At 33.5% G+C, this 123,360-nt stretch overlaps 20 protein-coding genes, 2 non-coding genes and 1 pseudogene across 22 annotated transcripts; 12 read left to right on the forward strand and 11 right to left on the reverse strand.

Annotated features, from left to right (window-relative positions):
- Window positions 1-18,469: 18,469 nt before the first annotated feature.
- LOC122600686 (calcium/calmodulin-regulated receptor-like kinase 1) lies at window positions 18,470-23,644 on the forward strand. Its single transcript, XM_043773439.1, has 8 exons — window positions 18,470-18,577; window positions 18,882-19,257; window positions 19,731-19,884; window positions 20,160-20,286; window positions 20,555-20,640; window positions 20,813-20,884; window positions 20,990-21,193; window positions 23,049-23,644. Exons 2-8 carry the CDS (start codon window positions 18,944-18,946, stop codon window positions 23,385-23,387), a joined length of 1,296 nt encoding a protein of 431 aa, XP_043629374.1. The 5' UTR covers window positions 18,470-18,577; window positions 18,882-18,943; the 3' UTR covers window positions 23,388-23,644.
- A 1,561-nt stretch (window positions 23,645-25,205) lies between these two features.
- On the reverse strand, window positions 25,206-26,809 carry LOC122601584 (putative F-box/LRR-repeat protein 23). The gene is made up of 3 exons (XM_043774333.1): window positions 26,695-26,809; window positions 26,228-26,591; window positions 25,206-25,428 (listed from the first exon to the last, which is right to left on the reverse strand). The coding sequence occupies exons 1-3, from the start codon at window positions 26,807-26,809 to the stop codon at window positions 25,206-25,208; spliced, it is 702 nt and encodes a 233-aa protein (XP_043630268.1).
- Window positions 26,810-29,750: 2,941 nt separating this feature from the next.
- On the forward strand, window positions 29,751-32,431 carry LOC122599850 (50S ribosomal protein L24, chloroplastic). Its single transcript, XM_043772439.1, has 4 exons — window positions 29,751-29,964; window positions 30,995-31,036; window positions 31,131-31,361; window positions 32,069-32,431. Exons 1-4 carry the CDS (start codon window positions 29,857-29,859, stop codon window positions 32,273-32,275), a joined length of 588 nt encoding a protein of 195 aa, XP_043628374.1. The 5' UTR covers window positions 29,751-29,856; the 3' UTR covers window positions 32,276-32,431.
- A 28-nt stretch (window positions 32,432-32,459) lies between these two features.
- LOC122599849 (putative anthocyanidin reductase) lies at window positions 32,460-35,471 on the forward strand. The gene is made up of 7 exons (XM_043772438.1): window positions 32,460-32,503; window positions 32,630-32,885; window positions 32,965-33,132; window positions 33,223-33,440; window positions 34,320-34,479; window positions 34,568-34,778; window positions 35,057-35,471. The coding sequence occupies exons 2-7, from the start codon at window positions 32,705-32,707 to the stop codon at window positions 35,223-35,225; spliced, it is 1,107 nt and encodes a 368-aa protein (XP_043628373.1). The 5' UTR covers window positions 32,460-32,503; window positions 32,630-32,704; the 3' UTR covers window positions 35,226-35,471.
- A 1,046-nt stretch (window positions 35,472-36,517) lies between these two features.
- On the reverse strand, window positions 36,518-37,003 carry LOC122601585. Its single transcript, XM_043774334.1, has one exon. The coding sequence runs from the start codon at window positions 37,001-37,003 to the stop codon at window positions 36,518-36,520; it is 486 nt and encodes a 161-aa protein (XP_043630269.1).
- Window positions 37,004-38,601: 1,598 nt separating this feature from the next.
- Window positions 38,602-40,997, reverse strand: LOC122600877. Its single transcript, XM_043773655.1, has 2 exons — window positions 40,143-40,997; window positions 38,602-39,413 (listed from the first exon to the last, which is right to left on the reverse strand). Exons 1-2 carry the CDS (start codon window positions 40,825-40,827, stop codon window positions 38,782-38,784), a joined length of 1,317 nt encoding a protein of 438 aa, XP_043629590.1. The 5' UTR covers window positions 40,828-40,997; the 3' UTR covers window positions 38,602-38,781.
- Window positions 40,998-43,070: 2,073 nt separating this feature from the next.
- On the forward strand, window positions 43,071-44,153 carry LOC122601586. Its single transcript, XM_043774336.1, has 2 exons — window positions 43,071-43,673; window positions 43,728-44,153. The coding sequence occupies exons 1-2, from the start codon at window positions 43,071-43,073 to the stop codon at window positions 44,151-44,153; spliced, it is 1,029 nt and encodes a 342-aa protein (XP_043630271.1).
- A 3,214-nt stretch (window positions 44,154-47,367) lies between these two features.
- Window positions 47,368-48,253, reverse strand: LOC122601587. The gene is made up of 2 exons (XM_043774337.1): window positions 47,797-48,253; window positions 47,368-47,678 (listed from the first exon to the last, which is right to left on the reverse strand). Exons 1-2 carry the CDS (start codon window positions 48,251-48,253, stop codon window positions 47,368-47,370), a joined length of 768 nt encoding a protein of 255 aa, XP_043630272.1.
- A 4,939-nt stretch (window positions 48,254-53,192) lies between these two features.
- On the forward strand, window positions 53,193-53,915 carry LOC122599682 (probable histone H2A.3). The gene is made up of 2 exons (XM_043772229.1): window positions 53,193-53,477; window positions 53,581-53,915. Exons 1-2 carry the CDS (start codon window positions 53,289-53,291, stop codon window positions 53,791-53,793), a joined length of 402 nt encoding a protein of 133 aa, XP_043628164.1. The 5' UTR covers window positions 53,193-53,288; the 3' UTR covers window positions 53,794-53,915.
- Window positions 53,916-57,110: 3,195 nt separating this feature from the next.
- LOC122600872 lies at window positions 57,111-57,487 on the forward strand (annotated as a pseudogene).
- Window positions 57,488-57,910: 423 nt separating this feature from the next.
- Window positions 57,911-62,469, reverse strand: LOC122600436 (formin-like protein 5). Its single transcript, XM_043773146.1, has 6 exons — window positions 62,143-62,469; window positions 61,341-61,989; window positions 60,443-61,043; window positions 60,158-60,360; window positions 59,461-59,696; window positions 57,911-58,985 (listed from the first exon to the last, which is right to left on the reverse strand). The coding sequence occupies exons 1-6, from the start codon at window positions 62,260-62,262 to the stop codon at window positions 58,098-58,100; spliced, it is 2,697 nt and encodes an 898-aa protein (XP_043629081.1). The 5' UTR covers window positions 62,263-62,469; the 3' UTR covers window positions 57,911-58,097.
- Window positions 62,470-67,816: 5,347 nt separating this feature from the next.
- TRNAA-AGC lies at window positions 67,817-67,889 on the forward strand. Its single transcript has one exon. It is a non-coding gene; the product is annotated as a tRNA-Ala (tRNA).
- Window positions 67,890-73,964: 6,075 nt separating this feature from the next.
- Window positions 73,965-79,019, forward strand: LOC122600187 (kinesin-like protein KIN-14N). The gene is made up of 15 exons (XM_043772860.1): window positions 73,965-74,232; window positions 74,560-74,704; window positions 74,827-74,936; window positions 75,018-75,137; window positions 75,236-75,439; window positions 75,523-75,732; window positions 76,113-76,187; window positions 76,264-76,410; window positions 76,484-76,622; window positions 76,712-76,821; window positions 77,060-77,221; window positions 77,300-77,499; window positions 77,889-77,970; window positions 78,056-78,265; window positions 78,514-79,019. The coding sequence occupies exons 1-15, from the start codon at window positions 74,032-74,034 to the stop codon at window positions 78,691-78,693; spliced, it is 2,295 nt and encodes a 764-aa protein (XP_043628795.1). The 5' UTR covers window positions 73,965-74,031; the 3' UTR covers window positions 78,694-79,019.
- A 745-nt stretch (window positions 79,020-79,764) lies between these two features.
- Window positions 79,765-81,700, forward strand: LOC122599909. The gene is made up of 2 exons (XM_043772518.1): window positions 79,765-80,696; window positions 81,389-81,700. The coding sequence occupies exons 1-2, from the start codon at window positions 79,792-79,794 to the stop codon at window positions 81,393-81,395; spliced, it is 912 nt and encodes a 303-aa protein (XP_043628453.1). The 5' UTR covers window positions 79,765-79,791; the 3' UTR covers window positions 81,396-81,700.
- On the reverse strand, window positions 81,280-85,242 carry LOC122599908 (probable galacturonosyltransferase 12). The gene is made up of 6 exons (XM_043772516.1): window positions 85,002-85,242; window positions 84,204-84,256; window positions 83,829-83,993; window positions 82,471-83,061; window positions 81,723-82,025; window positions 81,280-81,651 (listed from the first exon to the last, which is right to left on the reverse strand). Exons 1-6 carry the CDS (start codon window positions 85,216-85,218, stop codon window positions 81,367-81,369), a joined length of 1,614 nt encoding a protein of 537 aa, XP_043628451.1. The 5' UTR covers window positions 85,219-85,242; the 3' UTR covers window positions 81,280-81,366.
- A 4,429-nt stretch (window positions 85,243-89,671) lies between these two features.
- On the forward strand, window positions 89,672-95,073 carry LOC122600857 (putative multidrug resistance protein). Its single transcript, XM_043773631.1, has 7 exons — window positions 89,672-89,933; window positions 90,049-90,103; window positions 90,528-90,715; window positions 91,180-91,637; window positions 91,816-92,356; window positions 92,460-94,411; window positions 94,558-95,073. Exons 1-7 carry the CDS (start codon window positions 89,736-89,738, stop codon window positions 94,928-94,930), a joined length of 3,765 nt encoding a protein of 1,254 aa, XP_043629566.1. The 5' UTR covers window positions 89,672-89,735; the 3' UTR covers window positions 94,931-95,073.
- A 443-nt stretch (window positions 95,074-95,516) lies between these two features.
- LOC122602412 (2S seed storage protein-like) lies at window positions 95,517-96,128 on the reverse strand. The gene has a single exon (XM_043775097.1). It carries the CDS (start codon window positions 96,113-96,115, stop codon window positions 95,654-95,656), a length of 462 nt encoding a protein of 153 aa, XP_043631032.1. The 5' UTR covers window positions 96,116-96,128; the 3' UTR covers window positions 95,517-95,653.
- Window positions 96,129-97,430: 1,302 nt separating this feature from the next.
- Window positions 97,431-98,187, reverse strand: LOC122602070 (2S seed storage protein-like). Its single transcript, XM_043774796.1, has one exon. It carries the CDS (start codon window positions 98,010-98,012, stop codon window positions 97,599-97,601), a length of 414 nt encoding a protein of 137 aa, XP_043630731.1. The 5' UTR covers window positions 98,013-98,187; the 3' UTR covers window positions 97,431-97,598.
- Window positions 98,188-99,537: 1,350 nt separating this feature from the next.
- On the reverse strand, window positions 99,538-104,970 carry LOC122600305 (TBC1 domain family member 15-like). Its single transcript, XM_043773011.1, has 12 exons — window positions 104,315-104,970; window positions 103,343-103,438; window positions 103,090-103,193; window positions 102,486-102,658; window positions 102,323-102,403; window positions 102,047-102,169; window positions 101,842-101,930; window positions 101,642-101,747; window positions 101,439-101,536; window positions 100,816-101,067; window positions 100,628-100,711; window positions 99,538-100,004 (listed from the first exon to the last, which is right to left on the reverse strand). Exons 1-12 carry the CDS (start codon window positions 104,414-104,416, stop codon window positions 99,978-99,980), a joined length of 1,335 nt encoding a protein of 444 aa, XP_043628946.1. The 5' UTR covers window positions 104,417-104,970; the 3' UTR covers window positions 99,538-99,977.
- A 2,964-nt stretch (window positions 104,971-107,934) lies between these two features.
- On the forward strand, window positions 107,935-108,895 carry LOC122601293 (early nodulin-like protein 1). The gene is made up of 2 exons (XM_043774058.1): window positions 107,935-108,162; window positions 108,259-108,895. The coding sequence occupies exons 1-2, from the start codon at window positions 107,973-107,975 to the stop codon at window positions 108,714-108,716; spliced, it is 648 nt and encodes a 215-aa protein (XP_043629993.1). The 5' UTR covers window positions 107,935-107,972; the 3' UTR covers window positions 108,717-108,895.
- Window positions 108,896-109,371: 476 nt separating this feature from the next.
- On the reverse strand, window positions 109,372-113,084 carry LOC122602052 (protein disulfide-isomerase 5-3-like). Its single transcript, XM_043774785.1, has 15 exons — window positions 113,018-113,084; window positions 112,597-112,687; window positions 112,337-112,431; window positions 112,181-112,238; window positions 111,797-111,981; window positions 111,633-111,690; window positions 111,499-111,539; window positions 111,317-111,391; window positions 111,165-111,221; window positions 110,941-111,013; window positions 110,704-110,841; window positions 110,296-110,517; window positions 110,064-110,213; window positions 109,902-109,979; window positions 109,372-109,482 (listed from the first exon to the last, which is right to left on the reverse strand). Exons 1-15 carry the CDS (start codon window positions 113,056-113,058, stop codon window positions 109,405-109,407), a joined length of 1,440 nt encoding a protein of 479 aa, XP_043630720.1. The 5' UTR covers window positions 113,059-113,084; the 3' UTR covers window positions 109,372-109,404.
- A 455-nt stretch (window positions 113,085-113,539) lies between these two features.
- Window positions 113,540-113,610, forward strand: TRNAG-CCC. The gene has a single exon. It is a non-coding gene; the product is annotated as a tRNA-Gly (tRNA).
- A 1,531-nt stretch (window positions 113,611-115,141) lies between these two features.
- On the reverse strand, window positions 115,142-120,776 carry LOC122600073 (AP-5 complex subunit zeta-1). Its single transcript, XM_043772729.1, has 16 exons — window positions 120,606-120,776; window positions 120,376-120,516; window positions 120,190-120,281; window positions 119,288-119,384; window positions 119,100-119,143; window positions 118,734-118,822; window positions 118,555-118,646; window positions 118,344-118,487; window positions 117,432-117,576; window positions 117,279-117,355; window positions 117,033-117,104; window positions 116,722-116,769; window positions 116,405-116,532; window positions 115,833-115,989; window positions 115,541-115,751; window positions 115,142-115,421 (listed from the first exon to the last, which is right to left on the reverse strand). Exons 1-16 carry the CDS (start codon window positions 120,726-120,728, stop codon window positions 115,354-115,356), a joined length of 1,728 nt encoding a protein of 575 aa, XP_043628664.1. The 5' UTR covers window positions 120,729-120,776; the 3' UTR covers window positions 115,142-115,353.
- Between the last annotated feature and the right edge of the window lie 2,584 nt (window positions 120,777-123,360).

Raw genomic sequence — 123,360 nt, forward strand, 5'->3', positions numbered from 1 at the left:
CTTTTAAGCATGCAGTCCTTTTCTTTCTTCGTTTACTACGTACACCAACTTGATTCTTTAGATTTTATCAAGCGTAAAACAATTTCGTTCTAACAACATTATTCGACTTATACCAATGAATCAATGATCATAACTCCGTTTTCACAAATATATAGTATTAATAATCAGACTAAATAAAAAAAAATTTCAGTTTCGTAATTAAGCATATGCGAGTTTAACATCCTTTAACTATCGAAACAAACTAGACACTTGGCATAAACAATATAAAATTGATAATCAAATAGGTAGATCGAATATACCTCCGCAGACGAAATAAGAAGCCTCTTAGCAAAAACGAAACGAACTACTCGAAAACGAACTAGAAACCAACACACGACCACTGCGAACCCGCTGTTTTCGTATGTATATACGTCTTAATACAAATCACGCGGTAAAAGACGATGTGCAAATCAAATAGCTAATTATTGGAGAAGGAATGATTACTTCAATCTTAAAATTGATGATATATATTCTTTTAAAATAAAAAACCTTATTCAATGTGAAAGATTTATTGGAAATTAAACCAATTAAGAAAAATTGACGAGAGACGATGTTTCGAAAAAGAAAAATTATTGTCGGCCGAAAGCTTTATTTATGATTTAGAGCGTGCTGATAACGTGTTATAAAACTAAAGAAACAAAATAATAAAAAGAACAAGAATATAAAGAGAATGGAGAGAGTTATCATTTATTCATCTCATAACATGTATATATAGTTACAACAATAAAGTACTTTTCAAGAAAGTAATCTTCTAATAAAACTTTATGATATCCAATGATATCGACATGGACATCCATCCCATATTTATCTATAATAAATACAAATTTATCTAAAAACGCAACATTGAATAATTGGTTTAAAAATGACTTTCAAAACTAGTATTACTATTTATAATTATAATAGTAGTTTAGGGGCTCAAAGGGCTAGTTCTTACTCTGTTTTGGGGGTGAAAATTTATATTAAATACTTATAAAATTTGAGTTTTATAGCTTGAATTTTAGTCGTCTTCTTTCTCTCTTTAACCTGCAAGTCCGCCACACAGAGCTTTGAGGTTTATTTATTTTTTCTCTTTCAACAATCCTTTAAATATCAGCAATAAACAAAATAAAATAAAAATAAAAACCCAATACGCCAATTTTCTCAATGCGGTGGTGAATACGCTAGGCCAAAACGCTGACAAATACATCAGCTTCTTTAACCCAATACGCTGGAAGCCCAGTGTGTTGACCCTAATACAGTGATAATACACTGACCGTTAAAGACGGTCTAAGAAGGTGAGATGTGTTATCCAATAATTTTCTAACCTAATCTTGTCCCTGATTTTTTTACATGTCATCATCCAGTAATTAAGAGATTTTTAAGCTATTTTGTTAACATGAATCTTTTCCCGCATATAAATGGTCTAGCGAGGAAAAAAATTGTTTCACCACAAATTCACAAGACTCTTAAGATTTGAGTCCTATTTAGGCATATTTGAAAATGTCTAAGTGTCTATGAGTGTTTAATTTTACTTATGATAAGTATAAGTAAGAATTCTTTTTCATATCTTTAGGTGAAAGGTTTAAATTAGAGATCTATTATGTAAATGTCTTTTTACTCGGATTTGATTAACGTATACTAAAACTCTCATCAGTTGCGAGTAATTTATACCTATCAAAAGAAAAAAAACAAATTCCATCATAAGTTGGTATAGATAAGCTGCGATGTAAACAATTTATCTTTCTTAATATAAGTGAAAAACAACTAATGATCATGTCTAGTAGCAAAATACTACCTTAAAATTTAGCAGTTTAAATGGAGAAAGAGGTTGATTTCTGTACATGATAATAAGTTTCCATACTTAAATACTAGATACTAAGGTTGGACGGAGTGGGTAGGGGAGGGGACCGGTACCGGTTGGCACACCGCACCGACCCTCCGGTACCGGTCGGGTGGGGAGGAAAGTGGGGAGCGCCGTGCCTATTCCCATGCCTTGTTATTCGACCGTTACGAGCATAAATAAAAAAAAAAGAAAAAAAACACCGGGTCCCACCAACGGCTCTCTTCTCTCTCTCTTTCTCTTCTTCTTTTCTTTTCTTTTTCTTATTTTCTTTCTTTTCTTTCTTTCTTTGCCTCTGTTCGACTTTCTTTCTTTCTTTCTCTTTTCTTTTATTTTTTCATTCAATCCATACACTCAAATATCACAAAAATGAATAGAGGGAAGAAACAAAAAGATCTATCTTTCTCGAATCTACCAAAAAAACGCATAAAACCCAGCATCGCCAAACAATCGCAATGTTATGCCACCTCCTCCTTCGCAAAAAAACACGGCCAAAAATGTGTATATGCCACAACCCGTTGATGATTTCTTGAGTGGAATGGATCCATTGTTTTTCGAATCCGTCCCGTCAAGTGTCCAACAAATTAATACCGGGTTTATGAATTTCGCGAATGAAAATCAACCCGGGTTTTCGGGTTTCGCGGGTGGTTCATCATCACACTTCGCGAGTCAAAGTCAACAGGTTCAAGAAGAAGAAGAAGAAGAGGTCGAGGAGGAAGAAGAGGAAGCAATACCTGAGACCCAAGTCTCGGTTAAAGGTAAAAGAGAGTGTCGAAATTGGGGGAAGGATGAAGAGGCATGTTTGGCAAAAGCTTGGTTAAACATTTCCGAGGATCCATACGTCGGAAACGCCCAAACGGCGGGTTCGTTTTGGAAGAATGTGAAGTTTCAGATGGACTCACACTTGAAACGTGATTCGGGACGTACCCTGGAAATGTGTCGGTCGAAATGGAAGGATTTGAAGCATAAGGTGTCGGGTTTTGTGGTATCTACAATGTTATGAAAAGTAAGATGTTGAGCGGCCAAAGTGATGAGGATGTGTTTAAGGCAGCCGTGGCATTGTATATGCAGAAATACAATAACAAGTCCGGGTTTCCGCATGTAGAGGCGTGGCAAGTTTTGGGAAAGGGCCGAAATGGTTAGAGGTTCTTACTTTAGAGGGGATTTGTGAGGAGTCGGGTAGCAAAAGGGCAAGAACGGAAGGGTCTGTCCATGTACGTTCATCGGGGGAGGCATCGGTCCATATTAACTTGAATGAGGACCAGTTGGAGCAAGAAGAGGAAGGAGGGAACGACATGGATGATGCACCAGTACATCCTGCTAGACCCGTGCCACCTCGGCGTAAAGCTAAGAGTAAGCAGGCTGTTGCTTCCGCCTCTACTACATCTGAGGAGTTCTTAAAGATGGTCGCGGAGTTGAAATGCGACAATGATGATAAAAAAAAGAGCTCAGGAGGATAAGATGCAGATGCAGAAGGCGATGATGGATAGCTATATGGAGGCGGAGGAGACTAGGAAGAAACGGGAGGAGGAGATGACACGGATGGTCCAAAGTCAGCAGCGACAGAATGATATGGACTTCGTGATAAGGCCACACAATCACCTCAGTGGGCCGATGTTGGAGATGGTTTTGGCGCAAAAACGCGCCCTTTGTGAGCAGTAAGGATGGCCGGCGCCTTAGTTGTATGTTTATGTTGATTAAGTTGTATGTTTTACTTGTTTTCGTGTGTTTGAATAAGATTATGTGTTTTATTTATGTTTTTAAGTTGTATTAGTTTTAATTTATTAAATAAAATGTTTTAGTTTTAAAAATAAATAGAAATTAAATTAAATAGAAAACGGTGGGAGGGGAGGGGTGGCGAGGTACTCCTAGCATTAGGGGAGGGAAGGGGGGAGAAGAAAAATCGGGGAGTGGAGGGGAGGAGTGGGGAAGCTCTCCCCCCACCCTAAAAAAGGCTCACCATTGGGTTCACAGCTCAGTGGTACATAATAAGTTTCTCCCCCCATGTGGTATATTGGTGGTATCGGAGTGAATAACATTCTGGCTTGAAAAACTCTTAGCGGGGCAACCCAACGATTTTTTTTAAAAAAAATACTAGATACTAAAACATATGCAGTGACACTTGATTTTTTTTCCGAACGACATGTGTGTCCCCCATAAATTATAGGTTAAGTTTCTTAATTTTATATTTTAATTATCAACTAACCATATTTAATATATTTTATAAGTTTAGCTAATCACAATGGTACTAACATGATGGCTGAGACTAGAGCTCTCAGAGATGGGTTCAAACTATGTTCTGATAAGGGCATCCAAGTGAATGACATCGAATCTAATTCCAAAGTTATGGTGGACTCCATCCTTGGTCTTATATCCACCCCTTGACATGTGCTTTACTTGATCAGAGAATGCATCGGCTTATTGTCTTCTGGCATGATGGTTTAGGAAATGAGACGACTCTTTCTTGAACTATATTATAAACAGACCTTCCCATCCACACCAATCACGAGTTTTTCTCCATTCCTCTCATATATCGTCGTAACGCCCTTAATGCTAGCTTTTGAAAAAGACTTTTTATGTCATTCCCATTTAGGTCCGATTCGGATCCCTCCGTTGTTTCCTTTTCCTTCCGCACCTTTTCCTCGAAATGAGAAAGAAGATGGTACACTTGAATTGTATTATTTAAGTGCTTATTGCTTGCCAAAAATCCTACTTCTACAATTGGTAGGTCACCGGGATATTCAAATAAGTCGTGTTTTCCGTGGTTTTCCCATGTTACAACTTCCGTACCAATTCGGTCGATCCGGAATGGATCGGTTAAACATTCCATTAGGGAGCCTGGTCTTGACTTTTCTGTGTGGTATTCATTCTTGTTCGGCTCTTGGAATCACATCCAGCAGTGGTCGGAACAGCTCGTAAAATCCAACCACTAAAAACGTAAGTTAACCATCCTGTATATATATAGTTTAACTTAGTGCCCGTTTTTTTTTTTAATTAAGTGACAAATGTATTAAATAGTTAAAAAGTATAAATAATATCTGTATTTATTAATTAAAAAAAATATTGACAATTATTTTTGTTTATTAAGTCAAAACAAAAACATAAAATTTGACTAAATGCATTAAATTCTTAATTATTAAGTCTATTAAGTAAAACTATAACAGGGTTTTAGTTAATAGTAATGTAATACACGTAAAGGAGAAATCAGTGCGTGTGTAAACTAATACTATTGATCTATAATATAAATTAAAAAAAAAAAGGTTGGGGTACACTTAACACCCCTTAAAGCTCTTTTTAAGCTTAAAACTCTCTCATTTTTTCTAGATTTTTTTTATTTTTTATTTGCTTACTAAATAGATAATTAGATTTAAAACTTCATCATACATCATTTTCAATCAAAACAAATCTTTTTAAATTTTAAAGATATATAACATCCTTAATACTTTCCCAATAAATATATAAACAATTACCATCCAATTTCCCTTTTGTTGAAATTATTATATATTACAACCTAAATTTTTATTAATCATTCTCATTCATATTATTCATCCCCTTCCTATATTTAATAAACAAATCAAGTTCAGTAAATTTTGCGAGTTAATTTTATATCACTTTAACTTTATTTGTGATATTTTATTTGTGTTTGTTTATTATTTGATATTGAACTGTTATTTTTCATCTCTTTTAATTTAGTCTGTTGTCAATTGTAGTTTGATTATGAGTTTTTAATCCATTACAAAAGAATTCATTTTTTATAATTTGTTTTATTCATGTTTTGTTATTTTCACCCGTTTTGTTATTTATTATATCGATATTTACCTTTGATATATATATTTTGAGACTATCCATTCATCGAACAAACCTGAAAACTAGTATAAAATCATATTTGGTATTAGTTTACACATTTATTTATTATGAAACTTCAAATTATTTATTATATAACTTATACTAAAAGGGAAGCCCTCCTTTTAATAAAAAAAATAAACTAATATCCGCATAAGGCGACGACGATAGGAGTAATGGTGGCGGCGATGAGTGGAGAGGTGGTGGCGACAGGTGGCGTCGGTAATGTCGGTAGCGGTGACAGTGACAGCGGTGGGGGTGGGGGCGACAATGGGGGTGGGGGCGGCGATAGCGGTGAATGTAAAAGTAATTGATGTTAAAGGTGGTAGCGTGTTTATTTTAAAGGCTGGGGGATCTATATCGTAATTATTTCATAAAGGATATTATAGTTATATTAGGTGGAGATTTTTATATTAGTGGATAAAGAAGATGAATATCTTTAGTTTTTCAAAGACTGAAAGTTTATTTAGGAAAGAGTCATTTGTTTTATGGGAAAAGTGATGGTGTGGTTGTTATGTACCTAAGCTAGGTATAGAAACCTCTCACACACTAATATTTTAATATTAATTATATAATTAGTAAATGCTAATAAATGGAAACAAAAGTCGTATAAAAAAAATTCTATTAAAAAAAATATTTTGAATTTTAAATAGAAAAATATGATGATGCCATAAATAAATTAAGGAGATGTGTGGTAATACAAATTTTAAAAAATCTTATGTCATCACAATCTTCCTTTATTAATACGAGACGGGGTGCCCACGCGATGCAGTGGTAATGGTGGTAACGACAAAGGTGTGGCTGCGGCAATTGTGGCGATGATGTGTGGCGGTAAGGGTTAATATGGTTATTTAAGGATTGGAGAATCTATATTGTAGTTTATTTTATTAAGGGTATTATAGGTATATAGGTAAAGATGTTTAAATTAGTGAATAAATAAGAAGGGTAATATGATCATTTCAGGTTCTTAATTACTTAAAGGGGAAGAGCAGTTAGCTTTATATACTAGTATAGATAATAGATAGATAGATGTGTGAACGACTTAAACAAACAAACTATTGATGGGGGTGGTCTTAGAGTTGTCCTGAACACAAGAGAAAACTTATTATTAAAATATATTATTATTATTTGCTCTTAAAAAATGGTTAAAGTAAAGCACTATCGATGTAACCTTCCAAAGCTGTAGTAACCGATTTTTGATGCTAAACATATTTTCTGTTTTTTTCTTAATTTAACTGACTAGATTCTTTATAAGAGGGTAGCCATTGGTTCGTCCATTGCCTCGTTCGACATACAGGGACGAGTCCACACCGTTGGGTGTGACTCGTTCCTCGCTCGTCCGCCTCACTCATCCGGGTGGCTCGTTCCTGCAGGGACGAGAGCTTTGTTTGATATTTTTTTTTTTTTGAATGCAACGGATAGTTGTAAGTTTCCAATATTGGCAAAACAGGTCCCTTAAGTGTCACGTTTGTCACCTTTGTATCAATTTGGTTTCTAGAAGTGTCACCTTTAGTCCTTTAACGGCTACCCTTTTTGTAAAAATCAAACACATTTTATTATCAAGATACATTTTATTATCAAACGACATTACATGATTAAAAGACATAATTAAAGAACAAATTACATGATTAAAACACGAAATACATAATAACGTTTCGGTTACTCGTCATCATCTTTGACTCACATCTTCCCGAAGCCACAATTAGCATATTTGTTCAGCCATCACTTGTCGTGTTGGGGGCATTTGACTTCCCACGTTGATTTGTCTTCTCCGTAGTTGTCGTGGTACGATTCGGCCCAAGTGCATTGGTCACCCAACGTGTGACCGGCCTGAAAAACATCATCGACCACCCTCATGACCTTCTTGCTCGCGTCATGCAGAAACAATGAATATGTCTCTTCGTGTTTGGAGACCTTGCGGCCCGGTGCTTGTAATGCCTTAACCTGATGCTCGCATTGTCGCCTTTTCTCTCGTAGGTAACCGATGACCCCATAGATCTCAGTTTGAAAGAGGGTGTCCTCTTTGATATCAGCCATGATTCTTGTTTTCATCTCATTTTCGGTCAGACAAGGTTGGTGAACATTCTTTTTTGATGATGAGGACGCCATTTACTTAGAAAGAGTAAGTGGGTTTGTAGAAGAATGAAACTGAATTGTGCTATGGCTTGGTATTTATAGAATCACAATCCAACTAGCCTTCCAGGGACTAGAAGTGTAAATGGGTTTGAAATTTTAGCCGTTTGAGGGACTAGAAGAGTAAATATTTTGAATTCGAACGTTGGAGGGACTGGAAGTATAAATTATTTTGCTTTTTGAACGTTGGGGGAGCGTCATTTAGTTTACCTATAAATATTGGTCTCTTTGATCAAACATTTCTGATAAAATCACGAACATCTAAATGGCTTCTTCATCAAGACCCCCTAACCGAAAACCACCAATGAATGTCGATCAAGTGGATGACAGTATCATGGCTCATATACTTGACCACGAAATGTTCAAAGGGGAGCTTGTTGCAATTGTTGAAAAACTAAATGCGAAGAAGCAATGGTGTCAAGAACAAATTGATTATTTACAAACTGGGTATTGTACCGATCTTGAGAGTCAATACTTTACGTATTTGCAGGGGAAGATCGAGAAGATACAAGTTACTGTGCAACAACTAGCTTCTGCAGTCATCACCTTGAACCATTTTATCATAAGAGCCAAAGCAGTTTATGCGATGAAGAAATAAATTGTGTAATGTTTTATGCGTGTTTTTGCTTTATTTTTAAATAAATTGTGCAATGTTTCAAGTACTGTAATGTTCATTTTAAAAATAAATTGTGTAATGTTCTTATGTGTGAATAAAGTATTTTTTTATTTGGGTATGTTTTTTTTTGAAAGACAGTAACGGATAAATGGCTAACACCCCCACGCGGATGCGCCCACGCCGGTTCATCTCCTGGCAATGCCCTAAAGGGTTTGCTCTTCATGTGTTAGATGAGTATAGCATTGCTAAGGCCCCCTCACCACATTTACATGTGGCAGGATTTGAACCTGAGACCCCCCAGGAGGAAACCTCTTTGTGGAAAACCCCCTGACCACTGGGCTAACACCCCAATGGCATTTGGGTATGTTTTAGTATTTTTTTAGTATGTTATAATTTTAAAAGGTTAAAAGTGTAAAGTTTAGATAAATGGGTAAAATTAAATATTTGGTGGGTCCAAGACTAGTCCTTGAGGGATGAGTCCATTGGGTGTATTTTGAAGGGATTAGTCCTTGAAGTATTTTTTTATTGATGTGGCGCTGACAGAGACTAGTCTTTAGTAGATGAGTGATAACCATTGGATATGCTCTAAGTGTACGCCCCAAAAGAGTTTGTTAAAAGCGACCAGACACGCGGATGTGAACATGACATTCAAGGATCATTGATAAAGCGACCAATAGTGGTGGTACTCTTGTAAGAAAAAAATTTGTATACTTTAATCATCATAAACTTCATCTCAAAAATCCTCATTCTATGATTATGACACAAAATACAATCAAATGATAAATTAAAATATAAAATTAGTACAAAGGATAAAATTAGTAGCCAATGATATCTAGCTTAGCTGGTCAGAGACACTCTCGATTTTATTCGAAGTTTTGAGTTTGATCTTTAGTAATGGCAAACCTTGGGTTTTTTCCTTCCGAATACTTGTAACGACCCATAGTCAATAACTCATTGTCTTGGGCATGTGCAAAGTTTCACTATTATACAGTGAGGTTTTCATCATGCAGTATACCGACTGAATGTTCGAAAAATAAAAAAGTTAAAAATTAGTGGATTTTATTTGATATGAAAAAAAAACATTAGAAGAATTATCATAAGATTTTTTTATTTTTTAAATATTATCACTCAAAGAAAAGTACTATTTCCTCGCTCCAAAAATTACTGTCTGTGGACAAAATATTCGTACAATATAACAAAAATGTAATCATTATATCGTGTGAGTGTATACGAGACTCACAAGGAGCAGAGTTAGGTGGCGTTTGTTTTCGACTTAATAAATTAAGTCGTGACTTAATCAAAAATACTTAATTCATTAGGTTATCAAATGTGTACCCTTGTTTTTTTGATTTAATAAACTAAAAACAACTGTATTGACTTAATCCATACAGACATTACTTATCCATTCAGTCACTTAATCAATTCAGTCACTTAAAGGTTAAAAAAACAAATAGGCACACTGTTGAACAAATGCCTTTTTAAAAGTTTTTTGCGTAAATTTTGTGTAAATGTAGCACAATTTTCATATAATTTTGGTTATGAAACTACTCAGCTTATACGGAAATATTACTTTACGGAAACATATGCTAGTTAAAATTAATTGGGGTTTTCCTTTTAAGATACCTTTTAAGAAGTGACTTGTACATTATACATGATAAAGAATAAAGATAAAGATTACACAATCTCAATAAATATATATTTAAAAAATATATGATAGAAGTATCGTTGCCTTCTAAAATACATATACGATTATACGATCAATTTTAAGGGTTTTGCACCTTTACAGTTTACAGGACCACAAACTATATGGACCAAAATGTGAGAGATTAAACAGGGTTAACAGGCCCATCATAATTACGGAGCCCATGTTTTTCCAATTTTTATATCTTTATCTTTATATATAATAAAGAAGGATTGTTTTTTAAACTATTTTTAAAAATAATTATGATGTGTGATGTCTACAAATTTTTTTAAAATATTTTTATTCTATTTATGATGTCATATTTGGTTAATAATCTTTTTAAAATTATTATATTATATTATATAAATAAAAAAGAATTGTGATAACACAAGAGTTTTAAAATTTATGTACTCTCATGCATCTTTTTAATTAATTATAACATCATCATATTAATTTTATAATATCCTTCTTTTTATAAATATATCTCATTAATATAAATTTTTATTAAATGTTCACACTATTATGTAAGTTTTTAATCACCTTAATTTTTCGTTATAATAGGCAGAAAACTATAGTTCTTTTTGGATAGGTTTTACTTTTTTGTTTTTATCATCCGTATGTGTTTCAACATATGTCCACAGCTGCACATGTTCTGTTTCCCTTTAGTTTCGTTTTCTACATAATAACTTATTATAACCTTTCAATTTATTTAACGTTGTTATTATACATTTTAACATGATAATATATCTTAAAACTACCTGGATATAATTCAGTTAATTTGTAAAGCGTTTATAAGTTAACCCGGGTTGAAGCTGGGGTGATTAGCTAGTAATTCATTAATTCCGTATGAAAGTAGCCATGCCAACACAATTACACAACTTACACAGGATCTGAGCATGTGTCATCTTCTCCTTCGTCCTTTTTAACAAATGTTTTAAAAACCGGACTTCTTAACCAGACGGTTAAAAATCTAGCTTAGTTATCCAGACCGGACGCTTAAAAAATGCAATTATAATAAGATACATATAAGTTAAAAAATTTACAAACTAACAAAAAATTACATTAACGCATACAAAAATAGTATTCATCATCAATATAATTTTCAAAAAAGAAAAAAAATCAAAAATTTGATTGAAATTGGAATTGAGAGGAATAGTTTGAGTAAAAAAAATTTGAGCTTTGGGCCTACAAAACCAACCACTTTGTCTCGGTTAGTTCGAACCCGTTTTTAAAACATTGTTTTTTACGCTCATCTATACTTCTATATTTATATCTACACTACTCGTATCTTATGATGCATTTTCCCTATTTTTAAAATCTCAAAAGATTATTTGAACTACCAAAATTACTTCTATTTTTTTCCCCTATAATTTAAATATTTATACCTAATATACCCATAATACCCTTAAATCTCAACCATTCATTTTTTTTTCCTCCTCAAATCTCAACCACTCATTTTTTCTCTCTCATCCATAAATCATTTTATTCCTTTAATTCATTAAAATCGTTTATCTCAAAAACCGTTTATCGATATATTATAAAAGTTGTACGAGTGTTCTTAAAATTTCATGCTCTTTCATTAGAGATGTCATTTGATATACTTTCAACGAATTTTTAAATTCGAAGGCGGGGCCCGTACAGCTAAAGCATTTGGCTATCACACTCTATGACTTATCACGACATGTGACCTATCACCCCTATTATCTCACCATCGCAATGCGCGAACACTTTTCCTCGTATGAATAATATAGGATAATATCAATTGAAAAGAAAGATGTTTCAATTTATTATTATTTTATACCTTTGGATGGATTGTACTTTTTATAACTTATAAGTTATAACCTCATATAAATACTAACCTATTAACAGTCTTGTACATGTAGAACTATGATTTATATATATGTGTGATGGACTGATGGTTATACGTCTATCATAATGTTTTATAATTAACTAGGTATTTTACCCGCGCGATGTGCGAGTTGTCATAATTATTTTTTAAAAATGTTTAATTACAATATATAATAACACGACGTTATGAATGAATTTTATTTTGTTGGTTGGATTAATCTTAAACACTTTCGCCTCAAAGAAACAAATAAGTAAAAATCATTTTGTCACTTGTACCTTGTATCATTTGAACAATATAATAATAATAATAATTCAATAACCATTACGATTTTGGTCCAGTGGTCAGAGTATTTCCCATAAGAGGTTTTATCCGTGGGGTCGTGGGTTCAAACCCTGCCAAAAACATTTGAGGAAATTGTAATGTTATACAAATCCAACACATGGGAGAACACCCCTTAAGGTATTATCAAAATTCGAACTTGAGTTAGACACATCAATTCCAAGGTTTTACTCGTTCTTCTTCTAGCATTCAGTTCAAAATAATACATAAAAATTCAATAAACAAATATATAATTTTTATGATTTAAGTAGACAATATCAACTATTTAAACTTCAATGTTGAATCTCATCATATTCAAAGATTGTACCATTTTTTTTCTCTATATACGTACGGTTTTTTTTTTTAATTAACAAATTTCTTTTTTTAATTTTGATATCATTCATCTTTTTACTATTAGTCAACCTTTTCTTCGGTTTTATTTCTTTCAATCAGACTTTTAATTTTTTTTCCTACTTCTCATTTTTTATTCGATACATTCTTTTCCCAAAGCCTTTTCTATTTACTTGTGCTCTACAAAAATGGCTAGAGAAAAGCCATATCAAATGCAAGTAACCGTAATTATTTGTGAACAACATTTGTATATCTCACCATGATTGTGCAGTTTGCATAAATAAATCCATACTTTAAACAACTAAAGATATAAAATATCATGACAAAAGAAGTACCCTTACACAACTATGTTGAACAATCCCTTTTAAGAATCCTCATTCTTCACCTTCAACAGTTATCATTACTCATATTAAATCTTTAAATACACTCAAATTCACTAACCAATTCATATCAATATAGTGACATGCCTTTCATGAAAAAAATAAAGCCTAAAAACCCAAATTATATGCAATTCAAATAAACAAAAAAGCTATATAAAAACTTAGAGATTTAGTTGTAATGTGTAGATCAATAAAGGAATATGTGACCGAAAAATAATCTGTGTATATATATAGTAGACATTGGTATGATTTATCCTATTAGAAAGATTTTAATTCCTATAATTAGAGGATTTGTTAATATATTATTTGATAAGTTAATGGGTTTTGTTTCTTGTTAGTGATATCTTTACCAAATCAATGGGTTTTTTTTAATTCATAATGTTTACGGTTTTGATTTATTTCACTTTTTTCTTTATTTTCAATATTTTATTTATATAATTACATTTAATTTTTTTTATTATTTACACAAATATAAAATAAAATATTGTAGAAAAGTATGAAGAAGCTACATAAGACTATTCTTATGTGGCAATTTTATAAGGTGGTTCTAAGTTGCAAATGCTTTAAAATCATTCGGTTAACTACTGTTTTAATAATAATAATAATAATAATAATAATAAGATCGTTAAGTCGTCCTAGTCTCCTATATGCTAAAACTTATGTTTGTGATTTACACATAACATGACATTACTTCATGTAATCACATTTAAACCCCCTAAGGTGTTTGAAAATGTGTATTAAAGTGTTTCCTCATGATACTCCTGAGTCATGAGTGACCAGCAAAATAACACTTAGCTATATTTTTTGTATTGAGATAATACTTATTGTTATATTCTGATTTAATACTATGAAATCTAAAATTTCGCTTCAAGAAAACTTCGAGATTATGCACTCCTATATGTTATGGATTGATCCCAAATTATCCAGAAAGTAGTTATATCTGATTTGCAACTTTTCCAAGAAGTTGGCAACATGCTACGGGTGTGGAATCCATCCTTTTAACACGTATAAAAGAGAATGAGGATTATACTAAGATAGTGTTTGTTAAGCTCAGATTGCTAATAACACACACGATTATAAACACTAATGAAAGCGGGTTATTATTGTGTACTCTTGACATGCCAACCCGCTAATTTATCATTATTATTATTTTTTCTAGATTTAAGATTTGGGTTATCGAATTTGATAACCATCTTTAGTTGAATATTTTCTATTAGAAATATCAAACATATACACAATCAACCTTATCAAAGTATAAAGTTATACACTAAAATCTAACATTTACAATAACCATGTCTACAACTTTTTTCCCCCTTAAGTTTTAATTATTTTTTTTTCAATAGAAAAATCCGTTTAACCACTTTCACATCATATTCAGGAACTATTAGATTTAAAATCAACTCATTTGACTTTGAACAATGTATTAATTAGATCACATAGGCCAGAGTTGATGTTTTGTGACTTGAAATTTTTAATGGGTCGGACTAAACATATCAATTTTCACTCCGACAAACTCCCGGAACTAACCCAATTGAGAACCCTACTCCAAGGTCAAATAATGAATGGAAGCCGCACTTCAAAGAGTGAAATATTTTCCAAACTGAATGGAAGCCTTAGGCTGTGTTTGAAAACAACTGAATGGAATGGTTCAACACCAAATGCTGAATCGGTCAGCATTCCATGTGTTTGTGAAGTTGTTCTGAACATTGAATGACACTGAACGAAGGAAAAAAAAAACTTCTGAACTGTTCCACTCCAAGACCTTCTCTTAATAATTCATCGTCCAATTATTACCCTACTGCCCTTCTTTTCACACCTTTCTTTTCTCTACTCCTTCCATCTGCTACTTACATGCTCACCAAAGTATTTTCTCTAATCTCTTCTTCTCTTTATTTACTTTCTCTATTTCTTCTTATTTATTTTCTCTTTTAATTCATCCATTGTTTTTCTTTATTTATTTTTTGAAATAGGTAATCTCCTATTAAATACCAGAACATCTTGATCCATTGATTTTGAGTGAAGGTAATGGTTCATATATTCAATTCTTTCCTTTTTTTAAAATTAGTTTTGCATATACGAATTTTTCATTATTTTTGCTATTATTATTATTATCAGATCCAATATATATGATTAATTGTTGATACTTGTGACATTATTTTTTAATTAATTAGTAGGACGTTGTTTCATAATTTGTCTAATGAGATATATGTATTTTTTTTTCTTCTTGTTTATTATAGTAGAATGTTTTAATAGAGGTTAGTAGCAAAAGAATCCAAATTAGAATTAAAATTGGAGAGTTGTGCAGGTTGGATTAGGAATCTTAGAAGTAAATATGAACTGTTAGGTTGATTACATAGAAGTTTTCTTGCTGTAGGTTTTCATGTGATTTATGTCTTTTGTTACCTAGTTGCTTAACCACCTCCTTTTATCATTTGATATGATGAATATACAATATGTTTTTGGTCATTTTGCCTAATTTATATACATCAGGATTTAACAAGTCGTGCGTTTGGTTTAATATCATTTGTAGTTGGCCTTTTTGTTTAGTTCGAAGTATCTATAAATCTTTTTTTTCTTTTCTTTGTGAATTCTTGGATTTTGGTGCATGCCAACAAGACAAATTGTGTTTGCTTGTATAACTTCTTATGCCAACAAATTGTGATTGCTTCTGCAGTGCATAACTTTACAAGGAAATGAAATATTCAAGATCACCTTTTAAGGAATGTGACACGAATACCATCTTTTGTTAGGGAAGAACAACGAGCCGAGGGACAAGACATGCTTGGGGTTGAATGGGGTTCTTTAGCGATGAATGTATGGCTAATCTACGTAATCAAATTGTTAATCAACTATTCTAAAGTACTTCAATTTAATGTTTGACGAATTTGACCGATATTAATGCAAGAGAATATTATGAGTAGGATTTATAATATTATGTTTTTAAATATTTTTCGTGTGCAATATATATGTAAAAATAAAAATAAAACACATTTACCAAACTTATTCTAATCAGTACGTGGACAGAAGGTTAAAATGGTAATTTTCTATCATTCAGATTACTAATTCAGAACGTATATCAAACATAACTTTTCATTCAGAACCAAGTTCATCCAATGTCTTTGAACCATTTAGACTTTAAAATCATTCAACACTAAATCATTCTTTGTTATCAAACACAGCCTAACAAAACCTCCAACCTGCCACCTATCAACTAAAAGTCCTAGCTAACCAATTGACCATGTTTAATGCTATAAAATAAAGAAAACGTAACCTTCTAACCTACTCATACTTGTATAAAAAAAATATATGATCGGGTAAACAACTAAATCTACTAAAATAAGACAATGATTATATGGTTGAAAGTTATTTTCTATTATGTTATTTTACTTGATTCTTGTCAGTGTCACATGCGACAATTAATATAACATAAAACTATGAAGTAATACTCGTAATAGAATAAACTTTGTAACATATTAATTTATCTCATTTCTAAACGTTGGTTGCCAATGTGTCACTAGAATTCTGGAGCTAAACATGTTGAGAGTATATTACATACATAACTTGGATAGTTTTTGAGTAGAAGAAATATATGAACTATTGTCTACACTATACAATAAATTTACTACAACCTAAGTGATCGAGTACATTAAAGATACTCATAGTTCATGCCTATTTAGACCCCATTCTCTGGGCACGTGCATTCCAATACTAAAGCGAACCAATTAAGCACCGCCATGGTTTATGGCCTAAAAGAACGTTAAACAATAAAGAGGGTATCGACTTGAAAAACATTTTGGCCATTGGAGATGTCAAAGCTCGATCATATAACTTTATATATACAAAAAATCCTTTTTATATTTTTTGTTTTCCAATATATCGTTGTTATGACACAAAATTTTAAGTATTTACTCACCTTCTAATAATACCACCACCACCACAACAAACAACACAACAAAAACAAATCTAATCCCCATCAGAGGTATAAAGGATGTGAAAATTTAAAAAGTCTTGTATCTAGTATCTACCGAGAGATAGGGAAACTACTTTTATAAAAACCTCTAGCCAAATGACGTAAAAGTAAAAGACTGACCATACATGTCAGCCGAGTATCATCTGACTACATTAAAAATAAAGAGAAATAGGAAACACATATGCATATTGGACAATACATAATGAATAGGACGTACATGTGGACATATTAGATACATAATAAACATAACACCGTTTGTATAAAATTACCAAGCAAGTGCAAAGACTGAGAGTAACAATTACGAGTGACATGTGCAAGGACTCTTTTTAACTCCCTCCGAGCAAGTCATAAAAGCAAAAAGATTGGTATCAACTAGACATACATACATATAGGTAGATATTAATTAGATAGTCCTAGGACCTAATGAACCCAAGTATAATAGCGAGTGCTAAACAAACTATGAACATAATAACTTAGCCTGTCTAGCTGTCAAGAACACTATCCCTAAAGCGTGATACTAAGTCATATGATCATATAAAAAAGGTATCATATATGACATCCCAACATATAAGTATATAAATTACCTTTAGAACCCTTAAAAGGAGTACTTCTCTACCAAATTAATCTTGAGAACGCTAAAATAATCACACTATAAGGGTGAACGGAGTGGGTAGAGGAGGGGACTGGTACCGGGCCGGTATCGGTTGGCACACCGCGTCGACCCCCTGGTACCGGTAGGGTGGGGAGGGAGTTGGGGAGCGTGGTGCCGATTGTGGTGCTGGATTTTTTGACCGTTTGATCTTGAAACAAAAAAAAGAATGAAAAAAAGCAAGGGGGGTCTACACCAACATTCACCCACCCCTCTATCTTTCTCTTCTTCTTCTTTCTCTATTTCTTCTTTTTTTTTTCTCTATTTCTTCTTCTTTTTCATTCATAACAAGTTTCTTTTTTTTTATTTCCTTTCAAACTAACACAAAACGCACACATACATATATCATATATACACATATAATTTATCAAACAATAATCATGAACTTTTCTTCAACAATTCTATATTTTCGGAACACCGCCCAACACCCCCAAATATTGTATTAGTTTTAAATTTTTAAATAAAATTTTTTAGTTTTAAAAATAAATAGAAATTAAATAGAAAAGAATTGGGGGAGAAGGGTGACGAGGTGCTGCTAGCAAAAGGGGAAGCGAGGGGAGGGGAGGAAAAGAAAAATCAGGGAGGGGAGGAGAGAAGTGGGGAAACCCTCCCCACCCTAAAGGTAAAAAAAAATCAAAGTGTAAATAAAAATCCACGTAATCTTTCCCATATACCATAATCTCAAAGTTATTATTTTATTTTAATACTACCCTTTTTAGATACACTTTCCTGTTTCCACTCGACATAAACAAATCTCTATCAAAAATCAAATTCCCGTATACGTATGTATATATAACATGTAATCTATATATATTTTCTTTGAAATTCCGCCATTTTAGTTCAAGTGCACGGATCTTGTCCCTTTTCTTCAACCCACATTCCATTATTTTCTTCTTTTTTCATAACTACAAATCTTGAACTTCAATCAGGTATTACATCATTAACCCAACTCACATTATCATTATATTGTATAATTATAGTCTCATTATGATTATGTATATAATTGTATATAGTTATATGTATAATTATAGTCTCATAATTATGTTTATTGAACAATAACTATGAGTACCTGAAAAGTGACATAAAGATCTACTATACTTTAGGAAATAGTATCAACTTATGACTATAAAGATATGATTTTTAAGTACTTAAAAGATTTTTTATCACATGGGTATTTTTTTTAATATTATTTATTTTTATGGGGTTTATAGATCTTGTTGGATGTTTATACAGGTGGGTTTTTTGAATGTTGATGTTATTTTTGGATATGAGATATTGAAAGTTTTCGAAAAAAGATGAAAGAGAGGTCAGCTGGCTTGATAATTGGGGTTTCGATAGGGGTGGTGATCGGGGCGATGTTGGCCTTAGTTGGGTTACTTTGTTTTAGGTATCATCGTAAGAAACCGCAGATAGGGAATAGTAGTTCTAGGAGAGCAGCAATGATTCCCATACGTGCGAATGGTGTTGATACGTGTACTATATTGTCTGATTCGTCTATGGGTACTGAGTCGTCAAGAACGTCTGCACAGAATGGGGCGGGGTTTTGGTTTGGTGGAATGAAGAAGGGCCATGTGATTGCTGCTTCTGGAATTCTCGAGTATTCTTACAAGTATGTTGGATTTAGTATCTATGTTCTAATTTATATCTCATGTTTGTTATCGAAACATAGTTTTGTTAAAGAAATTTTATTGATAAGATATATGGGTAAAGTTGATATCCAACAAACGTAGACCAAGTACGCCAAAACAACAAACACCTAGCAAGCATATATAGACAAGAGGCAGTATGCAGTTATATGCGGTATGCAGTTTCGGATGTAGCTTCTAGCGTTTGCTAGAACTCTCTATCTAGATAACAATCATCATCATGAGTCATCACTTGACCCTCCAACCTTTTACATTTCTAATCTCATACATATTTAGACCTACATTTTACCTACTAGATAGTTGTAATCGTCAACCGAAATAGCAATCTTATAATAGAGCCCCCATTGAAGAAAATTGCATTGAATTAATAAGCATTTTTTCATTTGGTTTCATCCTTATCTTTCTAACCATTATCTTTTGTTTTCTGGTCAAGCAGAGATTTGCAAAAAGCAACCTACAATTTCACTTCCGTGATAGGCCAAGGGGCATTTGGCCCTGTTTATAAAGCTCAGATGACTGCTGGTGATGCAGTTGCTGTAAAAGTTCTTGCAACTGATTCAAAACAAGGGGAAAAGGAGTTCCAAACAGAGGTAACAACGAAACATACATGCAATTACCTCATGATTATATGTTTGAGATTGATTGCTGATTTGCTTCTAGTTAGTTAACATTTTTAACTTTTCTAAAAGAAGTCATCATTCTAAATAAATGAGATATTTAGATACAATGAAGATCCATACAACAATTTGTCCACCAAGTGCATCTCTTATTAATTTTTGTTTTTTCTTATCAGTATCATTTTATTCGTACCTCTGCCATATATAGTTTTTCCATTAAGCTTTCCCGTGTGTATGCTTCTTTTCAGGTTATGTTATTGGGAAGATTACATCACAGGAACCTTGTGAATTTGGTAGGATATTGTGCAGAAAAGGGACAACATATGCTCATTTATGTCTACATGGCTAAAGGCAGTCTATATTCTCATTTATACAGTATGTGGTCAGCCAATTTTTTATGTTTAGAAAACAAACAGCTTCCAAATAAGACGCCTATCAAAGTATAAGGAAGTACAACTAAATTCAGTGTCTCTTTTGTAAATAAATAAGCAGATCTTAGGATCTAGCCTGCAGCCCATCATGAATGTTTTTCAGTTTTAAAGGATCCCTTGTCTTTATTTCTTAGATAATATTTCATAAGGTGATAAATGCTTAATAACCCCTTTGACGTTTTTAACAAAACGCTATTACCTCTGAAATTTAGGCGAAAGTCATGAATTGTTAAGCTGGGATTTGAGGGTTCAAATAGCTTTGGATGTAGCTAGGGGATTGGAATATCTCCATGATGGAGTAAGCTCTAACTGCTTTTTCATTCTTTAAGCATTTCCATCATTGCCATTTTTCCTATTTTTTCATGTATCCCATATACTTTTTGGGCTTTTCGTAAGTTTATTCCTATTAGCATTTTTGCAATTATTTTAGTGTAAAACCATTCATTAATTTTATCAATTATTTACTACAGGCTGTTCCTCCAGTCATACACCGCGACATCAAATCTTCTAACATTCTGTTGGATCACTCAATGAGAGCGAGGGTTAGTTGACTGTCTTAACCTCTTGTTCAGAAACTAGGGTCGCAGATGATACAACTGCCTTATTTATATACTGATCAATATACGAATTTATGTGGTGTCAAGCAGGTAGCTGATTTTGGACTTTCTAGGGAGGATATGATAAATAGAAATGCCTCAAATGTACAGGGAACTTTTGGATATCTTGATCCTGAATATATATCAACAAGGGCTTTCACCAAGAAAAGTGACGTTTACAGCTTTGGAGTTCTATTATTTGAGCTTGTTGCAGGAAGGAACCCCCAGCAGGGTCTCATGGAATATATTGAGCTTGTAAGATCTTATTCTTTTGTCCTCTACGTGTGTGTGTGTGTGCGCGCGCGCGTGTGTGTGGAAAGAAAATAGAGACTGTGAGAGAGAATCATTACTTTTATAGTTTTTTTCCCTTCTTCTCTAAAGGTGGCAAGATGGGCGTGTGGAAGGGCTGGGTAACAGTGTAAAAATGTGTTAGGAGTTCGAATGGAACACCTTTTAGTATGGTTCAGAAATGCAGGGTTCAGTTGCAAACCTTTGCTGGTATTTTCTTCTTTAAAATTAGTGTGTAGATAATATTTTTTTTAAATTCAAATATTAATACATGATAATCTAAATATTTAATTCTTCTATTAAAACATTTTGTATGCACTATAAAAGGATTTGGTCACTTTCAGTTTCAACCCATTGGACCTTTTCTTCTTTTAGCTACATTCTTTAATTTAACCCATATGAGATAGAACACCACCCAGGTTGACCCATTCATAGAAGTTGCCACGATAATTTCTTATGTGGATGCAAAAGGATTTTTTTTGTTTGAAGCATGTAGTGGGTGTTATTAATTATTTCGTATTTTCATTGTTAGTTGAATCACTTCTATCCTATAAGTAGTAGTTGAATCACAGCTACCAGTAGGTAGCTTCCACGGACCATTCTGATAAAGTTCTTCCGTCCCAATTAAATAATCCTTTATTGGCTTCGTTCCAATTAAATGATTGCTGTTGCCAACTTTTAGAGTAATATTTAGATCATTTCCTTTTCCTAGTGCTTATGCATTTAATATGAAATTTACAATATGTATATACCCATTTTAGTTTCTTCTAATTATATATCTTCTTAATATCGTTGTTTTTTTTAGCTATTCACGTGGGTAACTTATAAAGCTGATTATTTTTAATACCGTATTCTGTTATGTATTTGCATAGGTATGTCTAATTTTTGAATTAGGAAAATGCTAGCAGGCAAATTTGGTGTTGAACTATGATTAATTTGCAGCCCATTTTGTATGCAAAAGAATGTAAAGTTTTGCAGGATCGGGATGTTATCTGATTTTTTAGCTTAAATCCTTCTAATTGTTACAAATTTTTCTAAACTTTCTTGTTTTATAGAAGATGTTGAATGCAAACAATGTCAAATGATTTTTATCTAATTTCTAACTTGGTCAGTCATGTCTGAAACACGCTAGGATGATACTTTAACTTTTGAAAGTTTCATTTAGAGTTATATGATCAAAGTCGGTTGGCTTTATCCGCATTTGTTAACTGTTAAGGATGATTTTTTAATGCAGATTACAGACTCCATTTGACTCATGTTACTCTAAGTATAACTTATAGCAAAGTTCAAATATATTCATAAGCGTTTTTAAATTTGGTGACCAAACTAGGAATTTGAACAAATTTGGTTCCTCATTTTTGAACTAACCTTTTAAAAAATGCACATGTCTTTGATTTTTGGTATAACTGCATGGGAAAACATGTTGATTCTGGTTGAATTCTTTTAACAAATCAAACAGGTAAAAAGATTTATATTACTCGCAAGGAATGGGTCAATAGGGTGGGAAAGTCTACTAAAGTTTTGAAGTGCTTATAACCTATAAAATCATTTTTATTTGCAAAATTTAAGATAAAAGTATCTGAATGATTTAGTTTGAACACTAATATTTACTGCAAAAAGTGTCCATGACCGGTACTTAATTACAAGTTACCCGTTTTGAGTTGCTATATGAACCACCTGACCCACCAGTTTCATCAACTATACCTATTGCAAACTAATTATTTCTTGGTGTATAGGTTGATTTAAAGTCATCCCTTGTCCCTTTCTTTCTCTACATCCATTTTACTTGATTTAATGTTTCACGGGCATAAAATATAAACAGGCTGCAATGAATACCGAGGGAAAAAATGGATGGGAAGAAATAGTAGATTCCCGTCTAGAAAGAAACTTTGACGAGCGCGAACTGAACGATGTGGCAACTCTTGCATACAAATGCATCAGTCGTAACCCAAGAAAAAGACCATCAATGAGAGACATTGTGCAAGCACTATCTCGTATTCTTATGATGAGACCCAACCAAAAGCATCACAGACGTGATTCATCTGCTGCAGCTGACGAGGTTGCCTTAAATATAGATCAACTAGGTCGCAGAAGTCCCATGAACAGTGAACATCGGAGGCTTGAGTCTTTTGATAGCACTGCTGACTCGTGTGAAGCTTAATATGACCTCTACCTTTTTTTAACCAGTTTGTTCATTTGGTTTGTTTGCCTTGTTTTTGTAATATATTTGGCAGTTCACATATAGGAATTCTTCGGTGTATAGATTAGGTTTTGGTGTTTGCTCTTGAGTGTGGAAATTAGGTTTTAACCCGAGTGCATTTTTTTATTGTAAAAAATGGTTGTGGATCCTGTTAATGGTTCAATTTTGTATAGTAACGAATAGAAGAATGAAGAAAATGGAGTCTAATTTGATTTGAAGTTGTTGCAATTGTAGTAGTGTGTTATTTTCATTAGGTCTGTTTTTATAAAATATCATATCTACTAGAGAACAAAAATAAAAGGACATGTATTGGTCATAAAAAATCTCAATCATTTTAGTATGGAGTGGAAGTGGTACTGTTATACACTAAGGGGGTTAGGAGTGGATATGGTGTGAGGTGCGGTGAACCCCGGCCCCGCGTGGGAACACCGCCGCCAGGGGGTCGGGGTGGGGAACTTATGGCCGAAAACGGGGAAGGTTCACCAAGGAGAGAGAATGGGGAGTGGGGCCCGCGCGCAGGAAAGGAACCACTCGTGGCTGGACACGTGGCGAGGGGAGCGGGGAAGCTAGCCGTTGCCTTTTTTTTTTCTTTTTCTTTTTCTTTTACCTCTTTCTCTATATATATACACTCTTTTCTTCCTAAAACAAGACACAAATACTCTCATTTTCACTACATTTTTATAAAATTCAAACACCCCAACCTTTTCATCACTAATTTCTTACACCCAACACCAAAAAATATGGCTTCCAGTATTTTGGATAATTCGAGCGACTCTCCCGACGAGTCAAACGATAGCTCTATGGAATTCTTTGTTAACGCGTTACACTTTTTTTTAAGTATTATGTAATGTTTCTTTGTTTTAATATAATAAAAGGGTATGTTTTTAATTTTAATATAATTTGTGATTTTGTTAAGTAAAAATAAATGGAAATAAAAAAGATGATGTGGAAATTGGGGTTGGGGTGAGTGGCGCCACCATTTTGGGATGATTTGGGGTGAATTTGGGAAGTTTGAGGTGGAGAGTTTTTATTGGAAGATAGTGATGTGGATATTTGGGAAACTTTGGGGTTGGGAAAACCACTCCCACCCCCCTAAGTTGTGTGCAATCTCTCTCACATCTTTATTTTTTGTAATATTTTTTTGAAATTAACATGTGACTTATTTTTTAGACAAAATATATATTAAAAAAATTAGGATGTGGGAGGATATTTCACCAACTAGAATGTGTGATAGCATCAGATTTCTTAACTGGATCGGTGCTACTCAACGACTATATGATTTTATACCAACAAAACCAACCAGATATGATTGTGTACCTTCATAATAAGCCCATTTATGCTCGAAAGCTGCGCGAGGCTTTAAATTGTTGATTTGTTGTAATAGTCATCGAATGCCTTTCGATTCCAAGGAACATATCATAAAATCCCACACCATCATCTTTAGTGTTTGCAAGAATTTCACTATTTCAGCACAAAGATGGATATACAAGTATACAACCCATAAATGTTTGGAGGTTTAAAAAGAGAGCCAAAAATGAGAACCATCAGCAGAAAAATGATGACCAATTAAATTGAACTTTCCCGCCAAAGCCAGAAAAAAGGGGGTGTTCTGGAAGCCAAGAGCTACACCGTCAACGGAAAGAAAAAAGAAACATCTATCAGTATCCTATTCAAATAGATTAAAACGTCTACAAATGACTTTGGTAGGTGAAATTCATCCTAACATACATTTAAACTTTTTCTGAGTCGAAATTATCAGGATCAACGGATGTGGAACCATCATACGTACATATACTCATCATCAGGAAGCTTTAGATGTTTGATCTGTTCAGAACATCTTTTTCCAAGGTCTCCCTTAAGATCAATGTACTTACATCGATGCAAGTCAAGTAATTCAAGGTGACGACAACCATCTAGAATCATCCTTAACCCAACATTCGTCATGGTGTCCTTAATTAACTCAAGGTGCCTTAAATCAGGTGCATCACTGTTTTGACCAGAACTGGTACATGCCTACACACTAGGTTGCTGTATACACGTGCAGGAAAAAAAAAAAAAAAGTTAGCCCATACGACAAGTTTGATCATGCAGACTTCAACATTGTATTGTCGAGTGCTGAAGTGCAGATTGCATTGTCGTGGACTTGAGGGTTAATGGCTTAATGCCCAGTTATATTCAACTACAAATTTAGCATTCTTTAGGTGGGGCGAGGTTCTATATATCCTAGAAGGCCCAAAGTGCTTCTTTTCAGCTTTGGTTGATGCATATCATTGATTCAAACATATATAAATTAAAATCTGCCAAGTAGAATATTAATAAATAGGGAAAATGATCCGTACTGCAGACTTTACCTAAGCTTAGGTACTGCCACATTAAAAAAAGTTACATATTAAACCTTTGAATTTAATAAACATACATAACCCCTGAATTTTACATAAACTCACCCTGAATTTTACATAATCCCCCTGCTTTACCTAAGATAGGTACTAACTTTTCCCCTAATAAATAAGGATTTATGGATCAGATATATGGCTTTTCAAGCTTTCCTTGCATTTTGCTTTTCGAATTTTCATGAAAGTATAAATTAATAAATACTTTCAGAAAATCATTGAAAAAGGTTACTCTTATTAGTAATATTTATAAATTAGTATAAAATTATATTAGATGTAATTGACTGTAACAATAGATGACCTAAGTTTAATTATAGAAATCGATGTACTTTGCAGGACCAGAAGTAATAAAACGTGACGATTATACTTAAAGCTACAACACAAACTGAAAAACAGAATAGGTTTGCGTACCTATCAGCAATATACCGAAGAAAGTCATCATCGCAAAAGTCATCAATAGAGATATCAACCATCTGGCCTTGGCTTCTATCCACAACATGCTTACAAATCTTCCGAAATACAGGCCATCGCCATCGATGTGAATAGTCCATTGAAACAGTCCTCCACATAGCGGGCTCCTTACAGATTCGATGCCAAGTAGTGCACACTTTTTGGGCATTATCAAGTATGTCATACACACCAATTCTAGACAATATATTCTCCATTACATCGGACGGAACATCCAACCAGTTCCTTGTCATTCCCTGCTTGGATTTCTGAACAAAGTTGCCTTTTCGTCGACTTGACTTTGATGTTGATGGCTTTGTCACTTTAGCTGGCACAAAGAAAAACAAATGTTACACCACCAACCCATTTACATACATGATTTATTAGTTACTTTATTACCTTAATCATATTACCTTAATCAATTCGCGCACCTTGTTCAGCAGAAATCATGTTTATGATATTGTCGGCCTGACCCTGCTTATTAAAGTCGGATTTCTTCTTGCGTTTTTGCCCACGATTTGATTTTGAGGTGGATGGTGACAGCATTATTGTCGATTTACCATGTACAAATCATATAGAAAAAAAGAAATCTTAGTCGGCAAATTAAGAGTTAAAACTTTCGTCTTTTTTTAAGATTTTCTTTTATGCGGGTGTTAACCGTATAATAAATTTGTAAAGTTTATATAAACGGTTACGTATGTGTAAATAATAGTCCTAATACTAATATAAATTGTATCATAAAGAAATTCGAATATGTCAGATATATAATTTGTGAGTATGAAATAAATTATGGTTGAAATAAACCGATCATCAAAACTAAATTATAACAAACGGTAATGATAAATATAATATATGTTTAGTTAGAGTTATGGATTTATCTTAAATTTTTTCAACCACATCAAAATTAAAACTTGTAAAAAGTAACTACCCTGATATTTAGCATGTTGGTGCATCTGCATGTAACAAACTTAACATGTGACAAACGCTACTCTTTTGTATATTTTGGTTTGATGAAGTCATATATGATATGTATGTAATGCAATATATAATTAAGTGCACCTTTGCATATATTTGCCTTTATTTATGTATCTTTTCCTTTTCTTTGCTTACACTGCTCCAGAAACCATAAAAACTCAAAATGCCAAATTATAAGTCAAAGAAACATAAACATGAACAAAGCACATACTTTCCATAGTTCCATCATATTATCAGATAACATTATAACTCAAAAAGCGGATAAAAACCATACAACTCAAAATTTGACATCGTCATTATTCTTAGTTCATCAAAACAAAAGCTACTACAATGAAAAATATGGTCAGAAATCTGGTACAAACATACACAAATCTTTCAAATAAACCGAACTTTGATTTCACTGAAGACACCTCATCTTCTTCCAACAAAACAGATTTCACCTTTGTTTGATTCTGTGAGCAAAGATCAAACAATAGATCCATGTAGTACTCACTAGGAAGCTTATCGTCAATGAATTTGAAGGTAGTACAGTATCGGGTTTTAATCTGAGATAAAGAACATGTTACGAATGAATTAAACCAACCTTTATATGGTGAACCTAAATAAATTCGAAACCTTACATTAGGGCATCGAACAAGATGTCATGAGTTTCATCTTTTATCCACAATGACAAAGTATATATTTATCTCCTCGATTTGTAACAGTGGATGATGAAGAAGAAGAAAATGCCATGGTGTTGGGTGAAGCTTCAGAGCGGGAGAAAAAAAAAGGATGGGAAAAAATGGGACGGAATAATATTATGAGGAAAAGGTGGGAAATTAGTAGGGTTTTATAGTCAAAGCATCCCAAGTGTCAAGAAAACCGGACCCACATCAGCCTTTACCCGGTTTCGTGATACAATAGACATTTAGCAGAGTTTCTTACATAGAATAGAGGTTCTGTAAATTCATGCACACTATAACTTTTTGGTCATAGTTTGTTACATTTTCATGCACTTAACTCTTTTAATAACTAACACTTTAAGCCATTATCTTCGAAAACTACTATCACAATTATATTAACCTACACCACTTGACACCGCCGTCACTACCAATAGTACCATCACCGACACCACTAGACCACCTTCCCCACCACTGCCGTCGCATTGCGCGGGTACCATGCTTGTGTTTTTAATAAAGTTTTGGATTTACCTTAATTTTTAAAGGCACATAAAAATCGGAATTTGTAAGCATAAAGAATGACGAAAAATAGCCTTGTGATTTGGATCGTAAACTCAATTTTTTGAAACCTTCATGTTATTAACTTGAGTAATATAAGTAATAAAAAATGAAGAATTGAGAAAGAAAAATAGACAACTTTATTAATGAAATAACGATCAATCAAATAAGGTTATAATGTATTTTCTATCTATAAGCTAAGAATAAAAGTTTATATCTAAGTTCAATAAGAAAATTGAATTTATATACAATAAAATAAACTAATTTAATAAAATAGATAAATTAAAAGAACACGTGTCGATCAAAGATTACGTCACGTGTCTTTTTAAGAACATCTCAATCTTGTTTTAGTTTATAAGTAGATACTTTAAATAGTGTATATATATGATATATAAATAGAGAGGAAGGGTTATTTATAAACGCACAAATAAAAAAGAACTCAATAACCATTTTGGACCACACGTTATTTCTCTCTTTTCAGTTAAATAATAAAATTCACCTAAATCATTCAAAATGTTTTAGCTTACAAACCGTAAATCGTTAAACGAAACAAAAAGCATGGGTTGTCTTAAAATTCCGTCCTCTATCATTAGAGATCCAATTCGACATACTTTTGACGACTTTTTAATTTTCTTTTTTTTCCCTCTTGTATGTGTACCTACACATGTTTATGATAATTGTTTCACATGTAAATTAGTAAATGAATATATGCACACAACAATGAAGGTTAAAGGCGGAGTCCGTCAATCCATGGCGGAGCCATGGTGGCCAAGGGTGGAGCCCGTTAGGTAGATCACTCATCACCCTATGACTTATCACCTTCAATGACCTATCACCCCCACTAGCTTTGGTTTATGAATACCCTTAAGGGTGAAGCCCGTTTCGAATCATAATTTTGGTTCACCTACACATATGTAAGCTATGTGTAAATACCAAAAGGAAAACGAAAATTAAAAAGTCGTTAAAAGTATATCGAATTGGATCTCTAATGAAAGAGGACGAAATTTTAAGACTACCCATGTTTTTTATTTCGTCTAACGATTTACGGTTTGTGAGATAAAACATTTTGAATTATTTGGGTGAATTTTATTATTTAATTGAAAGAAAGAGAGAAGAAATTGGTAGTCCAGAATAATTCTTGAATTTTTTTTTTTTTATGAATTCTCAAAATAACTCACCCCAATAAATATAAATATTGTTTGCGCCTTTGGGCCTTTGCCCATAATACTACATTACTACTCAAACACAAATAGGCTTATTAAACAGCCGGCCCATTCCTCTCACACTTGACTTGTAGCTTTATCCTCACTCCACTTTGCTTTCATTCTCCATCTATCTATATTTCTGGATAAAATCCTCTGAAACCAAAAATCTTGGGAAGAAAAAAAAAAAGGTCGAAAAATGGTGGGTGCAATGGCTGCACTGCAAAGCTCATTCACAGCTCTTTCGTTGTCTTCTAAATCATTTCTTGGTCAACGCTTATCTCCCTCCTCCTCACCACCTCCTCAGGTACCCCCAATTATCTAAATTATTAATTACTGTTGTTAATATGTTTCGAAACGATCTCTCGGCCTTCGGATAGGTAGAGGTATGACTGTTTACATCCCGTTTGACTATTGGGTGTTGTTTTGTTAGTATGTTTTTTTTTAGTACTTTTTATATAACCCAAACATTGTATTTGTTTAGGAGTAAGATTTTAGGGACAAATACTTGTGGAAGAATTAGGATGTTTGAATGATGACAAGAGTTTTTATAAAAATAAAAAATAAAAATGTGTAGCTTTATTTTCTGTAGTTCATATAGGTGAGTGTAGCTTATTGTGTTTTTCGACAGCCAAAACATAGTTTGAAGTTAAATGCGTTTTAGCTTATTTTAGGGGGGAAAATAGCCCGTATTCTTAAGCTGCTGAGTGCTACTTATTTCTAAGTCTTCAGTACTTATATTTATGTACTCCCAAGGCCTATTCCGCACTCTAATATATTTGTTCACATGATTAACTTAATGTACATTTTCCCCATTTCTAGTTCTGCTGATTTTATTGTGTTCTTATCTGGCATGTATGTTTAGTATCCTACCTTAAATATAGAGTTTAGGAAAATGCCAATATGGAGTTAACAATTTTAACTTTGTTTAGTCTAAAATGTTGATATGCATAAAATCGGATTCATTCTCAAATTAAGTTTAAGTTTTTAGTTTGTGACTTTTATGGTTCAAATGAGTAAATTGTGCTAAACTTGTAAGAAATCCCTGCAATTTGTGAAAATTCAAACCTTAAATATCGTAACTTTTTGAGTCAAACAAAACTCAAGCTTTGTCAATACATGAGTGCTTGTTATACCACTAGAAAAATATTGCACAACTGATGTTTTGTGAAATTCGTTTGTTAATGTGAATAAAACTGCAAATGTTTTAAGTTCATTTGATTGAAGTTCAATCTTAGTTTAACAGTGGTGGTTTTGTTTATTAAGAGTTTAATCTGCGGAGTTGTTTATATGATATACATGAGGACTGATTATATTGTGAATGTGTTGTTTGTCAGGTCAAGACTACAAAAACACTATGCCCTCCTATCCAAGTGAAGGTTAGTATCAAATGTCCATGTCATCCTATGTATTACTTTCTGTTTTTTCAACTTTGTACAGATGTTGATCTTCTTTGAATTTTAACTTGTGCAGCTAAAGAGATGGGAGCGAATAAAATGCAAGCCAAACAGTCTTCCGATAGTACACAAGATGCATGTGAAGCTTGGGGACACAGTTAAAGTCATTGCAGGCCGTGACAGGGGGAAAATTGGTGAGATAACCAAAATTGTTAAGCACAACAGCACTGTGGTTGTGAAAGAAATTAATTTGAAGACCAAACATGTGAAGAGCAAGGAAGAGGGTGAATCGGGCCAGATAATCAAGGTTATTTTTTTTTCTCCATTGCAATACATAGCCTAAACCGACTAAACTTAATTCTGATGGAAAAGGATTAATAAAGTGGTGGAATGATGTATTAGCTTTGTTAAGAATTTGGCATTGAATGGTTACAACTGGATGTTTAAACATTGGTGGTTTGGGTTGGGGCGAGACGGGTTGGGTAATAGGTCATAGCAGGTAGCTTTTGGGGGGACTCAAAACGGGATGGATAGACCTGCCATTTCTTTATTGCTCATTTATATACATTTTATGAATAATTAGTTAATTGGAGATGATTAGTAAGACATTAAGATGGCAAGATGATCAGGTCAATTGGTCGGTCAAATGGGGTTGGGTTGACTAGTGTCATCTCTAAGTGCGGATGAAAATGTACAAATCAGTTTGGCCTAATTGGGTTGATCCACTAACACTTTCTTGTCTGTTTATCAATTTTTTTTAATTAGTGATGAATGCATCAAATGTGAGTGCAGAAGCAAACTTTTAATTATATGGATACTCTGAATATTTAAATACAGATTGAGTCACATTAACTCAGTTGACATGGTTTCATTGTGACTAAACTTTTCTATCGTACCCATTTGACTTGTTGGCGATCAAATGTAAACCAGATTGATCCGCCGAAGTATATTTGAAAGTGAAGCTAATCATTTTACCATCTATTCTTTACATCACTGTTTGTGTTTGATGGGCAGATAGAAGCACCTATTCATAGCTCAAATGTGATGTTGTACTCGAAAGAACAGAATGTTGCAAGTCGGGTGGGTCACAAGACCTTGGAAGATGGCAGGAGGGTACGATTTTTGCTAAAAACTGGTGAGATAATCGACAGTGTAGAAAACTGGAAGAAAGCAGTCAAGGAAAGGGAGAAGAAAACCGAAGAAATTACTGTTGCATCATGATTATATCCAATGAACAAACTGTAATTGCAAGTTATATGTATGTCTTGTCACTAAATTTTCTGTTTGTAGCTTTGGGAGTTAAATTGTAATGCTGTGTGGCCTTTCTTTGATCCTCATATTCACAAGTAAAAATTACTGAGAAGTTATTGAGAAGGATCACCATTGACTTTTGTCCTTATTTTTAACATTATCAGCTTTTAGTGGCGACACTTGGTTTATGGAAATTTGGTAAGTTGCACTAACTTTTTTGATGGACTAATGAAACATAAATTTTGATGTATTAACAAAAAGACAATTTTTTATATATATTAACTGCAAAGATACCACTCAAGTCACAGAATTTTTTATACTCAGTGCAATGCTACCACTCAAGTCCATGACACCTGGCAGTACTCACATGCCCAGATTGAAAAAGTTCAATTCAAGAAAATGAAAAGTGTACTCTTGGTTTGTATAACCTTACCTACCCTACACACAATGGAGCAACACACCCTTGATCTGGTAGGCCAGACCTACTGTGTGACCGGAGCAACAGGTTACATCGGTTCCTGGCTCGTTAAGTCACTTCTTGAAAAGGGTCATATAGTTCATGCCGCTGTCCGCAATCCTGGTTTGTGTGCTTAAATATTTCCTACAAAACTGATTGCTTACTGTTACATTGATAATCTTGAAGTTTTTTTATCCAACAGAAAAGTGCGATCATCTGTTGACGTTATGGCGAGGAGGTGATCGGTTAAGAATGTTTAAAGCTGATTTACATGACGAAGGAAGCTTTGATGATGCCGTACAAGGCTGTCATGGTGTCTTTCATGTCGCTGCTTCTTTGGAAACCATTGTTCAATGTACTGATTTCAGTGGTAAGTCCATCTTTTTTAAAGTACAACACCATTTATATTGCGTTTATCAACTAAATCTTCCCTGTTTTCATTTTCATTATGATTTTGAAGATGAATATGTTCAATCTAATGTCCTTGACCCTTCAATCAAAGGAGCTTTGAACATCCTAAAATCTTGTTTGAGGTCAAAATCTGTAAAACGGGTTGTTTTCACATCATCAATTAGCACCTTGACTGCTCGTGACAGTGAAGGTGAATGGCTGCCCATGGTGGATGAATCTTGCCAGACACCGATCAATGTTGTTCGGAACAGGAAATCAAGTGGCTGGGTAAATCCATAATCTATGACTTTGATCAGCTGTTGATGAGAGTATCTAAATGTGTCTTTTTGAAATTGATTACCTTATTGTTTCAAGCGCCGATGATCACTCTTTAGTGTTTTCGTATCCCCTCATGCTTATGATTAAATGATATCTTAGATATTAAAATAAATGTAAAACAAGATGCACTAGAAGTAGAACTGATTATAATTTTACAAATATTATAAGAGCTTTGATCTAGCTAGGTATTAAAGCCATTAGTGTCAATATAGTTGTGGTTGATAGCTTATGAACCTACGAGGAAGCACACATGTACTAGGTACATGTTTGGGCCCTCAGAAACAGCTTGATCACCCAATTTTGATTATCGTAGTGGTGATTCTTTGAACAGTATGGGTAGAGTACAAGTGCTTACATATTTGTATTTTGTCTTCCTTGTATAATCAAAATGTTCCAAAGAATCAACACCATGCTAAGTAATACCGTATTGTAATTGGAGTGAAATAAGGACATTTCTAGCATAAGATTTAGATCAGCAGAAAAACCCGACCCTGTGGCCCTTTGGTCCCAACGACCCTTCTCCAAGGACTAGCCCAGTCAATGAGCACCTATACTTGGTTACCAGTTTGTGGAGTTGTTATTTTTTACACCATGTTTTGTTGATTACAGCTGCTTCAGCAATTTCTGGTACCTATGTCTAGTTGTATTGGTCGTGGTGCCTATAAACCATGTTTTTACAACACTTAGTCATAAAGTGATGCCTCATTATGTTACAACAGAAACTACACTTATTTGCTTATTGTTATCATTCAGTATTCTATGGTCATTTATAAGCCGACATCCAAACATTATTATAGTCTTCCTAATTCGGGTACATCTGGTTTGCAGGTTTATGCACTCTCCAAACGTGTAACTGAAGATGCTGCATATAAATTTGCAAATGAAAACGGCTTACATCTTGTATCTATCATCACAACCACTGTTGCTGGCCCTTTTCTCACTTCGACGGTTCCCTTGAGCATTCGTGTTCTACTCTCACCAATAACAGGTTATTGACTGTAGTATATATATATATATAGTAAATATATGATTATAGATGATTACCATTCTAACAATGTCAATTCCACTGCTTGTAGGTGATCCTGTACTTCAACCTATATTGTCAGCTGTGAATTCAAGAATGGGTTCGATTGCTTTGGTTCATACCGAAGACATATGCAATGCCCACATATATCTTATGGAGTGTGATCAAGCAGAAGGGAGATACATTTGCTGCACTAATAGTTGTACAATGTTTGAATTGGTTCAACATTTAGCAAAAGTATATCCTGCCCCTAATATACAAAGGTTAAAACACCTGAACTCTATTGAAGTTTTAATCCTTGTTTTTATGGGCATCTAAAAATTTGACCTTGACTTAAATGGTATTTAAAAGATTTAAAAATGATACACGAGACTAATTTGGTAGTACTGAAAACATGTCTAAAAATCCGTTGTTGACACATTTCATAATCAATGGTTTACATTTAGAGCAATTAAAAATGTGAATTTATGTATCTTCTTTCTTTGAATATTTAACATTTTTAGGGAGTACTAAAGTTTTTGATTTGTATTATTAATTGCAGAGTCGTAGAGGGAGATATAGGATCAGTCCCTACTGAGATATCTTCAAAGAAGTTGAAAGATTTGGGTTTTAGGTACATGTATGGATTGCAGGAAGTTATACATCAAACAGTTGATAGTTGCATAGAGCATGGCTTCCTATCTTCAATCAAAACAGAGGAACCAAATTAGTATACAAAGAGTACTAGTTTTAATGCATTGAGTGCAACATAAGAAGCAGTTGTCAAGTATTTTTCAGTCATGAAAATGAAAAGACAGGCATCCAGTCAAGAAACTGATGAGTCTACATCACAGGAGTAAATGCCAACAACTGCATTCACAACAAATCCTTTTCTATTGTCTATCTATATTGAAACTGCTTTCATACATTTAAAATGTGTCTTTCACTCCATAATAAGCTACTGGAAACTAGACATAGTTATGGTTTTGCATGTACCACATAGCATTTATAGTTAGGCAATGATGTTTTGGCTACTAAGATGGGATAGAAGTTTTAAAGCATAGTGTGGCTCTTTAATAAATAATTCCATAAGCTTTAGGGTGGAGGGAATGGTTGTACACTTGGTTAGTTTACGTAATCTTTCACCCAATCAATACCCTCTAATTCACCACTAACCAATTTAACCCAATTCTTAGACAACCCGTAATGCAACAGCCTGCATTTAACACATGAATTCTAGTTATCACTGTCACATCAACTTTTTACTCATCCTTCCTACATGCATTCTCTCACATTTTTTTAACTACAACTCATCCTTTCCACATGCAACCTCTCCCTTCCACATCATCATTTCTTTTTTATTTTAGATTAAAAAAAATTTCAAAAAAATTAAAAAGATAGCGGAGCATAAAGCCCTTTTTTTTAATGACACTAGTGGCTTTTTTTTTACTCATAAAATATTAGTTTTTTTAATAAATGGTCTCATCCTTTGCTTCACTTCCCCACATACATGCCACCAACTAGCTTATCCACTCCATTGCATCCTTTCTAAATGCACTTGCCACATCACCACATGCAGCCTCCCCAAAGTAAGCATTGGAGGCAGTCTTACCCAAATCACTTGAAATACATACTCAATTCATTAAACTTACCCACATTCATTTTCTTTTTCTTTTTTTTATTACACCAATAATTTAAGTAAACATTTTATTTAAAACTTAATAAAACATTACATAATACTTAAAAAAAAAACAATACATAATAAAAAAAATACAATAAAATAAAAACACTAGACTTTTTTTTAAAAAAAAAACTAGTCGTCGAGATATCCCAAGTCTTGAGCTCACACGTGTACAGTGAGGTCATAGTGAAGACGATGATGGATCTCTTCCTTTAGTAACTCCGCTAAAACGGTGTCTTCGAACACCGGTTGGACCGGCGGGTCCATGATAAGAACCGGTGAGATAGCTTTACCATCGCCTTTTATCACCATGTTGTGCAAAATACACGTCGCGTAAACATACTACCCAATCTTGTCTTTGATCATGGGTCGGAGAGGGCGTCTAAGAATCTTCCATTTTGCTTTTAGAAACCCAAAAGCACGCTCCACATCTTTCATCGCCCCCTCTTGTAACTTCTTGAATCTTTTCTCCTTCGGGTCAGTAGGATACGGGTACGCTATTACAAACGCCGAGTACTTGTTGTAGATGTTATCGGTTAGATAATAACCGCGTTTGTAAAAGCGGTTGTTAACATAAAAACCTGTGTTCGGTGTCGTGCCATTTCGCTCCGTAAGATACAAGTCGGATTGGTTCAACATGTTGATGTCGTTGTTTGAACTGGGAGCACCAAAATAAGCATGCCAAATCCACATATCTTGAGAAGCGGTTATCTCAAGCATAATAGTGGGAACGCCATGGTCGTCTCTCGTATATTGTCCTTTCAAGTGTCTAGGACAATTTAACCACTCAACATGTGTACAATCGATGCTACCAAGCATCCCTGGCATGTGATGGTGTTCTTCGTGGGCTTGGAAAATACGAGCCACGTCGTGTTAAGTAGGCCTACGTAAGTACTCACGGCCATACAACTTAATGATGGCGTCACAAAAATGATCAAGAGACTCGCGGCCGGTTCGAGCGGCCATATGTAAGTACTCTTCGTACTCGTCGGGCGGATTGCCCATTGCGAGTTGGCGTACCGCCGATGCGACTTTTTGGAGTGGTTTGAAACTGCCTCGCCCATGTGCATCGAACCCGTCTTGAAAATATGGAAAATTCGCCTCGATGTCGTCGACGATTTTCAAAAACATGCTTTTTCCATTCGAAAGTAAACATCATCGTATTTTGGCTCGTCAACAAACCAATCGTTTAGTAAAATTTGATGACCAATTTCGCGTTGGCGATTTATGGTTCGGCGGTTTTGAACCGCGTTGCAAGATGCCGTGTTTTCCATCCATTGAATGGCGCTATGCAAGAACATACCATCGGATTCGGATGATGAATCCGATCCAACAACGACACAACGAGATTCCAAAGAACTTGAAGACATTATATAGGAGAAAAGTTTTTTTAGGTGTATGTTGTGTGAATAAATGTAAAGTGTATATATAGAGGGAGAAAAGGTTTTTTTTTTTTTTTAATAATGAGATGTGGTCGTTTGAGGGGGGGTCCCACACCTTTCCAACGTTCAAAACTCATACCCACACGTCGGTTAAGGAGCTCAAAATGATACCCGAAATTACCCTACCGAGTCTTACCCAACACTTTGAAATGGTGTACCGATCGGTTACCAGGAACCCGAGCCCTAGCCGAGATCCATTCCCTCCACCCTTATGTTTGTTTGCTTCAAAGTTCAATATTAAACGGGTAAACAGGGGTAAGATTTCCCCGCCTTATATTAGTGGGAAAGAGAGACTCTTTCAATCAGATGTATGCCGCTTAATCGGTTCCATGACACATAAAGAAGTTCAGTTTTCTTTTGTACCGTAAAAAGTATCAAATTTTAAAATCTTTAGGAAAAGAGATTGGATTCCTAACCTCATTGCTGTTCCTCAGAAAAGACAGCAAAATGGACAATAACAAAATTTTACTGCACCAGGTTGCCTATTTGGTAACATGTACTTTTGTTTGTAGTCTAGGACCATTTCCTCTTTTTCTTGGCATATAATATTTTAGATAAAATTTGAAAAGATAATATAATAGGACTATAGGAGAGCAACAAGTTACATATAGTAAATTGCACATGGTATAATTGTAAATGTTTTGTTGTGTATATATTGGCTTCTTTTACATCAAATTTTAGCAAATTGTTTAATCTAAATAGATCCACTTAGATTTAATTCTGAATGATTTGGTCACTCTTATTGTCACATTTAATGTTCATGTGAAATGCATACAAGTCACATGGACCACTTTGAAACTATGGACAATTGGACATTATATATTGATTTTCATATAGTTTACTCTAATCTAGGGAATGAGGTATCTATATCTATATGCACAATAAACAAATGATGAATTTGAGAGACAAGTCATTTATACAAACATCTTTCTTTGTTAACTTGTATGAGTTGAAGAAACATTTAAAAGAAAGGGAAATGGTATCTACACAATCATAAAGATTCCAATTTCAAAAAAGTTTATGAATGCATCTTTGTAGGTGAATTCATAAAGAAAAACACAAGGAAAACTTTTACAAACTAACCAAAATGGTCAAAAACCTATCTAAAATTCTAAATAAAACCCTAAATTTTACCAAAAAGAGACCATTCAATATGTCATCTCTCTAGAGTTTACAAATCACTACAAAGCAAGGTAAAAGAGCTTTGGGGCTAAGCAAATAAAGATCTTCAATATTCGAATGAAGCCCAACTTTTCCAGCCAATGAGTCAAAACCCGTCTGCCCAGTTATCTCTTGAATGTTCTCTAGTGGTCGGTGCACACGCCCTGCAATCACTCTACATACCATCAAAGCTTTTCGTGTATCAGGTCCGTCGTCAAACACTTCTATAGCTTCAAAAGCCCGGGCACTGGTTGAAGTTGTGAAAACGCCAACTCCGTCCTTTAACTCTCTATTGGTTGAGAAACCATGTCTAATAATCCGACAAACACAACATTTATCAGAAATACATAAGCTAGATTCACCGTTGATTCCAAGTGAACACGCAATTGTGGTGCCGTAGAACCTTAAAAGCTCATTTCCATCGGCTAGACAACGAGGGTGTTTCTTTGGGAGTTTGCTAGCTTTGCTTTTCACTGATTCTCTGTAATCCTCAAATCGGGCTAGTGTTTTTTGCATATTGTGTACTTTTAAAACCTTCTCAATCCGACCCGAATTGTTCTCAGACTTTACCCAGCTTGATCGACATATAATTTCCACAATCTTTCTAGATGAATCACCTTCCATAAGTTCAGTAACTACCAAAAAAAAAATAATCAGAAATTACATTTAAACTTCATACTTTTCCAAAATTCATATACAATGACCGCCATTTTCTGGAAAGAATAAAGAAATGGGAGTTTAACAGCATAAAGTCAGAATCTTCACAAATTCTACAAAAAAGTTTTATACCTTTTCAAGATTCATATAATATATGAACACCATTTTTCCATGGAACAAGAAAGGTTAACTTAACAACATAAAGATTGAACCTTAAAAATGGCGAGTATATAATTATAGGTTCAAATTTTTAAAGATTCTTATAAAAACAAAGACCATATTCTGGAAAATATTAAGAAATGGCAAATGTAACAGCATAAAGATCAAGTCTTTAAGAGAATCTCCAAAAAAAAATTCACACGTCTTCAAAATTCATATAATAAATATAACCATTTTGCATCCTGAATCATAATATGCAAACTTAGCAACATAAAGATTGAATATTTAAGGACTAAATGAAAGTTTTAATTATTTGAAATTTGAATAGAAAATTTACCAGCATGCTTTGAGAGATGTGAACAAAAAAAGATTCAATCTTTATATACCCGCATATAAAGCTTCATACTTTTTCAAGATTCTTGTCAAAATAAACACATAAAGATTCAACCTTTAATGATTAACATCAACTAAATGAGGACTAATTGACTAATTCACTAATATAGACTAAATGAGGACTAATTGACTAATATTTATTTTAAAAAAATTACCAGCATGCTTAGACAGATGATGGGCTTCAAGATTTTCCCACTTCCCAAACTGCTTCCCACACTTATGACATGTAACTGCCCCACCACCACCACCACCACCACCACCACCAGACCCATTAACTTCTGTCTCTAAAGAACCTCTATTTTTTGATGGGGTTCCATTTTTTCCATTTAAAATTGCATTATTCCCATCAATATTTCCCAACGATGAGCCCATTCTTCTTGTAACAATACTAGCACCATTAGTACTATTTTGTTGAGACTTTAAATTATGCATTGTTGTCTGACCACCACCACCACATCCAGGGCCTGGTGTTCCAGGCATTAATGAACCAAAAAAACTTGACCCATAATCATGAAGCCCATTACCAAAAGCTGTTATTTTAAGCTCACATCTTGTATCACTTAAAATAACTTCATGCGTAATTGGGTTCAAAAACTCATTACTTCCAATAGATCTTGGACTACAGTTAACTGGATTTTCTGAATGTCTTTTACTGCCACCATGTATAACATCTTTAAGATTTGCAATAGACCTTGAACAACCAGACCTGCTACTAGTTGTTGGTTTCTTGGTCTTGGTCAAGATTGTTGCTAGATTTTTTTTGGATTTTGGGTCATGAACTTCTGTTGGTTCTGATTTACAATGAAGTGATTTCTTCAAAGAAAACCAAACTGTTGGCATTTCGTGGGAAAATGTTCTCCTTTTTTTTTTTTCTTGTTGTGGTTCTTGTTGGTCTTCTCTTTTTGAAACTTTTTAAAAGTGAAACACTTTTGCACCCATTTTCCAAATATGAAAACTTCGGAATAAAAAATATGGAGCAATAGATTAAATTATTTATGGGTTTGAAGTGAAAGAAGATGAAGCTTAATAAATGACAAATGAAATGAAAAATGAAAGATTTTCTGACAGCTATGTAATATAAAAGACATTCACGAGTCACCTTTTAAATTTAATGGCCTTTTGAAATGATTTGAATTTTTTCTTTTTTAAAGATTAGATTTGGAAAGGAAATACTGTGTAAAAGCTTGAATGTGATGTGTCTACGTGAATTAGTCCCATACGTATCATATGTCATTTTAATATTTTAGTACGATTTCCTCAAATTTTCCAATTTAACAAAAAGTTTGAGAAAATCTTAGACTCTTGGTGTAAAATCAATGATTAAGATTCAAAATTTGAATTTTAACCATTGATTGTAATACAAAAGTTGAAATTGATTTAACTTGATCTCTCAAGTTATTTTCAATTTGAAGGGATCTTCACCCAATATTTATTTATAATGTATGGCAATATGCCTGTATTAGTTAACATTCAAAGAAAGTATTAATTTTCAAATTTTAAAAATTATAAACTATTTTTAAACGACAATCTAGTATTATTATTATCGATAGTGGGGAGGTAGAAAAATACGCAAAGAAACTATAATCAAAACAAGTTATTACAATAAAGAGAGTTTCAAGAGTTCTAATTCAACTCCTTGAGCTTTAATCTTGTGGTTAACCATAAGAGTGTTGAATGTTTTATGTTGTTGAAGGGTTGTCTACCTGTCTTGGGTTGGTATCTTTACCAGAAAAAACTTTATCATTTTAGGCTCTTCATATATGCCAACTTGATTAAAGGATGATTAGATTAATGATTTTAAATTTGGTAGATGAGACCCCAAGAGCAATTTGGTTTGTAAGGAGAAGTTCTTTGTCCAACTATGCGTATTGTGGAGGTACATGGCAACATGAGAAAACATAACACGAGATCTACATTGCTACGGGGAAGGCAGTTAGAAGGTACATGGTCAATTGTTTCCTCATTGTCTTCACAAAGTGGACAAAAAGGATTTTGCACTTACAAAAAATCTTTTCTGAAAAAAATCTAAGTCAAATATCATGGTTATATTTTATCTCAACATAATAATCTTTTAACATTTGACTATACATGACATGCATAGTCTATTACGAGTAATTATCTCTCTTAATTTCATTATTTGATTTTTTAATGTATTAAAATAATACGTCATAACTATATATCCTGACATCAAAAACACTTATGATAACGACAAAACATGTAAAGCAAAATGATGATCGGAAAATTAAATACAAATTGCATTCTTATACAATAAAATCGAGTTTAATAATGTTCGTGTCTTAGGGTGGGGAGAGTACCTTCCCTCCTCTCCCCGCCTTTTCTCATTCTCCTTACCCGCTTCCTAATTGCAAGGAATTCCTCATCGCCTCTTCCCACTCAAATAATGACAAAAGACCACAAAAAACAAAAATAAAAAAATATAAGGGTGGAGACAGACCCGGTGACCGTCCTTCTCACCCTCATCCCCGCCTATTAGGTACTGGTACCACGGGGTGATGCTTAATTAGGTACTAGACTCCGGTACCTATCCCCTCCTCGGAATACTTCGTCCAGCTCAAGTATTATCCAGAATAAGTACATCGAAAAGTTTGCAATGATTTGATGTCGTGTACTGGTTTGATTGTATGATGCGACTTTCAAAAACCAAATATAGTGGGAAACCAAGGCTTTAATGGTTCTTCATCAACATTTTTAAGCGCAAAAATCTCAGCCTATTAGGCCGATCCTTATAGCACTCGTATTGTGCGTCTCTCGAGCGTCCGACGCAGCCAACGAGTCAGACGCTAGTAGCACGGTTGCGTCTAAGCCGGCGTCGGGGAGCTTGTGTCCGAAATCGAACGCACATCTGGTGGTGCGTGTGGGGTCCGACCAACGGATCTTTTGCCGAATATAAAAAAACATTTTTTTTCAAATTTTTTTAAAACTAACGACTACTTTTGATGATTTTTGTTTTTTTTTTTAATTTTTTCCTTCTCCTATACATACCTCTATCATACAACCATTTTACATCACACTATCAAACATACATAATTTACTCATTTTCAAAGCATTTCATTCACAAAAAAATGTCTGATCCATCAGCTTCCTCCTCTTCTAGCTCTGATTACGAAGCAACTGAATACGAATCAATCAATCGAGCTGTTTCACAGATGAATGCAGTTTTCAATCCTGAGGCAATAACCGCTTGTCTTAACGTTATCTTTGACGAAGAAGAAAACGAGGGCCAAACAGCTTCAAGTTCTTCAGCACCCAAGTTGACTAGAAGGGTGATCAATCGAGATCACCTTGGTGCTGCAAAACTTTTATACAATCATTACTTTGCGCCTAACTGCACCTACCCACCCGACATGTTCCGCATAGCGCGAGATATACACTCCTTTAACAGCATTCAACCGCTACCGAAATATTTTCAGTTCTTCCACAAAGCACCGACAGATGCTTCTGGTCGTCCTGGTTTTAACATTTTCCAGAAATGTACCTCTGCAATACACCAGTTAGCGTATAGCTATAAGGCTGATGCTTTGGACGAGTACTTGCAAATGGCGCAAGATACTGCGTACCAGTGTTTAGATGCTTTTTGCAAGTGTGTCATACACTTGTATCAAGAAGAGTACTTGAGAAGGCCAACAGAAGTAGATATCCAACGGATAACTGCTAAACATGAGCAGGTTCATGGTTTCCCGGGTATGCTTGGTAGCATAGATTGTACGCATTGGGGGTAGAGGAACTGTCCGGTGGCATGGCAAGGGCAGTACACTCGAGGCGACAAGGGTCATCCCACAATCATGCTTGAAGCGGTTGCTTCATATGATTTGTGGATCTGGCATGCTTACTTTGGCCCTGCTGGTTCGAAAAACGACATCAACGTCCTCAACGAGTCAGATTTGTTCGACGATTTACTTCAGGACAGGGCTCCTAAAGTAGATTTTATGGTGAATGGCCGCCACTTTGGAAAGGGATATTACCTAGCTAATGGTATATATCCTGAGGGGCCACCCTTGTCAAGTCTTTCAAGTGCCCGATGGAGCCGAAAACCACCAAGTTCAAGAGATACCAAGAAGCTGCAAGGAAGGATGTCGAGCGAGCATTCGGGGTTCTTCAAGGTCGTTTCCAAATTGTTGAGCAACAAGTCCGGGCCTACAGTGTAAACAAGATAAAACGTATCATGTTATGTTGTGTGATTCTGCACAACATGATCGTTGAAGATAACGGGCGCGCAATCACAGCGTTTGAAGAAGAGTTAATAGCTAATACTGTCCTCCCAACTCGCACATGGAATGAAAGGTGTTCAACACAGTTTCGTATGTACGGGGAGTTACGCGATAGACAAACTCATCCTGAACTCCGCAATGCTCTGATTGAACATGTTTGGAACCTCCCGGAACGCGGCCGTCAACGTTAATTCGTAGTACTTTATTTTACGCAATTTATGTTTTTTAGTTTAATTTTTAAGTTTTAAAATAAATGTAATCTATTTTATGTTTTTTTTTTTAATTATTGTAATGTGCTTTTTAATAATAAAATGTGTTTTAATTTTAATAAAATGGATTTGTTTAGTTTTGTAAAAAATGAAAATGAAATAATATAATAATGGATGAATAGTGTTAGAAGTAGGTTAGAAGTGAGGTTATAAGTAGGGGTGTGTCTTGGTGTGTCTAGAAGAGAGAGAAGCTGATGAATAGTGTTAGACGTGGGTTAGACGCCATTCCTTATAAGGACGGGCCTTAGACAGGGATGTCTTTGAGGTATGGTAAGGAGGGCATTAACTTAAGGCTCCATTTTTAAAGGGGCCTAAAAAATTAGATTTTGTAGCTTAAAGTATAATTATTTTTATTATCTTAAGACTATATAACAAATTGAATAATAGAGCAAGTGGGAACCAAATTTTTGAGCCAAGTTAACTTTTACAATTTTTGAGCCCATGTTTCTTCATTTGCCTCGGAACCAAATTTTTTATATCATTATCGGAGACCCGGTCTTGCTATTAGACAAGTTTACACACAAGCTAATTATGAGCGTCCATAATAGTAACTTAGAAAAAAAAAATTTATTTAATACTAATAAGTAGTTTAAAAGCTTCTATAATAGGAAAAGATAGCTTTTTTTTAATCAAAATATAGATAATCCTCAACTTATTTGATAGAATGACATTTTTTCAAATATTCTCACATTAACTTATAAGTATATTACAGTATAATTTAATATTGTAAATTAATGATATGAAAATAATAAAAAGCTATTGATAGGTCAATGTCATTGAAAATGTTTCAAGATTGATGCATAAGACTATTATAGTGTGTTCTTGAGTTAAAATTAAGAAGGAAAAGAAAGTAATTGGAAGTAATATTAAAAGTTTTGAGTTTTTGAGTTTTTCTAATAGAAGAAATGAATTGATGGCAAAGGAAATGGATGGGTTCTTCCCAATACATTTTGACAGTCATGTCTTCCGCCCAATTTTGGCCAGAAAGCAGAGGAAAACAAAGAGGCACAAATTACAATTACTAATATACCCCTTAATCTCTTATAAATAACCTTCCATCTTTTCCCTCCAATAGAACCATCTGCTTATTTTTTTTTGCCGCCAAATAGAAGTGCTCTCTTAGACAACCATTCCACTCTCGGATAATCAACTTTTTGCATCTCAATAATCTATCTTTTTCTTGATTTTGCAAGTTATTGTTTTGGTTTTTTTTTGCACTTTTTTTTTCCCTTCCATTTTAGTTTCAAGAAGTAGATATCTTAATCGGGTCAGTCATATTTTGTACTATCCATTTCGTGCTAATCTTCCCGTTGTACTTTAATGTACCAGATTCACGAACTATTGTTCGTTTATGGCTGAAAAATGTTGTCCTCTGTTAGACGTTAGTTTGTTTGATAGTACTATTTAGTGGCAGCCATCTATTTGTTGTTAGAAAAGCTTTTACTTATTTTCATATTATATTACATTAGATTTTAAATTTGCAGCCTTTTTGGCCCTTTCATGTTTAGCCGTACAATTATCGCAATAAACACAACAAAGGTCTAGTGGGTTGGGGTGGGTTGGAACTTGGAGCGAACAACAAATGTTACTATCAAAGGCCGCTGAGTTAGATAGTTTACATGTGAGTTCAGATGGAAGGTTCAACAAGGTTAATGAAAACTAGTTTTCTTGAGTTTCACCATAATGGGTTAAAGCGTATAATTGTCAAATGATTATTTTTTTTTCTTTTCTATCATACTCAAGAACATAAAAGGCTAATATTTTCACTTCTTTTCTTTTTATTTCTATAGAACTCGAGACATAAAATATATAACAGTTTTCATCTCTTTTTCATTCTTTTATCTTCATTTCATTTCTCATCTTTTCTTTTCTTTTAAGAAAAAACTCGAGAACACAGTGTTAGGAATAGACCATCCATGGAATGCCCTTCCACCATCTAAAACGCAACACGTGGCACTCACCAATTATAAGAGGCATTCCCCCATTCCCTTAGGGTGGAGGAATGGCCTTTAGAGGCATTTCCAATATTTTTTATTATTTTTTAAATTTTGATTTATAAATAAATTAAATAAAACATACTACTTTTTATTAAAAACATACTTTTTATTAAATAAAAAAACAAACTACTTTTTATTATAAGAAAAAACAACACACTAAAAAACATTACATAAAAACTCGAAATAAAACTAATCAGAGTCGTCGTCGGTGCTAACATACTCTCGAAGATCGGCGAAGGGATCGGCTGCAGGCTCGAAGTCATGTGGTGTGTTCGCCCAAAGATGGTCAACCAAATCTGTCGTCGGCATGTTGTGAGTTTCACGGTTTTTTACGGCATGCAGATTTTGGATACGAACTTCCATTGGAGTTATGCGCCTCCAATAATCTGTATTTAGGCTCGGTTCTTGGTCGTTGTAGTCCTGGCATACGACCTTGTTTTTGTCCTCCAGGATCATGTTATGTAAAATGATACAAGCATAACAAACATCCTGGATATTTCTTTTGTCCCAATATAGTGTCGGATGTTTTAGAACCTTCCATCATTTTTTAAGCACACCGAAAGCCCGCTCAATACCCTTTCGTGCTGACTTTTGTTTCTTCTTAAAATGTCTTCTTTTTTCATCGATCGGGTCGGAAAAGGTCTTCACAAATGTAGCATATTCGGGATAGATGTCGTCGCCCAAATAGTATCCCTTCTCGTAATAGTTTCCGTTTGCCCAAAACGAAGCTGCGAATAAAACATTTAGAAGTAAAAACTAGATCGTTTAGAAATAAAACATTTAGAAGTAAAACATTTAGAAGTAAAAACTAGAATAAAACACTTCTCAATACACATATAAAACTGAAAATAAACACTAACCAGTGGGTGCCAATCCGTTTACAATTTATTCAAGAATTGGCGATGCTTCGAACACATTAATATCGTTGTGAGAACCTTGCTGTCCAAAGTACGCATTCCAAATCCATAGATCGTTTGATGCTACAGCCTGAAGGATCAAAGACGGTCTACCCACATGCCCGCTTGTGTAAGTACCTCGCCACGCCGTCGGACACATCTCCCATGGCCAATGCATACAATTTATACTATCGATCGTACCGGGAAAACCAACAACTTGTTCATGAACATCGTATATACGCTGAAGATCGGACGGAGTCGGTCTCCGTAGGTATCTTGCTCCATAAATTTCCCGTATACCTTTTAATGATAAATGTTAACTTTATATATATATATATATAACTATATATAAGTATATAACTATATAGAGTTAATATTTATCTATATATATAAGTATATATTGTAAAAATATCATTACCAACACAAAAATTTAGGCAAGACCCCCTTGATGTTCGCTCAGACATCTGCAAATACTCGTCAAACAAATCACTATTAACGCCATATGCCAATTGACGAATTGCAGATGTACGCTTTTGTACCCCGGCAAACCCTCTTCGCCCAGCACGGTCATATCTCGTCTGAAAATATGGGTACCTAGCATCCAAATCACGGACTATCCGCTCAAATAATTTTTTTGACATATGAAACCTTCGTCTGAAAAGTCTCGCATTGTATCGCAGTTCATCAGCAAAGTAGTCACGCATCAAACGAGCATGTGCTTCAATACGATCACGATCAACTGGTACCCCTTCTTCCAATGACTGGGGCAGGTTGTTCGTCAATCTGTCATCTAAGTAATTCGACGACTCAAAGAAGCACGTTCTGTACACGCTCTTCGTAATCGGCAGACCCGTTAGAAGATCCGGATGAGTCATCGGAATCCATATGGTGATTTTTGAGGAGAATGTGTATGTAATTTTTTTTGAAAGGAAAAAGATAGATAGATAGTTGTATATTGATATGTGTATGTATATGTATATATATAGAGTGTGAAATGGTAAAAAAAAAATTGAATGTTCTTTCCAAGAAAAAACCGGCCATATGGCCACTACCTTCCAAAATGCCAGACGCGTTCAAAATGCAACGGGGCATGCATTTTTACATTTCGGAACGCCCCTCGGGGTCGAACGAGGGCGTTCCCGGGTCGTTACGCACGGATTTTTTTGGTGGGAACGGGCTACTCTGAATGGTTTAATGATTGAGTGCAACTCAACAGTATCAAATTTTGATTAAGCCTCAGTATGAAATGAGCCCCGGTTTAAAACATCATACGCATGGAATGAAGAGATGAAGAGGATGATACTAACGATGATGTAAAGTAGGTTTTTTAGTTGTTATAACTATATTAAATTTTTAATGTTAATATCTATTTGAAGTTTTTATGATTGATTTTGATTTTGTTTATGCGGTTTAAAATACATAAAAGTGCATAAAACACTTGAAAACAACCGGCAAGTTGCAAATATGATAGTATGATAGCAAAGAATTACACATCCCCTTTAGTAACGACATGCTTAAAATGGTAATAGACATCCACCTCACCTAGCCCACCTTTGGTGGATATATCTGACGGAAATTATATGTTTTCCGCTCATCATATGTTGCATAAAAAATGTTTAACATGTACATTTAACCTAATTTGTACAATTTTCATGTATCTATTGATTTGTTTTTTTATATACCGATGTTTTTGTTTATTCCAGACCATTGTACTTCTCAAACGTTTCTTTCAAGTGAATAAAACTATAAATGTGTCTGTATTAGGCCATTGTTGGAAACCAGAATGACATCGTTTTTGTTGCAAAATGGACTTACAAGAACATGATTTAAAAGTTCTAATGACATCGAAAAGCCTAACAAAAAAAGGGTTTTTCTATAGGTACATAATTAATCATGATTAATGCATTATACTTTCCTTTTATAATTAATACTTAAAATTAATAACTTGTTGGAATATATTAAAGACCAATATTAATTGTCACCAATTTAATACAATACGGGTGCATATATTGAGAACTCATGTCAAAGTTTTGTAACATATACAAATGCATTGAAAATTTCTAAAATAATAATCCACTAATCATGTTAGTAGTATTTTTAATCAGATTATAGCCATGATTCAAATGAAAAATTGTCTTAAAATATTTACTTTTTGGTAACAAAGTAATTTTTTACATTTTATTTTATTTTCTTACAATAGTTTGCATCAACTATTTTCAATTTAGTATTAACTTTAAGCAATATTATCTATGTATACCACCCAAACTTCAATTTATCATGTAGATGAAAAAGTTTTACAAATATTAATGAAGTTTTTCTTTAAAGAGATTCGTAATTCAACAGAGAAAAATGAAATTAAATAACATCAGGTTTGATATTTTGAATATGCTAAGTTTTTATGGAGTATAATGTTATTCAAATACATGTCATAATTTGTAGATGTTTGTAGAAAAGTAAATACTATAACTTATTAAAAAAACCCTTTAAGAAACTTTTTAAACTAAAGATATCAAATAAATTATATTATTATAACCATCATATTAAAAGAATTACAATTTGAATTTAAGCTACAATAGACAAATCTTAATATCAAATGGAAAAAATAACAAACGGAATAATGCAGTAAATGGGATTGGTATTTTATATAATCCCTAATAAAGAGAATAAAATTAAAAAATTAAGCATAATTTTTGTTCCTAAAATATCTTTACTTAAGCATAAAACTTTCACATATCATTCTTTTCTATTCTCTCTAATCATTACAAACTCTCATCGACCTTATATCAATCTCCGCCGCCGCCCTCCTTCCCCACCGCCTCTCTTTATATTATCATCGCCTTTTAGCCGCCGCAATGCGCTGATATTATGCTCGTTTTAATATATTCCAACAAGTTATTAAAATTAAGTATAATTTATAAATGGAAACTATAAATCATTAATTATGATTAAGTATATGCCTATTGGGCACATTGTAGAAAAACCAAAAAAAAATGATGTCCCAAAATAAACAAATCAAAGAAATATTTAAGACTTTATAGACATTAAACACTTTATAATTATGCACATTACTCAGTGGGAAAATATTATGATGTTCCTTTTATTTAACAATAATTATAAATTAATTCGATATATAGATACTTCACACATGCTACCCGTTAAATGGGTTTGGACAAAAACGGTCTGTGCGAATTAGGTGATCGTTTTCAAGGATATCCAATCACACTTTTTAGTTTGGTCATTTTCCAACTCAACTAACACTAAAAAGGTTTTTTTGTTTGTCTTCTAGAATTCTATGATCACATAATCAGAATTCAGGAAACAAATACCTTCGGGTTTTAAAACCAATTCAAAAACCTAATAGCTTTTTTGATATATCCGTATGTTGCCATTCTACGTGTCTCGTTCACGTTTAAATTTTTTTGTATAACAAATATAGACCAACTATATAATTACAAAAAAATATCATTCCAACAAGTAAAATAACTTAGCTAGGGTAAAAACTAATCATCACTGAATAATAATATCATGACTATCAATAAGTTAAATAGAAAACTCGTGTTCATCCGGATACATGATGCTTATATGATGTATAATTTTTTAAAATTTCCAGCCAAGAACACGTTGTTTGTATTGACGGGTCGGGCAGTGCCCAAGGCGGTCTCATATATTTTGATAGCCTTGTGCTATGACCAATTATTAATATTTTATAGTAAAAAAATAAAAAGTTAAAGTAAGTCCGTATGTCTAACTGTCTATACACATGGACTTTAACTAATTACATAACAAACTATCTGTATCAAAAAGTTGATATAGCGACTAAATACACACATATACGACTAAATAAAAAGTTAAAGTAAATCCGTGTGTCTATACACATATCCTTTACATAGTTTAGTCAACAAGAAAGTACGAGTAATATTTATATGACTACTTTCAAACCTTTCTTTTGTATGATTGGTCCGACCCATTATAAACCCAAAGTGTTTATATAAATATAATATCGCTAGAAAATTGGGTAACTAGATAAAGGTAGACGTGGGCAAAAAAACTGGTTCCAAAAAACCGATTTAGATTATCCAAGAACCGAAACTGATTGGAACTGGTTCCTCCGGTTACTCAAGAACCGCTAGTTCGGGACCGATTTCACTTTTGGATCCAAAAATCAGTTCCAAACCGAAAAAACATGGACAAACGTTAACCAATAACCGGTTCCGAACTGGTTCTGTTGACTGGAACCGGTTCCGGTTCCGAACCAATGCCCACCTCTAGATAAAGGACCGTGTTATTGTGTTCGAACATCTTTAACCCACCATGAAACACTGTTTATTGGTATTACATCAATAATACACTAACTCGTCATACTGAAACTTTTTATCATTAAATCCTATACTGAACTTTTAGTATGTTGGTACCACGTATTTATATTAATATCAAAAAACAAATTTTATATTAACTTGAAAAACATAATTACATCAACAATTAAAAAACATAATGCAATTAATACCTTGGGAACATAAAAGTGAAGACATAAAACATATATATAGAGCAAACCTTCACCCACATTAATTCAATGCATACACATCTTTTTCTACCCTCTCCCCTTTCACATGATGCAAAAAAAAACACACGCACATAACCAAAGTTTATTGTTTAGAAGTCGATGCCCATCAAAAAAAAAACAAAAACTATTTAATATAATGAATACGACGATGCTAAGCAAAGTGGTGGCCACCAAACCAACCCAATACACCAAGAAATACGCCGACACTTTTAACTCAATACATCAGAATCTCGGCGTATTGGTTTGAATATGCTAGCAAATACTTTGGTGTTAAAAATGGTTATAATATAAAGACATCTTAAAACAATTACTATGCAAGTATTTTTTTTTTAAATAAGTAAAAGTATATCCTCATAATTTATCCTACTAAAAATCTTTTTAATTATAAAATCATGACATTCAAAATCAAACATATTAGACAAAAAGAACTAAGCAATTTTATTAGTAATGATTATAAAAAGACATGAAATAAGTTGTAACATGCAATAACCAAGTACTTTTTAGATGTGATAAGCAAAAAAATCACATTTTCAAAAGAAAATCAAACATAATTAAATTTCAATGTCTTAAAATTATGTTATGTTGATCATAACAAAATATAAATAATAATTTCATGAACAACTATGTTACGAAAACATGTATGTTATGCAAAAGATTTTTATTTTGCTTGGTTAAAATAATGGTTGGATAAATATAGATTTAATTATTTACAAAAATCAAATATACTCATTTTCGTTAGTTTGGATATTTCATGATCTTAATAAAATCAATATCTCTGAATTTTAGAGTTGTTCAGTTTAAATGTGTGAATGGCACGTGTTTCAATATATTTAGAAACGAAAATGGGTTTTGTAACCCACATAGGCCAATGGATATCAACAAAAAGATTGGTGATTAGTGATTACACCTTTTCTTCATTTTTGTACCCAATAACAAAAAACGTTAATATGAATCTGAAACCAAAAAAATAAAATAATTGAAAAGAGTTAAAAGAACAATTAAAATCGTTTTTTGTTTTAGCTGGTCCGGCCCATTTAAAGCCCAAGTTAGTTAAAAAAATTTAAAACCATCCATTAAACCCTAGACTCTAGTTGTAGGGCTAAAAAAGTCTTTATCAATAATTCTCCGCTGGACCGCCAGATCTGATTTAATCTAACGGCCAGAAATCACGATCCGTGCACATCAATCTCATTGGTCAATACCTTATAACAACAACCATCCCCACTATATATACATTCAAACACCTTCATATCTCTCGCATAAACAAACCACTTTCCGAAAATCTCCGTTTTTCCTTTCACCGTAAAAATCTAAACAAATTTTTCCGGCAACAAATTCCGGTAATCAAAATGGCCGGAAGAGGCAAATCTATCGGATCTGCAACCGCTAAAAAAGCCACATCTCGTTCCAGCAAAGCCGGCCTTCAATTCCCCGTCGGTCGTATCGCTCGTTTCCTTAAAGCCGGTAAATACGCCGAGCGTGTCGGTGCCGGAGCTCCTGTTTACCTCGCCGCCGTCCTTGAATACCTTGCCGCGGAGGTCATTTTTTCAATTTCATCTGATTTGTTGTTTCAATTTCCGATTTATGAAATTAGGGTTTTTTTTAAAAATTAATTTGGATATTTTTTGATAAAATATACAGGTGCTTGAATTGGCTGGTAATGCAGCAAGAGATAACAAAAAGACGAGAATTGTGCCGAGGCATATTCAATTAGCGGTGAGAAATGATGAGGAATTGAGCAAGCTTCTTGGTGACGTCACCATTGCAAATGGCGGTGTGATGCCTAATATCCATAACTTATTGCTTCCAAAGAAGATTGTTTCTTCAAAGTCAGTTGCAGATGATGATGATTAAATAATATGTTTTCTTTTTGGAATTGTATTTGATGGATTATTATTATTGATCTGGTTTATGGTAGTTTGTTAGGGTTTTAGTATTAGTTTATATAAGGTTAATGAAAATCCTTTGGTTATTAAGCTTTGGCGTTTTATATTTGCTATCTTTTAATTTGATTTACTAGATTTTTTGCTGTTTTGATGTGGATTAGTTTCTGCTGGGTCAGTAATGTATGATGATTCGGCCACCGGCAATGTTGGCGGTCGCCTTTGGATTAGTCGATTAGAAAAGTAGGTCGGATATCGGATATATTTAGATTAAGAAAAAAAACTACAATTTGAACATTCATTAGCAGAAGTTTGATCAGGTTTTCTCTAAGTATAGATCATAGATGGATGGGCCAATCTGTTTGTGACTGAGATTTTTAAGGTGATTGATTGTTATATTGAAATTTTATGCAGCTGACCAGTTTCTAGTTGATAGTAGTAGATAGGTGAGAGGTTTCATGCTTTGCAAATCAGAATTATGTTTTCTTTATGTTATCATCTGCAATTTAGAATTAGATTGTATTTGGTTAGAATGTGTAGTGATCAACTGAAATTATAGGATCATTCTTTTGATGGTGTAATATGCTGGAATGAAATTGAATGTCTAGCTATAGGCCTATAGCAATGTATTATGTATTTGTGTCTTGTAAGGAGCTGAATTTGTGTTCCTATCTTGGGATCTTGTTGACACTTATATCCCAGTTAGGCTGCGTATATAAGTGTCAAAACTACTGACTGTTCTATCGTGCCCCGGTAAACGATAGCTTTGGATAGACTAATGATCTTGGGTGAGACAGAGTGTAACATGAAGAAAATTTCCACATTTGAGTAACCATGTGCACTAGGAAAATCTCTTCCCTATACCACTATATTGCTAACTTGTTGCGTCAATTTTTCATTAGAAAAAAAATATAAATGATGACTTTGACTTTGTTTGCTATATTAGTGTCCAGTTTAACATTTTTTAGCCAAGTGTTTAGAAATGTATTATCTAATGAAAATTTGATTGTATGTATTGAACTGGAAAACTTTTCTATTATGTTTATTGAACTTTCAAATATGGCTATTGTATGTATCCAAATATCCAATAATACTTTCAATAGACATGATAATTTGTATAGATGTCATGTGTGAGCAAGATGACACATAAACATACATGTTAAATATTTGGAAGTAAAAGCACATAATAATAGAAGTATTATCAGATGCATACATGCAGTTAAGACCAAAATGGATTTTAAGTTAAGTTGTAACACATTTAAGAAAGGGCGTAGATTCTTGAATAAGTTAACTTGATTTGAATACGATAATGTCCAGGTTCAAAGGAAAGCTCCCGCTTCTCCCTTACCCCAACACTCCAAAATATGACTGTATCACTGTAATATTCGATATTGTATATCCCCGCCAAAACCAAAATTACCAAAGTTTGTGTATACTTCACCAACAATTGCATCTTGTTTTTTTTTTTTTTTTTATTATTTTTATTTATTTATTAATTATTATTATTATTTTTTAAATCTAAAATAGACATGTTGGTACATAGTACACCAAAAGTTTTAACTATCCATGTTAATATAAACTTAAATCCGTAAAAAGGTGATTTTTTTTAACCTAAAATGCTTAATAAAGGTAATATAATATATTTAAGTTTTGATTCAATAAAACGAATATCTTCAATTTTTGACGTTAATATGCCGAATCATCATGCCATGTCATAAAAAAGGCCAGGTATCTATCTTTTATACATACTGCCTTTTTATATATCAAAATATTAGGGGGAAGGGAGTGGCAGCGGCATGCCTGGCGGGATGGCCAAGCCGCTAGCTGCACACCGCCGCCATCCCTGCGGCTTACGAACGACATGGAGTTAGGCGGGCTAAAAGCCAACCACAACATGGAGGAATTTGAACGTTGGGAGGAGCGTGGGGAGGTGGGGACCACACCTTTTTGACCCTTTGAACTCAAATAAATAAAATAAAATAATTTCCCTACCTCTTTATCTATATATACACTTCATTTTAACCAAAAAAATCACCAAACAAAACCATATCTTCACACTTTCACAAAAAAAACCACATTACTTAAAAATGGATTCCTCTTCCTCATCTTCTTCATTTTGTGTTCCACCGGAGTTAGACGATTCGTCTATGGGGAGTACTTTTCAGTTTTTTAATCAAGTTTACGTCGAGCTTGAAGATACCGGCACCTCTTCCGACACTCGGAGGTACATCAATCGAGACCGAGAAGAAACTCACGTGATACTATTGCATGATTACTTCGTTGAAGACTCAAAGTTTGACGAACCATTTTTTCGTCATCGTTTTCGCATGAGCAAGAGGTTGTTTTTGAAGATTGTTGGTGATATTGAAGCTAAATTTAGTTACCTTTAAGAGGGGTACGACGCACGGGGTAAAAAAAGTTGCACCGCTCTTCAAAAGCAACTGTCTACGGGTGAACCTTCAAAAGTTCACATCGGCGATCATGTAGAATTTAAATTTCAGTTTATGTTGTTATGTACTTTTTAATTTATGTTTATGTAATGTTTAGTTTAATTTTAATAAAATATTTAAGTTTTTATTAAAAAAGAAAGTGTTTGATTAAATTAAATGAAAAAGAAAATAAATAAAATTTGGGAGGGTTGAGAAGGTCATGAATGCCATTGAAAATGGTTGGGAGGGTTGAAAAAGAAAATTGAGTTGGAGGCATTTGATCGGTGGAATTTGGAAGGGATGGAGAATCTAACTACATGACTCCTCTCCCCCTTACCCCGTAATATCTGCCGTCTATCCCAAACCCAACATATCAACGGTCTATAACTTCGATTCGTGTAATGTATTGACTGTATTCAGATTGGTTAATTTCCTGACCTCACAACCCTATAAAACTATTATTAACCATTCACTATTTCCAATTTTCCACCTACAATTTTTATTGTCACGTCAACTTCATCTTCTCAATATATTCACCTTCTTTTTATCCCTTAATCATTCACCTTCAAATTTAATACCCACTATATCTATAATATAACCAATCAAAATACGGAATGAACAAGAATAAGACAATGATTAGGGTCCACACACCATAGATGAACATAATCACCTATCTATTTCACCTACACCCCTTAAGCATTCAACTTTTTTTTTTTTTAGAACGGCAAACCATTCACCTACTTCACCTTCCTCCTTCACTCACCCTTAAGATTGGTCTATCTAACACCCTGCCAGCATTCAATAATCACAAAACAAACACAAAATTTCCTTCACATTCTCTATCTCAGCAAAAGAACAAATGGCAGGAAGAGGAAAGTCAATCGGGTCAACAGGAGTTACAAAAAAAAGTCAACATCTCGAAGCACAGCAAAGCAGGTTTACGGTTCCCAGTGGGTCGAGTGGCCCGGTTTCTATGAACAGGAAAGTATGCAGACAGAATAGGTGGAGGTGCACCTGTGTATCTTGCAGCAGTGTTGGAGTACCATGCAGCCTAACTGCCTAAGTATTGGAGTTGGCTGGCAATGCAGCTTGAGATGACAACAAGACACATATCGTCCCATATCACATTCATTTGGCAGTTAGAAACGACATAGAGTTGAGTAAATTACTTGGTTCTGTTACCATTAAGCGAATGGCGGTGTCGTGCCTAACATTCATGCTTATTTGCTTCCTTAAAAAAGCTTCTTCTAGAACTGGCTCCAAAATTGATGATTAGATTTTTTAAAACTTTTTTATGGTTTTGTAAAATTAATCTTTGTGTTAATGGAATAATAAAATTTAAGATGTGCCACAATTAATGTTTGCTTAATAACTTTATTGGTTGTTCCAGTCTAATTATTCCAACTTCAGTTCGTAACAACATACTTTGATTGTGTAATTGCCCATAATTATTCAGATATATATATGGGTATGCACCAGCGTCACCTATGTCATGCGGGGCTCGGCCTCCAGATGGATTCGACACCAGTTGGTTCAGCGATGCCTTTGTTCAGGATCACATTCATTATGCCAGATGCACGCCAATGGAATAGGGATCGGACTTCTTTACACTTATATATCCATTGTATTTGCCACCATAATACATTAACAGTTCAGGCATTTGCTAGTCAGATCAATGCACATAGTATTATATTTGGTGAGATATAATTTTAGATTCCTATACAACATTTGTAGCACCTACCAACCAGCCTGCACAGCCACCATTACATATTCATCAAGTAAATTTAAGGGGGGAAAATGAAAAATAAAAAATAAATCATTGTCATTCCTTACAAAAACCTACACACTAATCCTCATCTGAGCTAGAACTGTCCATACGACGCCCTAAAATCGCTGGAAACAGCCGTTGACGTTGTTCAGCAAACGGAGACTGGGGAGGTTCTGACGGACCTCCAGCTGATGGCTGAACATCTTTTCTTTGATTTCCTGCCTGCAAATCATCGCTTTTCTGGGTTCTTGGTGTTCTTACAGGATTACTCTTAACTTCCTGACAAACTTTATCTAAAATTATCAAGAAATCACGAACGATCACAAATAATCTTAACCCTTCATCTTTTCCGGACTTCCCATGAAAGTAGTCCGCTGTGTTCTTAATCAACAACATTATTCTCTTTTCTTCCTCAAGCATCCACGTGATCTCCTTTTCTGCATTCTTCATAAAACTACCCAAAACTCTCTGAAACTCGTCACTATCTTCTTGTACCGTCTTTAAATCTGATTTTATAAATTCACGGGCTTTTACTAGGGCCTGACCCAGTCTTGACACCAAACTTGTCAGCCCATCAGCATCTACAATGGCTGCTTTCTTCACATTCTCGAGCTCACTACTCAAACCCGAAACCACCTGAAGCCCGAGCATACTGTAACGTTCCTCTGTTTCTTCAGAAGAAGATGAAGTTTCTTTGAGAAGATCATTGGTTTTGAAACTTTTTGATTCCCGAGTAGTTCGGGCAGCTCTTATACCTTCTGACCGGATGATTTCCTGAACGACAAAGTGCAAAAGGGTTGTTTTTCCATCGAGTCCTTTAACATCTGATAGCTTCAACAGTGTATCGAGTTTGAATGCTTGTGCACTGCCACGGAATGTTCCATCATTCATACGGTTCCCGGTTTTCAAAACGGCTTCTAGAAGTTTGAGGAACAAACGGCTCTTTCTAAGTTCTACACATGCAGCCTACAGAGAATGGGTAAATATCAAAATTAGCATACAAAAACAAATCTTTTATCCCGGTGTAACCATTCATAAGAAGCAACTTCAACCCGTTTAGATTTACATTTTACTTAGGTATGGGTCAATTTGGCATACTTTTTTTACTGCCAATGAGACTAGCAGATCAAAATTAGCTTAAAAGGAAGCAGGCCGAATAGGTCAAAAGTTGCCTAGACCCAAGAGTGAACTAATAAGTAATAACAAATAATCTAGAACATCTGAGATCTTTTTACAAATATTATATTATTATCAAAATGATATAATTTCAGTAATCATATACACTAATTAGTGTTGGACCGACCCAATGTGTTTCAACTGATATCTACAATTGTATGTTTTGAACCAAACCCATTTTAACCCAATTAGTCCATACTCCATTCTGCTATTCTCTAAGTAAAAAATTAATATGATATCATATTGTAGAGATTTAAATTATTACCTCTAAAGTTGTAAAGGACTCTTTGATCATTGATTCTTCCTCCTGGAATGTGCACATAAAGAGCAACGATTCTAGTCTTTTGAAAGCAAATGGGATTTCAATTAACATTTTTAAAAACCGCTCCGCAGTTCCAAGATGCGAAAGATCTCCATTGTACATCCTTAACTTCAGTTCTTCATCGGCAGTCGGTGCCATTTTTATTAATGTTTGGACAAGTTCCGCAGGAAGCTCATTTCCTGGTTCAGTTTCATGGTTAGAACTTGGCCAACGCATCAATCAACAACAAGACTCGATCTAATATCGCCAAGAGTAGAAGTGGCAAGATTGCGGGTCTAGTATCACGTTTGGGGTCAAGTTGACCCTAAAGACTTTTTGTCCAGAGTACTATGTTTCATAAATAACTAGTCAACCAGATATGATTGCAAAAGTTATATTACTTCAATACAGATTACAGAGTGATAAACTATTTATAAACAAAATGATATAGGAGGTTTAATGCATTCAAGAACACTTTTGTAGACCTGTGACCCATATGACCCTTTCAAACTAGCAGTTTCATTTTCACCCGTTCAGCCAACTAAATATATAAGATAACCCACCCACTCAGATTTAACTGGGTCAAAATTGCCACCACTATTCTAGCCTTTTCATATACTTGTACAACTTTCAGCAATAAAATGGGAAGTAGAGTACTTACCATCTTTTAATGCGTCACATATTTCTTCAGTTGTCACATTCAATGCTTTCAAAAGAATAGACAAGTTTTGCGCCTTCTTTGGATCAATAATTTGAATATACTGGAAAGTGGGATTTTGAGATGCAGAATTCTTCCTGGCGTGGTCTTTGTTGTTGTCAGTTGCGTTATACCCAAATAAGGTTTCAATCATTTCTTCACTGAACCTGTTAATTAACAAATGCATCATGTTACGGGATCTTCCCATATCTGCATAAAAAACTATAGAGCTAAAGAATGTAAACGTACTGAAAAGATCCTGATTTAATCTGATGCCAAACCATCGATTGATCAGGGTTAGCCATAACTTTATCCCAAAAGAACGGCTTTAGCTTAGCTTTAGAAGCATCAGCTTCATCACCACTGGAGTGACTAGGGCCTGCTAACGGGCGTGGGGGTCTAAGACTTGCACCAGGTGGTCGAGGGGGAGGTACACCACCAGTTGGTGGAGGTGGCGGCGGTGGACCGGCACCTGGTGGAGGAGGCGGACGTGGACCTGCATTCATGCCAAAAGGCTTAGGTGCTGGTGGAGGCGGTGGTCCTCCTCTAGGTGGTGGAGGCGGCGGTGGACCAGCGGTAGGAGGTCTAGGTGCAGGAGGCGGTGGACCTGCAGATGGAGGAGTTGGAGTAGGAGCTACATTCACAGGCAACCGTTTAGAAGATTCAACCCTTCCAGGAGGAGGCCGTAATGATGATTCTACCTTCCCTGGTGGAGGATGTAACGGAATACCTACTGGAATTCTAGAATCCATTTTTTGTGCATTTGAGTTAGCATATAGTGATTCATCTCCCGTACTCCCAACATTGTGCACAGATGTATTTAGGTTGTATGAAGATTTATACGAAGCACCTGAAACATTGTTAACAACTCAACACAAAACAAATAAACTAAAGTAGGCCAACTACACCAATATCAATTAGTAAGAACATACTTTCAGTCGATTTCAATTACAAGATACGTACTTCAAAACAACATTTAAGTGCCTACGACATAAGTTTATGGTCAACTAAGGGAAGTAGATACCAGTATAACACTTTAATCATCCTACCATTCGTAAACTATGTTCATTAAAATATTAACTGACAGAAAGTATGTTCCTTTTATGTGCAACATGCCAAAATTATTCACAAATCAATTAATACATACCATTGATGGAATAATCGCTCAAACTCAAACTAAGAAGAGGCCTCTCATCATTTTGCCCACGTCGCTTTCCACACGTTCTAATATAACAACAGAAGATCAACGCAGCAAGAAGAAATGTTACGGTAGCAGTAACAACAACAGCAATAACAATCTTCTTATGAGTATCATTATTCCCATTACTCGACTGCTGATTAGCACTAGCACCAACGGGCCCTTGTACAGATCTACCCGAATTAGGTTCATTAGGCAGTAAAGGAAAGAATGGAGTACTGGGCGGTTTCATCACACTAGGTGCCAAAGCCGGACCAGGACTAGGACTAATACTAGGACCAGGGCTAGGGGAAGGTGCATCTGCTTCAGCTAGCCTACGGGTTCTACGAGCACGGTTAGGTTTAAGCGAAAATAACTCTAAATATTCCGCGTACCATTTTCTAGGAGGTTTATCGTCACCCGACTCAGGAGAGGCACCAATTTTAACACCTAAACAGTCTAATATGGTTTTTTGGATATGAAGATCTTGGAAAGCTAATGATTTTAATACTTGGTCATGTTGTAAAAGTGACCTATCATTGCTACTTAATTGAAGATCTTGAAAAGCTTCCATTAAATGCATTAATTCTGTCCCACAATTCCTCCAGACTAATTCAGCCTGCAAACAACCATTTTCATCATAAAAATCAAATCTTTAAAACAAACTTTTAGCTCAATAACTATTCTATTTTCTTCCTCAAAAAGTTCATATATATATTAAAAAAAAAACCAACGAAAATACAAATAAATTATATGTGTAAGAGTATAATACCATATCTTTATCAATAACTTCATCCAAATTGTAATACTGTGGATCTTTGTTGCTTGAAAGTGCTGCCAAAGGGAAAACTAGAACAAAAATCACAAAAAATGAAATCTCTTGAATGCCCATTTTGTATTGAGTTGTAAATCTTTATGGGTATAACTCTGCTCATCTCATAACACCATCATACCAAAATCTTGGTCCAATAACCCAAAAAGTTCAAATTTTTACAACAGCCCAAGTGATATAATTGATCAAAAATCAAAAAATATTAAAAAAACCTTCAAAATTTGAGGTTTTACACAATTTCTAAAATGATCAAGTTTTTAGAAGAACCCAAGTGATATTATTGATCAAAATTCAAGAAATAGTAACAAAAAATAGGTTATAATTTTATAAGTTTTTCAAGAAAACAAAAAACATTTGGTCCAGGAAAACTATATATTAGGCAGATCCAGAGCTGGAAAATAATAGGGGTTTTTGAAGTTTGACTTTGACCAAATCAATCTGATGAACAAACACAAAATTTGAAAGTTATCTGTCTTCAAAAAATAACCACGAGGCAAGGCCGCCAGAATTAACAAAGGTTTTTGATTTGTTAAAAAACAAGAGTGATCAAAATATTTTACAATAACTGTCCTTGGGCTATTGTAGGATTTGCATGTTTTGTTATTGAATGAGGTCTTTAATGCTTTTGGTCCCTCTTATCAAAATTGTTTTGCGAAAATCTTTTTGTGAGGTACATTTCGAATTTAAGAAATATGAATGTCAATGTAAATTCAATGTCATTTCGGTGCAATAGAATATGTAGCTTTATTTCTGTTTATGGTATTTTTAGAAGTTGTATGATGTGATTTGGTTTTAAAAATATAAAAATGGAAATTATAATATTAACATTTTATGGACGAGTTGATATGAGTTACTATAGTTGAAGTGTACGTTAACATTAACATGCTACAAAGTGTCAAGATCAAATAGTTAGAGCAAATGACGAATGACATATTTTGTGTCATGATGATATCATTGTTGACATAAATAACTTATTATATTGAAAAATCAAAAATAATGACATAAAAGACATTTTTTAGTAAGATGAAACACTATTGTATATTGATCTTATACGCATACTTGCATAAGTTATATGTTATGCACTGATATAAATATTGTCCTCGGATGTGAAGTGGTAAATCAAAGACCACACAAAAGGTATAGTTGTTTGTGTTCGGATTAAGCAAATCAGCCAAATATAAAATGCTTTAAACTATTAATATGCTTATTATATTAGTAAATCAAACATCGTTATAAGGTTAATTAATATCTAAAAATGACCTTAAAAAAACTCGTTACATACCAAATGACTATTTACACCATTATATATCTAAATGTATCAATACTGGTGATCGATATACATTATTTTAACTATTCATAAGTATATTCATCTAATTATAATAATTTTCTTGTAAACGTATATCTATAATCCCATATAAAACATATTAGACTCTATATTTTAGGAAATTCAGCAATCTTTTCAATATCCCCGTATTGCCCTAATTCACACATTACCTCTAATTTTATATCTCTAAACACAATATTTAACACACAGTCACTTCTTTCTCTCTTTTTTATTTACACACACGCATATCGATTCCTCCTCCGCTGTTTTGTATTATCATCATTGTTTAACCGCCGCAAAGCGCGAACACCAACCCTCGTTTCTCAAAAGAATACCATTTAAAAAAACACATATGAATTATGAAATTGAATATAATTTACTTAAACTCTTTCTGTTTAATCTCTCATCACTTAAATGATTTCATATCAAAATTTCCCATGGTCCATGAAGAAAGTAAACCACAACTAGAAAAGCATGGTATTGAGTATTGACGTAAAACAAACAAATACTTATCAAGGGTACAGATATGTAAAGTGAGCAAAAATGGAGGCTAAAATTTGCAATCCACTATAAAAATGGACCTTTTGAGATTGATTGCCTTTTTGAGTCACGGTGTGAAAAAGAATTCCATATATTTAAACGCGTAAAGTGCCGGTCTAGGTAAGTGAGCCATGTTATTGGACTATTTCAATGTGTAAAATATACGACAAAACGACACCGTATGTTTCCACTAGAATCATTTAAAATTGTAAATCATAACTTTGGACTCCACTCATGACTCGTCACCATAGTCGATAATTCACGAACTTAAAAAAGTGTTTTAATGGGATTTATTTTAAACGAATTAGCAATAATAATCTCTTAACAATTGGATTACATGATATGTATAGTTTATTAATGGGATTTATTTTAGTTTCATTTTAATGGTATTACTTTAATGAATAGATTTGTTACTCTAGAATATAGATCAATATTCTCTTGGTTTTGTAAAAGGTTCGGAAAATACATGCAAAACTTTGTCAATATCAATCTCTCCAATACTGTATGTTTCAATTGTTTAGGCAACAAGTCTTGACGAATCAACCTATAGAAACAAGTTAATTGCAATATACTTTTCTGCATCAACTACCTAAATGGTAGATCATAATGAAGTTGATTAGTTGCTTTAAAAAAGTAATTTACTGAACACTTAAAAGATCATTAAATAAAATAATTTGTCAATAAATAAAAATAATTTTTTCCAGTTAAAATTTTGCATGAATTTTGGATTGTGAATTCTGATGTATCTTTTAATATATGGAGTTAATTTGTACTTTAGCACTTTGCTAGATGGTTCTTATTTATTACGGTAATAATATAGTATCTTATTGTTTAAAAAAAAAAGTTTTACGATTAAAGGGTATTATCTATATTATCTATAATACCCTATAAAAGAAATGGCATATGCTATGTTAGGTAATTCTGTCTTTGAATTACCAGATTTGCCCTTGAACTTTTTTGTTTTTTTTCTTTATGTAATTACCCAAAATCTCTAACAGACCGTCTTCCCCACTACTGCCGCCGCATTGCGCGGGTACCATGCTCGTATTATAAAAAGAATAGCCCTTTTTATTTTTGGTAATGTTGAAAATAAAAGGGCTATTCTTTTTATAATACGAGCATGGTACCCGCGCAAAAATACTTTCATATACACTATCCTCTTAACATTAATAATTAAATTACACTGTCAGTCCTTTATCATTTAAAATATGTCCATTAACCTTTTACATCAATTATATACACAACTCACCGCCGCTCCACCACCAACAGTCGTCCAACCATCACACCGTCGCCGCCACGACCACCACCGCATAGCGCGGATACCGTGCTAGTTTGTTATAGTTGAAATGAACTTATTCGTAGTAAAATTATTTACTCTTGATTGATTAAGAATTAACCAATTACTCCTCAATTGATTAACAACTAATCGATTGACTCCATCTGATTAAAATTGTAATGACTATTTAGAGTGTTCTTTTTTACTTTTCACTTAATTGATTGCTCTTGTATTATTCATAATTCAATCATTAATTAACAAAAATTTAGACACAATCATGAAAATGTGTTAGTTAATAAGTCAAACAAAAAAAAATTATTGTATGACTCATTTCCAGTGGAGGCCTAGAGGGTGTGCAAATCCGATTCCTGGCCAAGGCATAAATTTTTAGAGGGTATAAACTTTTGAATTTTTTTTTATGTATGTATTATATGTTAATGTAGGTGAATATAGTGAGCAAGAAGTTACAGTTGAAGGATATGCATATCGATGTTGCTATTAAAGAAATAAACAGGTTGATTTCAAGGATTATAAAGAAACGAGGTATTCAAAAGCTACTGAAGAAGCAAAGGAGATTGCTAGTGAATTGGGTATTGATCCGATATTTCCACAAAAGGAGAAACTTCATTTACATCCGAAAAGAACTTTAGAGTCAGCTATTTTTTATACATTGTTAACCAAGCTTGTTCTTCACTTGAAACAAGATTTGAGAAATTCAAAGAGTATGAGAAATTGTTTGGTTTTTTGTTTTCACATAACTTGAGGGGAATTGAAGATAAAGAACTTAAGTTGTCATGCCACCTTCTTGAAAATGCACTCAGGTTTGAAGAAAGATCGGATATTGAAGTTGATGAACTTTATATGGAATTGAAGTTATTTAACACGTCACAAATTGATGAATTTCACAACCCTATAGATGTTTTAAAGCGTTCAAAAGAGCTTGGTTATTTTCCAAATGCAACCACTGCATACAGAATATTATTGACTATTGCAATCACAGTTGCATCATCTGCAAAAAGGAGTTAATCTAAGTTGAAGTTATTGAAATCTTATTTACGATCAACAATCTCAAGAAAAACTTAGTGGATTGGCTATGATAACTATTGAGAACGAAATCTTAAAAAACATAAATTGTGAAAAGCTAATTAACCAATTTGCTATTTCACAGATCATCGGATAAATAAGTAACTAATATAGTATGTAATTCTAAAATTATGATATTATAATGCATATATAATTTTTTGTTATAATGTTAGTTATCGTTCATAAAAAAAATGTTTATATATTTGAAATCGGCTAAAGTTAGGGGCAAAATATTTTTTTTCAGCCAAGGTGTTAAAAGTCTCAAGGCCGCCATTGTTCATTTCATTAGTATGAATAAGTTTTTATAAACATATACTCCGTATATCTATAAATAATTATCTCGGGTTTAGAATGACCAATATATATATCTTTCTTTTTTATTCATTTTCCATTGTATTATGAGGTTTAAATTTGAACCACTGTTGCTAGCTAAACATGTACGCGGTACACCTACTATATATCAAAGGTGTAAAAGGCTAGCTACTGCCTACTGGTATGAAATATTATTTGCAATATGAAAGATGACCAAATTATTAGGCAAGCCTCCGTGCAATTCAGCTTAATGGAATATAAACTAACTCATATATACTGGGAAACCGGATGTACCCAACAAATAACATATACTCGTAATAACTAGTACTCAGGCCCGTCCATTATACGAGTAGTCTCAAGATATATAAATCTTATAATAATTGTGAAACAAAAAGTGTACGATCAATATCACAATTTATTGAATACAAAAACTAAAGAAGAAACATATGAAAATTAACACCATATAAATATTGATTCCATTTTACCTCTTTTTTTTCCAACTTTAGTTTATTAAAAAGATAAACAAAAAGTGTATGACCAATATCATAACTTAATCAATACGAAAGCTAAAGAAAAAACATATGAAAATTAACTCCATATAAATATTGATTCAGGTTTAATTTTTTTTTTTCCAACTTTAGTTAAATAAAAAGAGAAACAAAAAACAGATAGATAAATAGATGATAATAATAATAATATAATAATAATAATAATAAAGTTTTTGTTTATAAGATTTTGTTATTAAAGGTTCATCATTTTTTATTAAATAAATATTAAAAAATAAAAGATTAATGAGTAAGGAGTATTAGGCTAAAAGAGGAGGATTAGGGATGTCAAGTGTACCCCCAACCTCATCTTTTATATATATTATAGATTTTCTGTTTAAGTTACTTAAAAAGATTAATCTTTAACATAAGTAAATACAAATAAATATACATAATATAAAATTTTAAATTCTTTTTTACTTCAAGATTAATTGACAAGTTTGCATAGAAAATAAAAGTTAAAAAATGTTGAAATTCTCAAAAAAGTCTTAAAAGTTAAAATATATAAACTAGTAATGAACACTGTAGCAAACAGGGGATGTAGCTCAGATGGTAGAGCGCTCGCTTAGCATGCGAGAGGTACGGGGATCGATACCCCGCATCTCCACTAACTTTCAAAATACGTTTTTCCAATCAATTTGACATTGGGCCTTGTTTTATATTCAGAACTGGGCCACTTATCTATCCAGCTATCAGAAAATTATGACAACTTGACAATCCAGTGAATGGAAGGTTGTGTTTGGTTTACATTTATTAGAATTAGAAATTAGAATGAACTCATGAAGAATGGTTTTTATTTCCAATGAAACTGTTTTTGTTGATTGTCTTGGAATTATAAATTAGGTATCAGACTTTTGAAATTAGTCATACTATAGATTCATCAAAGATGGTGTGTTTCAAAATCTATTCATATATCCTCTCTAAACCCAAACTCATTGTAATTTGATATTGGAGACCAACCGCCTCCTTAGACTCCCCTCCAATGGGTTGTTTTTTGATGCTGTTAGTTGTTCATGTATATTCTTTGTCATTTTAGAAATTAGTAAGGATACGATTTTACAGCTCAAGGACACCTAAAAACGTCTTTAGCTAGCCTTATACCAACTCAAAATTAGTTATTTATGTAGATTTTAATAATGATAAAAATCCGAGTACGTGTATGTATTTAATTCACATTCTTTCTTAGAAAAACAAAAATATCTATTAACAAACATCATATACATTCTATGTTTTTACACAATCTTTAATAAATACTAAAAGAGAAACCCTTAAATCAAAAATGGAGTAATCTAGACCTTTTATTAAATTTCTTTCTTATTTCTTCACCCTTAGATCAAGATGATGACATCATCATTGACTCAACATATAATCAAATACTGTTTTAGTCCTTCAACTATGGATAAAATGTTCTGACAATACATATTAATAAATAATATTCTACTAATCATATCAATTTTAATAAGTCTAACATTTTGGATATCCTTTTTGATTCACATCATCATCTATCGTTCTTTTAATTTTATTTTGATTTTATTTTTGATTTTCTTATAAATCTTCTTATAGATTAATATTATTTAAAAAAATATGTTTTTTGATTTGTTAACAAATAATGATAGTTTCAATAAGCTATGTCGATCCATGTTATAACTTTTTTGATAATTGATTTTTTAATAAGTATTAACATTTATATTTGCAGTTGCTTAACTTGTGTCAAGTAATATTATGATCCATCTTCCATTATGGTTTATTTTTCGTATTTGATTTTCTTGCAAATAATTAATAGCAATTAATTTTGTATTGTATGGTTTAAATTAACCTTATGTAATGAAGTATAATTAAACACTTGATAATATATGATTAAGGTTGAACTATAAGGTTGTTATTGTTTATAGTGAATCATTTAAATGAGCTTGTAGGAATTGAAATATTGTGACAAACAATCATTACCGTGATATGAAAAATGTATGAGTATTATACATCAACTACACATTAGCATAATAAAGATTACATAGTTGCTTCCATATCACTATATACAATATCATAGCTGATCAAGTTTTGTGCGATAGGATGGTTGACATCGATGCATTCAAGGAATCTTGGAACGTCTGGGTTAAAATTATCTTACTTTGGAAACAGACGTATACGTACAACCCAAAAATTGTCCCATTCGAGCCCATCTTTAATGAAGGAGGCGTTAGGAAAATCAATAACTTCGCTATAGCTTCAATGAAGGAGATTACATGTTTGTGGATCATAGACATAAAATCAGCTTCTACAAAACCACTACTATTTGTGTATTTAATTATTTTGTGGATACCGTAAATCCTTATAACTTTTTATACTATATGTAGTTAACTACCTCCATGCATTGGACCAACCGTTTTAGCTTTAATTCACTGGAAAAAAAAACGTGTGTTGTAATATTTAAAAATATAATCATTTGTGATACTACATAAAACTAAAAACACTTGTCAAGTGGATGGGAAACCAATGTCAAACCTTAGTCTTTGAAATTATATTTATAGTATGGTTGTTTTATGAAAAAATCAAATGGTTCATTTTCATTATTCTTATTTTATTTATTATTCTGTAAATTTTAATAGCTTTTAAGTATTTATTATATTATTATGTTAATTTTTTATAGGTATAAAATGTAATTTTTCATAAGTTTTTTCCGCGTTTCACGCGGGTTATATCTAGTTAATAAGAATTGAATTTTTTTTTTTTTTACATATATAAGGCTGTCCGTAGTATGTATAAATCGTTGCTCTCGAAAACAATAAAAAAACCCTCTATATTCTTAGACATGCGTGACACATTAAGCCTTTAAGGTAACCTTTTATAGATATTTAAATGGCTAATAAGTATTAAAAATTTATTGTTAGGTGAGTAATAAGTGTTGCAGATTTGTTTATGCATAAAAAAGCACTTCCTAATTCATATGAATCGTTAATTTAGCAAAACATGAACATCTTATAACATTAATATTATTTTAATAAGATTACTTTTTATGATGTTAAATTATTTAAATATGCAATGTTACAATGTACCACTGTAACATATCACTGCAAAATAAATAAGAACAGAATTCCAAAGATTTTGCTTTCAAAACTTAATTTCATCCGAAAATGGGTTTAAAAAAAAGAACGACGAAATAAGTGAAGAAAGAATGATGTGTTTTGAAGTAAATTAAATCTAGTTTAATATTGGGACAATATGGTGGCCTGGTGGGTGCTTTAACATGTTGGTAGTCTGACATTGGATGATCTATGATAAGAGGTGCAATATATGTTGTGTTATCATGAAATGAAGTATATCAAATCTATATCGATATTGGTATTGATAAAAACTACAATCAAATCTAATGTTATATAACAGAATTAGAGCGTGTTTGAGATTTCGTTTTAAAGTAATTATTCGATTATTACGTTTGTAAAGTATAAATTATTAAAAAAGGTGTTTGGATGAAAAATTGATTTTGTGATATGAAATGCAGTTTTAGAAAAAATAACACGTACATATATGTTTTTTCAAAAACGTAAGTTTTTTTAAAACGTAATTTATTTAGAAAACACAACACCAAAACAACCACATAATCTTTATATAAAAATTTACAAGCAAATTTGGTCAAAATATATAAAATACTTTTTATTATCTATATCTATATTTATATTACTATATAAAACAAACACTTTTTCAGTTTTTGAAAATTCTAAAATAACCTTAGGTTTAATCAAAATAATAGTAGTTGGTAAGACTTGAAAATGAGATTTATGACTTTTAAAACACCCATTTTACCATTCCATCAACTATAGTTGGTTTGATAATATTCTTTTCATTAAATATTTATTTTTTCTTAGATATAAATTAAATATCTTTATTTAATATACCTATAAATACCCTTACCGAAATTATTTATAACAAATATTTATCAACCCTTAAAATAACTAAATTATTATATTTACATTAGTTACTTTTACATTATTAATCATACTGTTGTCGCCAACGCCGTCACTATCATCCGTTTCCACCACCGTCATATTGCGCGGGTGACAAAAAATCCAATCAAAATACTAATGAGTAATGAACAAAATAAGTAGAAAATTAAAGATAAAATAATTCATCAAACATTTAAGAGGTCGTTGATAGTGTTGCACTGTTGCATATTAGTCACGTATCCAATTAATTAAATTAATGGTTTCGGATGCAACTTCAGCATCTAAATTACGTTCCAATCAAATTATAGTTCCCTTTATATTTACTAACACCATTTATGCTATAACCGATATTAATTTCCTACTCATTAAGGTACTAAAATCTATTAAGGGTCTCCAGTATAGTTGAAGATCACTTTTGTGGAAGTTAATATTATACGTGTATAATAACTAGCGGGAGTAAGTAAAGCTTTTCTCTAATTTATAACTACCGTTGTTAAGGAACTACGAGTATAAATTATCAAGGGGATTTTTTTTTCAAAAATTATAAAAGAATATGAAAGAAAATAAGTTTTTTTAAAATTTTTTTTTTTTTTAATCTAACATGACAAGGAAAGTAAAAATAAATAAAAATCCATAAAGGGTTTGTGCATGAGGTTGCATTCTAAATCATTCATGTAATTTATGAGTAAAATAATTTTGGGTTTTAGAAAACTAGAAAACTAGCATGGTACTTGTGCAATGCGACGACGGTGACAGCAATTGCGGTTTAGTGTTGTCAGTGACGGGTGGTGATGACATCGACAATTGGTGTTGAGTGGTGTAACCGTGTAAGTTGATATAATGGTGGAAGTGGAAATATTTTAAAAGATAAGGAATTAGAGTGTAAATTAGCAATATAAGATTTTAAAATGTAGATTAATTCATTAAGGGCAAATTTGGTAATTTTTAATAACTCTTACCATAAAGAGTGTTTATTAAGAGTAATTTAATACTTTTTTTACATCTAATTAATTAACTTTTTTCTAACACTTTCTTAAAATAAAATGGTTGATAATTATTATAAAAGAGTATAAATAACACACAATAATTTGTGTAGAAATAGTTGGTAACATTGTTTCGTCTAGCATTTATTTCGTCTACGGCCTTAATTATCCAAAAAGATTTTGCAACATTAAAAAAATGTGTTGCTGTTAAAAAAAAAAAAAAAAGCTGTTCAAAAGAAAAAAAAATAAAAGTTTTTTCTCAGTACATATAATATCGAGTAAAGGTAAAATGAAGAGGTGGAGATCATGAGCTTAATTGTGTTCTCTTTACGTTTGCATGGAATTCCAAAAAAGTTAGCACTACAATGCTTTGATAGCAAGGCAGTAAATATTCGATTATCAATGTTAAGTTAATTTATTTGTTCGTCACTATTTAAACATTTAAAGGCACTAGTTTTTTTTTTAAAGAAAGTCACATTATTTGAAAATGGTTATATTTGCATTTTAGAAGTCATTTGAAATAATTGCATGATTGTATTAATCCAAGAATAGTTAAAAAGGTATCTATACAAGGAGAGACAAAGCTAAGAATATTAGTAATATTTTCATATTACACCAAGTTAACACTTAATTTCAAATAAATAAATATTATTTTAGCGGATATATCTGGTAAAAATTAGGAAAGAGAAATGCGTAATTCATCAACTGGATGTATTAAATATATTTTTAAACTAAACCTCACATATTTATTATTTATTCAGTCTCACTTTATCAAAAGGTTTTACATATGTAATCAATTAATTAAGATGTTCCTAAACATATGTTTAACGAAAACCTATTAATTGCCAAACACCACTAACTCATTTTATTTTATGTATATAACGTTTTATTTTATGATATGTTTTAGAAAGTTAAACTATTTTTTGGGTTCCATTATAATTAAGAGATTTGTTAACAGCAGCCCTTAGGGCTGTCAATATTAACTAATTTGATGCATTAAAATTTGTACATTGATTTTTAAAAATTCAGGGGACGATTTTTGAGATATAAAGTATTACTTTTTATGATGTAATAAGCTGTTAAAGGGTTGTCATTACCCTTAGGGTTGTCATTATTATTTTCCATTAATTAATAAACGTATAATTTAAGTTAGTTATATATTTTTTAAAATACTTTGATTGGTTAAAAATTATAAAATAATATTTATTTTGAAATACTCGTAATGTTTACATTTATTTATTTTGCGATGGGTTGAAGTAGTAAAATAACATGTCACTAAACGTCTAAAACTGGCCTATAGCTAGCTTGCATTTATCTCATTGTTCCATTTGTTAGAAGAAGAAGTCAAGTCCATACCACCTTCCTCTACCGGCCTTTAATTATATAGAAAACAGTCAAAAAAAGATTATAAATTTCAAAAAATCAAATCTATATAAACAAAACCCAAATCTTGGAATATTTGTTACAACAATCCAACGTTAAATAAAAATTTTCAAATTTAAAAAAAAAAAGAAAAAAAGAGTAACTTTTTTCTTTGTTATATTTTTATTTTTGTGATAGTTCCATCGTCTCCATCAACTTGTTTTCCCTGCAAAAAGAAGCAATGAAATGAAATTTAATAAGGTTTTTACAATAATATTGGTAGCTTTTATATCAATTCATGGACCCACCTAAGTAGCTCTTTCACAACCCATAAGCTTTACTTACAAGTAACATGATCACCTAACTATACTCTTTATCCATCAATGCATTTTTGATCACTATCTCTTAGTTTTACAATCAACATTTCTTTAGTTTAAGAAGATTAAAGAAGAGGTTTATATAAAGTATGGTTGGGACGGCGAATGGAGCTGCTAGGATACCAAGACAAGTTTTTTCGGTTGTGAATGGTGGTAGTCAAGATTCGGGCATGGGGGTTGGACGGGCTAGTAGCGTTGGGTCGGATTGTGGAGGCATCGAGTTTACAAAAGAAGATGTTGAAGCATTGTTGAAGGAGAAGATTAAGCCTAATAATAAGTTTAGTCTCAAGGTTAGTTTGATGGTCTTTTTATCTTAGTTTTGAATTATGTTCAAGTTCAGAAAAATTCTACACAGGACTAAAATGGCAGGCCGGCTAAACAAGTCAAAAATTTGGTGATAATACCTGGAAATATCAATAACTAAAACATTTCCTAAAGAGAAAATCAATGACTTAATGCATTTTCAATATCGAATATTCACAGTTGATTTTGCCAAGTGTCAATACAACATTTTTAGGCTTGTTTTTAGGCCTATTCTGGTACTCAATCATTATATTGTAGTTCTATGTATCACTACTCTAAAGCTTTTGTTATTTAACTTTTGTGGAATTTTTTAGGAGAAATGTGATGTGATGAAGGACTATATAAAAAGGCTTAGAATGTGTATTAAATGGTTCCAAGAACTTGAAGGGGATCTTTTGTTACAACAAGAAAAGAATTGGAAGATAGTGGAATCAGCAGAAAAGAAATGCAATGATATGGGTATATAACTTAACAACTATAATTTCAAGAATAAAGTTCATTAAGCATTTTAGTTACTAAGTTTATAGAGTAATATAGAATTTTGTACACTTGAACTTATATTTTCTATAATTTGGTTCAAGAAATGCTAATGAATGAAAAGGAGGAAGAACTGAATTTGATTATAATGGAGTTACGCAAGAATTATGCCGGTTTACAAGAGAAATGTGTGAAAGAAGAATCAGATAAGTTGGTATGGATTGAATTCTGTTTATTTAAAGAAATTGGTTAACTGTTAATATATTAAGTTCTTAACAGTCAAGATTAATCTCAGGCTGCAATGGAAACTTTAACGAAGGAGAAGGATGCTCGATTGTCTGCAGAGAGATCACAGGCATCCATCTTGGAAGAACTCGAAAGAGCTCAAAGAGAGAGTTCAAGTGCTAATCAAAAGGTTATATATATGATCTTAATGAAAACTGTTATTTACTCATCAAAATTGTTACTATAGTACATCTACTGAAAAAAAATTTCTGTTTGTTTGATTCTTAGATAATATCACTCAATGATATGTACAAAAGATTGCAAGAATACAACACAAGCCTACAACAATACAATAGTAAGCTCCAGTCAGAGCTTAATCAAACCAATGAAATCCTCAAGAATGTGGAGAAAGAAAAGGTTGCGGTTTTGGAGAACCTCAGCAACTTAAAGGGCCACTGCACTTCTTTGCAAGATCAGTTGACTGCTACCAAAGTCGGTATTTTTTTTATTTATGTATTATGAATCGTTTAATTATGCCTTAATAAATTGTCTTATATGTATGGGTCTACATTTAGGAAAGTAGCAATGAGACAATGAAGTTAAAAGAAGCATTGGCGAGTGAAGTTGGATGCTTACGGCTGGACCTACAACAAGTGAGAGATGACCGTGATCGCCAACTGTCACTAGTAGAAGAGTTGTCAGCCGAAGTGTTGAAATATAAGGAGTGGACTGGAAAGTCAGCAGCTGAATTGGGTAACCTCACAACAAAGTCAAACGAACTAGAGGTTCTTATTTGGTGACTCTTTTTTTTTGCCATAGTTTATAACTGTGTTATGCTTACCACTAAAAGTGGCAATGTGGGTGGGTCGGGAAGTTTGGTGTTATAAGTCAGAATGGGTTCAAGTCAACATGGGTCCTTTTTTTTCCAGTCATAAGTGGTTGTAGGCTGACCCAAAACATCATTTTTTGTTCAAGTTAAAAGAGCTTTTGTGCACTAACAATACACTATGGACTACTTTCGACTTGGTTGACCGATTCCATTTAATCTAGTATTTTCCTACATTTGACACTTTGACCTGCTAGCGATAAACATAACCCGGATCCAATTGTTCATAAGTAAATGGGTTGAAATATCCATCTTTACTTACAATTAATAACTTTACAGGCAATGTGTTCTGCCCAAAGTGATCAAATAAAGAAATTGCAAGACAAACTTGCTGCCGCTGAGAATAAACTAGAGGTATTAATAGTTTGGGTTATTTTGAGTGCTTTCTAGTGAAATATTGGCAGTTTCTTGATTCATATATTCGTTGCAGATGTCTGATGTATCAGCATTCGAGATAAGAACAGGATATGAAGAACAAAAGAGAGCTAATTCTGAGTTACAACTTCGTTTAGCCGAGGCAGAAATGAAGCTTGTTGAAGGAGAATCTTTGCGCAAAAAGTTGCATAACACAATATTGGTCAGTTTGAATTGAAAATATTGATCCAGAATTGTACTAATCATCATTATAACGAGCTTCTGCAATGTGACAGGAATTGAAAGGGAATATAAGAGTTTTTTGTAGGGTACGACCTTTATTGTTTGAAGATGCTGCCGACACTGAAACAAAGACTGTTTCTTTTCCAACAACAACAGAAAATCTTGGCCGCGGCATTGAGTTACTGCAACAAGGTACCATAGAAGACTTGATCTTTAGAGTAGATTTGGCTTTCTTAACAATGTGTTTTATGCTTATTACTACGTTTTTTATTTTGAAATAGGGCAAAAGCATTCTTTCACATTTGATAAGGTTTTTGTGCCCGAATCGTCACAACAAGAGGTGTTTGTTGAAGTCTCACAACTTGTTCAGAGTGCTTTGGATGGTTATAAGGTGATAAAATTTGTTCACTATCTTTAAAATAGAGGTGGCAAGATGCTTGGTTTGGGTAACAGCTAAAAATATGTCTGGGTTGACCTGCAAACAACTTTTATATATGTTGTTTGATATTTAATACATAAATAGTGCTGGTAACATAATAATATTTTGATGATTTTAGATTTAAACTAGATAGTTGGTACACTTTATGAATCTTACGCTACATTTTAAGTTGTTTGACCCACTCTTTCAGGTTTGTATCTTTGCTTATGGTCAGACGGGTTCTGGAAAAACACATACAATGATGGGTACACCTGGAAACTATGACGAGAAAGGATTGATTCCACGTTCATTAGAACAAATATTTGAGTCTAGGCAAACGCTTCAAAATCAAGGGTGGAAGTATGAAATGCAGGTTTGAATGTTTAATCTCCTCCTTCCTTATTTAATGATTTTAATCCAAAGGCAGTTTTCATAAATAAAGCTTTTCCAGGTTTCAATGTTGGAAATATACAATGAGACGATACGTGATCTATTGTCTGCAGCCCGGCCCTGTTCAACGGAGGCGGGTACTAAACAGTATGCGATCAAACATGATGCAAATGGCAACACACATGTTTCGGACCTGACTATAGTTGACGTGCGTAGCAGTAGAGAAGTATCATTTCTGTTAAACCGTGCTGCACAAAGCAGGTATTGACATACCCAGTCCTTATAGTTAGAAAAACGGGCCATTAAATGTAACTTCAGTACAGATCAAAATGGGCATGATTGGGATGGGTGAACGTATCTACTTGTTTTTCTCATTCTTTTTATCTTGCAAAAACGTAGTGTAGACTACAAAACCTATTTAACAGAATATAAAGATAACTCTTTTTAGATAAGTTGATCTAGAATATTGCAAGCATTTGAATACGTTAGGCACCTTTTGTCACTTTTGACCAATTTGATCTCGTTTAATTTGACTTAGCCTTTTACATTCGACCCGGTATCAAGATGATACAACTTGAGCTGATATTTCCACCCCTACCTCATGGTCATTGATTTGTTAAGTGCGCCTTTTTATTGTTTTTCATTATTAGGTCTGTGGGTAAGACTCAAATGAACGAACAATCGTCAAGAAGTCATTTTGTGTTCACTATGAGGATAATTGGTGTTAATGAGGTAAGGAAAACTTCAGTTAATTATTTTTATTTTAGCATCCGATTCATAGTTTTGGTTAGTGATGTAATCTTAATCTATTTTGTAGAGCACGGAACAACAAGTGCAAGGTGTTCTTAACCTTATTGATCTTGCTGGTAGTGAACGTCTTTCTAAGAGTGGGTCAACTGGGGATCGTCTTAAAGAAACTCAAGCCATTAACAAAAGTTTGTCATCATTAAGTGATGTTATATTTGCTTTAGCGAAAAAGGAAGAACATGTACCTTTCAGGAACTCCAAACTTACTTATCTTCTACAGGTACACTCTCAATAACTTATAATCTAAAAAGTTTAAAATGAGCTTGTTGAGTAATGCTCAAATTACCCAAAATGTTTGTCCATCTTTCTTAAACTTTATAGATAATTACACTTTTGGTGACTTTGACGGTTTGACCCGATATTTACCCATTTATAAATGTACGGGTCAAAAGTTCCACCTGATTTTGTTATTTTCATTTTGATCTATGTTTAAAGTTCTTATGGTTTTCTGGTTTATAATATGACCAGCCTTGCTTGGGTGGGGATTCCAAGACTTTGATGGTTGTAAATGTTTCACCGGCTCCTAGCTCCATCAACGAGTCACTTTGTTCTCTTCGGTTTGCTGCAAGAGTCAACGCTTGTGAGATTGGAACGCCTAGGAGACAAACATCCGTCAGGCACTTGGATGCTCGATTAAGCTACGGCTAATGCATTTACCCAAAATGAACTGTTCAAAGAGTACTTTCGTTCGTAATTATCAACCGGAAATCAATAGAGTTTCGAGTTCTAACAGTTTGGCATTGATGTGTATACTGGAAAGAATGATCAAAGAAATTACTAGTTAGCCAAATGACGCGGAGTGATGAAATATGAATGAGCATCTTTGGGAGATCACATATTCACTTTGGAGAATAGATTTGGATTTGTGTTTTTGTAGTTTTGTTACAATGCAATAACTGTTTCATATAATGTTTGAATGTTTTTTGCTGTTTATGCAATAACTGTTTTGTTACTAGTACTATTACAAAGACAAAGATCAATATTTGTATTTATGAAGCCAGTAAATGGGTTTGGATAGGACCGGTTTGTTTATAGAACAATTCACAACCTTATGTAAACCATACTTTGTCTTCAACAATAAAAATTTTCAACCTATGGTAGGCAAACTACTATTCTGTTTTTTTTTTTTTAACTGCGAATTTTATTAATATTCTAAGAATCCAACAAGGTGTCGAATATATTGGGAAAACAAACTCACATCAAGTAAATCGGGCTAATACATCATAATGCCAAACTAGACTAGATTTCCTGCTCCGACAATTAATCAAAAATAAAAAACGACATATTAACAATGAAAAAAAACACATCGCTACTAGACATAGACACCACCTTGAGTTTAAGACCTCGGTTGGGTGAGCCTGTTTTCATAAAGACCACCACCACGTCCAAAATACCTTTATACTTGTTCGAGATCACCATCTCCAAAATCTTTTTATAGATTCGAGCGGGCCAAAATGAGGCAAATTTTATACTAGTATTCCAACTAGACCTTCTAAGATTATCCATGGTATCGTTAAGCTCAATACTAGTATTCTCATAATCTAAATTCTGACTATCACCCTCAGAAGAAATGTTATGCATTATATAAAACTTGTCATATTGACTTTCAAGTTTTAACAAGGATAGACATATAGACATACAGTCCCTTTTTTGTGTGGCTATTATTCTACCACAAATGTATTTATCTACTCTTCAATTCAAATCTGCTGGACTGTTTCTTTTTTCATCTTTCTTATTTTCAAAAAAATGACATATTTGCTCCCAAATTCTCATTTCACATTTTCCATTCCTTCATCATCAAATTCCCATATCAGAAAACCTAAAAAGTTTCTTACTTTATTATCAATTCATTGTAATCTCTCAACCCCGCCAAAATCCAAAGAAGAAGCTATACTTCAAGCAAAAACCTGCCTTTCATCCACCTTAGAAAAGCCTCTAAACAACCCCAAACTTGCTGGCAAGCTCAAGAAGCTTAAACAGCCAAGGTTTCGTGTCGAAATCCCTGTCGTAGATGACTCGCCCAGTTCGTTATCTGAACTTGCACTCCAACTGTTTGATGAAATGCCGCTTAAGATGAAAAAAGCTAAAGCTAAGATATTGATACTATGGCCTAATTTGACATTAACTGAATCTGCGAATAAATTGGGAATTGGGTCAGTTGAACATTTTGATATTAGTTCTGTAACGAATACGAGTGTTTTGAACAATGCTGATGTGGTTGTGTTTTTGACACCAGAGGCTTCACAAGTGGAGGTAATGCAGATGGTTTGTAACAGTTTGTATCCGAAACCGATGGTTTTATTTAATCCTAGGTGGAGTTATGATGATGAGGAGAGTAGTCTTGGTGAATTTACGGACTTTTTGGGATCGTTTGATGTCATTTATTCGTTTATGGGTTTAGAAGTCAGAGGATTGTTGAGTAAGAGAAATGGTGTGGTGTTTAAGTGTGTTAGAGATGGCGTTTTGAGTGGAGAGCAATGGAGTGTCTTGGTTGAAGAAGGAGGTGAACTGAAAGTGGTTACAAGATTTAAGACGAGACCTTCGATTATTGAAGTTGAGAATGTTTTGTACAATTTGATGGCTATTAATTCTCCCATTACCAAATCAGCTAAGTTCTTAAAAGACTTGGTTTCTAATGTAACCGGGAAAAAGTAAGTTTGAACATACATGAAAGCCTTGTTTTAAATTTTGATCTTTGTTCGTTATTTAAGTTTATGTCTTGAACGAGAAGTGGAATTAGATTTGATTGCATGATTGGAAATGTATCAAGTTATAGCCCCAAATGTATAGTATGTATCCAACTTTAAATGGGTTTATTGCTTTTCTAAAACTTTCATATGTAACTGACTAATTAGAATGTCATCTAGATGTAGGATACAGTATTAGTAGTTAACAGTGAAATGGAACTTCGATAGATAAACTAGGATACTATATAAACTTAAATTCTCATCTCTAAGGAGAGCTTGAATGGATCCATTTCCACTTAGCAAGAATGTGGTGTCACATATTTTACTAATTGCATAGTATTATGAAAAAAATATCATATATGAATTATTTGATTGCTTTTCGTAAAGGGAAAAAAAATATCATTGTATGAGAAAATTGTTACTTTACATTCACATTTCTTTAGTTTCTTTATCTGCTTTGATGGTGATACGCCAAAAAACAAGGGACTTTACATAAGGATGATTCTCATTTCCATCTTGCATCATAAATCGTAGATGAAAAGTGATGAACAAAAACCCTTCTCCTTGCTTTCTTGGTATTCCGGTTTTTCATATACATAAAGTATTACCACAAAGTCTTAAATGTGCCCCGTTGCTAAGATGCTCTAATGTGGCAGGACTTGATGAATTTATCTGAGAAGTTGATGTATTTCGCCCATAGGGCCCGTAGCTCTGGAAATGCTATATCTAACCATGGTTTTGCGCGGCCATTAAAATGGATGACAGCAGCACTTTGAGCATCAGCTATGCTTGTATTCTCTTGATATCCAAGGCCTAACATATGCCAAAAAGGGTCAATAATATGAACATACCCATGAAATGCTATCAAACCGGGAGGTAATGTTCCTAATTGCCACAAACTGAGATCTGATTTCAAGTTCTGCGCATTAAAACAAGTAATTAGAGTTGCTTGATATTTTATTTTTGCATCTTTTTGCTCATATTAGTTACCTCTTCAAGCCAGTAATGGTAGTTCTGGCTTATGTTGGTATTTCTCCAAGCTTCAAGATCAAATATGTTCATACCATAGGCCCAAGCACATTCATCTGCATTGAAATTTTTTGATATTAATGGATGAGAAAAATTCAAGTAGCTCTTGAATCTTTTCGACATCACAAATTTATCCCCTCCTTTGCATGTTTCAACCGCTCCATTTACTTTTCCGTTCATATCAATATCCCATAGAGGTGAAAGATCAGTTTGAACCACAAGATCATCGTCTAGGAAGACTACCTTGTTAAGACTTGGAAACATCTGTAGAAGCAAATCATATATACAGCCAAGTAAGCGATTAAACCTTAAAGTTAGCACATTGATTTTGTGCGATTTATATACTTGGTCATCATTATATCACATGGCCTATGCAAAGGGAAATATTGACACAGGGGATATGCAGAAGGGCTAATTCTGTAACAAGGTAACCAACTTGGTCCAGTTTATATTTAACGTAACCAGCTATTTAAGAAAAGAAAACTCCATTCTCGTTTTGCAAGATTTGATATACGGACCACCAGCTTATAGCCTTATATTTCCTTTTCTGGTAACGTGACCCTAACCCATCAAAATGATGACATGACAATTGAAAACTGTCATGTTTCATGAGTAAGTTGAGTACCCTAACGAGAAATCAGACCAAAGTTGGTTACCCTTTTATGTAATTAAGCCCTTTGCAGAATATTGCTAAATCCGAAAACTTTACCTCTGGAAGATAGATTCGAACATGGTTCATGAGCGAGTTGTACTTAGGACTCATAGCTTGCAACTTTGCAGCAATAACATAAGGTTTCTCAGTGTTATTAGCCACAATGGCTGATGACCCACCTCTAAACTGAGCACGAGCCCTCTGATCTTTCTCCATTGCCTCCAAAACGGGAACCTTTCCCTTTGCGAACCAATCAAAATGGTGCAACGCCTTAACCTCAATGACAGCTGGTGTTAATGGATGCAAGGAAAACCATGCCTGCATCGGTGAGTAGGTCTTTCTATCAGTGATTATATGAACAACCACCATATCGGGACGCAGTGAGTTGTAAACAAGTGACGTTGCAACAACAGAGGCTGCAAGAATGTTGTCTGATGCTAGAACAAAGTGGAAGTAGGAATTATCAACGAGTGTTGGCACAAGCTCAGGTGATGGGAGCTGGAGGCGGGCGGCAGCATTGCTGGCATGCTCATTGGCTAGCAGAAGAGCAAGACAGTGAAGCTGTTTCGGTATGCTGCTGGATGCCACATGGCGGTAAAGGTATTCTTGGATTTTGGCGTTTCTAGTTCTTTGTTCAAGAAGGGTGACCTGGAAAGCAGAAATGAGTAATGGTCAGTAGATGTGGCAGGATTGACGGGTTGGGTAACGGGTCAAAAGTGGTTCTGAGGTGAAATGGGCCGGGCTGGTTGGGTTGACCCGCAAACAGCCTCTTTTTTTCACTTAAAGATAACTAAGGCGTTAGCTATGATTACAAACAATATTATTACAATTAAAATATGAATTTTTAAATGAAAAACTTAGGAGGTATGCGTTAGAAACAAACTTTGGACGACCTTTGATACGTGAGGCTAGCTTCAGTATTTGTTTTAGTTTCACTTTTTAGCTTAGTTTCACAAACGGGTATTCAAGATGCAGTCCAACTCTTATTTAGTTATGCATGCAGTCCATGCACATAGGCCACTAAGGCACTCATACCATCTTTCTTTTATCCATATTAAATTGGCAGGCCATGTTTCCATGTATCCCAGAGTTTAGCATGTAGTTACTTTTCATTTCCTTTAGATACTGTAATTGTATTTGAAGTAATGGAAGAGAAAATGTCTTTTTAAGAGTTTTAGGTTTCTTGTCTCTTTTTTCTTATTCCTTGGGAAAGTGATCATCTCAAATCGATCTTCCGTCAACCTTCAACCTGTTTGCCCTTTTAACACATTTGACTGGTTTCTGTTTAACTAGTTTTCTTCTATCTGACCCATTTGAGACTAAAGACAATCCAAATTAAAAAAATAACTCAAGTAAACAGCTCAAAGTTGCTAAGCTATATAGACCATTATGTTAAGGGTTTAATAGGAAAGTACCATGGATTTGAGATTGATAGCAAAGGTCTTTGCATCCATTCTATTACTGCCTTTCAAACTAGAAAGAAAATCTTCCAATGTTTGAGGGATATCAGCTTCAGATCCTCCTGGGATGTCATATTTACTCGAGGGGTCCTCCAAGACTTGGTATATTACTTCTGGGACCTTACAGAAACCCAAATAACATTCTGTTAGGTGGTTAGTTGCGTTATTAACAATCCAAAAGAATAACATGTAGCTAACATCGCAACAAGTAAATGTGTAAAATACAACAACGATATCAAAATATTGTTACGGACAGGGTACAGGAGAAATAAGCTAGTAAGCTACCCCAAAAAAGTTAAACAATTTAAGAAAAAAAGTTTAGGAAATTACAGTTTCTTGAAGGTTTTTACCCAACATGCTTGGTCCTATTTTCTTCAGACAACCTGCCATCATAGCACACACAAAATTAAAAATAAAAAACTAGTGCCGTCATAAAATTAGAATTACTAAAATTTTTAGTTTATAAGAATTGCACATTTTATATGTTTATACTTGAAATGACCATGATGCTAAATTTACCTTCACATGTAAACAATTGCTGATATTCCACATTTTTTAATTTGCGAAATTTATGAAAAGTATTAAAAACCAATTATATTGTTTGGCATGGAACTGGTGACATTTGACCAATCTTTTACTATCTCATTAGTTGGTCTATCAATTTAAAAACCGGCCGGTGGACTACTGTTGTAGTTTACATTCTAATTCTAATACTATATGACGTAAAAAGAATTATCTCAATAAATATAAATTAGTATAGTATAATTATTATATTAAATCCAAAATTTGGGTGTTTGTAATGTTTTTTAATACTATGCAGTAATAATAATTAAGAAACTCTGTTGTAAAATAAGATGTTTTTTGGTTACATTACCCAATCCACTACGTACAACTCATAAAAGTTTTTACTTTGAAGATCCAAATACTTAATTAATTTACATAATCATTAATTAATAGTTCATTGAAGTGTAAGTTTCAAACTTGATATTTCTGGCAAGTTTTAGCCATTTTCAACCAGAAAAAAACCCATATTTTTATGACGCGTAAAACATAAGTTAGTTCTTGGCAAGACAGTATCCACAAGTTAAAAGATCGACATATATGTTCAGGAAAAGAAACGTTACATACCAATGGTGGAGCATCTAGATTGACCGTCAATGGTGTCCACAGCCGTTAACACAAATATAAACCGAAGAAGAAAAGTAAAGAACAAAAGTGAATAAAACACCATCCTGTAAGACACCCTTCTTGATCCAACCTTTACTTTCATAAACTCCCTCACTCCCTTTGCCGGTAACACTGTTACATGTCGTAAACTTGGGGATATATGAAGCTGCATTCTCATCACCAGTAATCGATTGTGTATATATCGAGCTAGAATTTGTTTATGTGTATATGACTATAAAAGGTTGATTAGGGAACAGAAAGATATAAATTGGTAATGTACTAGGTGCGAAGGTATCCATCTGTTGAGGTTTTGCCATCTCTTACCTAAACTTGCTTGAGGTTTAGGTTATTATTATAGTTACAATATATGGATTCATGCTATTTTTTGTATCTTAACTTGTTTCACTACTTATCACTTTCAAGATGCTAACCCCTTAACCTCATCAAGGGTATTCAAATGTATACATGTTAATCAATCAATATCTATATATTATTATATACACATTAATATTCATTATACTTCAATAACATTCAAGACTTGAAATGAACTTTCAGATTTGTAAGTAGTATTACCAAAATATGTAAACCGATTTTGGTTTATAAACACATACATGCAGGGGCGCAACTTTTAAGGGGCCAAGGGGGGGGGGGACCTCAAATTTTTTTGCGATGTAGGGGTATATCGTTTTCGTGTAGAAAAATTTCGATATACTCAGTTTCAACCCCCCATTTACCCGAAAAATAGCGTTTGGGAAAAAAAAAAATTAGATTCCGACCCCCCACTGAAAATTTTCAAACTTCGCCACTGCATACACGATCATTCAAAGTACATCATTTTGTAAACGCAATGTTAGGTGGTATTGTGATGAACCATCGTTCAAAAGGGCTTCGTGGAGAATGAGCATTAACCTGTCACATTTATCCTCATAAAATGGTTATCAACTTAGAAACGGGTAAACAAATGAGAATTTTCCGAGTCATGTCACATGAGAGATACGAGTCCTTTTAAATCAGGTTTATGTAGTCTAATTAGTTAACCATTTATATGGGTAGTAAGAATCTTTGTAACTGATTAGGTTTTTGATTGATTGTTGATCTCTTTGTATTGTTTTTTAGATAACATACAACTATGAGTTATAAACATGTTTCGGATGTCAATAATATTTTGGAAGAAAAAAAAAAGTAAGATGAACGGGCGTTTTTTTGGTATTGATGAGTCTAGCTTTGCTAATAAGTGAAGTCAAGTCAATTATATTACTAACATAATTCTCACATGGAATGTCACCTTTTATTATTATCATTTCATTCTTTGACACCAGACTACGACCCTGCACCATCATCTCTTTTTTAGATCACTTGTTTATACCATTTTTATCCTTCTTGACTATAAAACCGGCTTCCTAGTTCTATACTTCCAATTCGTAGCTAAAATACTAAATTGAATTACTCGAAGATGAAAGAAAACAAAGTATAACGATGTACTTACTATGGTAGTCAAGACTAGAGGTCAGAAAATTCTACCTAGACGTCTTCATGCATTTCATATATACAAATGTCAGTGGCAGAGCTTGACTGGGAGATTAGTGGGTAACAAATGATACATGAAATCAGGGGGTTTCAATCAACATTTTTTTAAAGTAATCAAGGAGCTTAAAATTAATAAAGATCAGATTTTTGGTGATGATAATAATTCTATGCAACACATTTTAACGAGTAGAAAAAATCTTAATATTAATTTTAATGACTACAAATCTCTTATATTAATAAAAAAAGATTGTGATGATGTCATATTCTTTTAAAAGAATTTTTCATAACATGTTAATATATTATCATAATGTTTTCATGACATCATCTAAAAAATAGATAAAACAAAACAATTTCAAACTTATTTCAAGATATAATGATTTTAACATAATTTTAGTATATGGAAAATTTTTATTTTACTTAATTATTTAGGAGGAACAGAAACTAAAAATCAAAACCCGTATATATAATTAAATTTTTCATAGTATTTTTTTTGAAATTATATAACTATTTTTTTTTCTTTCGATGTCATTGTAACTTAAGTAAAATGTTAAGTGTTATCAAAAGGGTTGATATTGTAATAGAAAATAAATTTGTAGATTAAAGTTTATTATTGTAATACTATCTCGGAGTTAGAAGTTGAGAATTGAATAATCAATTTATCATTAGATTTTTAATATAACAAATGTGATTTATATATTATGATTTTTAAATAAACTGTAATTTTAATACCAAATTCTATTCAGTTACATGCATAATATACGAGTTAATTAGCAAGTAGTGAAATAATATAGTAGATACTCCAAAAATATTTCTAAGAAAGTGGTGTGGAAACCTCCAACTCCTTGTTGGTATTTATGGGCTGGACTAACTGGTTTCAGGTTACTCTTCGGGTATCAAGAGCAAGTTCATAAGACCAAATTTAAAGTTGGGTCTGAGTTTAATTTGATTTTCATCAAACAAGCCCATAAAACAGTAACACTATTGCCCTACACAACTTTTTTGGATTCGATAACATATGGTTTCGTAATATAGATTAAAATGATAGTGAAAAACCAACTTTTGAAAGTATGCTTAGTATTTATGAAGGGGAAAAAAAGAAGGTGGTATTGTTTAAAAATGAAAAGCCTTTTACATTTTTGATTTTTTTAATTTTTACAACCTCACTGTGTGAGACAAGTACAATGCATGAAATTACTAACTTTAAAATTACAATGTAACAACTGAGAAAAGTCATACAAAATTAAGGATTCATATATAACATAGAACATTTTCTAAGTAAAACACTCAATAGAACTAATCAGTCATTCAAACAACTGTAATTGTAAATTATTACTATACATTGTCCGCGTGTTGAAACGGATCAAAAGACTAGCAAGAAGCTAACAAAATATGTTGTAATTCTGTATTATTAATTAATTTTGTAAAATTCACTAATGAGCCCGACTGGTCCAATGCTGAAAAATGAAAATGATTCGTTTCTATATATTGACATACGCAATATTTTATAAAGTACATATTATAAATTAAGAATGGGGTAAAATCTTGGTGTTGCCGGCCAAAGTGTTGTTGTCATGTCATTGCCCTTGGATTTGCACCTGAAAACGATGGTCAGTAGAGAGTAAATTATGCATATCTAATTATAGGAATGTACTAGATATTCTTACTCCAAATAAAATGTATATTTTTGATCTTCAATGTGGAAGCATTGTTTTGTAAACAAGAAAAATCAGGTAGGACGAATTCCTTTCGTATCATTGTTCGTAGGTTTGAATTTATGAAAATCATAATTTGAGTTTCTATACGCTGTTAACGAAAGACATGACAAAAAAAATAAAAATTCATTCTTGACATTATTGACAAAAGATGAGTCAAAACATGTTCCCTATTGATATATTGTTTTCACAATTATTGATAAAAGTTGAAGATCAAAACAAACTTATATGGCCCCTTAATTAGACAGTGAAATAAATTACAAAGAAATACATATATATCAACCAAAGCCATCATAATCTTGATTATAAAACGTTGAGTTACCCTTTTGGAGCTGCCTTAATGAATGCCATGTGTTTGTTTCATGCCATTTGGCATGTTTACATTATGTGGGATTATTGGTGTAAATTAGTGTAATCATTTATGCACTTAATTAATAGATGGTCAAGTTAATTAGTACTCGTATTAAACATCACCATTGATTAGTTCGACTATTCTTATAAATTCTTGCGCATGAATGAAAAATTACTAGCAAAATTGCACTTATCGTGGTTAAATAACTTACAAATTTAGAGCCTTGCGGCATGCATGTGTGTTGGGCCATCAACTAAAAAGTTATGAACCCAAGTCACATCATATTGTAGACAAATGTGTGAGTTACTGAGTTACTATGTGTGGACGTGTGGTGTTGATAGTTATCTTTCAAAAAGATCATGTGAAATATATACAACTTTTTTTTTATCCTAATATCACTAATGGTACAAAAAACAAGTAATGAGTATGTTATAAGATTTTGGTTAAGATAAAACAAGTATTTAAATAAAATAAATAAAATAATAATATTTTTTTAACTGAAAATTGTTATGCATCATGAAAATTGTATGCGTCGTGTATCAATTTAATCATATCCAAGCTCAAAATTTTATCTATCTTGTTTTATTTTAATACATATTTTACTATAAACAACCCCTACTTTATAAATAAATTGGACTGCATATATATGGTCGACAATGTAAACCTAAAGAAGACCATGTCAAATTAAGACTGTTCAAAATTTGTTAACTATATGATTCGAATTATGACATAGCATACGTCCGAATTAAGATATAGAACATCAAGTGCATAAGCATGTTCGAAACATAGAGACAAGTGCTTAAGTTAGTACATACTCGTGTTAACACAGATGATTAAAGAATAGAGAGACTTTGCAATCGAAAATGATGGCCGGAATGACAGAAACAAATAACCAATTCCACCATTAAGACAATGCCGGCTTTAAGTTTTTATTTAATAAAAAAAAATTGATCTTATAAAAGATACCATTATGCATAACAAACTGATATATATTTGGTTCCATAATATCGATCATAACACTTAAAAAAGGTTTAGTTTTAGACTAATACTTTAGATCAAATAGTTTCTTTTGGTGGAAGGCGGAATTTGAATAGGACTAGGTAGATGGAGGAGACTAGAAAAGGTAAAAGAGATGGAATATTTCGGTATGCAGAAGGGTATGACAAGTTTTTGATGTTTTTCGGGATGTTGGGAAGCATTGGAGATGGTTTGCAGATTCCGTTAATGATGTATGTTCTTAGTGAGGTCATTAACGATTATGGAAATCCTGATATCACCATTACTAATTCTATTGTTGATAAGGTAATTCTTCATCCCATTACTTCATTCTTTATGTTTTAATAGAGGTTTTCGTGTCTGTTTTCACTTGGAAACTCATATAATTGTTACATTTATTTGATTGTTTCTTCTGTTTCAGTATTCTCTAAGGTTGCTCTATGTTGCAATTTTAGTTGGATTATCTGCTTTTGTTGGTAAGTTGGTTCACTTCTATTTCTGTTACAATTCTTGATTTCTTTAACGGCTTTCACACGTCCTAGGATTCTTTACTATATATAGGTGATAATGTCGAGTATTTACTTATAAATGTGTTGATTCGGGTAATCTTTTATATGCAACAGTTAAATGGATAAAAGATAAGCTTATAAAGGAGATGGGTTGATATGAATCTAATAGTGGAATAATATACATTTTGTACAAATATATGACACACTAATTATTCACAGAATATTCAACTTTCCAGGACAAATATGTTTCGGGTCACCCCAACCAAAACTGATACATTTTGAACCAAGCTAAAGATTTTCATTTTAACTGATTATACAACCCTTTTGACACACCTAGTTCACCACTTCTTATGTTATTTCTCATTTTTCATCTGATTGTTTGTGTTCATAGAAGGACTTTGTTGGGCTAGAACAGCAGAGCGACAGACTTCTCGAATGAGATTAGAGTACCTGAAATCTGTCCTTAAACAAGATGTCGGGTTCTTTGACACCCAAGAAGCGGGCTCCTCCACAACGTACCAAGTTGTTTCAACTATCTCTGCTGACTCCAATACAATTCAAATAACCATTGGCGAAAAGGTCTCATTTCACTAATTAATTACCCCTTACTAATATGGGTGGCCAGTTTGATCCATTCAAGTTTTAATGGGTTGATTTTGAGTTTGTATTATCTTAAATTTGTCAAATAATCCTCTTTAGCTAAATTGGGAACTGGTCAAACGGCTTGAAAGTCATCCTCAAGTCTATTAAAAATGCAGATAACCCATTCAATGGTCTTAGCTGAAGATTTAGATATCAATAATGATGATACTGTTTTTAAGATCCTAATTTCACGCGTTAATTAATTGAATGAAAATGACATAAAACTTTGAGGTATATACATGCTGAAGATGACCCATTTTGACCTGAAATGTTTTAACCCATTCCCCAACCTGTCCATGTTGCCACCTTCAATATGAATAATGAACAAACAAGCCTTTTGAATCGTAAAACTTGAACTTTTTCATTGATCTGACTGGAACTTGATTGTTTTCTTCATATAGATACCGAATTGCCTTGCCTACATGTCATCTTTCTTCTTCTGCCACATATTCGCATTCTCTCTCTCATGGCGACTTACATTGGCGGCTATTCCATTCTCTGTCGTGTTCTTAGTTCCAGCTCTTGGATTTGGTAAACACATGATGGATGTAGCAATGGCAATGGTTGCATCATATGGTGCCGCTGGTAGTATTGCTGAACAAGCCATATCTTCCATAAGAACTGTATATTCATATGTTGGAGAGAGTCAAACTCTGGATAAATTCAGTAAGGCCCTTCAAACAACCATGGAGTTAGGAATAAAGCAAGGTTTGGCAAGAGGACTAATGCTCGGAAGCATGGGAACGATCTATGTTAGCTGGGCGTTTCAGGCTTGGGTTGGGTCACTTCTTGTCTCTAACCATGGCGAAAAGGGTGGTGATGTTTTTGTGGCTGGATTCAATGTGCTAATGGGAGGATTGTAAGTTTTCTTTTTTTCTTTTCATTGCTATCTGGTATAAAATCGAAATCACAAAAAAAAAAAAAAAACATAAATAAGGCCTTCAAACTGGTCAATCTACTCCATATCAGTAATTCAGTACACTTTGTTTTTTAAGTTGATTTAGTGTAGAGATTAAACATCTTTTTGAATCTTGCAGAAATATTTTGACAACACTTCCAAATCTTACCGCCATAACTGAATCACAAGGGGCTGCAACTCGAATCAATGAAATGATCAACAGAAAGCCCTGTATAGATACAGAAGATAAGAAGGGAAAGGCATTGTCATACGTAAGAGGTGAAATTGAGTTCAAAGGAATTTATTTTAGTTACCCATCAAGGCCAGATACTACAATTCTACAAGGTTTAAATCTTCGAGTACCAGCTGGAAAAACCGTGGGTCTAGTTGGAGGAAGTGGTTCAGGCAAATCAACTATTATTTCGTTAATCCAGCGTTTTTATGATCCTATAGAAGGTGAAATTTTCTTGGATGGGCACAAGATAAAGAAACTTCATCTCAAATGGTTGAGATCCCAAATGGGGTTGGTTAATCAAGAACCGATTCTCTTTGCAACGTCTATTCAAGAGAACATATTGTTTGGAAAAGAAGCGGCATCCATGGATGATGTTGTAGCGGCAGCCAAGGCTGCAAATGCTCATGACTTTATAGTTAAGTTGCCAGATGGGTATGAAACTAATGTAAGTTGATATTTTTCAAGAACTATTTGTCATTGTGTTTACCTTTTAATCTGATAACCGAGTTTTATTGATATAATTAATCTTTTAATTCTTGTATTTGCAGGTTGGGCAATTTGGATTTCAGCTTTCAGGCGGTCAAAAACAGCGAATTGCAATTGCTCGTGCTCTAATAAGAGATCCCAAAATTTTACTACTTGATGAAGCTACAAGTGCATTGGACACACTATCTGAAAGAATTGTGCAAGAGGCTATAGATAATGCTTCTGTCGGGAGGACTACTATAGTAATTGCACATCGTCTTTCAACAATTAGGATGGCTAATTTGATTTACGTGCTCCAGTCAGGGAAAGTAGTTGAATCAGGTTCACATGATGAGCTAATGAAGATAAATGGTGGACGTGGCGGTGGGGACTACTTCAAAATGGTGCAATTACAGCAATCCGCACCACAAAATGAGGTCATCCAGAGATCAAGCAATACCCCTGGTCGTCGTAGAGGCATGGTTGCACCAAGTCCAGTAAGTGCAAGATCAAGTGCACCGGGCACCCCATCACTTAACCCATTCAGCCCTGCATTGTCTATCAGTGCTCCTTATTCGGTTCAATTTGATGCCTCGTATGACAGTGAAGATGAGGATGATCTTAGGCAACTGTCTCACCCTGCCCCTTCCCAGTTTAGATTATTGAAAATGAATGCACCCGAATGGGGAAAAGGCTTATCTGGATGCATAGGAGCTATAGGTTCAGGTGCAGTCCAGCCCATCAATGCCTACTGCGTAGGTGGTTTGATTAATGTTTACTTTCGGACGGACAAATCTTCCATTGTAAGTCACGCCAGAGTCTACTCATTCGTGTTCTTAGGACTTGGAGTTTTCAACTTCTTCACAAGTGTTATCCAACACTATTACTTTGCAGTGATGGGTGAAAAACTAACCACAAGAATAAGAGAAAAGCTACTTGAAAAGTTATTGACGTTCGAGATTGGATGGTATGATCAAGATGAGAACACGAGTGCAGCTATATGTGCACGTTTGTCAACTGAAGCAAACATGGTTCGTTCGCTTGTTGGGGACCGCTTATCCTTACTAACTCAAGCGTTTTTCGGGGCCTTGTTTGCTTACACTCTAGGGTTGGTACTCTCATGGAGGCTGGCACTAGTGTTGATGGCTGCACAACCTCTACTCATTGGTAGCTTCTATGCTAGAAGTGTTCTAATGAAAAGTTTATCCGAAAAATCTCAAAAAGCCCAGAAAGAAGGAAGTCAATTAGCAAGTGAAGCTGTGATCAATCATAGAACAATAACGGCATTTTCTTCTCAAAAACGAATAGTTAGTCTCTTTAAAGAAACCCTAGAAGGCCCACGAAAGGAAAGTATCAGACAATCGTATTTCTCAGGTATCGGGCTGTGTAGCTCACAGTTTCTGGCTGCAGCTTCAACGGCCTTAGCGTATTGGTACGGTGGTAGGCTATTGACAAAAGAGCTGATTGATCCAGAGAAGCTTTTCCAAGCATTTTTGGTGTTACTATTCACAGCATACACAATAGCTGATGCAGGAAGCATGACCAAAGATATCTCAAGAGGAAGCAACGCGGTAGGGTCAGTCTTTGCCATTCTTGACAAGAAGACAGAAATTGACCCTGATACTTCGTGGGGTCATGATTCCATCAAAGGCAACATTCGTGGTCGTGTAGAGCTAAAAGATGTGTTCTTTGCTTATCCGTCAAGACCAGATCAAATGGTCTTCAAAGGATTAAACCTTAAGATAAGACAAGGAACTTCAATGGCAATTGTTGGTCCAAGTGGTTCGGGTAAATCTACCATCATAGGGTTGATCGAAAGGTTTTATGACCCATTGAAAGGCGCTGTTTTTATTGATGAACGAGATGTAAAGGAATATAACCTACGAGCTTTGAGGTCACATATCGCATTAGTTAGTCAAGAACCAACACTTTTTGCAGGCAGCATTTATGAAAACATTGCTTATGGAAAACCCAATGCTAAAGAATCCGAGATCAGGAAGGCTGCAATGCTTGCTAATGCTCATGAGTTCATTAGGTATTACACTTCATAACATTTATTTGAAATGTATACAAAAAAAGATTTTTTTCAAAAAAAAACTGACATACAAACTGGGCTTTGTCACAAGTAAATTCTCATCTAGTAATGCAGTAAAACATGATAATGTGATCATTTTTTTACAGTGGAATGAAAGATGGATATGAGACATACTGTGGAGAAAGAGGTGTGCAGCTATCTGGTGGTCAGAAACAGAGAATAGCGATAGCTCGTGCAATGCTGAAGAACCCGAGTATCTTACTATTGGATGAGGCAACCAGTGCTCTTGATACAGTTTCAGAAAGCCTGGTTCAAGAAGCATTGGAGAAGATGATGAATGGAAGGACATGTATCGTGGTGGCTCACCGTCTTTCCACCATACAAAAGTCTGACTCTATTGCAGTGATTCAAGATGGTAAGGTGGCAGAGCAAGGGTCACATTCTGACCTGCTGTCAGTACGTGGGGGAGCATACTCTAATCTTGTCAAAATGCAAGGTGGAAACTTGTCTTACCGGTGATTAAATACGGTGGTTTAGTGTGTATTGGTACATCACTGCACCGTGGTTTTGTAGATTAATGTAAGATGTTACATATATGTCTTTTTCTATTATGTAAAATATGTAATTGTATTGAAATTACAGTATAGTTTGAGTTGAAATTATAGGTCTTTTGGCACTTTCCGATGAAGCCTAAAACAGTAAAACCCCTCCTAATGGACTCATCAATTGGGGTCTTTGGTTGCCCATCGGTTTCCCCTCAAAATCGACTCCATTGGCACCATGACGTCAGTTGGTGCATCGGTTTTCCTCTTCAGGGACAAGCCTGTGATGAGTTGGTAGGTCCTTGACATATGAAATTACATCCTTCCTACTTCCCATTTATGTCTTAATAAGACTTTTTGAGTCTTTACCTATCAACTTTGACCGTAAATATTTTTATTTAGGTTATATAACAATTGATTTTAAATATATTAATGGATTGAGTTTTAAATGTATATTTCATTCATATAACTTTCTTTAAGTATTACGTAACACAAAAATAAATATATATAGTCAAAGTTGAAAAAAAAAACTAAACAAGTCAAACTAACACATTGAAGCACAAGATTGTGTTTGATTACAACGAGTGATCACTTGACATATGAAGCCAAAAAGCTTCTTATTAATAAGCAGCCCATTGTTATTATGACATACATACATACATTCGCTCATCCATACATATATATAATCTTAAACTTAAACTTAAACCCTTGGGCTTGCAATCGCGCAATCTTGGACTTGCAAATCGCAGTCTTTCATGAGACTGTAAGCCTTGCTCAACATCTGTCGCATCTGTATGACATCACCTTGTACTCTTGCTTCATCATACGCTATCTGGATCGCATTGCACTGGCACTCTGCCTCCACGCGGTTTAGCTGGTTACAACATTGTTGTCTTAGTCCTTGTTGTGTCTGCTTTGATGGTCTTCGGTTCTCAACGACCATATCGAGTGATGAAATGATTCCTTGAGTGAGGTGCATTTGGCAATAGTTAACCTCTTGGATCGGAATCTGACGTTGGCAATATTGTGGTTGATCCCAAAATGGGTTGTCATCATTTGTAGTAGTGGTGGTCGTGATGGTGGTTCTATGAGAAGAAACCTCGGTAAATAGTATTACTACGAAGGCGGCTAAGGCGAGTGCAATGAGTGCCGGTTTTGCCATTATTGTGGATCGGGTGTTTTTGCTTGGTTGTAACGATGGTTGTCATTTGTTTGTTTTTATAGTGATCGAAATTGGTGAATATACGTGTCGAGGAGAGTTAGTTAGCTATTGCAAAGTGGTGATAAACGTATATAATCTTGGACACGTTTGAACGATGCGGGATCATGTTTTACAAGTGGAGTTGGCCTTTTTGTTTATTCTTGCAATCTTGCATATACCTTGGTTTAAAATAGTCATTGTATTTCTTAGACATTTCCTTCGAAAAATATTTTAACACTAGAGCTTAAAATCAAAAGGTTAATAAATAACAATTTTAATCACTTTACTTTCATACAATAATCAATTTAACTATTTAATTTTTCTTAATATCATAATACTATTAAAGTTCAAAACAATAATAATCATTTTAACCCTATACTAAATTTTAATTGACTACTACGAGTATTATTTAAATTTTATTGGAAACAATGATATCTCAAAGTTTAACTGAGTTATTTTTTTTTACCTTTAAACATTCCACTAAAGTAAATTAAGACTGACAATATTCTAACCATAATAATCCATAAACCCACTTAATATGTTTCATTGCGAATTATTAATATATGGTTCCACGAGTTAATTTGAAGTCAAACATGCGAAATTAAAGTCATACCTTCATCACCACCAGTCCACCACAACACAAAGCGCAACATTTCCAAATGCATATAACTTCTAGCATCGAAGTTTTGGAAGTGTCGTTGATTCCAAGTTTACGGAGTCCAAATTTACAGTTATTTAAAAAAACATACCCAACTTCCTCTAACCTATTCAATCCACGGTGAATTATCAAACACGTCATCATAATATTACATGTTATCACCATAATAACTAATTAACATGATGATAATACAAATGACATTAATTACTATAAACTATATATATAAATATACAAAGGTTAGAATATAAAGCATTGAATTCGGATGCATAACACGACTAATTAAAGGCTACACTTTAATTCAAAGCGCAACGAGCTGAGTAATAATTGAGCAATGGTGATTGATTAAATTCCTTGAAAAAGGGTTCTAATCAAATATTTTACCGACACTTAATTTGATCAGTACGTCAGAAAAACCATTAGTCAACAACACATAGTATATAATGGGAAATATTAGGTAAAGAATGCAGTATCTATATTAGGTAAAGTAGAGGATTATGTAAATATTGAGAAAAGTTATATAAAATTTTAGAAGTATATTTATCAAATTTAAAGGTTTAATTTATAATTTTTTTAAAAATGACAGTACCTAAGCTTAAATAATTTTTTAAAATCTATCATTTTCCTATCTATAATTAGGCACACGATTATATGTATTATTACAACCAACTCGATCTTTTGGAATATAAAGCTAAATATTGTCAAACACCATCATTTATTAATCTTTTTACATATATACATACATACATTCTTCATCTAAACCATATATATATATATATGCATCAACCCCTAGGGGCATTTTTCGACACCCATTCCGCAATCTATGGGGAGATTCTGGGCCTTGCTCAACATCTGCCGCATCTTCACCACACCACCACCACTACCCTGCCGTCGTGCTTCATCAAAAACTTCTTGAATCGCATCACACAGGCACTGTCGCTCCACGTTCTTTAGCTGGTTGCAACACGCTTCAAGATATTGATGTTTCTTCTTCGGCTGCTGGGCTATATCGGTTTTCATCCAAATCTTGTAGTAAGAGGTTATTCCCTGATCATCAGTAATAAGATGCATGTGGCAGTTGTTCAGATGTTCAACTTGAATCTTGCTGCTTTGGCGGCACCGTTTCAAGCTGGACTGATCATCACCAAATGCTGCTACGAGTATGGTCGCCAAGGCGAGTGTAAGGATTAAAACTTTTGCCATAAAATTGTGGTGGGATGGTTTTTTTTATTTGTTTTTACAGTTTGTAGATATGGTGTTTGATGATAATGATCCGTGGTACGTGATGATATTAATTTTTGGATTAAAATGGAATTGACAGGCACGTGGAGAGAGGATTGGATAGGTGGTGTCGTGGTGATGTTTACTTTGGCAGCATATACATAAATTAGATACACGTATCTATAATCTATACTATACTATATCAATTTACCAAAAATATTAGAATTACTTAAATTATCCATTCTTCTTTATTCAATAAATTATACATCCTTAGCTAATATATATATAATACTCTTAAATCTGAACCACTCATTTTATTCTCTTTCCTTAATATTCTAATCATTCATTTTTTTTTCTCAGCTCCACAAATTCTTTTTTCCTTAAAAACCGTATATCGATAGATTATAAAAATTGTATGAGTGTTTTTAAATTTTCATGCTCTTTCATTGGAGATGTCATTCAATATACTTTCGACGAATTTTTAAATGCGAGGGTGGAGTCCATACGAATAAAGCATTTGGCTATCACACTACTTATCACCTCCTGATGACTTATCACTCCTACCATCTCACCGTCGCAATACACAGACACTTTCCATCGTTTATAAAAAATTGCAACACCTTTTTGGTAACAAACTAACAATAATACAAGTGTTATGTGCCTATTTGTGTCTTTTGTTTCTGTCCAAAATTCAATCTCTTGCCCGGCATGCCATTTTTTGTTTTGTTTTAAGGGTCCTTATACTTAAAAATTACCTTATATGTGTTTTAATACCGCTTTGTAATCTAGTTGTGAGTGAATGAGACAAATGGAGATGGAATTTATCAAAGACAGTTTTGTTGCATTTTTAACGTTTTTTGTATTAGATTGTGTTGATTTTGTATATTTAGGGTGGTGATGTATTGTAGTTTTGAGGTTGTAAATTTGCATGAACAATTGTATATGTTGCAAGTATATTTGTTATTAGATTTAAGGAAGATTTTTAAAATTGAGATCTATTCTGATATGGGCTATAGCGCGGATCTGGTTAAAAAGATACCCGTATTTCATAACTTTTATATAAAAAAAGGTCGTATTGCAATAACTATCTACACATACTGGAAATAGGATTAGACAATTAGTGATTTTGTGATATGATATTTTATCATGTAAAGATCAGATGATATATTGGTGTTGAACTATATATGTCAAATTCTAAACCAGGTTTAGATACATTCTAAAAGGAGTCTAACTATCAAAAGAATCACCATATAAAAGTATGGATCCGCACCAAGAGGTTCTTCTGTTTTAGAATGAAGCGGTCCTCATATTCAGACACAAGCCTCTCACGCAAAACTAATGGCGCCTAAAAGAATGTTGGGTTGACATGACCCGACTAGGATTAGCTAGAACATAGAAAGTACATTCAAAAGTTTCTTCTGTTTTGAAGTATAATATAAGGGATAAGTATCCTGAAATGTAACAAACTTTAGATGAATGTTTATAGTAGGAAATACCTAAAGTTGTGTGTATTGCATATAAACATCTTAAAAAAATGTTTATTGTATGTAAGAAAACATATGTTGCAACCATATAGAGGTGTCACTAGTCTGATTATAATTTGTTGAATACATTTTTTTACATACAATAAACATCATTTTTGAATTGTTTACATACAATACATACAACTTTTGTTATTTATAACTATAGACATTCGTTCAAAGTTTGTTATATTCCAAGATACTTAACCCTATAATATAACTCATAATCTTACTGATACATGATATACATTGGTAGTTTATACATACTGTCTACAAAAGAATAATTTAATTGTACACACATAATGAAACATTAGTTTTTAGAATCATATTAATTAATTGCCTCCAACCCTATGTTTCATATTCTTTGGTAAAAATACCTCATGTCATTGATCCCGGTTAACGCAAGTTAAACATGTTAATTTTTCTTTTATGAAGATGACTTCTCCATCTTCACCTGCAAAATCCACAAGTGAGACAGATTCATCCAGAAAGCAAAGAATCGATATATAATGAGTTCATTGGTTTATATTAGATAATGGCTCAAATAACGAAGTGTTTAACCCATTACCCAATCTGCCCAACCCACCCACATTGCACCCTCCTCCCCTCCCCTCCCCTCCCCTAATGCTAGGAGCACCTCTCCACCCCTCTCCTCCCCTCCCCTCCCCACCCTTTTCTATTTAATTTAATTTCTATTTATTTTTAAAACTAAAACATTTTTGATGGTTTAGATTCATGGTTTAGATTGAAAAAAAAATAAATTAAGAAGAAGAAAAGGAAAGAGGCTGCGCACAGAAGAAGAAAAAGAAAAAAATGAAGAAGAAAAGAGAAAGAGAAGAGAAAGAGAGAAAGGGTTGTGACCGTTTGATTGTGGGCCCCATTCCTTTTTTTTTTTTAAATTGGTGTAACGTTCGAAAGCATCGGCACGTAGACCGGCACCACTGTGCCCAACTTCCTCCCCACCCAACCGGTACCGGGGGGTCAGCGCGGTGTGCCAACCGGTACCGGCCCAGTGCTCTACCCACTCCGTCCACCCTAAGAGTCAAGACTGGCTAGTAGTTATTGTATCACATTTACCTTTTTCAGATACTTCTTATGAAGTTTCATAGCCCCTGAGCAAGCTTTTCTAGCATCCAGGTTACCCGACATGTCGTTCAATATCTGCAAAAAAAAGATGAGAAATAACCCGAACCACGTCATGAAAATGTTTCGAGAATCTCTATTTTTGAATGTTTATACAATTATTATATATTGAAAAGGTTGACCTTGACAACATCATCGAGCCCCTTGGCTTCTGTGAGCAATTTGACACTTTTCTCCTTAAGCACACTCGCAACAAGAAACACAGAAATGGGTAGCGGTTCTTCATTTTTGGCCCCACTTCGCATGTATTCTCTTTCAAATTTGCCGCATTGGCGCGACGATTTTGGTTTTCCTTTAGGATCTTCAGGTCTATCAGAATCAGAGTCCTCATATAAAGTGTATAAATCAGGATCATACTCCAAAGCCCACATCATCTGTTAGAAACTCATTATTTAGCCAGCAGAACTAGATGTGACAGTTTCAACCAATATATATGCCAACTGATCAACTTAGGTCAAGTGTAATAGATCAAATAGGCCAAGTTAAACTATTTCAATAGAGATAAAAACAGGTAAACAGTTCGAACGTCATTCAAACTGTATTCAAGCATGAAACCTTGAAACTACCTAATTTTGTCCTAGAAGTTTAGATTTTTAGTTATGTAAGCATGACTTCTAACACACTAATTATTTATACCAAACAACTGGTGGTGGTCATACCACACCAAACGTTCTGACCATGTATCTTTCCCGCCCTACCTACCCACATTGTGAGAAGACCAATGCACATTAGACTTCGTCATTACCTCCCATAAGTACAATGAATCTCCAAAAGAAACTTCTCGCCGGAACAATACCATAAGCATCCTAAAAGCAAATAGATAATCACCTCCACCTAGGTATTCTGCATTTATAGACTATTAAAGGTGTGCTATGCTTTTAGCATATTTGATTAAACGCAAAAAAAAATAAAAAATGTAAACTTCAACAATCAGTGATCAATAAGTACCTAAGTGCTTGTGAAGTTTAGGGTCAACAACTTGAATAACATTCGCTAAATTGCAGAGCTGTGACTCCACGCCCACGGAACTCCCTACGCATTTGAAATTCCCTCGCTTCAAACCGAATAAGAAAATCACATTTAACTTTTTAAGAAAACAGCAGAAATTTATAACTTTAGCACTTAAAAGTGAGTATTCGTAAATTTACAATTCTGCGCATTAGACGTTCAAAGCACCAAAATGCATCTGCTTCATCCTCAAGAAGCATAATCATGGGTGAACAAAGATCACTCATCCCTGCTTAGTAAATTTACAAATAAACAAATCAGAACTAAAAACACAAGCTTACACATAACATACTTACAAGATTTTGCAAAATATTTTTTATTAAATCTGTTTAAATCAAAATTCACCTTGACCATAACCAACATCTTTATCAAACCAAGCATAGACTGCAAGAATATCCCATAGTTTTGCTAAATTATCTTGCTTCTCATAAAATACTAGTGTCCTGTCCGTTCGAACTACATCAAGACCTAGCATAAATAGTAACCCATAAAAAAAATGCTACACACTGCAAGTATGCCGGTACATAACTTGATACATTGTTTCTAGTATAACGTGATACCCTAATTACAGCAAAGAATTGCATGATTTACAAGAAGTGATAAATTACTTTAAAAATCAACCTATTTGATGGAGGGTAAGTTTCCATTGGATAATCTTCTTATTGTCCTCCTTAGGACAAGACATGGCAGAATTTGAACCAACTGCAAGAATGCAGAATACTACATTATTAACCATTTACTGCCTATTGAATCTGCTTTGATGAGCTAGAAAAACAGGCATTACCAGTAGCTTGAGTTGTTGGTGTCATAAGCTTTTCCGGGTTTGCTTCTAAAAGTACAATAGGATCTTGGGTTGGGGTACCATCGTCTGTGATCACAGGAGCAGTGATAAACTTCCCACTTCCAACAAGAGGGAACATATACGTGCATAGTTCTTTTAGGCGTACATACTCTTCTCTAAAGATCATTAAGAAAAATAAACAAATCTTCTTGGATACTCCATGGAGAACAACTTTGAACTCTTGATTATCAAAATGTGCACTAGAGACGGCAAGATAGGTAATTGGGTAATGGGTATCAAAATAGTTCGGTTTGGGACTACGGGTTGACCCTTCAAAAACGTCTTAGGCAATAATAAATATATAACTGACGAGCTAATAGTAATCACAAAAACAATATTACTAATCTACATCGTCCAATAATATGAAGTAGGAAGTTATATGAATTAGAATTTAAAGTGAACGGGTCAAAACTGGTGCCAATAATTATGCACATTAAACAGGGGAAAACAAAAGTGTGACACAGTGTAAACAATCCCAAATAATTTAGGTGATCAAAGTATGCACATACAGTTAAGTGGCAACATAAGCTTGAAGATTATAGACTACCTTCGAGTTAGTCGTATCTCTTTGCGTTCCTCATATGTGCTTTTAGGATCAAAACAACCGAGTAGAAATTCCCATACCTCTCCTCTAATTGTTGGATGGACCCCCTAATTTGTCAACAATGGTCATGAAGAAAAGAAAGTTAAATTGCTTTTGTATAAAAAAACCCTACATTTTAAACATCAAACCGAATAATAAGCTAAGTACAAAAAACAGAATTCTCAAATTAGTACTCCTGATAGAATATAGAGCTTACCCCACGATAGATTCGACCAAGGGTCTGGCCAATATCAAGATAACCTTCTGGACTGAAAGCAGACTTCCACTTCCTAACACTAAGGGTCTTCCCAGACTGGATGATCATATCAGAAACAATAAATTATAGTTAAGATTTAGAAAATGGTAATAACTTATTTGTTTCTACATTTTTGAAAAGAAAATATGGATATATAAAAATCTATAAGTAAACACTATAAAGATGCTTGAGATTACATAGAAACTAAAATGATAAGAACCGACCATAACCAACTTTAAATGGTTAACAAATTCACAACGCTTTTAAAACAATAGTTACTAACTTGCATTGAACTTCCCCTCCCATATGGAAAAAATGCTATATTTATCATCACAACTTTTAGTAACCCCTAGAATAACTTTTACCAGACACAATCAAATTTCTTACTATTCTAAATTTTTTGCAGCCCGATTTCCAGTAATATAAAAGGCAATATAGGTATGAAAATCAAAAGATGTCATATTCCACATTGTTCAACTTACAAATGTTCAAAATGTCTAATGTTTCCATATATATAAACATGTTCATCTAAGTAACTAAAACGGTAAGTGGAGAGGGATCCCTAGTCAAGCTACCCAGGGAAAGTCAAGCCTTTTGGCTCTGTTGTACATGGCCTAACCCGCATTCCCCTCACCATATCAAGGACTTTTTTCCAGGTCATCCTAAGATGTTAGGTTTAAACTCGTATTCCTTATACGACTTTCAAGACGTCTTACCATTAGGCCACCTTGGACATATTCAACAAAGCAATTACAAATGGTAGAAGCAAATGTGAAAAAATGGAATCCACCCAAAAAGTTTCAAACTTTTAACTACCAATAGTCCAATACGTAATCCTAAAGGCTAAATACAACAACTATACAAAATCCTATCATGAGCTGAATATAACAAAATTAATGTAAATTGAAATAAATAAATACCAGAATGGATTACCTTGATTTTAAACTTGGTTTTTGGAACATCAGTAGTACATTCAGCTCTAACCTCATAATATGAATCTGTTGGAAGTCCTGGATCTTTCCACAATATATTCATCCTCTTTCTTTCAATTCCTAACTTTTTTTTCTTTCTTTTTTCGTCCTTTAGCTTCAAGATTCAATTTTTATCAAATAAAAGTTCAAGATTTTTATACCCACAACCATAAATCACCTCAAAAAACAAAACCCAGAAAAGATCTTGAAAATTTACATCCAAAGCAACAACCTTTTTTATTTATTCCTTCTTTCTTTAATTTCCCTTATATTTCAAATAATGGGTGTTACAACATTTTCCTATGAATTCAAGATTCTTTTGACAACAACAATGTTGGTCAGAAACAAATATTAAGTTTCTAAAAAAAGGGATAATAATAATAATAATGTGTGTTTAATTTGTTGTAAAAGAATATTGTGTGTGTGTGTGTGTTTTTGTGTTTGTGAAAATATGGGACGGAAAAGACGTGAGAATGTGTGGGAAGGAGGAATGTGAGGTCCGGTCTCCGTGTTTTAAGAGGAATATAGATATAGACTTGTTCATTATTACATTGACAATGCCAATGTCTCCTTTTTTTGTATTATTGTATTAAAGCTGTGGAAAATATCAACGGAGAGACATGGAAGATGGAGGGAAGTGACTGTATTGCACGCGCTTGTAGGTGGGTGGTTTTTGAGTAGTGAAGACTTGGTTTCAGTCCTGTGTTGACCCATTCTAAATCCAACAAAAATAAACTTTTTTTTGTTTTCTTTCAATGGTCGCTCTAGACCTCAGAGTGGTGGACTAACAATGTGTCAATGTCAATGTTATGAAACAGCTCGCCTTATTTTGATTTTTTGACTTATCTGTTACTTAATACTAAGGTTGCGTTTGATTCACAGAATTTGATGGAATTTAATGTAATTGGAATTGAATTTCATTCCTTAGTACATTTGGTTGCACAAAAAAGAGGGAATCTCATTCCATAAGAATGTAAACATTCCATCATTTGATGGAATCTCCATTTCTTAGAGATGGAGGAAGGAATTTCATTCCTTCCATCACTTGAATTTTCAAAAAACCAAAAACATTCTGTCAAATTCCATTCCTTCAAATTCCAATTCCTTTGAAAGATTCCATTCCTTCCCAAAACATTCTGTGAACCAAATGCACCCTAAGTGTTTTATTTTGATTTTTTGACTTTTTTATTTTAAATTTTAATCAAAAATATTTTTATATATATATTGTATAACACTTAATATAACATATATGATTTGATTGAGTTTTAAATATATTTTTTACCAACTAATATATAACACAAACAAAAATATTTATGGTCAAAATCAGAAAGAAAAGACTTGACCAATCAAAATAAAACAATTAAAATGAGATGGAGAAAGTAAGAAAAAAACCTCAAAGTGTCATAACTTCAAAAAGTTCGTCTCAACTTGCAACCCATAAATAAAACAGAAAATACATCAACCAGTTTAACTAACATTATTAATATTTACGATATATATTTTAAGTATGGTTTTAAGTTTTAACAACTTAATAAACATAGTAAGTAAACTTGATTACATTGTTATTGCCGTTCTTTCATCTGGCTAATTTTTTTCTTTGAAGATTGGGGTGCTTGGTTAAAAAAGGGGAAAAGGTAAGGGAAATGTAATTGGTAAAGATAATTATCATTATAAAATATATTATATAATAATAATTAATAATAATAATGGGATGTGAGAGAAGAGTGAGGTATTGACAGTCATTCCCCTCAAATTATTATATAATGGGTCATTACCTAATTCTAGTATTGATTACCCACTTTCCACCCCGTAAATAACATTTTTGTTGACTATAATGAGGTAAATCCCTACACATGATTCTTACCTGTAATAGGGCCAGTGATAATCTACGAGATGCAGTCCCTTCATAAGAAAGGAATAGCAGGTGCAACGTGATGTTGATGTGTTATTTTGCTGCAGTACTATCGCTGATAGCCAGTTTTAGTGTTGGAACCATGATCCAATGTGACCCATAGCACAAATTTTTTCATTGGCCTCGTATCAGCGTAAAGTATTGTTGATGTATAGATTGTTACGATTTTTAGCATTTTTTTGGATTATTTTTCTATTTTTTACGGGTTTAAAGAGTTTTTGTTAAGAAAATCTTTTGAAAGTTTACAGTTAGTTTATTTATTTGAACCGTACTGTCATTTTTCAGAAAATTTACACTACAAATATTTAACGGACCCGTAGCCCAGGCTACCCTTCTTTCAATATGGTTCCGCCAGTGGCCAGTTTAGGCTTTTACCTCCATTCATCATGAGACGCCTTTGGCGGCCATCGAATTACTAATGCTGCATACATGTGATACGCTTTTGCATGCTAAAAACATCAGAATGTGGAGATTGTGGACCATGCTGTCAAATTGTTCCACAAGTACCAAACACATGCCATATATTCCTTGTAGAGTTATGGTAATAAAGTGTTTTAGCTGTTTGTTAGTTATATAATATTTTATGTCTTGATTTCTGACCTGGTTTTGTTCATTAAAAATTTTAGCCGGAGTAGGTCTTTCTTGGGCACTTGGAGATGTATGTAATTCTTAGGCTTTACGTCTATTATATTCATCATGGGACGCTTTTGGTGGCCATGATCAAATCATTAAAAGAAGTTGTGTCTGTTGCATACATGGTATGCTTTTGCAACCTGTTTTTAGCATATGTTAAGAGACAGCAAAATGTGGACCCTATGCTGTCAAGCGCTTCGACAAGTATCAGAGACATGTCATACATTCCTCGTGGAGTTTAGGTAAAAAAAATGTGTTTTTATTGTTTGTTAGTTATGTAATATTTTGTCTTGATTTCTGATATCGTTTTGTGAATTAAAATTTTTAGCCGGAGCAGATCCTTCTTGGGCGCTTGGAGATGTATGTAATTCTAATGTGTTAAATTTCTGCCACAAGAAGATAAGTATACTCATCACTTGGAGATAAACCTAGAAGACATATAACCTTGTATAACAAGGCCAAAGAGGTGTGTGTTAATGCAATTGTTGTGCCTATCCTACATATAACCTTGTATCGTTTGATCGATAATTGAGCACCGTTTTCATATAGGAGTAGTTATTTGTGTATATATGCTCAGTTTAAACGGTCCCTACTTTTTATCCATGTAACTGATTTATGAGAACCTTAGATAAATAGTTGTGTGTTGATGCTCAATATTTACTCCCCCTTGGGTAACAGATTATTTGGTCATTTTAAGTGGTTTTTAGAATACTTTGATTTGGGCTACGTTCTACTCTTTATTGTTCAAGTGTTACATTGTAAATTTATAATGAAGCTAAAAGGAAACATGTCAAATAGATTGTTTGTACTTCATTATAAAAATTTTATGATACAAAAGCAGCAAATATTAAAAGCCTCTAATTAGCATATCTCCCTTTTGGGGCCAGTAAAGAAAAGCATAACCCCTCAAACACTAAAGCATTCCCTTATACTTTGCACTGTAATCCAAGAAACCACATTACAAGAAAAGAAAAGATTCACTCTTACATATACCCCCATACATTTCCTTCAATCTTTCCATGTTAATTAACAGTACTCATATATTTTGCCTATTTCTTTCTTGCTTTTGCAAGCAATGAAGAGACCAAACAATCAAAGTAAAACTATGCTGGTTACTCTAGGCCTTTTAACTCTTTCCCTGATGACTCAAAATGCCGATGCATATCAATTCAAGATTGGTGGTTCTGGTGAATGGAGCCTTACTTCGGCCTCTTCCTATGATCAATGGGCTCAAAAAAGCCGGTTTCAAATCGGGGACACCCTTTGTAAGTTTCGTAACCATGCATTTTGTTTAAAAAGATATTCATATTATAATCTTGGATTTAACTTGTAAGGTGTCTTTGTATATATATGATATATAGGGTTCAATTACCAGGCTAATGGGGACTCGGTGCTACAAGTTAGTGAAGGCGACTACAAAACTTGCACCACGACATCACCCATTGCAAAATACAGTGATGGTCACACTATGATCAAGCTAAACCAATCCGGGCCTCACTATTTCATCAGTGGTGTTGTAGATCACTGCAAAAAGAATGAGAAAGTGATGATTGTTGTGTTGGCAGACCGAAGTAAGAGCTCTTCACAAGCCCCGTCTCAATCTCCATCTCCATCTTCAGCTCCACCACCAGCTCCCACTAGTGAAGAGTACCCCTCACCTCCTCCAGCCCCGGGTGCACCAGCACCCGAGATGACTCCGGCTCCGGCTCCTTCAGATGATAGCCATCCACCTCCTCCCAGCCCGAGTGGTGCATCTTTTATTGTTGTGAATTTCTTTTACTCTGTTGGAGCTTTTGTTGGTTTCTCCGTTCTTTTTTGATTTTTGAGTATGTTTTGTTTATTAATATGAACACTTTGTTAAATAAGTTCATTGTAACTGTATTGTGTCGAGTATATAAGAATGTATGTATAATTGTATGTGATCGAAGATTTTCAGAATATGATCAACTATTGATGAAAGTGAAGTATGTTTAATAAAGCTGATGCGGTATTTGTGTAGTTCAACAGTTTTCTGGTACCAAAGGGCCTTTGGTCAAGCATTATTCGATCTGACCCATCAACCAAGAGATCGTGGGTTCTTGTCCCATAATGGACAAACCATAAATGTGTGTGTGAGTATGTACTGCCTTCAAAAACAAGTTTCGTCGTTGTTAGGTCTTTGTTATATTCCTAGAATTTTAATAGGTAGTATACTAACAAAAAAAAGAAACATTTCTGGTTATGTTTCTAAGAAAGACTTAGATATTTACATTAAAAATGGGTAAACAGAATAACAGCCATCCTAAATGTCATTGTAACCATTTCTTAAATAAACTATAGGTCACGGGCTAAAGGCTAATGACTAATTTCTAACGGCTAACGCCCTTGGACCATATATACATTTGTTGTATAGAGGCTAAAATATGATTTTAAACGAACAAGGCTCGATATCCTAAACAGGATTTCTCCGGTAAATCTAAAAGGGTGAATTTTTTTTAACCAACCAACTCGTGTATTCCAGGCTTTAGCTAATAATTCTTCCCCAGTTCAACCTTTTTCGCCAGTTTGCAAGTGTTGTAAAGAATTGAATCCAATATTCCAGCAACCTGCAAGGAGTATTATACAAGGAAAAGAAGCAAGTCAGTAATAATATAATGAAATACTTTTACCAGCTGAAAGAGACCTTTAGTTATCGTCCAATAGAAAGTTTCGAAAACTTATACTCCTCTGTCCCATTTTAAATGTCCTAGTTTGACATTTTAAGTCTTTTTCTTATAACTTTGACCGTAAATATATATGTTTGTATTATGTAGTAATTAATAAAAGTTATATCAATGAATACTACATTTAAAACTCAATCCATTCATATATGTTAAATTTAATGTTATACAACATAAATAAAAATATTTACGGTCAAACTTGAAAGAAAAAGACTCTAAAAGTCAAACTAGAACCTTTAAATGGGATGGATGGAGTAATTATTTATGGTATGCAACTTATATCCGGATGAAAAGTGAATACCTACCGTGAACACGCCGCCAATAATGGCGCATAGGTTGGTGATGAAATGAGAAAATGGCTTTGCATTTTCAGTTATCAAAACCTGTTGACAAAATAAAGATAGTAAGTACAACACCAGCAACAACCATTTATGAGAGAACATGTAAATTTGGCTCTAAGTTTGAACCTGCATCGGTGAAAACTGCAGATGGAACTTTGCTGCAGGGATAGTATTAGCATGTATCATACTAGTATGTGCTGTATACTCGTAATTCTCAATCAACTGATGTGACAACCCCAACACCTCCGTCTTCACAACTTGAAGATAATGCTCTATCTGCAGTTTTTATTCACAAATACATTATGCATAAAAGTTCTGTAAATGAAATATATATGTAGAATTAGTATGAAGAGCTTACTGTAACATTGGCCCGATCTTCAGGACTGGTTATGTATGCTCGACCATTCAACCTATTGTGTCCTTCACCAAGGTAAGGCCCAAGTCGCTTCATATCATTCATCATTAATGGAGTAATTGTCGAACCAAAAGAAAAGGTAGAAACGACATGTGACATGTTCATTAGCGAGGCATCAAACGAATGTGATGCTGAAGTTGCTGAGACAATCAGATTTCCTGGTACCTGTGTTGTAAAAAAAAATGGATCAGATCAGTGCAAGTGCAGATGAAGCCTCAGGGGAGGTCCAATGGACTTGAGGTCAACATTTATGGGATGGGTATTGTAGTGTACTAAGTGTCGATCTTATCATTTTCTGAGTAGGCACGTGTAGGTCCGCAAATGGTTTCAGTTACATGCTAGAATTAGTACCTTCTTGACCCATACAAATCCTTCGATCCTGCAACCTTCTTGAGGTGGTGCAGGTTTAACTCTTGTATAATACTCAGTTCTGACTGGTGAATGCTTTACAAAATCGACTCCAATAGATGAAACCATGTTATCAAATTTCTGCGTGAAAGGAAACATTAAGTACACTAAAATGTAACTGAAATTTTCATATATTAAGTACCGAATAGCATATTTTCTCAAAATTTCAAGATTTCTTACCGATACCAAGGTATCTGTATCTCTATCTCCGTAATATGTTTCATGAATGTGTATTCCACGAGACAAGTCATCCCTAATTCGAAAAATCACTAGGCAATATAAACCAGTTGATTGAAAAAGTTACATGTTAAGAACTAACTAAAAAATAATCAGCTCTGCAGTGAATGAAAAATCATTCCAGAACATAGATCCAAGATGCATAGATTACAAAAAAGTTAATTTACCGAACATCAGTTCCCTTTCGATAGATACGAATGGATGGATAACCTTGTATGTGATGACTGAAAAAGTAGAAAATGATATCTGATAAAACAGGCTTATTATATGAAAAAAATAAGTGTTAATTAGTACTGTATAATGTAATTTGAACATTTACTTTTTACACAAATCAGCTTCTTGAGTGCAGTCAACACTTCCAACTATAATACGCCCATCATGTTCCGGATTATATCTAGTAAGGTAATCCAAAATCATAAGTCAGTAGCTAATAAAAAGTTCTCATCATTCACTGATTTGAACTTTGTTTGTAAGAAGTAACAACAAATGACGAAAGTAAACCTTTGTCTCATAACTTTGGCCATTTTTTCCCATGAAGGTTTCTGTGACATGTTAATAATAAAAAAACTAAGTGACAGTTTTAATGATAAACTACTGCTGTGTTTATCAATAGTGTAGCGAAAGGATAAGCATACCAGCAGGGTACTCCAATGACACCAGGGAGCAAAAAAATTTACAATTACAATCGGATGGCTGCAATTAACCAAAACAGAATGTACTATAAATTACATAATCATTCTGCAAGGGTTTTTATCATTAGTTAAAACTGATGAAGTACGAAAGTTGTTACTTCACTTACTCATGGGTGATTCGATCAAAGTTATGTGAATTTAGTGCAACAGATCCTTCACCATAGGTTTCATCAACTATCTCGTCATGCTTAATGGCATAAGTAACTGGCCCAGTTTCATACTCGTGGCCATTAGAGTGAAAATGCCGATTTATTGAATATTTGCGAACTGTTTTTGTTATGTTTAACCTGTTCTGCAGGTAGACAATTTAGGCCTTAATATAGGAGCTTTTCAGAAAATGTATCTAAGATCAAAAGAACGGTTCTAAAATCGTATTTGACTAGTATTCATCGACTAATTGTTTTGATGATATATTTCATTTTGTAGATGTCACTAAAGTATCCACACATAGCATACAAATCAAGAATGTAAGTTAAGACAATGCAACTCACTGTGCCCAAAACATCGCTCACATCCACAGATGCAAACTCGCATGATAAAAATGGGAAACTGCATAAAAATTTCAATAAATGTTAGCCACAAAACCAAACAAAATGCCGTTTGGTTCCAATGATAGTATTCATGGCCATAACTCTCGTGTAGCATACCTCATGTTAAAGTCTACGCGTACTGTGTCTTCAATAGAACTTTTGTCAACAATGATAGCCGTAGAGGTGCTAATAGTCAAGTAACTATGTAATTCCTGCATTATGAAGATCATGCTGATTTAACTCATGTTTCATTACCAATCGCGCGTGACCAATAAACAGATCACAACTTCACAAGAACAGAAAAACTAAAACATATATAAGATACATTAACCATGAAACATATCCTCCTTCAAACGGAAAGAGAACTAGATTTTTACCATTCCAAACAAAAAGATCATTATAATGGCTGCTACAACAGAAATTCCGGCACCTGATAATGATGCCTCTGTCAAATCTCTTGGAGTTTTCCTGACATTTAGAAACAGAATCCTCATGATCAAAGTGAAAAAAAGACACCCACAAAAAGATATTGTTCATAAGAGCCAAGAAACATGAAAAATGTGTCATTATACTCCTCATTTATGCTTTTTAAATAGAAAGAAGGAAAATTAAAACATGTATAATGCCTTTTGATAAAAATTGTTCATGCATTATTATGCATACTTCAATCAATGATAGCATATATCTTAACAAAGCAAATGCCATTAGATCAACTATGATGATCAACAAGACAGATAACACGAAATTTATAACAACTTATGGCCTCCTTAATCTTTGTGAATGAACGATAACGACTACCTGAAAAAATCTATCGATTTAATTTTCGCTGCAGAAACCATGGTTTCGATATTAATATATTGCAAGAATCTTTAGTTTCAACTTGAAATGGAAGGTAAAAATAGCTATATCCTAGTGCTATTCAGATTTTGTAATGGTGGTACATTGTTAGTTAATCTTATGATTCACATAACTTAGCCTTAAATCCAGGGTATTCATTGAATTAAGATATATGAGCCAAAATATATATTGAGGTTGATATTGAATTATCTTTTTGTGTGTTTCTATTATTCTATATATGGGGAATGGAAAGGACAAATAAATTACAAGAAATTTTCTAATTATAGTTTCATGACTAAACTGAACTTAATAAAATTTAGGGTCTTACTAGTGTGACTATGAAAGGGGTTTAAGCTTGAATTTCGTCATTTTTATGTGAATTAGGGGGTGACCTTTTCTAAAGTCAAAATATGATTATTTCAACATTTGTTTATTGATACGTATGTTCGAATATATATCATTATGAGAAGGAAGACAACAAAAGCGCATCTAGTGTAGTGGTATCATAGTACCCTCCCACGGTACTGACCGGGGTTCGATTCCCCGGATGCGCATTGCCTTGGTTCATTTTTATAAAAATCAAAAAGCATTTATAACGTTTATGTTTAAACAATATTCAATTACATAAATAACAAACTATTGTCTCAGATCCGATTGACTTGTAATTAACCGTTTTAATTAAAATTATAAAACTAAAAAATATGCATATAACTTTTGTTATTAATTTATACACATTATGCATATAACTTTTGTTATTAATTTATACACATTACTCTTACAAAAGAGTAGTTATCATCATTTTAAAGGCATCCACCTCAACTTAAAACTATTTTTAAACATTGACAAGTAGGACTTTTTCAAACGCCATCTCCACATTTTTTTCTCACAATAGCTTTTAAAATAATAATATAAAATCCAATATAAATTTTACAAGAAAATTAATAACTTTTTTAAATCTTACAATTGATACGACAATTCATAGGTAAGGATTGAAATTATCTGATTTAATTATATTGAAAAAGATATATATAACTCCATCCTAAAACCTAAATATATATATATATATATCCTTTGGTTTTCTCTTTTAGCCTCATCCGTCCAAAACCAAAAATAATTCATGACACCAAAAAATTAGTTGTTATTCGAGCCACCTAAACAAAGTTTAATATTCATTGTTAATATAATATAGCTAATTTTTTTTTTTATTATTTAAGTGATTCAAGATCTAACATGTCAATCGAAATTCGATCGAAACTACCATGTTGATTTATACGTTTATCGTGAACTAATAGTTCCTTTGTAAATTGGGTTGTTTAAATTGAACTTTGAGAATTTTGTATTCTTAATAAAAAAATTGTATACTATATGTTAATTATACAATTAATATTTTATTTTTTTTATCCTTAGAAAAATAAACTACATAAATATAATAATAATATAAATATAATAATAATATGTTAACTATACAAAATTTAACTCATTACTATCAATGTTAATATTACAAAGTTTATAAAAAATGAAATTAACAACCGCACATCATGCGGGTAAAAAACCTTATATATTATAAATCAATATTGAGATAGTGAATTGAATAACACAATAATTTATAAATTAAAGTACCTATTCCATTAACAAAACCTAAAAGGATATTATACTATAAAAGATTAATGTGTCATAATTAAAATAAAGACCTTTTAAGAAAAAATATAGACTTGCCACATCACATCTAAAAATACTTTTGAAAAACAATTATCTTTTATTTATTATAGAGATTATTCTAATCAGCTTATGATTAGAAAGATGATTAAAAAGATTAATCATTTTCCTTTTAAAAGATAACTTTGATTCACAGGGGTATACCCATTAATAAAAAAAAAATAACTTTGATTAAAATTTGGTACCTGTGATATATTTTCATGCATTTATCCCATAAAATCATTCATATTCTAATTCTAATATATAATTATGTATGCATGCTTCTATGTTATTGTTACACAATATACAATTTTCAACCAAGTACTTTCATATATTTGTTGCAACATTTGCCAATCATATCTGTCGTATGGTGTGATTCCATATGCCGAATTAAACTTAGAATAGCACCATTATATTGTCAGAGAGCCATCCAAAATAGTGCCAAGTAATCATAGGATATGATACAACAGTGAAAATGTAAAGTAATCCAGCTCAAATTCCGGCGACAAAAAATAGAGAAACACGGAAAACACTATCCACATCCAATTTTCTTATAGCTAAAAGGTAAACTGCAATACTATATAAAACCTGAAAGCGGATCTCTAAAGTACAGACCCAGCCGACTTTCCAGGAAGGATGTCCATCAAAGAGAAATCATGATGAGGGGGGCCTGCAATAGTATATGGAAAAAACAGGAAATAACTCTTATGATGGCTTTATATACGAAACATTCAAATTTTAAGTTCAAAAGATCATGTTATATATTCAAAACCAAAAACGTCTGATTACCTTCCTGGCCACCTAGAATGTAAAATGGAATGTTAGCGATCATCTTTGTTTTGCCCTCACTCCAATTGATTGTCCCTGGCTTCTGTACCAACCCACTTGATGGGCCTGATGGGCCAAGAACAGACAAACAAATTGCAGGTTCATTCATTAAGCCCAAATAATCACGAGCTCGTTTCCAGACTCTTGCATCAGAGATACGTGAATGTGCCACCTGTAATCCACATTCGTTACAAACATATGTAATTTATGTCATCAAAGAATCCGGGGCTGCCACAAAAAGTACAAAACTGACCTTGCCCAGTGACACACGAGCTCTAGGCAGTAACTCGGGATGGTGTGTCGCAATCTTTGCTATTGCTGTCACAACAAAACAGAGAAGCCTTGATTGTGATGATCTTCTAACGGTTGAGTTACTGGAGCCAAGAACTGAATCACCAACACCTAGACGGCTTTCCCAAGAGAAAGAATATACATCCAAAAATAAGGAACAATAGTTGATCATTTAAATTTCTTAGAGGAGGCCATTTTAACCCATTTACTTATAAAGGGGTCTATTTGGGGTTGTGTTTATAAAACACATTTGGCTGACTGGGGAACGGGTAAGGGTTGACTGGGTTTAAAAGTTGCCCAAAGTCTAACAGCTTCTACATCATTTTATACAAACATTGAGTACAAACTGTAATAATGTTCTTTTCGCAATGCTAGTTAGTAGTAAAAGCATTTATTGCTTGTAAAAAAATTCAAGAAATCGATAGAAAGTATTCACAGGTCAACCCAACCCATCCAGCCCATCACAACTTGTTACCCAGCCTACCAACCTTGTCAACTCTGATATTTCTACAATGACGTATATCAAAAACATACCTTGATGAAAGATTTTCATACAAAAGTAGTTCTAGACTCTCAAAAAGTTCACGAGCTGCGTCTTTGTGAGAAGCACCACCCCCTCCATGTTCCCCAATGGCCCAGCATAATTGTAATGCCAACTCAGTCTGTTGAGTAATCATGGAACAAATTCAATAGTCCATTTGGTAAGATTATATTTCCCATTCTTATTGCCTATGCTCCACTTAACTAATGTTAATAGTTGAGTATTAAAGGGTGAACTTATTTGTTGGTGCTAATATTTAAGAATTTTATAATAATGGATGATCGTAAGTACACATTGTCAAACCACAAACCTTTTCTGGACTCTCATAAGCTTCTCCAAGTCTATCTACTATGGGTTTCTGCAAAAGTAACAATGGTTGTCATTTTCATCAACAATATTGATAAAGTGAATTCAATCAGAAATATGCTTGACAGCAGAGTGCATAAAGTATTATATAACAGAAGAGGCTATGTCTTGTGTATAACCTTATCATATTTTCACAACAATTTCCCTATTATAGTATTATTATAGTAGATTAGTAATGCCAGGGTTAAACCTTGGACGATTTTACAAAGAGCACTGGTGTTAACTAACTTCAATATTATCTCAATAGAAGAATACCTTTAAAATGGCAACGAACTCTGGGGATTGATGAAATGCAGCCAATGTGAAATCTAAAAGCCTCTTTCGTACCTTATCTCAAGTAAGTAAATACAGAACTGAGTATTAATGTAAAAAAAGTTATCTGATAGAATAATAGACTCAGAAAATTTTGCATAATATGAAGCCTACATCTTGCATCCATTCAACGCCAAAAGCAACTTTTGGCGAATCATTTAATATCTATAATTTAGTGAATCTACTTACTTCATAGGAGAAAACTTTGTCAGGAAATAGCTTAGAATATCTTTCAAGAAGCATGGGGATTAATGCGCATTTCAGAGCTGCAAACAGAAAAAGAATATCAGACCTGGATATAAATGACATAAACATATTATCAAAATAAAAAAAATGGCATACACTGATTCACATCACGTAATGCTATGGAAAAATATGCATCAAGAAGCGGAGGTGCCATTTTGAGTGCTTGTTTTAATCTATCGGACGGAGCAGATAGTGCTGTCTGCAGTGCTGCTTCCATACCAGGAGAAGTCCAATGGCGTTGCTGAAAAGTTATAATTACATGAGCAAAAAAGGTCTAACAGTTCTTTAAAATGTAGATGATGGAAAAATAGAATATTTCTCCATGTAATTTTAGTATTTGTTCAGATCAGAGTAGTTAAGTACCTTCAGGTTTTACTTTTAAACGAACTATCATCGATTTCCATATTGGAAGAGGTGTGGCAAAATGGTGTCTCAGTCTCTCAGGTAACGGGTCAAAATTGGTTCGGGTTAAATGGGTTCATTCTTAACACTTGCATGAATGAGTCAGGTTCAGTCAGATTTATTGACCCAACAACACTTACCATTTTTTTAAATGGGTCAGGTTCGGTCAGATTGAAGTACCTTCAAGTTTTACTTTTAAATAAACTACCATCAATTTCCATATTGGAAGAGATGTGGCAAAATAGTGTGTCGGGTAATGGGTTACAATTGGTTTGGGTTAAAGGGGTTCATTCTTGACACTTGCATGAATGGGTCAGGTTCGGTCAGATTTATTGACCCAGCAACACTTACCATTCTTTTGTCTGAAAAAAGTGCAATTAATAACGGATGTACTAAAATTTATTACAATGACCATACATATTTTATCAATTTAGGGGGTTGAATATCCTGGTAAGACTTTGTACGACTTTCAACTTTCGTTTGACACATTCCACTCAACAATATTAGGCATTTAATTTAGCTACACTTAATAATTTGGCACATTTGACCTGCTGGAGAGTTAAAAAGTAAACTAAATTGATACATAGCTAAGTAATGATACCATACAGCAAGGCCATCATTTTCATCTTTAAGACATTCAAGAAATAGTGGATCGGAAGTGATTGAACTGCTGTCCTCAGATTCAGAGTCTGCACCTCCATCTCCTATAGTTGAACCAGTATAAGCTTCATCCATGAGAGCCAACAGCATCTGCATTAAAAAAGGATCAATAAATAGAGGCACACACACAACTATATATACAACTAAATACAAGTACCTCTGGAGCTGCACTCTTCTGGATTGATGCTATACTGCTACCAATCAATGGTCCCGTACTCCTTTCCACCTTTTCCAATGCCACAACCAACACTTATCAAGAAAACAAAACGAAATTGTCAATATTGTCTTGCAGAATCAACATTCGGTCGAAGTAATCATAAAAAAAAGGGACTGCACCTGGTAAGTCAACAAGTGATATAAACAGAGGAAGAAACGACCCGGGAGCCATCAAGCCAGGGAATACTTTAAAGAATGATTTAGCTAATCTGCGTCCCCATATAAAGAAATGATGTGAAAGGTACGTTATGTAACATGTACATTGTGTGTTTGCTAGTGCTACCAAAAGTTGTTGAATGTTAAACATCTTGTTTCACTATTTTTAAAGATACTTGTCCCCTCTAGTTTGAAATCTAACACGATTTTGCGGAAGATAGATTCCGCTGCTATAGAACATCATCTTGGAAATAAGATGAATTCTCCCAAATAAAATATCTATATGAGAATAAGAATACAAAAATAACTACGAACAAAGAAAGTTCTTACTTCTCGCCATTCCATGCTATCAGCTTAAGCATCAATGGATAAAACTGAAAGTACAAACCGAAAAAATGTAAAACATATTATACATAATTGCAGAAACACCTATTTGAAATAAGTTTTCTTGTGTTACAAAATTCATCACAATTTAAAAGTTAAACACTTTATTTAGTTTACAGAACACATAACCATACCTGAGGGAGTAAAGTAGGATATGCAAGTAAAATTTTCCTCTTGTTCAGGTTCAAAAAATCTAGAGTTGCTTCTGCAACAACAGGGTCTGCAAACTCACTGCAGTCAATATAAATAAAATTGATCCAAACATGATTTCAAATTTAATTAAGAGAAATGATACATATGCCTAACTCGTAGGCCTAAAAACATGCCTAATCCCTACATTACATGACACATGTTTCACACTAATTTCCTCTCATCATCTCTACCTTTGATCTTGCGACATGACTTAATCTCCTTTTTAGGCACCTATCTTTAGGCATACCAAAATAGTCACATTTATGATTTTCTTTAACTAAAGATATATCTAGGTAACTACACATGAACCACAATCAAAAGTTATCAACAAAATCAAACTGCATACAAAACAAGAAAAACACATTAGTCAAGAACCCTCCCTATACAGATAGCATAAATACAGTCTATGGTCAACAAAATATGACGAGAGTTCCAATAGAAACACATATACTAATACAACATAATCGACTATCATTTCATACGATGACCTATATGCTCAAGTGGAATTTGGATGTTCAGGAATCAAATTTCCACCTCGCCATCCACTTATGTGTCCGAAATGATTGTCAAAAATTAGTTCCTATCCGATCCTAATTCTAAATTTGAAAACTACTTTTTTTTCTGGCAACCTCAATCGGTCCACACTAGCCCGTCACATTAGTGGTAAATCAAGATCACGGAGTAAGTCACTCAACTTGTGGCCCTACCAACTAATCCAACTTAACAAAAGGAATACTTTTAACTATAAATCGGGTTCAATTTCAAACCGTAATTAACTTTCGATAAACCACAAATGTAAAGTGTATGTTTGTAATGTAGAATAGAAACATAGTTACCGACTTACCGGCTCAAGCAGGAGCGAAAAAAACTGCGTAAACTAGGATCGGCATCATGTAGAACAAACTCTCCATTATCAATAAAGTATTGAAGAATAGCCTAAAAAAATTCCAAAAATAAAATACAAATTTACTTTTTTAAAAGAAAAGCATAATTTAGGAAATAAATAACTAACTTGATGGAGTAATTATACCAATAATAAAAGGCCGGAAGAAGAGGAAGATTTCGATTGAGAAGAAACGGAGCGCTGAAAGATCTTATTGAGCTGAGGATAAACCCTGGCTATCAAATTCTGAGAATTCTCAGTTTTACAGAGCTCTATTAGCTTCTTTACCTGAAACAACAATAATAGTAATTTATAGATTTTAATAAAAAAAAAAAAAAATAGATGTAATGAAATGTAGAATGAAATATGGAATATACGGAATGAAGAAGAGAAGCGTCGGACGCGGGGTCAGTGGAGAAATTGGATTCTCGGGCGCTGGATGATAATGTTCGCAGATGTATTTCCCAATCTCCTCCTCCTCCTTCCATTGACGACGTCATCTTTTCTTTCTTTCTCTGTTTTGCTTCACTCGCACCAAATACACTCAGTCAATACGTACATACAATCAATATTGTTTTTTACTGAGTACTCGTATTTTATTTAAATTTTCTATCTTTTTGGTTTAACTTTTTCTTTTGTTACACCATACCAATCACTTATTGATGTCACATAAAATCCAATTTAATAGTTTTCACATCATCATTTATATTAAAATTAAAAAACATATTACATTTAACTAAAAACACATTAATTAAAACATTTATTTATATTTATAATATCATCTATATCTATACTCTTTTATAAAACAAACTCCTCATCTCCTCCTTAATTTTAAGAACCTGAAATGACACATTTACACTTCATCTTAACATATTCTTATTTCTATTTTATAAACTCTGACTAAAATGCATGCCCTTACAAAAAAATTCAATCTCTATTTCTCTCTCACGCAGAAACACATTGCAAAAACCCTAACTCAAAATTCGTCCCCGCCTCCCCCTTTTCATATTATACGCAACAATTTATCACATCTCCGACGCAATGAAATTACTTTTACGTTGATAACCACATCATCACCGCCGCCGTTAACGCTGTTGCATTGCGCGGGCACCAATCTAGTTAAATATAATGTATCATTTAATGCAAATATATCTTCTATTAAACCATAGGGTTTAAACCAAAACTTTTTAAAAATAATATGACAATTTCTTATAACATGTAATAGTTTGGGGTTGAAAATAAAATTTAATGTTAAAAAGATGAAATATCAATTATTGGGTCATCATCTTCATTCAGCCTGCACCTGCAAATGTTTGAAACAAAGAAAATCTTCAAGAGCCAATTCGCTAACTCTTCATTACGCCAATAAATCTCCAATACGCCAGTAACAAAAAAAAAGAATAAAATCCCATACGCTGACTCTCCAACGCGGTGGCCACAACACCGCATGAATACGTCGACGAATACGCTGGATCCCTTAACCCAATACGCTGAAAGCTCGGCGCATTCGTGTCAAAACGCCGACAATAATGTTTGCGTTAAAGATGGTCTTACATATTCAACTAAATTATTAATAGGGTTGTTTTTGTTTATTATTCTGGTTTATATTTTTAACTAAAAGTTTTACTGAAATTAGGCCAAACTTTATAATTTTGTTGCATGTTACATCCTTTAACCCAATGCATCTATTTACCATATCACTTTTTAACCCAATGGATCTATTTACCATATCACTTTGTAAAATCAATAGATTAAAATTAATAAAGAGAATGAGTATATTGCATTTGTTATGCTTTAATGCTTTTAGAAAAATTATTAACCTATTTAGGCCGGAGCCAACGGCTAGTCCTTGGCCTCTTCGTTGGTTTCGTCGACCAGTCCCCCATTCGCAGGGAGCTCGTCCAAGTGAGTCCTCAATTGGTGTGTCGATCCATCGAAGGCGGTAGACGAGCAAGAGGGTTGAGTGTGTGAGTCCTTTTTTATTAATATAATGTATAATTTTAAATTAAGGAAGAGACGAGGAAGATGTAGGGTTGGTAGTGAGTGAAGAACATGTGATTTAGGAGAGAGAGAAAAGTTGATGTGACAGTAAGAAAGATAAAGGATGATGTCGTGGATTTGTTGTGGCCTTATTAAGATAATACATATCATCTTCCATTGAAAAAAATTATCATGTGGTTGGGTTATTACCTAACTTGAGTGTTGGATAACACGACCTTCAATTTCCTAGATATTTGTATTATTATAAAGGGTATGATAGAAATTGTGCTAAAAGGAATTTTGGGATTTAAAATTTGATAGATGTGTCGTAATGTTATACTTTAGTCTATTTTTAAGTCAATCTTAAGGTCTGTTTATCTAGTAATTTTTCTTGTTGATTGATTTTGTATGTGAAGCTTTTAGATTGATTGTCACAATGTCAAACAAGAACATCAAATTCAAATATTACTTTCATGTTTCATTACATAGTATTATTTGATTAATAATTATTCAAAAACGCATTATTTTTTTTTGTATAAAAAAATCTCGGTTACGCTTTAACCCACAAAAATAATTTACAAGTTAATATGACTAAGTATCATATCATATATGTAAATATTACAAAGTAACCTAAATAAAACCAAATAAAGGTTCCCAGTGGCGGCTTAAGGTTTTTAGAGGCCTCAAATGAGATTAATTTTGGGGTCTATTTCATTACCATATAAACTAAAGTAAAAAAAAAAAAAAAAGTAGCTCGTCTTTTGTTATTGAACTACAAGTAATAAAAAAATATGCAGATGTTGATGCAAAAATTAAAAAGGCGTTACTGCAATGCAAATTATATAATGATACTTAATCCAAAATTCAATTAAACACTAAGTTTAATATACAAGATTTTGTGGCCTTGGAAATTTAGGGGCCTAAAGCGATCGGCTAGTCCCATAGTACTATTGAGTCAGCTCTGAAGGTTCCAAACACGCCCAAAACCCTATGATAACAATATAACATAATATGAGGAAATGAACAATCCATTGCAAACCAAATGAACCCATTGGTTAAAAAATTTTAGAGGAATTCGGAGGAAGAAATTTAAATTTTCTCTTGTCATGGCATTACAATTGAAAATTCCAAAAGTCTCATTAAATAGGCTAA

Source organism: Erigeron canadensis, chromosome 5 (genome assembly GCF_010389155.1).
Source record: "Erigeron canadensis isolate Cc75 chromosome 5, C_canadensis_v1, whole genome shotgun sequence".
Classification (NCBI taxonomy): Eukaryota; Viridiplantae; Streptophyta; class Magnoliopsida; order Asterales; family Asteraceae; genus Erigeron; species Erigeron canadensis.

What these genes read in the sequence shown, in the direction of transcription:
- LOC122599850 (XM_043772439.1), top strand. Translation starts at nt 29,857, where the DNA reads ATGGTGGGTGCAATGGCTGCACTGCAAAGCTCATTCACAGCTCTTTCG. An exon ending in GCCCTCCTATCCAAGTGAAG is followed by an intron (nt 31,037 to 31,130) that starts GTTAGTATCAAA and finishes TAACTTGTGCAG; the next exon opens with CTAAAGAGATGGGAGCGAAT. An exon ending in AATCGGGCCAGATAATCAAG is followed by an intron (nt 31,362 to 32,068) that starts GTTATTTTTTTT and finishes TTTGATGGGCAG; the next exon opens with ATAGAAGCACCTATTCATAG.
- LOC122601587 (XM_043774337.1), bottom strand. Translation starts at nt 48,253, where the DNA reads ATGACTCATCCGGATCTTCTAACGGGTCTGCCGATTACGAAGAGCGTG. An exon ending in TTGCCTAAATTTTTGTGTTG is followed by an intron (nt 47,679 to 47,796) that starts GTAATGATATTT and finishes TATCATTAAAAG; the next exon opens with GTATACGGGAAATTTATGGA.
- LOC122602052 (XM_043774785.1), bottom strand. Translation starts at nt 113,058, where the DNA reads ATGGTTTCTGCAGCGAAAATTAAATCGATAGATTTTTTCAG. An exon ending in TGAGCGATGTTTTGGGCACA is followed by an intron (nt 111,982 to 112,180) that starts GTGAGTTGCATT and finishes GTCTACCTGCAG; the next exon opens with AACAGGTTAAACATAACAAA. An exon ending in ATACAGATACCTTGGTATCG is followed by an intron (nt 110,842 to 110,940) that starts GTAAGAAATCTT and finishes CCTTTCACGCAG; the next exon opens with AAATTTGATAACATGGTTTC.
- LOC122600857 (XM_043773631.1), top strand. Translation starts at nt 89,736, where the DNA reads ATGGAGGAGACTAGAAAAGGTAAAAGAGATGGAATATTTCGGTATGCA. An exon ending in TGGATTATCTGCTTTTGTTG is followed by an intron (nt 90,104 to 90,527) that starts GTAAGTTGGTTC and finishes TTGTGTTCATAG; the next exon opens with AAGGACTTTGTTGGGCTAGA. An exon ending in AATGCTCATGAGTTCATTAG is followed by an intron (nt 94,412 to 94,557) that starts GTATTACACTTC and finishes ATTTTTTTACAG; the next exon opens with TGGAATGAAAGATGGATATG.
- LOC122599908 (XM_043772516.1), bottom strand. Translation starts at nt 85,218, where the DNA reads ATGAGAATGCAGCTTCATATATCCCCAAGTTTACGACATGTAACAGTG. An exon ending in CTATCAATCTCAAATCCATG is followed by an intron (nt 83,062 to 83,828) that starts GTACTTTCCTAT and finishes TCTGCTTTCCAG; the next exon opens with GTCACCCTTCTTGAACAAAG. An exon ending in ACCATTACTGGCTTGAAGAG is followed by an intron (nt 81,652 to 81,722) that starts GTAACTAATATG and finishes TTTAATGCGCAG; the next exon opens with AACTTGAAATCAGATCTCAG.
- LOC122602070 (XM_043774796.1), bottom strand. Translation starts at nt 98,012, where the DNA reads ATGGCAAAAGTTTTAATCCTTACACTCGCCTTGGCGACCATACTCGTA.
- LOC122599849 (XM_043772438.1), top strand. Translation starts at nt 32,705, where the DNA reads ATGAAAAGTGTACTCTTGGTTTGTATAACCTTACCTACCCTACACACA. An exon ending in TCAATGTACTGATTTCAGTG is followed by an intron (nt 33,133 to 33,222) that starts GTAAGTCCATCT and finishes ATGATTTTGAAG; the next exon opens with ATGAATATGTTCAATCTAAT. An exon ending in TCTACTCTCACCAATAACAG is followed by an intron (nt 34,480 to 34,567) that starts GTTATTGACTGT and finishes CACTGCTTGTAG; the next exon opens with GTGATCCTGTACTTCAACCT.
- LOC122599682 (XM_043772229.1), top strand. Translation starts at nt 53,289, where the DNA reads ATGGCCGGAAGAGGCAAATCTATCGGATCTGCAACCGCTAAAAAAGCC. An exon ending in TTGAATACCTTGCCGCGGAG is followed by an intron (nt 53,478 to 53,580) that starts GTCATTTTTTCA and finishes TAAAATATACAG; the next exon opens with GTGCTTGAATTGGCTGGTAA.
- LOC122600436 (XM_043773146.1), bottom strand. Translation starts at nt 62,262, where the DNA reads ATGGGCATTCAAGAGATTTCATTTTTTGTGATTTTTGTTCTAGTTTTC. An exon ending in GAGCGATTATTCCATCAATG is followed by an intron (nt 61,044 to 61,340) that starts GTATGTATTAAT and finishes ACAATGTTTCAG; the next exon opens with GTGCTTCGTATAAATCTTCA. An exon ending in AGTCCTTTACAACTTTAGAG is followed by an intron (nt 58,986 to 59,460) that starts GTAATAATTTAA and finishes CATTCTCTGTAG; the next exon opens with GCTGCATGTGTAGAACTTAG.
- LOC122601293 (XM_043774058.1), top strand. Translation starts at nt 107,973, where the DNA reads ATGAAGAGACCAAACAATCAAAGTAAAACTATGCTGGTTACTCTAGGC. An exon ending in TCAAATCGGGGACACCCTTT is followed by an intron (nt 108,163 to 108,258) that starts GTAAGTTTCGTA and finishes TATGATATATAG; the next exon opens with GGTTCAATTACCAGGCTAAT.
- LOC122601584 (XM_043774333.1), bottom strand. Translation starts at nt 26,809, where the DNA reads ATGCTGTCACCATCCACCTCAAAATCAAATCGTGGGCAAAAACGCAAG. An exon ending in CATGATTTCTGCTGAACAAG is followed by an intron (nt 26,592 to 26,694) that starts GTGCGCGAATTG and finishes TCTTTGTGCCAG; the next exon opens with CTAAAGTGACAAAGCCATCA. An exon ending in CTTCGGTATATTGCTGATAG is followed by an intron (nt 25,429 to 26,227) that starts GTACGCAAACCT and finishes GGCATGTACCAG; the next exon opens with TTCTGGTCAAAACAGTGATG.
- LOC122600073 (XM_043772729.1), bottom strand. Translation starts at nt 120,728, where the DNA reads ATGACGTCGTCAATGGAAGGAGGAGGAGGAGATTGGGAAATACATCTG. An exon ending in ACGCTTCTCTTCTTCATTCC is followed by an intron (nt 120,517 to 120,605) that starts GTATATTCCATA and finishes TTGTTGTTTCAG; the next exon opens with GTAAAGAAGCTAATAGAGCT. An exon ending in CTTCCGGCCTTTTATTATTG is followed by an intron (nt 120,282 to 120,375) that starts GTATAATTACTC and finishes GAATTTTTTTAG; the next exon opens with GCTATTCTTCAATACTTTAT.
- LOC122600187 (XM_043772860.1), top strand. Translation starts at nt 74,032, where the DNA reads ATGGTTGGGACGGCGAATGGAGCTGCTAGGATACCAAGACAAGTTTTT. An exon ending in AAGAAGAATCAGATAAGTTG is followed by an intron (nt 74,937 to 75,017) that starts GTATGGATTGAA and finishes GATTAATCTCAG; the next exon opens with GCTGCAATGGAAACTTTAAC. An exon ending in AGTTGCATAACACAATATTG is followed by an intron (nt 76,411 to 76,483) that starts GTCAGTTTGAAT and finishes GCAATGTGACAG; the next exon opens with GAATTGAAAGGGAATATAAG.
- LOC122600305 (XM_043773011.1), bottom strand. Translation starts at nt 104,416, where the DNA reads ATGAATATATTGTGGAAAGATCCAGGACTTCCAACAGATTCATATTAT. An exon ending in AGATGTTGGTTATGGTCAAG is followed by an intron (nt 101,931 to 102,046) that starts GTGAATTTTGAT and finishes TTTACTAAGCAG; the next exon opens with GGATGAGTGATCTTTGTTCA. An exon ending in GGCTCGATGATGTTGTCAAG is followed by an intron (nt 100,712 to 100,815) that starts GTCAACCTTTTC and finishes TTTTTTTTGCAG; the next exon opens with ATATTGAACGACATGTCGGG.
- LOC122600877 (XM_043773655.1), bottom strand. Translation starts at nt 40,827, where the DNA reads ATGCCAACAGTTTGGTTTTCTTTGAAGAAATCACTTCATTGTAAATCA. An exon ending in TCATCTGTCTAAGCATGCTG is followed by an intron (nt 39,414 to 40,142) that starts GTAATTTTTTTA and finishes TTTTTTTGGTAG; the next exon opens with TTACTGAACTTATGGAAGGT.
- LOC122599909 (XM_043772518.1), top strand. Translation starts at nt 79,792, where the DNA reads ATGACATATTTGCTCCCAAATTCTCATTTCACATTTTCCATTCCTTCA.
- LOC122601586 (XM_043774336.1), top strand. Translation starts at nt 43,071, where the DNA reads ATGTCTGATCCATCAGCTTCCTCCTCTTCTAGCTCTGATTACGAAGCA. An exon ending in TAACTGCTAAACATGAGCAG is followed by an intron (nt 43,674 to 43,727) that starts GTTCATGGTTTC and finishes CATTGGGGGTAG; the next exon opens with AGGAACTGTCCGGTGGCATG.
- LOC122601585 (XM_043774334.1), bottom strand. Translation starts at nt 37,003, where the DNA reads ATGCCAGGGATGCTTGGTAGCATCGATTGTACACATGTTGAGTGGTTA.
- LOC122602412 (XM_043775097.1), bottom strand. Translation starts at nt 96,115, where the DNA reads ATGGCAAAACCGGCACTCATTGCACTCGCCTTAGCCGCCTTCGTAGTA.
- LOC122600686 (XM_043773439.1), top strand. Translation starts at nt 18,944, where the DNA reads ATGAAAGAGAGGTCAGCTGGCTTGATAATTGGGGTTTCGATAGGGGTG. An exon ending in ATTCTCGAGTATTCTTACAA is followed by an intron (nt 19,258 to 19,730) that starts GTATGTTGGATT and finishes CTGGTCAAGCAG; the next exon opens with AGATTTGCAAAAAGCAACCT. An exon ending in TCTATATTCTCATTTATACA is followed by an intron (nt 20,287 to 20,554) that starts GTATGTGGTCAG and finishes TCTGAAATTTAG; the next exon opens with GCGAAAGTCATGAATTGTTA.